The sequence below is a fragment of the Budorcas taxicolor genome, chromosome 10, assembly GCF_023091745.1.
Source record: "Budorcas taxicolor isolate Tak-1 chromosome 10, Takin1.1, whole genome shotgun sequence".
NCBI lineage: Eukaryota > Metazoa > Chordata > Mammalia > Artiodactyla > Bovidae > Budorcas > Budorcas taxicolor.
In genome coordinates, this window is record NC_068919.1 from 84193071 (window position 1) to 84308632 (window position 115562).

At 40.4% G+C, this 115562-nt stretch overlaps 2 protein-coding genes across 4 annotated transcripts; one reads left to right on the forward strand and one right to left on the reverse strand.

Annotated features, from left to right (window-relative positions):
- The first annotated feature begins 3106 nt into the window (after positions 1-3106).
- On the forward strand, positions 3107-65491 carry YLPM1 (YLP motif containing 1). 3 transcript variants are annotated; one of them, XM_052646685.1, is made up of 21 exons: positions 3107-4020; positions 13170-13406; positions 14701-14880; positions 16164-17155; positions 34357-36465; positions 39031-39151; positions 42590-43010; positions 43121-43213; positions 43438-43633; positions 44071-44189; positions 44844-44998; positions 48004-48066; positions 48346-48465; positions 48695-48871; positions 48958-49041; positions 49149-49232; positions 51415-51495; positions 54688-54739; positions 59928-60058; positions 64598-64780; positions 65107-65491. In XM_052646685.1, exons 1-20 carry the CDS (start codon positions 3145-3147, stop codon positions 64742-64744), a joined length of 6438 nt encoding a protein of 2145 aa, XP_052502645.1. In that variant the 5' UTR covers positions 3107-3144; the 3' UTR covers positions 64745-64780; positions 65107-65491. The 3 variants fall into 3 exon arrangements, 2 of the variants coding, with proteins under 2 accessions (XP_052502645.1, XP_052502646.1); XM_052646686.1 differs by lacking the exon at positions 34357-36465; XR_008199994.1 differs by lacking the exons at positions 54688-54739; positions 65107-65491 and having other exon boundaries at positions 3527-4020; positions 64598-64731.
- Positions 65492-91010: 25519 nt separating this feature from the next.
- PROX2 (prospero homeobox 2) lies at positions 91011-99455 on the reverse strand. The gene is given in 5 exon segments (XM_052647284.1): positions 91011-91196; positions 92717-92911; positions 93962-94069; positions 98165-99094; positions 99096-99455. Coding segments are annotated over 5 exon segments (1779 nt in total).
- Positions 99456-115562: the final 16107 nt, after the last annotated feature.

A 115562-nucleotide genomic window follows, 5' to 3' on the forward strand; every position in this document is an offset into this window, starting at 1 on the left:
TACACAAACAGTGAAGTGTTCAAATAAAAAATAGTATAGCTTGATGAATTGCTCATAAACCCAGCCTAGATATGCAACCAGCACCCAGATGAAGAATCAGCATCAGCAAGTCCCTTTCTGCCCCCTTCAGTCACTGTCCCTCCACTGTCCTAAATTCCAACACTATATATCAATTTTACCTATTTTTGAATGTATGTATGTGCAAACGTACAGTATATATTCTTTTCTGTCTAGCTTCTTTTGCTTAACATTGTGAGATTCATCTGCATTTGTTTCATGTAGTTTTGGATCATTCTTTCTCTTTGATGTTTTGTATTTCCTTGTAAAATATACAAACTTGATTATCTATTCTAGTGCAAGTGGACATTTGTGTTGCTCTCCAGTTTTTAGTCATTACAAGTAGTGTTTGCTATGAATATTCTTATACATGTCTTTTGGTGAACATATATATATATATATATGCATTTCTGTTGGTTATATGCTTTGTTGGAGTGGGATTCCCAGGTCATAGGCTCTGGGGCTGTTCAGCTTTACTAGATAGTGCCACAGTATTTCAGAGTGAAGTGAAGTGAAGTCGCTCAGTCGTATCCGACTCTTTGCGACCCCATGGACACCAGGCTCCTCCGTCCATGGGATTTTCTAGGCAAGAGTACTGGAGTGGGTTGCCATTTCCTTCTACCAGGGAACTTCCCAACCCAGGGATCGAACCCAGGTCTCCTACATTGTAGACAGACGCTCTACCATCTGAGCCACCAGAGTGGTCATCCCAAGTTACACTCCCACCGGCAGTGTTTGTTCCACCTGTTCCATCCCTTGGCTTGCAGCTGCGTGACTCCATTTCTGCCTTCAGCATCACATGGCATTCTCTCTGTGTGCTGTCTTCAAATGGTCATCTTACAAGGAGACTAGTCACATTGGATAGGGGCCCATCCTAGTCCTGTATGACCTCATCTTAATAAACGACATGCGGGACAACACTATTTCCAAATGAGGTCACATTCTGAGGTGCTGGGGGTGAGGACCTAAAAATCTTTTGGGGGTGGGGGAGGAGGAACAAAATTCAGCACATAACAGATGTGATAGTAGTGAACATCTGTTCTTGATCTCAGTGGGAAAACGTTCAACTTTTCAGCATTGTGATGTCTGCTGTAGTTTTCTTAGTAAGTACTCTGTGTATAAGATCAAGGAAGTTTCCTTTTATTTCTGACTTGCAAATCTTTTTAAAAATTATAAGTGGATGGGACTTCCCTGGTGGTTCAGTGGCTAAGATACCGTACTCCCCGCGCAGGGGGCCTGCGTTCCATCTCTGATCAAAGAATTAGATCCCACATGCCACAGCTAAAGATCCTGCATGCCACAACTATGACCTGATGCAGTCAAACTTATTAATTAAGAAAGTAAATAGTTTTTAAAAAAATCATAAATGGAGAACTTCCCTGGTGGTTCAGTGGTTAAGAATCTGCCTGCCAATACAGGGAACACTGATTTGGTCCCTGGTCAGGGAAGATCCCACAGGCAGTGCGGCAACTAAGGCCGTGTGACACAACTGTGCGTCTGCATGCCTAGAGTTCGGGCTCTGCAATGAGAAGACATCGCAAGGAGAATCCTGTGCACGGCAACTAGAGAGTAGCCCCTGCTTGCAACCAGAGAAAGCCTGCACACTGTGGGCCCAAGGCAGCCAAAAAAAAAAATGAACACTGAAATTTATCACATTCTTTTTCTGCATCTAATGAGATGATTTTCTCGTTAATCATAAAAATCTTTCTCCTTAAGCCTGTTCTATAGGAAATTACATGTATTTCTATAGTTTTAAAGGAGAATTTCAATTGTAAATATTAAAATTACAAGTAAGTGGGTTTCTGAGTTGGGTAATGTTCTGCCTCTTGATCTGAACACAAGAGTGACTGGTTTGTGAAAATTCACTTAGCTGTATGTATGATTTGTAATTTTAGGTATGCACTTTATATTTCAATAAAAATTAAAAGGCACACAACTAAATTTCTATTTGAGAATGAAAAGCTCTTCTGAAGGATACTTAGTTGCCCCACTTTCTACTCACATTCACCTCCTAAGAGAGGTGAAGATCTGGATTGTTAGGATAGAAGCAATGTCAAATCTTTAAGTGGTGCACAACTGACACATTGACACACTTAACTGTCTCATAGTTTTTTGTTTTGTTTTTCAGATTTCAGGGTGTATCAGTTTTGTTTTTCAGTGATTCATTCAAGCCAAAGGAATTCCTGTTTAGTCTTACATGAGACTGGATTATTTTTTAAATCCAATCTAGTCCTCTCTGGACAATCTTGTTATTTGGCATTTACTCTCTTCCCCTTGGCTGATATTCTCCAACGTAAATTTTTCTGCATTGAATTATTCTAAAGAATTCCCTTTCTCCGCTTTTACAATACCTGCAGGAATTGAAGATTTACATTCCGTCTTCCGAATACATCTTCACAGATTTGTTCCCATGTTAGAACTGACTGAAATCTATTCACTTAATTTGAGAACTGACATCTTAACACTTTTTCTTCTTTTCATTCAGAACCATGGTAAACATTTCCATTATTTCAAGTCTAATTTTATTCCACTCGGATATTATTCGCTACGGTTCTGTAGTTTCCTTCATATAGATTCTACGTATTTCTTTTTAGTGTTAGTCCTACCTGCTTCATAGGTTTTTTTTTTTTATTGTTGTTGCGATCGTTGCTATTGTGAATGGAACCTATTCTTTTTTTTTTTTTCCTCCATTCAAAAATGAACCCGCAGAGCGATAGGATCTCTACCACCGTTTTCAGCGATGAGACTCTATGGTTCTACGGCAACCTTCTACTCGCCCCGACATTATCCTAACCGGAAGAAAGATGGCAACCGAGAGTCGCTGAGGACGGGGCCGCTCTATCTCGCCTTTGTTCTCCGATCTGTGGCCACTGCGCAGGCGTAGACGCGCTCGTACGTTTCCCCAACCTTCCCGGTCGCGGGCCCAGCTCGGTAGCGCCGGCGCACTGGCGCGCTCCGTTTACACGCTCCGGGGCCTGTAGGCGCCGCGAGTTCCGGCTGTCGCCGCCGCCGCCGCCGCAGCTCCTGGAGGGTCGGTTGCGACGAGTAACGGCGCCGGGACGAGCGCCGCGCCCTTCTTCTCCCGATATGTACCCGAATTGGGGCCGCTATGGCGGGAGCAGCCACTACCCGCCGCCGCCGCCGGTTCCGCCGCCGCCTCCGGTGGCGCTTCCTGAGGCCTCGCCGGGGCCCGGGTACTCGAGCTCGACGACTCCCGCCGCCCCCTCCTCCTCCGGCTTCATGAGCTTCCGCGAGCAGCACTTGGCTCAGCTCCAGCAGTTGCAGCAGATGCACCAGAAGCAGATGCAGTGCGTGCTGCAGCCCCATCACCTCCCGCCGCCCCCGCTGCCGCCCCCGCCGGGGATGCCGGGGGGCGGCTACGGGGACTGGCAGCCGCCGCCGCCGCCGATGCCCCCGCCGCCCGGGCCGGCCCTCAGCTATCAGAAGCAGCAGCAGTACAAACATCAGATGCTCCACCACCAACGAGACGGGCCTCCTGGTTTGGTTCCCATGGAGCTGGATTCCCCCCCGGAGTCGCCCCCGGTGCCGCCGGGGTCCTACATGCCTCCGTCTCAGTCCTACCTGCCCCCGCCTCAGCCGCCGCCCTCGTACTACCCTCCGGCCTCATCTCAGCCCTACCTGCCCCCTGCCCAGCCGTCCCCTTCCCAGTCTCCACCGTCCCAGTCCTACCTGGCGCCCACCCCGTCCTACTCCTCCTCTTCGTCCTCCTCGCAGTCATATATGAGCCATTCGCAGTCCTATTTGCCCTCTTCTCAGGCATCTCCTTCCCGCCCTTCCCAAGGCCATTCTAAACCCCAGCTACTGGCTCCACCACCGCCGTCCGCCCCTCCTGGGAATAAGACAACTGTCCAGCAAGAACCTTTGGAGAGTGGGGCCAAGAACAAGAGCGCTGAACAGCAGCAAGCTGCCCCTGAGCCAGACCCCTCTACGATGACTCCACAGGTAAGAAAGCTCCTGCCCAGAGCTGAGTCTCTCACCTAGAGGGCCCTAAGTGAGCTGGCCCTGGAGGCTATACCTAGTTCCTGGCCTGATTCCCTCCTGCCTCCCCCAACAATAACGAGCAAATTTGCACTCCAAAGGATTTCACAAAAGTCAGGGATCTGACACCCCAGCTTTTTAACCGGCTAAACGTGGATTATTAGAAGAACAGTGTTTGAGGATGTTTCTAGACACCAGGGTAGTTGGGTGGATCAAGAGTTAGTTACCATACATTCTTTGATTTCCTTTAACCAGCCTTTTAGGTTTTGTTGCTGTTGCAAAGGGCCTTTCTCTCCCCGCCACAATTGTAACTTAAAATTGTATTTGAGAGGCAGTGTAAAAAAAAAAAAAAGCTTCTCAAAGCTTCTCAAAGGGCTGACACTTGAATATAGATCTTATGACCAGTTAGTTCCTTTAAAAGAAAGTTAAGGGCCACTAATAGCTGTCAATTTCCTGAGTTAATCTCAGCAAATGGAGGATGGAAATCTTGTTCTAATCAGGAACATCCTAATTGCGTTTATAGATATATATGCCATACCTAGGGAAGTCTACATATATGATCTTTTTGGGATTCTGTTGGTCATTTCAGGAATTGACCCCATACATCCCTTTTCTCACATCACTTAAAGGTAGTTTTAAGACATGACCAATTTGCTGCATTGCATTATTGTTACCATTTACTCCAGAGTAACAGCCTTGGAATTTGGCCAAGCTGTAAAAAAAAAAAAAATTTCATGACATCTCTCCATTCATGAGAGAGCCCTTCTCAACTTCTGTTTGAAGTGATGCTTCCATGTCAAAGATTGATAGAGTAGCAGTAATAAATGAATTCATTTCTTAGGAAAGAAGATGAAGTGGAAAAAAATCGTTTTGATTTCTTAAAATAGACACTTTTAGCAATTCCTAATCTACCTAGCTTCTCTAATGAAAAGAGTATCTTAATCTGCAAGCTCAGATGTGCATATAAAAGATTTCCAAAAGATGGGAATGCAGTATTCTAATTTTACAGTGGTTTGGCTTTAGAAATTAAGAAAAGAAATGAGTTGTTTTAAGTAAGTAATATGTTGTGCTTGGCTCATCATCAGGAGAAAACAGTTGAGAAGCTGGGGTAAAACAGTAGACTGAGAGATTCTGTTAGTTTACACCAAATTAGTACCATCCCATCATGTTATTTCCTCAGATTCCTCTATCATAGACAGAATTTCTCCCCCTTTACCACCTGTCTCTGAAATTTCCAAGCTTTTTTGTTGTTACTGTTGTTGCCAAACATTCTCAGAGTTAGTCCAAGCCAAAATAGGACAGTTATATTCCCATCTCTACTAGACTTTTTCTGGCCTTTTAGAGAGACAAATGAATTGGGGGTTTTTTGGTAGTGGTGGGGGCAGATCAAGCCAGTCCTTAAAATAAACATGAACACTGCTTTTCTGCTTTTGTACCCTTGTCTATGGTGAACATCTTTAGTGCTTTGACTGTTCAGTGCCTCAAATTCTTTGATGACAGCCAGAAAGAAAGTGGTGGAAGATGAGATTTGAGAGGTGTGAATGGGTCAGAACAAGAAGGCCTTTGCTAAAGCTCTTAAGGTGTTGTGTTTTTTTTTAGACCTCTGTCTAGAATTTGTCCCAACTTCCTCAACCCTCTGATATCAGGCTGTCTATGAAGCCATGCCTCAGGTTACCCATGTGGTTTGGTTCTGTTCTGTTCAGATTATGAGTCCCCTTGCAGAAAGAGACTGTCTCACCTTTTTAAAAAAAGTTTTTATTTTTGATTGAAGGATAATTGCTTTATAATGTTGTGTTGGTTTCTGCCATACAGTAATGTGAATCAGCCATAAGGATACATATGTCCCCTCCCTCTTGAAATTCCCTCCCACCCTCCCACCCCAGCCCACCCCTCTAGGTTGTTACAGAGCACTGGGTTGAGCTTCCTGTGTAATACAGTAACTTACCACTAGCTATCTGTTTTACGTATGATAATGTGTATATGATAAAGAGTGCTACTCTCTCAATTCGTCCCACCCTCTCCTTCCCCCTTTTGTGTCCAAAAGTCTCTTCTCTATGTTCACCTTTTTATCCCCTGTAGCACCTAGGACAGTGCCTTGCAAACTGTCGGCTTTCCACTAAGATGTGTTGAATAAGATACAAGAGTTGTCATGTTCTAGACTTAGGATACTTTGGTTTATTAGATAATAAACATTTTCTTCATGACAGTGCCAATCCCTGACAGTTAACCCTTCTTTGTTGATTCATATTTTGTTTTTGGAGTATGTCATTAAAATTTTTTTTGTGGTGAAAGATTTTACATATGCACAAAAGTAGAGAAAATAGTATGATTCCCCCCCATACCCATCACGCAGATTCAACAAGTATCAAGATTTTGTCATGTATGCTTTACCTGGCCTTTATTGTAGTTCTTGCTGAAATATTTTTACATGACTCTTAGATCTTACGTCATTTCATTCCTGCACTCTTAATTAATTGACGTCTTTTTTTTTAAAGGACTTTCTTCTAAGGTAAATATACATTATAACACCTGACAAAATTAACAGGTTTCTATGTATCATCTAATACTTGACCTATTTACATTTCCCCTATTGTCTCATTGTACTAATCAAAATAATTCCTTGATATTTTCCGTGTTACAATTCCCAACTGGACTCAGTAGTGTTTTGAGGGCTTGTTCAAATTGGGATTCAGTCGAGGCATTTTGGGGCAGGATAATTTTGTTGTAGCGCTGTATTGTGCATTGCAGGATGTTTAGCAGCCTCTCCCTGCTAGAGGCCAGTAACAGCACCTGGTTGTGAAAACCAAAAATATTTCTAGACGTTGCCAAATGTCCTGGGGGCAAAATCACTCTCCCTTAAGAACACCTGATTTCGGTCAGTCTCTCCTATTCTTTTTCTGCTCCTGTCATTGATCTTGATGAAATATCTATGTTGGTTGTCCTAGAGAATGTCCCACGTTATGAATTTGTCTGTTGTCTGATGGTGGTGTTTGGCTTGTTCCTCTCTCTCATGTGTTTTGTAAACTAGACATTAACCGTGAAACCCTCTTAGGTTTAAGTTCACCTTTTGGCAAGGGGCCTTTGTAACCTAGGGAGCGCCATGTACTTCTTTGGCATCCCATCAGGAGGCGCTCAGTACCCGATTATCCCATAGTGGTGCCAAGATTGCTCAGGAGGTGACAGTCTGGTTCCTCCACTGTAAAGCTTCCCATAAATATTGCATCTAATGTTTCATTTAGTGGTTCATCCATTGATGGTTTTTGAGTAAATCATTTCTTAGTTAGAGGTCACAATGTGGTGATTTTTTTCTGCCATTTCTTCTACATTTACCATCAGGCATGTCATAAAGAAAAACTTTATCACGCATAAACCAGGGCTGTTTGATTGGAAATGCAGTTAGCATATAAAGGATAAATGCTTGATAGTCTTCCATTTAATTTCTAGTTTTCATCGTAAAGTATTGATTTAATGGAATATGATTTTTGAAGAATTAACTTTTCTCTGAGTTTAAAGGACTGGCTAAGTAAAATGCATAGTGGTCTTTTATTTTTTCATGAATTGTAATTTATTTTTTTATTCTCAAAACTTAAGTAAAGTTGTTGACTTTGATTAGAGTTTTTAGTCATTATTTAATATTCAAATATTTGTTAACAACTCTGTGCCAGGAACTGCGCTTAGTACTGGAGATGAGATGGTGATCAAAATAGGCAAGGTACCTGCTCTCATTGGATTTGTTCCAATGGGAGGGAAAGACATTTAAAAAGTAATTAAGAGAAGCGTAAAGCGCTATTACAAAATAGAAAATATCACTAGACTGCCATAGGAATAGGAAAAGGTGAGCTTTTATAAGTTCACCATCATAGTCACAGTGCCTTGCTCAGGATCTAACACGTAGTAGGTGAATAATAAATATTTTTCAAATGATTGAATATAGCCTAGAGCGCTGACCTGATTGAAGAGGTCTCCCTTTGCAAGTAGTGTTTAAATGAAATCTGAAGAAGGGTAAGGAGTTCAGAGAATTAAGTTCAGTAAGGTTGACTGAAGGTCAAGGTGAGACTTTGTCTTAAGGGCAGTAGGAAGCCATTGAAGGGTTTTATGTAGGCCGTTGTGCCAGATTGGCCTGTTGAATGTTCGTTCTGCTTTGGGGAGAGTGGAGTCGAAAAGAGCAACAGTGATCTAGAGAGTGATCCAGGCAGGAGTTAACAGTGGCTTGGACTTGGATGGTGATGGAGAAGATGAAAAGAAGTGGAAAGACTGGAGAAATACTTAGGTGCTAGAATCCAATTGGAGATTAGTAGTGGAGAGGGTGGCATCAGGGATGCTTCCTGGGTTTCTGAGATAGGAAACTGGGTGGATGATGGTTCCATATACTAATAGCCTACAGGAGAGGGAACAGCAGGTCTGGGGATGAAAGGAAAACGATGAGTTTAAGTTTTAGATTTACTGAGTTTAAGATCCTTGAGATAAAAGATTCCAAATGGAGATGTCCAGTTTGAAGTAAGGTATGGGTTTGGATTCTAGAAGCCAGATCTGAGAGACATGATGGACTTGTGAGTCACCAGCATAAAAATGATATTTGAAGGCACAGAAATGGATGAGGTCTCCTGAGGAGTGTGTGTAGAGTAAGAATCAAGTTTAAAGGACATTGAGCCTAGCCCTGCAGAACCGCAGTATCTAAGGGAACCACTAGGAAGAGAGGCCAAATAAGTAGATGGAAAATCAGGACAGCGAAGTGCCACAGAAGTGTGAGGAAGACTGTTTCTAGGAGAGAGTGGTCAGCTGTGTCACTGCTGAGAGGTCAAGCAAGATGAAGACCGTGAGTTATCTTTTGCATTTACTGACATGTAGATTATTGTTAACCTTGGCAGGAGCAGTTTCATAGTGACTGAAGCCATATTGCATTGATTTGAGGAGTGATGGAAGGTGAGGAAATGGGGATGGTGAGTATAGACAACTCTTTCAAGAAGTTTGACTGAAGGAGAGAGAGAATGTGGGCAGGAGCTGGAGGAAGAGGAAAGTAAAGGAGTTTTTGGTTTTTTTTCCCTAAAATGGGATGAAGATTATCTGGTGACCTTAATTCCTGGAATAGACTGTGAACTTTAAAAATACTGAAAATAAATATATTTTAAGTAAATTTTAAAATGGAAATCCATTTCATCATTTTACCAAGTCTCCTCTCCCTAAACCACTTGCTTTAGGATAGGGCATTGAATATTTAGTGTTACAGGCATTTATCCTAGTCATCCTGGATAGGAAAGGCAGCCTTTCAGAATTAATCTTTAAAGCGTCACATACATATACACATATATTCGTTCATTCATTCTCTGTCTCTCTGTTCCTCCTCCTTTATAGTTCCCTACTTAGAGAATCACTCAGTACCTAGTTCCTTACTGTACTGGTAGCAAGTAGTCAGTAAGTACTTGCTGAATTAATTAGCATCTTTTTGGTAATGGTATTTGTGGTGAATACATCCTTACTTTTTAACTCCATTCAATCTCTTTTTGATTGTGATATGTACTATGTTTTTCCTCTACGAATGAACTAACATCCTATATGAAATGGAGTTGTCTGATACAATGAGATATTCAGAAGAACTGGCTACTATTTCAGCTTCATTATCAAGTCCAGGCACGTTTTTATTCGTTTCTAAAATAGAGATAAAGCAGCCTTCTCTGGGATCACTGAGGACATTTCTGAATGATTTCATCATCATTCATTTGTAGAGCTTTAAAGATGTGCCAGAACCTCGTCCTAGGATTGAATTAGAACTGGGTTCTGCTTATTGGGTTCATATTAAATGGAAATAGACCTGCAGTGCATGCTGTCCGTAAACCAACAAGTACTTGAGCTCCTAACAAGGTTCTTAACCTCAGACTAGGTCTAAGACAAAGATAGAAAGCATGAAAATAAGGTTGGTACAGGTTGATAAAGAATCTAGACCTGAAGAATCTTATCTATAGCCACTGGCTTCTAGTTTTATGAAAGATGGTTTGCAACTTTGTATCTTTTGGTAATGCTTTCAAAAGCAACTTTGAAAAGGGAAGCCTTTAACTTCTACTTGAAAGAGTTTATCAGTTTTTTTAAAGCTAAAAGATAAGTCTGCATTTCAGTATTTTCATAGAATAATGGAAGAGAGTTGAAAATGTTTTAATAGCACATTATTGTTGACTGTCATGGCAGTGGTTTTTTTTTTTTCCATGTTGGATAGTAAAAGTAATTACATTCCAGGAGCTGATGATTATGTGTATGATAATCAGAAAGAAAAAAATCTAGTTGTGTTGTGACCCAGACTTCAAGATGGAGTTAGTGAGATGGCGTTTATTCTTCCGAATGGACTGCAGCAAGTTTCAGGTCATAGAAATTAGTAGCCTAGAAGAGAAGTCTTTAACTGATCAGCAGTCACTGACATTCTCCTGGGTGCTCCAGCAGTGTGCTTAAGCACCAGGTAGGATATGAGAAAAGCATGAGACGTATCTCTCTGAAGAAAATTACATTCTGTGAATGAAAAAACAGATAACAAAACAATATGTTCAGTGAGAAAAGAATATAATGTATGTTTGCATGTGGAAAATTAGAGAGGATATACAATAAAATAGTAAAAATATAGGAAATTCTGGTTATCCAAAGATAATGAATCCCAGTGAATTCAAGTAAAATGAATCCGTTTAACACAGAACCAAAAGTTTATTGTAAGAAGTAAAAAAAAAAAAATACAAAACCCTTGATTTTGGACACAATCTTGAAAAATAAAGCTCAAAAATTGTAAAGAATAGCTGAGTCTTAGAGTTTATACAGAACAAAGTTTAGATCAGGTTTCTGTGCTGTAGTTTTTGTGACAGAATTGTATGATAGCACCACACTCGTCATTCATTTTGTCTTTGGCTATGTGGAAAAAATATTTTAGGGATTCATGCATTTTTCCAAGGACTGTTCTTCAGCCTTTGATATTCATGTTATTTCTTTTGCAGTTCCTGTTATATAAGATTTCTTTTTGGTTGTTAACTGGTAGTGCTTCTGCTCCATCCTCCCCTGTCGTTAATGAGTTCTGAAGTTCTCCAGTATCACTTTCATAAAATCCTGCATCTTTATAATTGTAATAGAAATATATGCTGTTGTTAATTATAGAGGTATATAGGGCAGTTCATTAGTGAATATTTTAGTGTTATGACAGCTTTTTTTTCCCCCTTATACAACCTTGTAACCATGGGGAATTTTATAACACTGGGAAAATGAAGATCCTATAGTTATTTCTGAGTGGTGGGTTTTTTAAGTTGATTTTCATTATTGTTTGTTTACTTATTTGTAGTTGAGTCTCTTTATTTGAGGTATTTTATGTTTTATTAAGTTTTCAAGAATACTGAATTAGTGAAATCTGAACCATTGCTCCTAGTTGGGAAATGTAGGGTTAGGTGTCTGTGAGCCTTTGGTCACATTGGTTGATTGCATCAACCAGTCAGTACATAACTTTGTTTCATTTGTGTTTCTGTTTAGACACCTTGTTTAATGTATACTGTTGATTCATGAACATTGAACTCAGCAGCCAACAGCACTATAATACATGCCTGAAGGAAGCTTATCCAATACAAATATATTTTCTCCATAAGGCACATCACAGTCTTTGTGCAGTTAGGACAGTAGATAACAGTTCAGCACTGTGCTTGCTGGGAGTGGGGGTGTGTGCGTTTTAAACAGAAAAATCCTCAACAAAAAGTACAGAAATATGAAAAATGTGGCTTTAAAGAGACCTTGAAAAGGACACTCATTTACAGTACAAGAGCTAAACAAAAAGGCCAAGCATGGCCATTTTCTGCCTCAGCTGGTGGGAACATGCAGTTCAGGTAACTCAAATTTTTTTGCCCATCTCTGTGTGTCCACAAGTGACTGTGAAAGTTCCCTGAGTGTTGATTTTGGAGTTAGAGATAAATTTTAGCAAATAGGCAAATTTACAAATACAGAATCCATGAATAATGAGGATAGACTGTATCTTCTGATTTTTTTCCACATTAAACTTATTATTGTTGTAGTTTTTAGAAAGTGGAAGCACAAAATAAGCATACAGAAAATAAAATTACAGTAATATTTGGAAGACGGAGTGAAACTTTTAAAATATATACGAAGCATTCTGAAACAGTGTATTTTCATTTATGCATATATCCCTTGGTATGACATGATTAATGATAACAGGGCTTCGGTGGTGGCTCAGTGGTAAAGAATCTGCCTGCCAGTGTAGGGGACACAACTTCAGTCCCTGGTCTAAGTAGACCCCATGTGTCACAGAAGAGCTAAGCCTGTGTGCCACAGCTGTTGAGGCTGTGCTCTAGAGCCTGGGAGCCACAAATACTGAGCCCAGGTGCTTCAACTACTAGAGCCTGTGCTCCACAACCAGAGAAGTCACCACAGTGAGAGGCCCATGCACTGCAACTGGAGAAAAGCCTGCTTAGCAACACAGACCCAGCATAGCCAACAATAAATAAATAAAATTAAAAGAAAAAGATTAATGGTACAGCAGGGGTTTAAAAGAGGGAAGGACAATGCAAAAGAGAAGACCAGGAAAGGAGGTAGGACTGTCTGGTTATATTCAGTAATCATGAGACCGCTATGGATAAAACTGAACAAACTAAAAGGCAAGTTAAAAACAAGTAGCTGTGAATATTAGAAGGATTTACTCTGGTCGTTTATGAGAAAGACTGCTTTCACCTTCAAAAGCATGTATTTTTTTTTTTATGACAGTAGAGAAGTGTATTGAATTAATATGTATAGTTTAACTTCAGTTCAGTCGCTCAATCGTGTCTGACTCTCTGTGACCCCCCTGAACTGCAGCATGCCAGGCCTCCCTGTCCATCACCAGCTCCTGGAGTTCACCCAAACTCACGTCCATTGAGTCCAACCATCTCATCCTCTGTCGTCGCCGTCTCCTGGTTTAACTTAATTGTATACATTTGGGGGGAAAAATGGAAAGATCTTGTTTGTTTGCTTTTTTTTAGTTCAGCTTTGCCTTTTATTATGTATAAGTGCGTGAACACAGACACAGATGTAGCTCTCTGTCAAAACCAAATTGCAGATATATAGGATTGTCAATTAAAATTCTTAAAAAAAAATGCTTTCTGTTGTAGGAACAGCAGCAGTATTGGTATCGACAACACCTGCTTAGTTTGCAGCAGAGGACAAAAGTGCATTTGCCGGGACACAAAAAGGGTCCTGTTGTAGCAAAGGATGCAGCTGAGCCAGTGAAAGAAGAAGTTACTGTACCTGCTACCAGCCAAGTACCAGAACCCTCTGCATCTGAGGAGCCCCCGTTACCACCCACTAATGAAGACGCAGCACCTCCTCTCCCACCTGAGGAGCCCCAGGTAACCATGAAATTAATTACTTGGTATTTTTAAATTGTTCAGCTTTTTTTCTGATTCATATATATACATATATACACACATGTATATATATGTATGTGTATATATATACCTTTGTTTTAAATGGATATATTTTTTTCATTTTTTTTTAAGTGCATGTAAAATTTCTTTTGTGGAATAATCAGATGTATGCCTCAAGGTATTTAGAAAAGAACATTTTTTTCATGGTTTAAGTGAAATTGAAGAATTAGACACTCTTCTGAATTGAGTATCTCTAAGCACTAAAGGGATGACAGGGTGGATGTTTTCATGTTGATGGCACAGGGCAATAATTCAAGAGATTCAGCTTTATTGTTAAACTGCCTGGGCTGTAGTCCAGGCACTGCTACTTACTGGTTGTGACTCTGAGCAAGTTAGTTCACCATTCTATGCTTCAATATCCTCACCTAAAAAATGGGCATATTTAAATTGTAGCTTTCTTATAGAGCCATTGAAGCATTAAATGTGATAATCCTTGAAGCTTAACCTACTGACTGGCACATGGAAAGTCCTCAGATTGGTCCAAAGGTCCTTGTTCTCCCAAGAGCCTTATGTGGAAACATTAATGAAACATAATGATTACACTGTAATCAGCTGGTGAAAAGTGACTAGCGGTAAAAAAGAGGTTTCTCATATAGTGGAAAGGACACTAACTGTGGATTACTTTCTGCTGTGGAAATGGTTATCCTAAATAGGAACAGTGAGGTGACTATTCTAGCAAAGACTGTGGGATTTGTACATTCCTTTGTGGTAGTATTCATGATCCCAGGATAAGACACTAAGACTTTAACAGAACTAAGTATTTTATCTAAAGATAGAATAGCTTTTCTCAGCCAGAGTTGCAAGGATTCTGGACTTTATGATACCATACTGCTGCTGTTGCTAATTTGCTTCAGTCATGTCCGACTCTGTGCGACCCCATAGACCGCAGCCCGCTAGGCTCCTCCGTCCCTGGGATTCTCCAGGCAAGAATACCAGAGTTGGTTGCCATTTCCTTCTCCAGTGCATGAAAGTGAAAAGTGAAAGTGAAGTCGCTCACTCATGTCTAACTCTTCAAGACCCCATGGACTGTAGCCTACCAGGCTCCTCCATCCATGGGATTTTCCAGGCAAGAGTACCTGACTGGGTTGCCATTGCCTTCTCCTGATACCATACTATTATAGCATAATACTCTATAACATATTCATGTTTCTTGTTTATGACTTAGAATAAAGCTGTTTATGGTTAGAATAAAGCATATCCCCTCTTTCACCTTCAGTCTGAGGACCCGGAAGAGGATGCCAGGTTAAAGCAGTTGCAGGCTGCAGCCGCACACTGGCAGCAGCACCAGCAGCATCGAGTTGGCTTCCAGTACCAGGGAATAATGCAGAAGCACACTCAGCTCCAGCAGATCCTGCAGCAGTACCAGCAGGTTATACAGCATCCGCCACACATCCAGGTGAGAGCTTCCCTCACGGACACGAGGGAAGTTGTCCCAGATGTTTAAGGGATTTGTTTCTCATGAAAGAGATTTAAGTGTGATGAAGGAAAAGTATCAGATGTTCCCCCTGGAGTGCCCAAGTAGTTATTTGTTACATTTGTCACCTGTGGATTTTAAAAGATAACACACTACTGTCTGTAAAATAGGTAAACACTAAGGACTTGGTGTAGAGCACAGGAAATTATATTCACTATCTTATAGTGGCCTATAAGGGAAAGATTTTGAAAAAGAGCGTGTGTGTCTATGTGTGTGTGTCTGTGTCTGTGTGTGTGTGTGTGTACAGCCGTGCACCTGATACACAGTATCGTTAATTAACTATACTTCAGTTTAAAAAAACAGAGAATTCCCTGGTGGTCCAGTGGTTAGGACTCTGAGCTTTCACTGCTGAGAGTGTAGATTCAATTCCTGGTCAGGTAACTAAGGTCTTGCAAGCTGTGCAGACTGCCTCCCCCACCCCACCCCCCCAAAAAAAAATTAAAGAGAAAAGAACCAGAACTTCCTATGTTGCTTCAAGTTAAAAGCAACCACCCTAGAAAGCCCATGAAAATACACCACAAAAGATGAAGTGACTTAGATCCTTGTATGTCTTGTATCTTTGAGGTATAAACTTATGTCTATAACAGATCATTTTCAGTAATAATATTAAAATGATCCACAGTAATATTAAAAACTTGAAAAATAGGTGAGATAGGTGTTTGCTTTAGTGTAGTTGATTTTTTTTAAGCATATCCTTTTATTTTTTTAAAACATTTATTTATTTTTGGCTATGCCTGGTCTTTGTTGCTGCGTAGGCTTTCTCTAGTTGCAGAGGACGGAGGCTGCTCTAGCTGCGATGCACGGGCTTCTCATTTCAGTGGCTTCTCTTATTGCAGAGCCCAGGCTCTAGGCGCATGGGTTTCAGTAGTTGTGGCACGTGGGCTTTGTTGTGGGCATGTGGGATCTTCCCCAACCAGGGATCAAGCTCGGGTCCCCTGCATTGGCAGGCAGATTTCTTACCCGCTGCGCCACCAAGGATGTCCAGTTGATTTTTTTTTTTTTCGATTCTGTGATAACTTACATAATTAAGTTAAAAAAAAGAAAGGCAAATGGTCATTATTGAAGGGATTTAACAAGCTTATCCTGAGCCTTCCTTAGTCTTGTGCTCCGAGTTCCTAAGGCTTCAAACACCCTTGACTCCTTGATATTTCAGCTTAAAGTTACTTCTTGAGTGTCTTAACAGTCACTTGCATCCCTGTTTGCAGACCATGTCCGCAGACGTGCAGCTGCGGCACTACGAGATGCAGCGGCAGCAGTTCCAACGCCTCTACCAAGAATGGGAGCGGGAGTTTCAGCTGTGGGAGGAGCAGCTCCACTCCTACCCTCACAAAGATCAGCTCCAGGAGTATGAGAAGCAGTGGAAGACGTGGCAGGGACACATGAAGGCCACTCAGACCTATCTCCAGGACAAAGTCAGCGCACTTCAGAATGTGAAGAACCAGTACATGGGGAACATGTCCATGCCACCCCCATTTGTCCCCTATTCTCAGATGCCGCCGCCCCCGCCAACAATGCCCCCACCGGTATTGCCGCCATCGCTGCCACCGCCGGTGATGCCCCCGGCCCTGCCGTCAGTCCCACCCCCTGGCATGCCCCCACCCGTGATGCCACCGTCTCTGCCGAGCTCTGTGCCCCCACCAGTGATGCCTCCGTCTCTCTCTTCTGCGGGGCCACCGCCCGTCCTCCCCCCGCCTTCCCTGTCTTCGGCAGGGCCGCCGCCCGTGCTTCCACCACCTTCTCTGGCTTCGACCGCACCTCCCCCTGTCATGCCCCTCGCCCCGCTCTCTTCAGCCACACCTCCTCCAGGCATCCCTCCCCCCGGAGTTCCCCAGGGGATGCCTCCTCCCTTGACAGCAGCCCCAGGTCCACCCGCCTCCAGCTCCCAGAACTCACAAGTCCCTGAGAAGCCTCGACCAGCGCTGCTGCCCACCCCTGTGTCTTTTGGTTCAGCCCCACCCTCGGTTTACCATCCTCCACTGCAGTCAGCCCTTGGCCCATCAGACCAAGTGAATTCCAAAGCTCCCCTGAGCAAGTCTACTTTGCCGTACAGTTCGTTCTCATCCGAGCAAGGACTTGGGGAGTCCTCAGCTGCTCCATCTCAGCCACTTGCCGCAGTCAAGGATATGCCAGGGAGGTCAGGTGGACTGCTTCCAGATCCTCCTAGAAGCAGTTACTTGGAAGGTCCAAGAGGCCCAAGGTAGGTCTGCCTTTTTATTTGGGGAGGGGGTGGGAAGGGGTGGCGGATGGATGGTGGCTGTTTTGCTGCTGTAGGTTGAGTAGGCTTTTACATTCTCTTTGTACTTTTATATATATTCGTGATTTACAATGCATAATGTTAGTATTATTCACTCATTAGACATGGCATAATGAAATCTAGAAATGGCAACATACCCCCTTTCCTTGATGTCTCTGGTTTTATCCTACATGTAGAGATTTTATTCCAGGATGAATGTAGTGGTTTTAAAGTAATGCTTACCAATTTCTTAGTGACTTTGACTTTCAGCTTCAAAATCATTGTTTAATTTATTGATCTTTTTTACTCCTTGTTGATTTGACAAATAACTGGATTGGTAACTTCTTTTTGTGAGATGATATGCTAGCTGTTAGAGATAAAAATGAGTAAGTATCTAGTGAAATAGGCAGTGAAATTTAAGGGTAAATAGGACTTTTATCCATTTGTTCAGTAAATATTTATTAAGTTTCTGCTCTGTGCTTCTGGCAGTGAATATAACATAACAGATAAAGTCTGTGCCCCATGGAACTTTTATCCTTTATGTTTTCCTCTATTTAGGAGATGTTTTTCTCTTGTCTGAACCACATTTTTATTTAGAAAAGCACAAAAAATATTTACCAGTAGTTTCTAAATTTTTTCTTTACCTTTTAAAAGGGCTCAAACTTATTTTTCCAAATTTGTAGAAACATTTTTCCCTAAAGTTGGCCTAAATGATAATTTTCTTATAGAAAAACATTTTCAATCAGAATTTTTTTCCAGTTGGAAATTGTACTGGAAATATATACTCCTTACACAAAATTTAGACAGAATTGGAAAGTATTGAAAAAAGTAAATGTCACCTAATTCTGCCATCTGGAGATAATTTTTAAAACATATGTTATAAAAAATTGAATCATACTAAGTAATATTATTTTGTAACTTGATTTTTCACTTATCAGTATTGATTAGTTTTCCCATCTCAGTGTCGATGGATCTACATTAGCTAAATTAAATATTTGAAAACAAAATATGTCTTTTATTTATTCCCCAAGTTTATATTCAGAAAACAAAACTCCATCCAAAAATGAAAGCTAATTAGAGGCAATTGACATGAATTCCTCTGAGTACCAGAAGTCTTCTCAGAAGCGTTACATATATTATCCCATGGAGTCTTCTTGATAGCCTGTGAACTTGACAGGTTTATGCCTGCATTTACCCTTCATAAACTAGGGCTGGAGAGGATTGGGTATCTTGCTCAGGATCATGAAGTGGGAGAGGTGAACCTGCATCCAACAGTGGGGGCTGAGATGAGAGGGTCCCAAGAACAAGAGCGCTAGTTGAGAACTGTGTTTAATGCTGTGATTCAGTGATGTTCATCCTGTCAGTGATGAGAAGTGCATTTGTAGTCTTGGTTTATTTGGCATGTGTTTCATCTTGATTTGAATTCCTGCTTAACTCCTGGATTGAGAGCATTACCTTTTAGATCTGGTAACTGACTTGCTGTATGACATTCTTGTAACCTATGTTGTTCCTATACAACATAGGTTTCCTGCTCCCTTTCTTTCTGGCATAATGTTTTCTCTCTTCTGCCTGCCAAAACCTTGATTTTGTAAATTTAGGACCTATTTTAAGTTTTTTCTTGCCTTAAGGTACAGTTAATAATTTCAGCGTTAGGAGGATCTTAGCAGTTATCCAGTGCAGTTTTTCCTCTTTACCAACTCACCTTGGTGTTGCGTTTTAGTTTGTCATCCTGGGTCTTGCACATGTTACCTAATTTGTTCTTCTCCGTCATCTTATGAAGTAAATGGGTAAAGGGCGCTGAGATTGGGAGAGGTTACAGATACACTGCCCTGGATGTCATAGCAAATGAATGGTCGAGGTGGGGTTTGAACCCAAGGCTTTCTGATCCACTCTTAGGTCCTTTGCTCTTCCTATGACAAGCAGTTGGTGGACTCTGCTTCAGCATTGCCACTGCAGCAAGCAGCACTGGCCTATAGTTTTATGGAAATTTTGTTTCTTACATCGAGCATCAATATGGTACCTTGACTTCTACACGTTGATTCTAGATCTGCCTGTGTGGCACAGTACATAATGAATTATCCTGTTCTTCTTCAGTGTGTACACACTACCATTGTTTAGAGACCATCTTCTTGTTTCCGTCTACTGGCCTTAACTATTCTGCTCTGCCATCACGTAAGCTGAAGTTATGTTCTTTTCACACTAACATTGTTCTAGCCTTCTCCTGCTATAATGCTCGTGGTGCCTAGCTTTCTCCTGCTTTATTGTTTATGGTCCTTTGAAGAGCTTTTGGCTTGTCAGTCTGCTTCAGAATGAACACTTAGATGGAGCAGACCATAGGCCTGTTATTAACTTTGGCATAAAGAATGTAACATATAGCTGGACATACTGCTTTTTATGTTGGGGGCAGGGCTTCAGTACTCTCATGGTGTTGACTTGTGTTGAGCATAACATCAGTTTGGCCTCCTAGGTCTTTTTCATCTTACTGTTATTAAACCCTTTCTCTTTCACCCTGAACTTGTACAGTTTTTTGTCTTTTTTTTTTTTTTTTTCTTTTTCTAAAACTTTACATTTTATCTAGTTAGATTTGGGCCTGCATTCCAATCTGCTGAAATCTTGGTGATTGGAGGTTACATTGCTTTTAGGTATGAGATACCCTTTCCCAGCTCTTTTCCACCTGCAGCTTTGATACGAATGGCATTTTTTTGTCCCTGAATTAGATGCTGCTCACATTTTTTACCTTAATCCTGCTCACAGTTTTCTGAAAAATCTGGATTTAGACTGCTTTCTAAAAACTGAAGGTTTACAAGAAGTCAAGTAACATAACTGCATTATATGTAAATCGCATACCACATTGTTGAGCATCTGAGGCAACGTTTTGAAACTGTATATATGTGTATGTATCATTGAATTCACCAAGTCTTGTAGAAGACTACCCCTGCTCCAGTAAACTGCCATGTTAGTGGATGTTGGTTTCCAAGAGTCTTTTAGTTTCAATAATAAAGCTTTTTTTATTGAAAAGTAACATACAATCATAAGTGTATACCTTCGTAAATTTTCATGAATAGCTAGGCCCATGTTATCACTACTCAAATCAAGAAATAGAAATTAGTAGTGTCTGATGTAGTCTCAAAAACGACAGAATGATCTCTTCATTTCCAAGGCAAATCATGCATCATCATGGTAATCCAAGTCTCTGCCCCAACTAGTAGTACTGAAGAAGCTGAAGTGGAACAGTTCTATGAAGACCTACAAGACCTTCTAGAACTAACACCCAAAAAAGACGTCCTTTTCATTATAGGGGACTGGAATGTGAAAGTAGGAAGTCAAGAAACACCTGGAGTAACAGGCAAATTTGGCCTTGGAGTACAGAATGAAGCAGGGCAAAGGCTAATAGAATTTTGCCAAGAGAATGCACTGGTCATAGAAAACACTTCTAACAACACAAGAGAAGACTCTACACCTGCACATTACCAGATGGTCAATACCGAAATCAGAAGAGAAGCAAAAAGCAAAGGAGAAAAGGAAAGCTATACCCCCTCTGAATGTAAGTTCTAAAGAATAGCAAGGAGAGATAAGAAAGCCTTCCTCAGTGATCAATGCAGAGAAATAGAGGAAAACAATAGAATGGGAAAGACTAGAGATCTCTTCAAGAAAATTAGGGGTACTAAGGGAACTTTTCATGCAAAGATGGGCTCAGTAGAAGACAGAAATGGTATGGACCTAACAAAAGCAGAAGATATTAAGAAGAGGTGGCAAGAATACACAGAACTATACAAAAATAGATCTTCACAACCCAGATAATCACAATGGTATGATCATTCACTTAGAGGCAGACATCCTGGAATGCAAAGTCAAGTGGGTCTTAGGAAGCATCACTACGAACAAAGCTAGTGGAGGTGATGGAATTCCAGTTGAGCTATTTCAAATCCTATAAGATGATGCTGTGGAAGTGCTGCACTCAATATGCCAGCAAATTTGGAAAACTCAGCGTTGGCCACAGGACTGGAAAAGGTCAGTTTTCATTCCAATCCCAAAGAAAGGCAATGCCAAAGAATGCTCAAACTACTGCATAATTGCAGTCATCTTACATGCTAATAAAGCTGAAAATTCTCCAAGCCAGGCTTCAACAGTATATGAACCGTGAACTTCCAGATGTTCAAGCTGGTTTTAGAAAAGGCAGAGGAAGAACCACAGATCAAATTGCCAACATTCGTTGGATTATTAAAAAAGCAAGAGAGTTCCAGAAAAACATCTATTTCTGCTTTATTGACTATGCCGAAGCCCTTGTCTGTGTGGATCACCACAAGCTGTGGAAAATTCTTCAAGAGATAGGAATACCAGGCCACCTGACCTGCCCCTTGAGAAGCCTATATGCAGGTCAGGAAGCAACAGTTAGAACTGGACATGGAACAACAGACTGATTCCAAATAGGAAAAGGAGTACATCAAGGCTGTATATTGTCACCCTGCTTATTTAGCTTATATGCAGAGTACATCTTGAGAAACGCTGGGCTGGATGAAGCGCAAGCTGGAATCAAGATTGCTGGGAGAAATATCAATAACCTCAGATATGCAGATGACACTACCCTTATGGCAGAAAGTGAAGAAGAACTAAAGAGCCTCTTGATGAAAATGAAAGAGGAGAGTGAAAAAGTTGGCTTAAAGCTCAACATTCAGAAAACTAAGATTATGGCATCCGGTCCCATCACTTCATGGCAAGTAGATGGGGAAACAGTGGAAACAGTGACAGACTTGATTTTTTGGAGCTCTGTGCAGATGGTGACTGCAGCCATGAAATTAAAAGACGCTTACTCCTTGGAAGAAAAGTTATGACCAATCTAGATAGCCTATTACAAAGCAGAGACACTACTTTGCCAACAAAGGTCCGTCTAGTCAAGGCTATGGTTTTTACAGTAGTCATGTATGGATGTTAGAGTTGGGCTGTAAAGAAAGCTGAGCACCGAAGAATTGATGCTTTTGAACTGTAGTGTTGGAGAAGACTCTTGAGAGTCCCTTGGGCTACAAGGAGGTCATACCAGTCCATCCTAAAGGAAATCAATCCTGAATATTCGTTGGAAGGACTGATGCTGAAGCTGAAACTCCAGTAGTTTGACCACCTGATGTGAAGTGACTCATTTGAAAAGACCCTGATGCAGGGAAAGATTGAGGGCAGGAGGAGAAGGGGACGACAGAGGATGAGATGGTTGGATGGCATCACTGACTCAGTGGACATGAGTTTGAGTAAACTCCCAGAAGTTGTTGAGGGACAGGGAAGCCTGGCATGCTGCGTCCATGGGATTGCAAAGAGTTGGACACGACTGAGCATCTGAGCTGAACTGAGAAGTCATGCTCGTGCCCCTTCCCATGTTTCCTTATCCCAAAGTAACCACAATACTAACTTTTACGTGATAGGTTATTTTTGCCTATTTCTGAACTTTGTATTTTGGTAAATGGACTCATGCTATATGTACTCTTTTAAGTCTGGCATCTTTTACTTGACATCATATTGTGAGATTCATTAGTGTCGTTCATTCTCATTCCTGTACAGTATTTTATTGTGTGAATATACCACAATCTGTTTATCCATTCTAATTTGATGGTCATTTAAGTTTTTTAGCATAACACTGCATTGTTTCTTTGGTGCTATATATGTCCCTTTAGATATGCACGTGTGTATGTGTGCATATGTGTTTGTACTTAATTTTGTTTAGATGTATACACCAAGGATTAGAATTGCTTTGTCATAGGAGTATGAATGATATTGTACTTTGATAAATATGGTCAGTTTTCAAAAGTGGTTGTGTCAATTTATACTCTCATCATCAGTGTTTCTGTACTGCAATTTTTTTATACCCTCATCAACACTGGGTATTATTGAACTTTAAAATTTTAGCAATCTTGGTGGGTGTCTAGTGATACTGTAAAATGGATTTAATTTATATTTCCCTGGCGTGCTGCAATTCATGGGGTCGCAAAGAGTCGGACACGACTGAGTGACTGAACTGAACTGAACTGATGATGAATGAAATTGACTTCTATTCTATTTGATTATCATTCAGTTGGATTTCCTCTTTTGTGAAATGCTGGTTCAAGTCTTTTCCCTGTTTTTCTGTTGGGTTATTTTTTTTTATACTGGTTTGTAGAAGTTCTTTATATAGACTAGATATCAGTTCTTTGTATATCCTATGTCTAAATTGTCTTGACTGTTCTCTCACTCAGCAGCACTTTTTGCATTCTTACCCTTCAGGATACTAGAAGAGTAGTAGCCTTCACTATTCCATCTAGATGGTCCAGTGGAACCTTTTTATTTTTTTTTAATTTAAAGGTAACTTTATAAATAACTTACAGAAGTACGAATAAAGGGATAAGGAAAACAACTTACTAGAAATTTTAATAAAACTTGAAAAGAATAAAAATCCTTGCATCAAGTAAATTTTGGCACAGACACATTATAGAAGATGAAATAATTCTGTCATGTATTCTTTGAGCAAAGCAAAATGGTCTAGGTTCTTGCCAAAGATACATGAGGAAGTCTTTTCTGTTTAATAGCTGGATGACAATGCCATATTTCCTTTCTGTCCTTAGAAATATATTGTTCACATCCTCTCTTGAGTTTGAGAATATTTATCTAGAATATTGACATCCAGGAGATTCGCTTGTATGATTAATTTCACACTTTTATTAGAACCTAGAGTATAGCTGTCTCTGCATTTATTGTTAATACCTCTAATAATTTTGACACAACTTTCTCTGACACTTTGTCAGGATATGAAAATTTCTCAATTTTCAATTGTGCTCAATGAAGCCTAAAAGCAAACTGCAATATTTTGGGCAATCCAGGAGGGGTGACAGCTTATTTCACAATTCGGTCATTCTTTTGTTGTCTTCATATTTTAACCTTTAGCATAGTTGGGGGTAATTGATAAGTCATGATGAATAATAATGAATTCTAGGATAAGAAAACCACAAAATATTTCATTATATAGAAAAAAAAGTCACTGAAGACCCCATAATATATCTTAGATTTATGAAAGAATTCAATGAACCTATATGGTAATTGCAAGATAATTCTGTTTTTCAAAAGGTGAATTTTCTGTTTGTTCTTAGGAAGGCCTGTAAGAGATAAAGTCATGAACTTTATCAATCCTTAAAAACAGAACTGTTTAAAAAAAGTTTAAAAACTAAAATTGGACCCAGTGAGCTGAAATGAACCCTAAGAGTTAATGATATCTTTTGATTAATAGATACTCTTGGTTTTTTAATTTAATAGTCTAATTTACTGATCTTTTCTTTATGATTTGTGCTTTTTCATGTCCTGTTTAAGAAATCTTTGCTTACTCCAAGGTCATAAATGTTATTGTATTTTGTCTTTTATTGTTTTACCTTTTATTTTAAAATCAACAATCCATATAGAATTGGTGGTTTTTTTTTTTTTTTTTTGGTTAACGTATGGTATGAGGCAGGATATAAAGTTCATTGTTTTCCATGTGGCTATCAAGTTGACCCCAGTACCATCTATTGAAAAAAAGCATCCTTTTCTTACTGCTTTACAGTGTCTCCTTCATCATAAGTGAATACATGTGTGGATTTGTCTGTGGACTCCCTTTCTTTGGTTTGTTTCTCCTTCCACCAGTGTCATATAGTTTTAATTTCTATAGCTTCATAATGAATCCTGACATCTCTCAGCGTAAGTCCTCCAATTTTGTGTTTCTAGATCAGGGGTGACCAAACTGTTTCTGTAAAGGGCCGGATGGTAAATGTTTTTAGGTTTTGTGGGCCATGTTTAGTCTCTTTCAAACATTTTTCTTTGTTCCTTTCTTTAGCCTATAAAAATATTTTTTAAATTACTGTTAACTGGGTTTGATCCATGGGCCATAGCTTGCTGACCTCTGACCTAGATTATCTTAACTATTCTTGGTCCTTTCTATTTCCCCTATAATATAAGCAGCTTGTTAGTAAAAAAAAAAAAAAAAACTGGTGGAATTTTGATGAACATTGTATAGATTCTATTGATGATATTGAGGAAGAACTGACATTTTTATAATATCAAGGTTTCTGATCAGTTCTAACCACTTTTGGTCAGTTTAGGATTGGAATTATGACCTCTTCCATTCTGTAGCTGTTAGCAAGGGGCTATTTATTAACACTGTACTTTTTCTTAATTCTTCCATTTGTCATGGCTGTTTCTGTTTACAATGATTACTTCTCTTTGGAATTTTGATTTTAAGATCTTAGTTATACATATTAGAAAATGGAATTTGACATGAAAATCGAAAGGGCAGGCATTCAATTCCAGAATTTAGCATCTTGTGATTACCGTGATCTGCTGATGTGAGTGTGTTTATATAAATATTGTGATAATCAGACATTATTATCTTGTTTAAGGGTATTTATATTTCTATATCCCTCTTAAGTTTACCCAATTTGGATTCTGTTTTTTGTATTGCATTTTGAAATTTTTGTTCCTAGTTCTAATGGTCTCATGCCTAGTTTCAGGATTTTCTTTAATGTTTACAGTAAATATTTAATGGCATAGAGAGATACTTACAAATGAAGCTAAGAGGGAAAAAAACAGGATTAAATTTATCTTCGAGAAGTTTCTGAAATACCTAAGTATACAAGCAAAAATTTTCAAAATATTTAAACACTAGATATTTGTCTGTTTTTCATTTCATCTAGCCAGTGTACATTGCATGTGTTTTGTGTGATTGTATTGAGCAAATGTATACTATGTTTGTACTTTATTTCCAGTATGTTTTTATGTTAAAAAGGTCATAGTATTTCATTGTGTTGATGTGAAGATGGCTTATTTTTGTACATATGTTTAATATGAGTAACTTTTAATATATTTTTTCCAAGGGCCGAAAAGTTCTTTACTTTTATAAATCAAAAGGGTTTTGATAGTTTGACGTTTTGTAACATCCTTGAACTTTGAAAAATTTCAAGTGCAGTATTGATAACTATTAGTGGTTGCCATTTGTATGTAGTGTTGAAAGTATATTTCAGTTGGTTTAACATATTTCTGACCACCAAAATAAAAATAAAGTGATGATGCTTGGCTGCTGGTCAGCAATTTCATGTGAAAGCAAAACACCCTCCCCTTTCATGGGCACTGTTATATATGCAGGCGTGAGGTTTACAGAAGTGCTTTCATTACCTTTGACAGCTTTTCTGCCTTGTTCATTTCTTTATTTTCACACCTTTTAGTGCTTCCTGCTTCCTTTACCCTTTCCTCTGGGCTTTGCACGTCCTCTGCTCTCTGTTCGTAATCCCTTTTCTGTTATCTTTTGCTTTATCGATTCATATTTTTCCTGCCCTGGGGATGGGACTTCTACAGTTAATGTGTTGAGAACCTTCAGTGAGTCAGACATTGGGAATACTTCAGTGAGCAAGACCAACATGCCCCACATGTATCAAATTCTGTTCTGATTGCTGATTTACTTGTCTCATTCTTCTTATGGACTCTGAACTCCTTGTGGTTAGGTATCACTTTATTTACAGCACTAACACAATACTTGACAATTAGTAGGTGTTCAATAAATGTTGCATATGCCAAATATCTTAGTTACGGGTAAAATTCTCAAGGCATTCACAGTTTAGTTAGAAAGTAGTTTATTCATTCTGAAGTTGAGTATAATACTACCTAACATATTAAAGAATGTTCCTATACTGATTTGTGTGTTGTGCACAGTCTTCTCTTACCACTGATAGGACCTAATAATTCCTGAATTGAATACAGAACAGATGATTTTACATATCTTTAATGGCCTAACGTGTTATTCTAGGCACTTTAATAAATTAATGAATGTAACTTCAAGAAAAGGAACCAAATCATCACAGAGCCTGAAATAGCATACTTTTTTTCCTTCATAAATATATGGTCTCTATCCTTAGCATTGAGACATACTGTTTTTTTGGCTGGGATATTAGTTGCCCAACCAGGGATCAAAGTGGAAGTGTGGCGTCCTAACCTCGACTTCCTGTGGTGTACCTTTGACAAGCAGTTGGTCAGCTCCTTTCCCCTTTGTCCAGCAATAGCTGTGTCAAGCCTTCATTATTTTCCATAGACATTCTGTGCTAATGCTGCCTTCTCTGTCTCAGCAAACATTATTTCTCTTTGTATCCTTAATTTTGCTCCCTGCCCCAGAGAATCAAGGCTTTCAGGCCCAATGAAACTTCTCTGCCTTACCACTAAAATTGCCATCCTCATAGTTCTTGTGGTCTCAGAAGAAGCCCTTTTCCTGGTTAAAGCTAACACTCTGTGTGTCTGTTAAATACATTGTTAATCAACATGATACATACATATGATCTTCTTTTAAATCAAGAGAAATAACTGCCTACTGCTCCAAACCACCCTCAATGTGTTTCCTAAGGACAGCTTCTAATTCTTCAGCTGTTTCTTTTGGTAATTACCTCATAGTACTAAAGAAGGTGCTGTTCCTTTTGTCATTTATACATTTGAGATACTACTTATTTACTTCCTGCTCTGATAGGTAAAATTTAGTTCTTTTACTGTTCTGTAACCCCATCTGCCCAATGATATTTATATCATTATTTTAAAATAAGTCAATAAGTAATATTGTTCATAGAGGTAAGCAGTATACTGTGATTACATTTTCTTTAGTGTAATAACCTTTTTTTTTAGAATTTCCAGTTGCTATTCTTCTTGCAACATCTTTAACGTAATCCTCTTAACTCCAGTCCCCAAAGCAACATCTTTTTCTCTTGAGATCTCTCTCCCAAATTCATGCATCCTCTTGCTTTTACCTGGGTTGGTTGGCTGCTCTGAAGATCTGTCATATGGGTATTATTCCGTCATTTCCTTTGACTATTATTCTAGATTGGATTCACGGTTTGTTGAGTCTCATGGCTTTCTGTTTGTGGTGTTGCTGCTGCTAAGTTGCTTCAGTCGTGTCTGACTTTGTGCGACCCCATAGACGGCAGCCGTCCAGGCTCCCCGTCCCTAGGATTCTCCAGGCAAGAATACTGGAGTGGGTTGTCATTTTTTCTCCAGTGCACGAAAATGAAAAGTCAAAGTGAAGTCGCTCAATTGTGTCCGACTCTTAGTGACTTCATGGACTGCAGCCTACCAGGCTCCACCATCCATGGGATTTTCCAGGCAAGAGTACTGGAGTGGGGTGCCATTGCCTTCTCCGTTAAAGGCTTATAATGACCCACCAATCAGCCTGGAACAGGAAAACTGATCTAAAGCCCAACATATGTAATGCCTCCTTTTCCTGGAGTGCTTGTTCAATTAACTAAAAAATTGTGGGTTGGAAGTAAGTTCTCTGAACTCTTGTATGCCTGAAAATGTTTTAATCTAACCTCACATTTGATTAATAATTTGAATATATAATTTGAGGTTGAATATATTTTATTATAATTTATTTAAACTAAAAAACAAAAGAAAATAAAAAGTTTACCCATTTCTCCCACCTCCCACACCCCACCTCTGGCAACTATCAGTGTGTTCTCTGTATCTAAGAGCTTGGTTTTTTAATTAATTAAATTTTTTTCTAAGATTCCACATCTAAGAGAGGTCATATGGTATGCCTTTCTCTGACTTATTTAACTTAGTTAGCATAATTCCCTGGTGGTCCATTTATATTGTCAGAAATGGCAAGATTTCATTCTTGTAACATTCCATCCAATGTGTATGCTACATCTTCTTTGTCCATTCATTCATCAGTGGACACATAAGTTGTTCCCATATCTCGGCTATTGTAAGTAATGCTGCAGTGAACATGGTGGGGGTCTGGGGGGCATGTATCTTTTTGAGTTAGTTTTTTCGTTTTCTTCTCCAGTGAATACCCAGAGATGGAATTGCTGGGTCATATGATAATTCTATTTTTAGTTTTTCGAAGAGCCTCCATACTGTTTTCCATAGTAGGTGCACCAATTTACATTCCCACCAACAGTGCACAAGGGTTCCCTTTTCTCTGTATCCTTACCAACACTTGTTACTTCTAGTCTTTTTGACAATAGCCTTTCTGACAAGTGTGAAGTAGCATCTCATTGTGGTTTTGATTTGCATTTCCATTATTGGTGTAGGGAATCTTTTCATGTACCTCTTGGCCATCTGTATGTCTTCTTTGGAAAAATGTCTGTTTAGATCTTCTGCTCATTTTAAAATCAGGTTGTTTCATATTTTGCTATTGACTTGTATGAGTTCTCTCTATATTTTGGAATTAGCGCCTTATCAGATACATGAGCTCGCTCAGTCGTGTCTGACTCTTCTTGATTCCATGAACTGTAGTCTGTCAGGCTCCTCCATCCATGGAATTTCCCAGGCAAGAATACTGGAGTGGGTTGCCATTTCCTTCTCTAGGGGATCTTCCTGACCAGGGGATCAAACCCAAATCTCCCACTTTGCAAGCAGACTCTTTACCAGCTGAGCCACCAGGGAAGCCCATCAGATATGTGATTTGCAAATATTTTTTACCATTCAGTAGGCTGCCTTTTCATTTTAGTGATAGCTTGCTTCACTGAGCAGAAGCTTTTTAGTTCAATGCAGTCCTACTTTTTGATGTAGGCCTTTCGTTTCTTTGCTTTTGATGTTTAGAATCGAAAAATCATCGCCAAGACCTATGTCAAGGAGCCTACTGCCTTTTGTTTCTCCTAGAAGTTTCATGATTTCAGGTCTTACACTTGTCTTTCATCCATTTTGAGTTAATTTTTTTGTGTGACATACAGTGGTAGTCCAGTTTCATTCTTCTGCATGTGGCTGTCTGTTCTCAGTAACGTTTATTTAAGAGACTATCCTATCTCCATTGTATGTTCTTGGCTCCTTTGTCGTGAATTAGGTGACTGCATGCGCCTGGGTTTGTTTTTGGGCGCTCTCTTCTGTTCCATTGATATGTATGTTTGTTTTTGTACCAGTGCCATACTATATAATAGTTTCCAGTTCACTTCAGTCACTCAGTCGTGTCCGACTCTTTGTGACCCCATGGACTGCAGCACGCCAGGCCACCCTGGCATCACCAACTCCTGGAGTTTACGTAAACTCATGTCCATTGAAGTTGAACATAATTTAGGATCAGTGTTTAGGGTCAGCAAGCATTCTCTTTTCTTCTGTTACCTAGTATAACTGTTGTGCTTTTCTGATTCATTTCCTTTTTAGATGGTTTCTCCCTACTACTAGAAAATTTTTATTTAGTCTTTATTATTTTAGTAATTTATAGTGGTTTGTATTTGTTCAGTATTAACTGTACTGGATACTTAGTGAACTGGGCCCTTTCCATCTGGAAATTAGAGTCTAACTCTGGGAAATTTCTTTGTCCTATTTCTTCATTTATTTCTTTTTCTCTTGTTTTCTGTTTTTCTTTTTCTGGAACCCCTGATTTGTAGGATTTTTAACCTGCTATATTTCTTTCTGTTCTCTCTCATTTTGTTAAACTTTCTGAGATACTTCTGGTCCTTTTATTGCCTTTTTTATTTGGAGAATTAAATAATTTCTATAGTTCTTCTGGTTCTGATCCTTTTTTATATATAGCAAATTGTTCTTGATTTACTGATACTATATCTTAAGAATTCTCTCTGAGAATACTAATTTGAGAGTTTTTTTTTTTAAGTTCTCTTCTGCTTTTTTGCATTATTGCTCTTTCTTCCAGATCCATATTCTCTTCCTTTCGTTTTGGAGGCATTCCTCAAATATATTGTGATCTTTAGTTGTCCATTTATACTTAAGAGAGGAAGACAGTGAAACTGATGGGGCGCTGTTTATGCATGTGGAGAGGGGCTCATCAATTGTCAGACTTTGCTGTAGCAGGCTAATGCTAATGCTAGGGGACCCTCAAATTCAGGCATTTAGAGACAGTTCAAGCCCAGGGAGTGGCTGATCGATGATTTAGAATATGGATTTTAATTTACATCATTTTAGCTCCAGGTCTTACCTAGTCTTTTCCCCAGCATCCCTGGCATCTGAGAATCCTGACCCTCCCTGGGTTTCTGTGGGCAAGCCAGACCCATTTTGATTGTATTCTCCTCTGCTCCCGGCAGTCTAAACTGCAGCTGCTTCTTGCTCCATGTGTTACCACTCATGTTTGTTCTTTGTCGTCCAGAGTTTAAAAACAATCCTCATCTGCGGGCGGCCCTTTCTCTCTGTTTATAGTGAGTTTATGCATTTTTCAATTCCTTGTGGTGATTCTGTGTCAGCTTGACTGGGCTGAAGTACGTTTCCCAGAGTTCTCTTGCTTTTGTGTTTCTGGTTAGGGTGGGTCACGGGGTTGGGGGGATTTTGTATCTAACATGAAATATTTATCCCTGGACAACCAAAAGCTTTCTAACCATTCTCTCAGAAAAGAAAGTCTCTGTTTTTTTTGTTTTGGGGGAAATCAACTTCATTCTCCCTAGCTGGCTCACATCTCCTCTTTGATAGTTTGTGACTGAAATTCTGAGATGTAAAGCTAGCTAGTACTAATACATCTTATGTTAGATGATAAGGAAAAAGAATCAGTCAGAAATATCTGGCTAATAAATATGTATATATTTAAACATTTCATAGCAAATGTTAAGGAAGAACTACTCTGTCACACCCATAATTTCTGCAACTGGTCATGTAATTTCAGTTGGTGTTGATAACTACCTTCTTTCTCTACTTAATCCATATTCTCTTTGCTCTCAGTGGGTACCTCAGCTTGTCCAGGTTCCTTGCCTGGTTCCTTGCCCAAACTTTCATTCTTGAAAGATCTAAGGTATTCTCAGCCCTGCCTGGATTGAGTAATTGTAGTTTTGTCTTGACTTTAGTCATAGGACATGGAAGGTAGTGAGGAGTGTCCTGGAGGATCTCTTCCATTCCAGACATACCCTCACCCTCATTGTATAAAAAGTACCCAATTTTCCCTTGAAAGACAGTGTTACTCACCCCAGCCAGTACAGTAATAACTCCCTTCTTTGCCTGTCAATTCAGAACCTGAAGTGGCCAGATGGCAGTCTGAACTGAAGTTTTAATAGAGTCCTTGTTGTGTCTCCCGATAGAAGCATTCCTTCATTCCTCCCTTTGAAACTGAGACTTCCAGATCAGCAAAGCCTAACGTCACAGGGATAGGAAGTAAATATTTTGCTGAAACTGAATTTATTACTCTCATTTATTTCCCTAACCAATGAAAGAAAAACCCTTCTATTTCTCTTTAGAGGCGTGAAAGGCATCAGTATCACCTCAGTCAGAAACCTTGGAACCATCCTAGTTCTTCCTTTTCCAGTATTTTAAATCGCACCTGTTAGAAAATTGATCAGCTTTACCTTCCTTCACATCTCTCACTTTTATCTCCTCCTTTTCATCCTCATATCAGTCACCGTCTTAGAACAGACTTCACCTTCACTTACTTAGACTGTAGAGACAGTGTACTGTCAACTTTTCCCACTTATCCCTCTGCTACTTTTCTGCTAGAGCAATCTTTTAAAAATAATCTTTCAAAAACTTAGTGTTTCTGAGTGCTTAAGGTAATTTCTGACTCTTTGTGCAAGCTCAGTCACTTCAATCATGTCTGACTCTGCGACCCCATGGACACTACAGTCCACAGGAATTCTCCCTTGGCAAGAATACTGGAGTGGATTGCCATGCCCTCCTCCAGGGGATCTTCCCATGCGGCTCTTGTGTCTCCTGCATTGGCAGGCAGGTTCGTTAGCACCCACGCCACCTGGGAAGCCCTCTAACTCCTTACCCAGCTGAATTGATTCATCTGTTATAACAGAGATCCAAAGTCACACGGCTTTAACAAGTTGGAGGTTTGTTCTCTTTTAGGACTTATGTGGTGACTCTGCAGTGTCAAGAATCCAGATTCCTTCTCATTTGTTACTTTACCATCTCTTGTTATGTGGTCCATATCTACATGGTTCAGGATGCCCCACCACCGTATCAGAGCCAGCACGAAAAAGAGAATATGAAGAGAAGAATGTGTTCTTCCCTTTAAGTTTACCACCCAGAAGGATGCATAAATCATTTTCACTCTCAGCTCATTGGCCAGACATGGCTGCAAGTTCTCTCTGCAAGAGAGTTTGGGAAAGAGAGTCTTTAGTCTGGCTATCCTTATGTCTTGCTGAAAATGGAGAGGTTCAGTTACAGTAGGAAAATGGAAATGCGTACTGGAGGAGTACCAGTAGTCCGTGGCGCCGAGGTATACAGAGTCTTCTGGGAGTCGGCCCTTGCCTGCCCCTTTACCTTACCTCTCATTGTGCTGCTATTCCACTCCTTTCCCGGCCGTCCTAGACTTTGTTTCCTCTTTGCTTCAGCCATGCCAAACTGCACTTCCAAACTGGTATGTGTTTCTCTCCTTTTCCTCATAACACTTCCTTAGCCTGAGATGTCCTTGCCACCCACTTGCATCATCTCCAGTATTCTCTGTTAACCTGGTCTCTGAGAATTTGTTTCTAAAGAGTTAACTAAAGCATCTTCTGTTACAGAAAGCCTTTATTGGACAGCACCACCTTCACTCTCATAGAATTGACCATTCTCTCCTCTGTTGTCCTTATTATATGCAGGTAGATGTTGGTCATTGCATCTTGTGGCAGTTATTTACACTTAGATTCTTTGTCTTCTGTTGTAAGCCCTTTGAGGGCAAAGAACACATTTTATTCTTGTATCTCTTGGATTTAGCATAGTACTTAACAGAGGATATATGCTAAATATTTATCCAATGTACAAGTGGGTCCATAGCAGAATATCTTGGTCCAGATTTTTAAATGTTGGGGCATGCTCTTAAGACACAGCTGGCTGCTGTTTTTTAAACTTTTGTCAGTTAGTCAAGATCATAATATTAGCTCCAACAATATTTATACTCATCCTATGTTAACATTGCTAATTGTTTCATTTTTAGTTTTTAGTTATAATTTAACTCTAAAAGTACTCTTAGAATTAGCTATGGGACTTTTTTCCCCCCTGTTTGAAATGAATGGACTTTTCTGTCTATTAAGGCACAATATTAATCATTGCTTTTTAACAATTCAGTATATCAGTGACTTGCTGCAGGAGATTTGTCCTAAGACCTTCTGAGCTCTGCCACCTAAACATAATGGTTCTAAGATATTGGTATCTCAGGATTTGTTTAATGACTAACAGTCATTTTTGTAAAAAAAATTCTAAGGCAAGATTGCCTTAAATATTTTTACATGGAAAAAATTTTTTTTCTGCTTTACTGTCTTGAGTAATATCTTTTGTTTTACTTGTAGATTTGATGGTCCTCGAAGATTTGAGGATTTAGGGTCAAGGTGTGAAGGACCGAGACCTAAAGGGCCTCGTTTTGAAGGAAATCGCCCCGATGGGCCAAGACCCAGATATGAAGGTCACCCAGCAGAGGGCACTAAAAGCAAATGGGGAATGATTCCCCGGGGGCCAGCATCTCAGTTCTATATTACCCCCAATACATCCCTCAGCCCTCGACAGAGTGGACCACAGTGGAAAGGCCCCAAACCAACTTTTGGACAGCAACATCAGCAGCAACCTAAGTCACAAGCAGAACCAGGAAACAAAGAACCATTAGCAGACACCAGTAGTAACCAGCAGAAGAATTTTAAAATGCAATCAGCTACATTTCCCATTGCTGCAGATGTAAAGGATGCCAAGGCGGCTCAGTCAAATGAGAATCTAAGCGACTCTCAGCAAGAGCCACCTAAAAGCGAAGTCTCGGAAGGGCCCATAGAGCCTTCTGATTGGGACCAGGATTCTCAAAGTATGGAGACTCAAATGGACAAAGCCCAAGCTGTTACTCAGCCTGTACCCCTTGCAAATAAAGCTATACCTTCTCAATCTACTTTTCCCTCAAAAACAGGGGGGATGGAGGGAGGAACAGCAGTAGCAACATCATCATCACTAACTGCAGATAATGATTTTAAACCTTTGGGTATTGGTCTGCCCCATTCAGAAAACAACCAAGATAAAGGGCTACCTCGGCCAGATAACAGAGACAGTAGGTTAGAAGGCAATCAAGGCAGCAGCTCATCTTACAGAGGTCCTGGGCAAAGCAGAATGGAAGACACACGGGATAAAGGACTAGTCAGTAGAGATCGAGGCCAGGCAATCAGCCACGGCCCAGGGTTGGTCAAGCAAGAAGATTTTCGTGATAAAATGATGGGTAGAAGAGAAGACAGTCGAGAGAAGATGAGCAGAGGAGAAGGCAGCCGGGACAGAGGGCTGGTGAGGCCAGGAAGCAGTCGGGAGAAAGTGCCAGGTGGTCTGCAAGGCAGCCAGGACAGAGGCAGAGCTGGCAGCCGAGAAAGGGGACCACCCCGGAGGGCTGGCAGTCAGGAGAGAGGACCCCCTCGAAGACCTGGGAGTAGAGAGAGAGTGCCACCCCGGAGAGCTGGGAGCAGGGAGAGGGGACTGCCTCGAGGGCCTGGTGGTCGGGAGAGGGGACTGGGAAGACCAGACTTTGGTCGTGACAGAGGTCCATTTAGACCAGAACCAGGAGACGGTGGGGAAAAAATGTATCCGTATCACCGAGATGAGCCTCCTAGGGCTCCTTGGAACCATGGAGAAGAGAGAGGGCACGAAGAGTTCCCATTAGATGGTAGAAGTGCTCCAATGGAACGAGAAAGACTTGATGATTGGGATAGAGAGAGATACTGGCGAGAATGTGAACATGACTATCAAGATGATACTCTAGATTCGTATAACAGAGAGGACAGGTTTTCAGCCCCAATTCGATCTCATGATGGAGATAGACGAGGCCCGTGGTGGGATGAGTGGGAGAGAGATCAGGATATGGACGAGGACTACAACAGGGAAATGGACAGGGACATGGACAGGGATGTGGACCGCATCGGAAGACCCATGGATATGTTTGATAGAAATTTGGATAATGAGTGGGACAGAGATTATGGGAGACCGCTGGATGAACAAGAGTCGCAGTTTCGTGAACGAGATATTCCGTCTCTTCCACCTTTACCACCCCTCCCGCCTCTCCCACCTATGGATAGATACCGGGATGATAGATGGAGAGAAGAAAGAAACCGAGACCATGGGTATGACCGAGATTTCCGTGATAGGGGTGAGTTGAGGATCCGAGAGTATCCAGAAAGAGGCGATACCTGGCGGGAAAAGCGAGATTATATTCCTGACAGAATGGACTGGGAAAGAGAACGATTGTCAGACAGATGGTACCCATCTGATGTGGATAGACATTCCCCCATGGCGGAACATATGCCCTCACATCATTCTTCTGAAATGATGGGGTCGGATGCAAACTTAGACTCTGACCAAGGCCTTGGAGGGGTAATGGTTCTCAGTCAGAGGCAGCATGAAATCATTCTGAAAGCTGCACAAGAGCTGAAAATGCTTCGGTAAGTTGACTACTTAAGATCATTTCTTCTAGAACAAGCCACATGCATACTTCTCTTTTTAAAACAATGATGTGATATATTTAAATGGAATCATTTTACTTGAAGTTCTTACCACATAATTTTAATTTCTAGTCATTGAGTGCTGTTTTAGGGTAGGATGGCTATTTAGGAACTGTGTTAATTATAAACTTATGTCCTGAAAAATGAAAATTTGATAGCCATTCTTGACTTTTATAGATATGTTGCTGACATGTCATACCTGTGATTATGTCAAGTTCAGACTTCAACTTTCTAGTACTCTGGGTTTCACAGAGCTCATATGTAAAATCCTTTATTCCCCCCTCTTTGTTACTAGATCTGATAGACTTCATATTCACTAATCTTTGGTATAACTTTGGAAAGTGGTGGAAGGATTTATATTTTTCTCTTTTGAAGCTAAGAATGGTTTACCTGGAAGCAGCCTCAGATTTGTCTAACCATTGATTCTTTCTTTTGGAAATGTTTTATCTTTCATTATAACCAGAAGCAGCTATCTCTGCTTGAGGTTGTTACTTGTTTCTGTATAATCAGATTTATTCTTTGTGAAATGGAGAATAGAATTTAGATTTCTTGATTTATAATCACCTATATATAGGTACCTACATAACACTTCCCATCAGTAGCAGTAATAATAAAGGTTAACATTTATTGCACATTTGCTATATACCAGGGACTGTACTAAGTGCTTTGTATGTATTGATTCATGTAATCCTTATACCAACTATATCTTGAGAGAAGAATTTAGGAGTCACAGATTACAATGAGAAATTACTTTTTGAATAATTTCTTAGGAATTAGCAAATTTTTGCAAAAATAAATTAATGGTTAGTTTTTTGTATATTCCAGTATATTGTTTCTTTCATTTTTCAATTCTGGTCTATATTTGTGGATTATGACAATTAAAATTATAGCTGAAGCTTTATAACTGGGAAAGTATGATGAGGAAAAATACATATAAAATGAAAGATCAGATGCCTCAGGCAACACAACAAATTTCTGTGTTTTCTGTGGTCTACAGAAGATGTGCTTTAAGGGATTTGACTTTTCCAGATTGCTCATGAAGATGTAGAAAGCATGTTATGGAACACTTAGCTACTACTATTTTCACTTTTAAATTATGGATACCTTTAACACCTACTGTGTGCTGGCACTGTGCTGATAATTTACTATGTTATCGTCTCAATCCTCCTATTTCAAATCCTTATCTCAAAGGACTGCAAAGATTAGTAGTATTCTCGCTTCACTAAGACTCAAGAGAGTACCACTTGGCTACTAGAATTGGTAAACCTAGAATTTGAAGTCTGTCCAACTCTAAAGTCTTTTTGTTTATGGAGAACACTAAGCAGATTGATGTTACTCAGCTATCAAGGTTTCTTTCCTTTTTGAAATTTCCGTTTCATCCATTATTGCTTTGTATAGAAATGCTGGATAAAAGTTACTTCATCATTCCTTTTAAAAAGCTCTTTCTAGGCCACATAATTAAACAAAATATCTGAAGTGATGGGTAATAATGGTCACAGTTGAATACAAGTCAGCCATATTGTGTCAGGAAAGTCATAATATGAGTTACATGAGGCAGAAAGTAATCTTTTTCTTACACTTGACCCTTTGTGTTCACTTGGGTCATTACACTTTGCAGAATGGTAGGAAGAAAATTGTAAAAGGTCTGAAGAGGTTGTGGTAGATGTTGTTATATGTTGATTGTGAATGTAAGACAAAGTGAAAGGAATTTGACCAGCCATTTAAAGAGAATCTTGAAGAGGTACATAATTACTCTTTAGGAACATGAAGTGGTGTTTTTAAAGGTATAGGCTAACCGTTGTTCTCACCGTATACAAGAGGGGCCTTCAACTAAAATGCCCACAAGAACCAGAAAGGTAACTAAAATGAGTGAAAGTGGGCCAGTATAACTTGAGTGTGAGGATTGTGGCAAAGCGCTTCATCTAAGTCTGGCAGCCACCACTCCCCTGAGCTGATTGCTGGCATGTGGGAGTGTAGGCCCAGTGTTTCCAAATTGCAAGTTTGAATTTTTATTGAAAAGTATGTATTTTTTTGCTTTGTAAATAGTGTCAACTAGCACAGATTTTTAAAAACTGTTAATGAAAGCCAAATTGTAAAAAGCCTTTTTGTGTGTTCATATATATCCAAATACATTTGGCCCATGTGCCACCATTTTTCAACCGCTTATCTAAAGACTATGGAACAAAAAAAAATCAGCAAGAGATTTTGGTTGGATGAATGAAAAACATGACAAGTAGGTGAGATACTAAAACAGACTAAAGAGGCAGGTTCTAGAATTGATCCCTTCTAGATCTTCAGTAACTTATAACTACAACTTAGGTTGTAGATGTCTGATAAATTAGCTCGTAAAGACAAAAAGGTATTACCCTGGAGATGTTTTATGAGTACTCTAGAGAGTTTAAACAAGGTTTTTAGTTTCCTTTTTTATTTTTCGATATTAATTATAGTTACTTAGGAACAGAGAACACATGCCTTAAATACAATGGCAATTTTATTTGTTTACAGAGAACAGAAAGAACAGCTTCAAAAGATGAAAGACTATGGGTCTGAGCCTCAAATGCCTGACCATCTGCCACCCCAGGATTCAAGATTACAGAATACACCTTCAAGACCTGGATTGTATCCGGTATGGGAAAATAATATACTCAGAAAAATGAAATGGTTCTTACTTTGTATGTTTGTATGTCGTTTGATTTGTTGTTGTTGTTGTTGTTTTATAATAAGTATAATTTTCCTGTGTAAAAAATGAAAATTTTGGAAAAGTGAAAAACACTAATGGTAATGGACCTTTGAGAATCTTAGGAGTATGGTCGGAAGCATGACAGAAACACTTTTCCCCTTACAGTTTAAGTACACCAAGCACATCAGAACTGTGTATATGGCTCTGTGTTCATAAAATTGTAAAATTTTCTTGGTAATCCTTTTTGTTCAGATAGTCCTGTTCTTCATCTGGACAATGCAAGGATTCCCTGCAAGCCCTGCTCATGTGAGCTTCCTAGTCTCCCTACCTGTTCAGACTCCTAGTCCTTAGCTAAGGAAAGGGATAGAACATCATGCCCCACTTCAGGCAGTGAAGTTATGCTAAAGAGTCACGTGATTAAGTTCTCTGCCAGAACCCTTGCTGCTGCTAAGTGGCTTCAGTCGTGTCCGACTGTGTGACCCCATAGATGGCAGCCCACCAGGCTCCCCTGTCCCTGGGATTCTCCAGGCAAGAACACTGGAGTGGGCTGCCACTTCCCCTTATCGTCCTGTATTTTGATTGTCTGTTTTCTTGTGTCTTGCCTTCTATCTTATTTTGCCTGTTCTTCATAAGGATAGGAACTATGTCTTTTATCTTTGTATTTCTTAGCAAACAGTAGAAGCTCTAGATTATAAATCCACATTTCTGCTTTATTTACTTGATAAATCATAAACATTTTAATGTTTTGCTACATGCTTTATATTTTTGATGCATAACAGTTTATTAAAACTATTCTGTTTCTGTTAGACCTTTGTTTCTAATCTTTTACTTTTATTAATGCAATGTTAATGAATGTGTTTGTATCAAATTCATAATAGTTTCAGTATTTTTTTATTGAAGTAGAGTTGGTTTACAATGTTGTGTTAATTTCTGCTGTATAGCAAAGTGATTCATATATATATGTATGTATGTATGTGTATATATATGTATACACATACATGCATGCATTTTAAAATGTGTTGCGGTTTGTCTCAGGATATTGACTGTGCTGTGCAGTAGTGCCTTGTTATTTGCCCATTCCATATATAAGCTCACATCTGCATTCTTTTTTTCTACAAACCACCATGCGTTATGCTTCAAATTCTTATTTTAGGTATCTTCTTAAAACTACTTTTAAATTCCTAAAGTGGATCCTTTTAATGACTAAAGAACAAGGACATTTTTAATGATTCCTGTAATGTAGCCAACAGCTCTCTAAAGCTATGTTGTAGCCTTGCAAACATCAGATACTTAATGTTTTTGGTAGATTGAATAGTTTAATAAAATGTTACAATATGTTTGGTAGTTTTGATAATTAGTGAACATGAATATTTTCCAGTATTTGTTAATTACATTTCTTGTAAAAAAAAATTCCTATTTTTTTAATCTATTTGACTCTTCAGGTTTTTCTTATGAATTTATGATATAGCTATTAATCCTTTCTAATGTAAATACTGTAGGGGTGTTTTGCTTTTCACAAATGTGTTGCTATCACCGGGTACTATAAAGAATACACTTTTTACTTATAGTCCAAAGAGTTCCTAAGATATGCACAACACATCTGGACGGCTGTGCTCCAGATACAGTAGCTTTGTCATACAAAGACATTTTCTAACACAGTTTAAAGTGCCATAATCTAAAATTTATCTTTAGGTAGTAGTCATTTGTTTTTAACTCTAGCCTGTATTGGCCTCTTGTTAAATAATATTCCTAACATATTAGCCAAAATGTAATTTTGCTACTCAGAAAGTTTGTTTTTAAAGCCCAGCCTGTGTATGAGTAAATATGTAAGTAATGTGCATTATTGACTCCCTGGTGGTGCAGAGGTTAAAGCGTCTGCCTGCAATATGAGATACTGGGTTTGATCCCTGGGTCGGGAAGATCCCCTGGAGAACGGAATGGCAACCCACTCCAGTATTCTTGCCTGGAGAATCCCATGGACGGAGGAGCTTGGTGGGCTACAGTCCACGGGTCGCAAAGAGTCGGACACGACTGAGTGACTTCACTTTCACTTTCACTTTCAAGGCCTGAAGTAACCATCAGTGTGTTTGTCAATAGAACAAACAAGGCAGAAACACAGAAATAAATGGATAAAGAGTATTCAAGTCAGAGATTACTTGCAAAGATTAAAATAAAATTTGACAGTTGGGTTTCAGTATTAAGTAGATAGGACCTATCTGCCCAGAGATTCTACTGGTTCCATAATACACATTTCAGTTGACATCCGGTGCTTGTCAGAGAGAATACTCAATGTCCATTTGGTTTCTTTGTTTTGTCGTCTCCCGTCACTGATGTCGTGTGTTGCTACAGACAGCTGTTGTCAACCAGATGAACTGGATAGAAGTGAGGGAGCCAGCTAGAATTTGTTTCTCTCACTGGAAGTTCACCATTTTTGTGGAGGAGATAGGTCACTAGAGTGGAGAGAGAGTTTATAGCAGAGATTCTTAAATGAAGTGGTGAACGTGAGAATTACACATGGAGGTTTTGTTTTGTTTGTTTTAAACCAATGCCAGAACCTCTCTCACAGAAATTTAGTAGGTTTGAGGTCAGCCAATTCAAACTGACTACCACCCTAAATTTTCTGGAAGAAAAAAAAGAGAGTGGTTCATTGCAGAGGGAGGGAGGAGGTAATAGTTTTGAGGACAGTTTTTTTTTTCTTCCCTTTTTTAAACCAACCTAATTGAGGTATAATTTACATACATCTAATTTGTCCATTTTTAAGTGTGTAATTCAGTGATATTTAGTAAGTTTACTAAGCTGTGCAGCCATCACCATAATCCAGTTGTATAACATTTTCATCACCCCAGTAAGATCCCTTGTGCTCGTCTGCAGTTAATCCTCGTTCCTACCCCAGGTCCCAGGCAACAGCTAATCTACATTTTCCAAAATGGCTGCACCATTTTACATTCTAACTGTAAGTCCTAAGAGTCTTTGTGTTTCTTTACATCCTCGCCATCATTTGTTATTGCCAGTTTTATCAATTATAGCCATTCTATTGGGTATGAAATCTTACTTTATTGTGGTTTTAATTTGCATTTCTCTAATGACTAATGATGTTAAGCATATTTTCATGGGTGTATTGGCCATTTATACATCTTCTTTGGAAAAATGTATGCAAATCTTATGGCCATATTTTTTGATTGTCTTTTAAAAGATTTTTATATTCTCAATACAAGTCCTTTATCAGATATGAGATTTGTATATATTGTCTCCGTGATGGTGTATTTTAAAGTACAGAAAGTTTTGAAGTTTGAATAACTTCAATGGAGTGAGAACCAGATTTCTACTGATATGTGAACATATGATGGTATGCTCACTCATTAAGCCATTTACCCTGTTCTCCAGCCTCCAGGGTCCTACAGACCACCACCTCCTATGGGTAAGCCACCAGGTTCAATTGTAAGACCTCCTGCTCCACCAGCAAGATCATCTGTTCCTGTGACCAGGCCACCTATCCCAATACCGCCACCACCACCCCCTCCTCCTCCGCCACCACCTCCTCCTCCAGTGATAAAGCCACAAACTTCAGCTGTGGAACAAGAACGCTGGGATGAGGATTCTTTCTATGGCCTCTGGGATACCAATGATGAGCAGGGACTGAATTCGGAATTTAAATCTGAACCTGCAGCAATTCCATCTGCTCCAGTGTTACCACCCCCACCTGTTCACCCTTCCATCCCTCCTCCTGGCCCAATGCCTATGGGTATGCCACCCATGTCCAAACCACCACCAGTGCAGCAGACTGTTGATTATGGCCATGGCCGAGGTAGGTAAAAATGGCAAACTTGTATTTAGGATTCTAGCGGAATTGTTCAATTCAACTTTGGCTTCCTTAAGCTTCACTCTTACAGTGTTTTTATCCTTTTTGTTTACCAGACATATCCACTAATAAAGTTGAACAGATACCCTATGGAGAAAGAATAACTCTGCGTCCAGATCCACTACCTGAAAGATCAACTTTTGAAACAGGTAGAGGTCCCAGGGAGATAAGTATTTTTAAACCTTTTCGGACCTATTTATCATATGATTTTCCTTTTGGTAAGATTATCTGGGCCTCCCTTTAATATAGCTAAAGGATTCATAAGTTGAATTTAGGGCAGCAATTTATACTAGTTCTAAATTTAGATTTGTATTTTTCTGCTTTTATTTCAGGAGAAAAGGGATGTAGTTCTTAACTTTAATTGTTTTTGCAGAGCATGCAGGCCAACGAGATCGTTATGATAGAGACAGAGATCGTGAGCCTTATTTTGATCGTCAAAGCAATGTCATGGCAGATCATCGAGATTTCAAAAGGGATCGGGAGACACACAGAGATCGAGACCGGGATCGTGGTGTTATTGACTATGACCGGGATCGATTTGACAGAGAACGCCGACCTAGAGATGATAGGTATGCCATGAAAACTGTCTTTGCTGCGTGTGCAAATTACCATACACTTAAGTTCAGCAGAAGTCAGTGTAGTTAAGGGAAATTTAGTAAATGATGTATTTTTCTCATGCATGTGTGTATATAATTTGGAGAAGGAAGAGTACCAATTTTTAGGAGACTCGATTCTTGAGTTTTCAAGCTTGAATTTCAGAGAGTTAAATGGGAGATGGAGAAAGGAAAGAGTATTGTCAACAGAGTTGTAATCATTGCTTAGTTAATAGGCAGACAATTAATTTTTGCTATTTGTGAGCTCTGTGGATGTGTGTATGCAAGGCAGATCTAAATGGAAAAGCAAAATAAAAATATAAATATTGATTATGAATGGTAACTACCCATAGAGAAAATTGGGGATATAATGGTTTTTTATTTACCAAAGCACTTCCTGTTAAACTTTCTAGGACTCAGTCATATCGAGACAAAAAAGACCATTCCTCATCCAGAAGAGGAGGGTTTGATAGGCCTTCCTATGATCGCAAGTCTGACCGACCAGCCTATGAAGGACCGTCCATGTTTGGAGGTAGATTAGTACCTTACTAACTATAAAGATGCTGAGAATTGAAAACTACAGGAGATGCTTTTGATTGTAGCTGTGGGTTCAAACTTTCAGAGTGAAATACACTCACAGATTTCTCAGAGATGGCAACATCATCACCAAAAAGAGTCATATGAAATAAAATGTAAATTGCCTTTTTTACATTATTAAAGAAATTTTGGAAGACAGAAATAAAATCATTTATAATCCCACCACCTACCTACCATACCACAGCCATTGCAATTTTATATATTTCCTCGCATTCTCTCTTCACATACATATTAATGAAGTTGTAAACAAAGTCTGCATACAGTTTCTTTATTGTGCTTGTTCTCACTGATACTATACCGTATACACTTTTCTATATGTAAATCTATTATATTAATGGCTCAATGATAGTTCATCAGTGAATAAGATATAAGACTCATTTTTGAACACTTAGATTGCTTTTAGTTTTTCAGTGTTATAAATTAGACTTAAATAAACTAGAAATTCATACCTGTTTATGTGAATAAGTTTTCCTAAGCTGGACTCGTCCTCATATATGTTAACATATATATATTAGGAGGAGTGGAGAGCATTAAAATGTTAAATAATTACTATATAAATAGTAATCTTGTTCATCCGCTGGCATTCTAGGAGAACGAAGAAGTTACCCAGAGGAGCGAATGCCCCTGCCAGCTCCTTCAATAAGCCACCAGCCACCTCCAGCTCCACGGGTTGAGAAGAAACCTGAATCTAAGAATGTGGATGATATTTTGAAACCACCTGGCCGAGAGAGCAGACCTGAGAGGGTGAGTCCTGTGTGGTTGACTTGTTTTATTGCAAATCAGAAGCTGATAAGAGATCTTTTTAGTATCCTGAACAGAATTTCTGTACTTTTCCATGACATGGTAGTTTTTTTTTTTTTTTTAAACTTATTTTATTGGAGTATAGTTGATATGCAAGGTTGTGTTAATTTCTTCTGTATAGCAAAGTGATTCAGTTACATGTATAGATATATATTTTCATATGCTTTTCCACTATGGTTTAATCACAGGATATTGAACATAGTCCTCTGTGCTATACAGTAGGTAGGACCTTAGTGTTATCTAGTCTATATATAATAGTTTGCATCTGCTAATCCCAAACTTCAGTCTGTCCTCCCCCATTCCCCACCTTGGCAACCACAGTTCTTTTCTCTATGTATGTGTGTCTGTTTCTGTGCTGTAGATAAATTCATTTGTGTCATATTTTCGATTCCACACATAAGTCATATAATAATGGTATTTGTCTTTCTATTTCTGACTTACTTCACTTAGTAATAATCTCTAGCTCCATCCTAGAGATGGTCCATCTCTAGGTCCATCTAGGCATTATTTCATTCTTTTTTTATAGCTGAGTAGTGTTGTGTTGTATGTGTGTATCTTTTTTATCCATTCATTCATCAGTGAACATTTAGGTTGTCTCCATGTGTGACATAGTATTAATATCAGATTCAGGGCATCTTGCCATCTCCAAATCATCATTTCTCATAAACTGCCTATCCTTTAGAATCTAAGAAATTAGAGCTTAATTGCTTGGCAAAAAGAAAGTGTTGACTATTCCCTAATTAAACATTTTTTTTAAGTGTTAATTTATAGAAAATAAGAGGAACTCAATTAATTGCACTTTGAAGAAGGGGAAAGAGGATTTGGTCTCATGGCATGTGGAATTTAAAAGGAAGAATTAGGAGAATTTGATTAGTTTAGACTTACTTTCCTGGTGACCTCCATGTATATATACACATTCTTACATTTTCCCTGTATTGCAAAATAATTAGATTCCATTTAAATAAACTGATACTGGGATTTCTATCAGAGGTTTGACCCCATGTATGTATGTATGTCACTATTTTAAAGTCTGTTTCATCTGTTGTTGGTATAGTTGCTGCAGCTTTCCTGTGGTTGCTGATACCTTTTTCCATCCTTTTAATTTCAATCTATTTGTGTCTTTCAGTCTGAGACATGTTCCTTCTAGACAGCATATAGTTTAGATCATGTTTTTTAGCAGTCTGATAATTTTTGCTTCTTAATTGGATTGCTTAAATCCATTCATGTGTAATGTTGTTATTGATGTAGATGGCTCAAGTGCCCCGTGGTTAGGATTCAGTGCTTTTGACTGCTGTGGCCCAGGTTCAGTCCCTGGTTGGGGAAATGAGGTCCTGTAAGCCACACAGCAGGGCCATCAAGAAAAAAGAGATATGGATGGCTTAATTCCATTCCTGGCTTGCTCAGCTGTAGTGAAATACAGTTGGTTTTTGTATATTGATTGTATATTGCTCCACATTGCTGAACTCATTTATTGGTTCTAATAGACTTTTAGTGGATTCCTTGGAAGTTTTCCTGTATGTGAGATGATACCATCTTGCAGATGGAGATAGTTTTACTTCTTACTTTTCAGTCTGGATGCCTCTCTTCTTTTCTTGCCTAGTTGTTCAGTGTTGAATTGATGTGGTGAGAGCGGGCATCCTTGTTTTATTCCTGAACTTAGAAAGAAAACTTTCAGTCTTTCACCATTAAGTACTGTGCTAGCTGTGCATTTTCGTTTGATGTCCTTTATCAAGTTAAGGAGGTTCCCTTTCATTTCTAATTTGGTAAATGTTCTTATCATGAAAGGATGTTGGATTTTGTTAAACGCTTTCTCTGCATTGAGATTTTTTTGTTTTTTATTGTATTGATATAATGTATTATTACATTAACAGATTTTAGATATTAATGGTATCTCTGGGATAAATCCTACTTGGTCATGTTGTTTAATTCTTTTTATATGTAGCTGGATTCAATTTGGTAATACTTTGTTGTGAAGTTTTATATCCATATTCATAAGAGATACCAAATTTTCTTGTGATGTCTTCGTCTGGTTTTGGTATCAGATTATATGCTGGTTTGAAATACTGGCCTCATAAAATAAATTGGGAATTGTTCTTTCTTATTCTTTTTTTTTTCTGAAAGTGTTTTTGAAGAGTTGGTGTTTTTCTTTAAATGTTTGTTGTAATTCAGTGAGGAACCTGGGTGTTTCTTGTTGGCAGTTTTTTGACTACTAATTATGTCTCTTCACTTGTCATAAGTTTGTTCAGGTTATCCATTCTTCTTGAGACCATTTCAGTAGCTTGTGTCTCTCTAAAGAATTTGTCCATTTTTTCTGAGTTATCTAGTTTGTTGGTATGCAGTTTCATAGTAGTCCTTTATAACCCTTTTAAAATTTGTGTAAGGTTGGCACTCATGTCCTCTCTTTTTTTCTGATTCTAGTAATTGGAATCCTATCTCTTTTTTCTTAGTTTAGCTAAAAGTTTGTCAGTTCTGTTGCTCTTTTCAGAGAACCACCTTTTGGTTCCATTGATTTTTCTTTAATTTTCTGTTCTCTATTTTAATAGCCTCTGCTCTAATGTTATTTCCTTCCTTCTTGCTTTACGTTTAGTTTGTTAGTACTAAACGTTTGTTAGTACATTTAGTTTGTTCTTCCATTTTCTTATGTTGTGTCTTCATTTTTATTAATCTCAAAGTATTTGCTGATTTTTGTTTTTATTTCTTCTTTGATCTATTGGTTATTTAAGAGTATGGTGTTTCATTTTTACATTTTCCCAAACTTTTAAATTTCTTTCCATTGTGGCCAGGGATATGCTTTGTATAATTCCTGTCCTCTCAAATGTGTTAAGGTTTATTTCATGGCCTATGGTATGGTCTCTCCTGGAGAATATTAGGTCATTGTTAACTCTAAGATCAATTCATTGTGGAAAAAAAAAAAACTAAGTGATTTTTTTTCTTTAATTGTGTTTCAGATTGTTGTTATAATGAGAGGATTGCCAGGCAGTGGAAAGACACATGTTGCAAAACTTATTCGAGTGAGTATGGAAAAGTGAAAGCATCACTTGCTTTTGTTAGCCTTTTGCCTTCTTAACAAGCAACGTGATGTTGATACAGGTATTTCCTGTTTGATCCACTCTAGTTGGCCCAGGTGGGTGCTGTCTCATTTTGATCTGCTTAGGCAGATACTTTTGCCCCAGCTTGATTTGAAACCACGAGAAGATTGTGTGGTATTTAGCCATAAGAAAAAACTTTGTGCACATTTATTAATTTATTCCATAAATTCTCTTTAACTTTCTTGAATATCTGATACTTAGGATAAGGAGGTAGAATTCGGAGGACCTGCACCCAGAGTTCTAAGCCTGGATGACTACTTTATCACTGAAGTAGAAAAAGAAGAAAAAGATCCAGATTCTGGAAAGAAAGTGAAAAAGAAGGTATGCTATATTCCTCTCAGATTACATCCTAATTCATAAATAGTATTGAAAGCATGTTCAGAGAGAAATTATTGACTTTTTTAAACACAAACTTCAGTGCTCAGGTGTGAAGGAAAAGACTACACCTGAGAAAGAAGGAAAGTTATCTTTATCCAAATGCTAACTAGGGAAGAGATGTAAGGTGATTCCTGCTTTTGCTAACTCTGTATCTCTTTTGTGGGGATCTTAGGTAATGGAATATGAATATGAAGCTGAGATGGAGGAAACCTACCGTACCAGCATGTTCAAAACTTTCAAAAAGACTCTGGATGATGGCTTTTTCCCTTTCATCATCCTGGATGCCATCAATGACAGAGTTAGACATTTCGACCAGTTTTGGAGTGCAGCAAAAACCAAGGGATTTGAGGTATAGATTTAAAGAACTTTAGAGTATTTTGTGTTATCATGTAAGTCTTGCATTTGTTTGCTTAATCAATATTCGTTTCTTCTTAGGTGTATTTGGCTGAAATGAGTGCAGATAACCAGACTTGTGGCAAGAGGAATATTCATGGACGAAAGCTTAAAGAAATAAATAAGGTGATTATTATTATTTTTTAAGAAAACATAGAGGGCATAGCATGGTCTCCTGGTCTTTCCTTGAGTAGCTTCCAGAGATAACTTGAGCTCCTGAATCTCTCAATTAGATGGCTGATCACTGGGAAGCTGCACCTCGTCATATGATGCGTCTGGACATTCGTTCTTTGTTGCAAGATGCCGCTATTGAAGAGGTGAGTGTCCTTTGGCTTGAAAGCAGTGCAGAAGCCACCTTTTTCTCCACCATTTTTACTTTGAAAAAATTTTAAATTACAGAAAAGCTGCATGATTAGTATAAGAACACCTGCATGACTTTCATTGAGATTCACTGATTGTTAATATTTTGTCACATTTTTCTCTATTAGATTTCTTGTTTCTTCTTCTTGTTACTGTTAGTACTACTCCTATTACTATGAAACCATTTGAGAATAAAAATGCAGACCTCATAAACCCTTTATCCCCTAAGTATTTCAGAAGATACCTCCCAAGAGCAAGGGCATTCTCTTACAGAAGTAGAAATCTCAGTTACCAAATTCAAGAAATTTAACATTTGATAAAATCCCATATTAGGTAATATAAATTTCCTAAATTCTTTCATGTACAGTCCATATTCATATTTCACCAGTTGTTTCTGTAATGTGCTTTATAGCAGTTTCTTAAAATCCAGGATCCAGTCCTTTAATAGAAAAAATGGTTTCTCAGCTATGTCACTGTCATGAAAGACAAAGAAATCTTGAAGCATATTGGTCAGTTAACTGTTTTGTTAGCTCCCATCATTGTGGGTTGTCATGATTAGCTTTAGGTTAAATGTTAGCAGGAATGCTGCATAAGTGACGTGTTCTTAGTGCATCATATCAGGAGTCATATGATGTCAACTTATTTTATTATTATTGATTAAAATGTTGATCATTTGGTTTTGGTGATATCCTCAAAGTTTTCTACATTTTTCTCTTTGTAATAAGTGATCTGTAGGGAGATACTTTGAAACTGTTAATATCCTGTTCCCTGACAGATTCTCATAGATTGGTAATTCTTATCTAAATCAATTATTTGTTTGGGAGAAATAAATCTTTGTCATGGAAAAGGCGCGATCTTTCTCTTTTAATCAATTATATACCTCTGCTTTATTTGACTTCTTCCTGTGATTGAGAGTTATTGATACTCAGTGTTTCCACTGTATTTTTATGTGTTTTTGCCTCCTTTGCCACTCGTCAACCCATTTCCTTCTGGCTTCTGTCCCAGCCATTGTCTAGAGACTCTCACCAGAGAGTTCCATGACAAGGAACAATTCTCACTTCTCCTGTTGCATAATTTGCAGCCACACGTGACTGTGTCCACCTTCTTGAAGACGTTTTTTCTCAGCTTCTGTGAGTCTGTCCTCTCCTGATTCTCTTCTTGCATCTCAGGTCATGATGCAGGTCTCCTTTCCTGGCTTCTCTTGCTACCCAGTCTTTAAATGTTGGAATTCTTAAGGGCTGTATCCCAGGCTCTGCTTTCAGTCTGCACATTCTGTGTAGAGAGTCTTTCTGGTACCTTGAATTGCCTCTTATATGCCCTTAATATTAAATTGTAAAGCTTGGAATAAATTTTATCAATATGTTAACAGTAATTATATCTGAGTGGAGAGGTTGTGGGTGAGTTTTACAATTCTGCTATTATTTTCCAATTTTGTACCAAAAGATATGTATTACTATTAACCTTAAAATACCTCAAACTCAACCTGTTCAATGTGTAATTCATCCAAACCTGTTCCTCTTCTAATAATCTCTTATTTAGTAACAAGACCCATCAATCACTTAGTTGCTGAAACCCGGACTCTTTTACTCTCCATTATTTTTGACTCCCTTTATACCGCTGTTTGACTCTATCCCTTCACCATGTAGTCAGTCTATACAGTCTATAAATTTTGTCAGTTTCATCTTATAAATACTTCTGTAGTCTGTCTACTCTCTATTTGCATTGCTGCTATTCTGGGCCAAGCTCTCATCCTGACTTCTTACTATACCCTTTCTTACATTTTGAGATTTGAATTATACATGTTTTATGTGATTTAAAAAATACTTGCTAAAAGTTTTCAAAAGAAATCCTAGTAATCTATAGCCATTCAAAACAGATAACCATCAACTTAGATCATTATATTCAACTTCACAAGGAATTATACAGATAGATACCCCAGGAAAATGAAAGGCAGGAATATCATCTTGTCTGTCAGTTCTGTTTCAAAGTTTAGGGTATTAGAAATTTCTTAGTATGTAACAGCGAGTCTGTGCATCTTGCTCTGGGCAACTGTGCTGATTTCAGATCTCAGTGAGGGACTCAACATTTTCCTGAATGTTAACTCAGCCTATTTTATGTGTGATTATTGTGGTGGTGTAGGTGGAGATGGAAGATTTTGATGCAAATATTGAAGAACAGAAGGATGAAAAGAAAGATGCAGAGGAAGAGGAAAGCGAACTGGTAGGAGACAGAACAACCACTTTGAACAAAGTGTCTCTTTATTAAAATTCTTAAGGGTTTAAATTCATCTCTGTGGTCAGATTACTATTGTTGGTATACACGTTAATGGTAAAAGTTTCCAGAATCATCTTCACGGAGACTTTTGGATACTTTTTATTTTTACCCCAACCAAAGGAAGAGAACCCTCTACTGTGTTAACAAGAAAATTTTAAGAATGCTAAGAAACGTACCCTTGTATTCACTCAACTATTTGTGGGTGGCTCTAGGGGAATATACTTTTTAAGAAAATCAGTTACATATGAAAGAGCATTTTTACATTCCAGCAAATACATGGTACAACCTATCTAACTTATGCATAATTGTCTCTTCTTTGCTATAAGAGCTCATAACTGAGTTTCTATAAACTGAGGCAGAAGAACTTATTGAATGAGGAGGCAGAGGGTTGCCACTGACTCCCGGATTTGTTCTTCTGCATTTTATCCTATTAAGTGATGGTGAAAATGATTTGACTGTGTAGGCAATGCATTTCGCTTAGGCTAATTAAAGGCTTACGTAAGTGTGAATTCAGAGTTCCCGTGTACCTACTGTAAATGCTTTTGATCACACCTCTGTTGTGATGTCTGCCTTACCCTGTCATTCAAGAGTATGTGACTTCCAGACTTATGTTATTTTCAGTGTTTGCTAATGCGGTACAGAGATTAGCAATGCCTTGAAATAGTGTTGCTTTTTTAATTCGAAATATTATTTGTTTTATTTAATACTTCAGCCCTTGCTAAAGTTGCTTTTCATATTCTTCTGAAAATGTACAAAGTGAGAACCCTGATTCCTCCCCCTAGAGAATACATGCTAAGAAGTGGTTTCATCGCCCCATGTGTGTTATAGAGGACTCTGGATAGAAACTGTGTGTTTGCATAGAGATGGTGTCAACCTCTACATTCCTAGATTTCGTATGTGGATTAAAAAATAAGCTTTAAAGTTAATGGCATTTGAGTCTCAGTATGTTTTTTTTTTCCTTTAAACAAAGTCTTTTTATTTAATTAGATTGTATTTTAACATACATGATCTAAGGTGTAGGTAGGAAATTCACTTAAAGGTCCACGCTGTCCTGGAATATGGCTAATGACAAGTTTAGTTACTTGCAGCATGCATACTAGAAAACCATCATATGAGAAACCTATAATGTCAGCTCTCTGAAACTCTGTCTTCCTTTGTAGAGATTTCAGTTCAGGATATGGTTCATAACATCTGACTTACTTAGGTGTAGGTCAAAACTTGGAACTTTTAATTGAATGTACTATTATTTTTTAAAGTGAAACACACTGTAATACAATATTTTTTCACCAGAAACATGGCATTGAAACTTTAGAACTCTACCCTGCTGAACTATCTCTTTTATTTCCAAGTAACCTAATGTTCCATAGAGTGAGAAGATGATTTTAAGTTTTAAGGAAGAAAAGGGTAGTTCCAGCAGGGAGAGCTTAACATACTCATTTTACTTAACCTTTATGTAATAAAACTTCTCTTAACCTTTTTTCAAAATGCAGAATCCAGATCTCCTATTGTTGGGTTCTATTCCAGGAGTAAAAGATTCTTGGGAAATTTTAATAAAAGGGTTAAGAGCAAGTCTCCTGTCATTCAGACCATTTTAATGGAATCTTCACTCAACTTTATGTTTTCTGCTCTGTACTGATTACTATAGCTGTGTGAAATCCATACTTTTCTTGGTCAAGAGACTCCTTTGGGGGGATCATTGGTATGATATTTTGTCTTCTTTAATGCCTCAGTGGACCTTGTAGATATGACTCAGAATTTTAAAATATATTATTCTAGTGACACTTAAGGTTTTTAGATGATTTTTGAGATATAACAGTACAGATTCCATCAGTACCAAACTTTTAGCACCATCACTTCAACCTTTGTCTTCATTTGTTATTGAAAATGTATTTGGAAAAGATAATATAATTTATAATCTGAACTACTAGCTAATTAGTTGAAGTTGAATTATTAGTTTGGCTTAAAGACTACGAATGTATGAAACCTGTTGGATTTCCTGGAAGATTGATGATGCTCTAGGAAACTCTTACACAGAAGCTGTTGTCATGAACTGTTCAACATACTTTCCAACTTTACCTGTGTGTCAGTCTATTCTGTGAACTTCAGCATTCCCAACAGTAGAAAGATACATTAATTCTTACAAGAGGATGCTGACACCTTTGATGAATCTGTCCTATATAATAAGTCCTAATATTAAAGTTCTGTATGTAAAGATCTAATAGAGAAGAACACAGTCCAAATGAAGTGAAACCTATTTTACTTCAGTGAATTATATGGAAATTAATTATAAATCAGTGAATTATATGGAAAAGGCATACATTTGCTAGGCAAATAAACGGAAAGGTTTTACTGCATAGTTAAATAGGTACATTGGGAAATTTGCAAATCTTTATAGGACTTAGAAATAAACCACTCAGTTATTTTACTAAATAAGACATAAATTGCCTGTGGAGATTTCTGGTTTTTTATATAATAGAAAACGTGTAATTTTAAAAAAAAAATCAGAAATAATAATCTAGCTTCCAGTTGATGAAAAAGTAATACTCTGAAATAGATTCAGTAAAATTAGTCTTTGTAAGATCTAACTGGTAAATGGATTGAATCATTTTAAAATGAGATTGAACTTAATAATTGTGTTCAGTGATACCCAGTTTCCTCCTTTCTTCTGAGTATCTAAAATTACACTGGAATACAAAGTAACTGTCTTGAAGAATACTCCTTGGACCTCATGGCTACTATCACTTGATAATAGCAATTGTATTTAGAAATAACTTGGCTAGTATGATAAGTTCTCTGCTACTCTGAATGATATTATTTAGCATAGTAACTACCATACATTCTTACTGTATTTGCTATCAGCTGTTTTTCAGACTACTGTTGTGTGTCCTGAACTGTAGTTGCCTCAGAGCGCCTCCATGATACTATTCTAAAGTGCCTGTCCTAAAATCTGGGTAGTGAAGTTCGTGAATTTGGTAATTCAGTTTCTTCAGAGATAATGAGACTGTTTTTCCTAAGGATATATTTATAAATAGTGGAAAGTGAATCCATTCCCAGTTGTAATGCTTTTCCAATTCAAAAGTGATATGCATGTATGTGTCTCTTTCTAACCCTTCGAGCTTCTCTCTGTGTACGATTTAGGGTTACATTCCGAAAAGCAAATGGGAGATGGACACATCTGAGGCAAAGCTAGGTGGGTATTTCCTTTTTCCTGTTTTTATATGTGATACCTGATGGTAATGGTCATAGATCTTTCTGCTGTAAGAAGAACAAATTCCCCCAAATCTCTGCTTAAACAAAGATTTTAGGCCTACCTTACTACATCCTCAGTCTGTTTTGCTGACTTTCATTTTATATATTGTGACAGTAAATGCAAATATGTGATAAATTTAGTAATAAAATATTGTCACTTCTAAAATCCATTTATTTATATTAATCAGAAATGTCACTTCTAAAATCGATTCATTTATATTAATCAGAAATGTTGGTGTAGATGAGATTTCTACCTTTATGAAAGAATATTTAACTGCAGTTCAAAATTGAAGTTGATTATGAATATTTTGGATAATAGTGATAGTAAAAATAATGAACATTGAAGTTTAAAAATTAATTAAAAAGCAGTTATTTTCTTTGTATAATAAAAATTTGTAAGTGGGGGAGGTAGATACATAATTTAGGTTTTTGAGGAGCCTGGCTTGTAAGTTTCTATTTAAATTTTCCTCCAGCTGGTCTTTAGTGCAGGTTACAAGGTAAATTGGTGAAAATTATTGTCTAAATAAAATATTCGAGTTGCTTAACGTGGGGTTCTTTGTGAAGTAGAAAATCACATATATCCAATGGATTTTCCACCAGTATTTCATGGTAATATTACAGAATTTTTTTTTAATCTCACCTAAAGAGAACCATTTAATATGTTGATTAAGATGTATTAGTAAATAATTTAAGCTGGTGATATAAGATTTTTTTAAAAGATGGACCATGCTACTGTATGAAGTATGACTGTTGGTCTCTGCATTTCTCTTCTGTAATTATGCTGTAACCCCCAGAGCTGAAGTAACCATAGAAACATACCTTAAATTTATAGAACAAATTTGAATAATTTAGCTGCTTCACTGTTTGGTATATACTATCTGTGATTCTGACGTCAGAGGGGTGCACTTTACACACAGTTGCATAGACTGTGCCTTTTATTGTGCCCAGTTGATCATGTGAGCCATTGATGTTGACCAGATCTAATGTTAAAAGATAATTCTGTAAACAGTAGTATTACCATACTGTTGGGATAGATGCTTTGTTGCAGTCTAGAATTTTTTTCTAGTGTACGGCATGTGAAAAATTTATGTGGTTATTGACATATTCTTCCATTCGTCCTTCCTCTGTGGGAAATCCATTTTAATAATAACCAACTATCTCCTTCCCTGAACTTTTAAAGCATTCAAAAGTGCCTAAATGCAATTAAGTATGTAGGAAAATGATAACAACAAATTAGTTTTAAATAATAATGCTGTAAATATGTTTATTTAACATTAGTTTAAATCTGAAGTTCTATACTTATAGAATAACCTATAAGACTGTAAAACCGTTTTCCTCTTTCTTGCTTTTCTAAGTAGTGATTATCTTTTGGGGCAAAGAGAAATGGTAATTAAAGAGATATGGGAATTATACAATATTTTAGCTAAGCGTATAATCTTTAAGAGGCCTTTGTAATATATTATCTAGGATAATGCTTTTTTTAACTTCAACTTCTTACTTTGCTTTCTAATACCTAAAGAGAAAGGAAAATGTAATTTAGTTACGATGATTATCCAAGATAATATGACATTAATCTTGATATCACTTTCCAGAAAAAATTCTGGCCTGTCTGCTATTTGCTTCTCAGAAAATACATTTAATACAAATTCAGTCCGTTTTAGGCTTTTCTTTTTTTTTTTTTTGGCTGTGAGGCGTGTGAGATCTTAGCCTCCTGACTAGGGATCAAATCTGCACTGCCTGTATTGGGAGGCCCAATCCCAACCACTGGACTGCCAGAGAAGTCCCACAGATGCAGTCCATTTTAAAGGCAATGCCAGAAATGGAGCTGTTAAATAAACCATTTCAGTTAAAGGCACTGAAGATCGAGTAATGAATCTAGGAAGTAAGTTCTTAAATGGTTGCAGCTGGGTTTGTTTTTGTGACAGTGATGTTCCATATAATGACTCGCCTCTTGCACCACCTTGTTATCTTGAGAGCTAAATCATCTGTCGAGGAAGGAGTATGAGCCTTCCTGAAAGTATTTCTTTGATATTGGTCCACGGAGCCAATTGAGAAGAAGAGCCTAAAGCACGGGCCTCTGTTCTTTTATGTCACCTTCCTTATCGTAACAAATTCAATAGATTTGACTACCAGGTACAACTTTATTTTACCAACATTTCTTAAATATCTCTTGGTAACATGATTATGCTGGGTGGACACATATTGAGCTTTAGTGGTGGCATGTATTGAGCTAGACAAGCTGAATCTGTAACTGAGAAATTTTGACTTACAGATGAATTGGCCAATGAGAAAATATTCACTTGTAATCTTTCAAGCAACTGTTAAATCTTAATGTTGAGTCTTGATCTGTGTTCATTAAGTATAGTATTCAGTTCAGCCTGTGTGTGTGTGTGTTAAAGTAGAAGCAGTGTAATTTTAGGAAAATTCACAACTAGCCTGAGTTGCATCGGGCTTGGCTGTCATGGAGTTGTTGAGGACTGTCTGTGACCCACTCTCAGTAGCACTTTGCTTCTTTTCCAGCTGGGACACGAGCACCCTAAGGCAAGGGTGGGTGTTAGATGCCACATCAAATGCTAGGATTCAGCATTCAAGCTGCTTAAATTCCACTGACATGATTTTGGTTTCTCAAACAGTGAAAAACCAAAAGTATACTTGAGACTGCTGTCATCCTAATTTAGGTTTCTTCATATAGCTTACTTTTGCTTTTCTCATCTCAGTGTCATTTGTCTCTGTTTATGAGTTACTGTGTACTGGCCTTCTACATGTCAGGCAGTTACTGTGTAGTGGCCTTCTACATGTCAGGCAGTTACTGTATACTGGCCTTCTATATGTCAGGCAGTTTCATCTCTTCCCAGTTGGAATGTAATTATTATTTTGTATAGACATGTAACCCTTGTGTGTTCATCATGAGCAAATTTTCAGAAATATCATTTATGTTTAGAAAACATAGATGTATCTAAAAAATTTTTTCTGTTGTGCTATATATAATATACTGTTTTGAAGATATGGTAAAATTCTGTGACCTGCAGAGTTGGATATTTAAACTTTCATCTTCATCTTCAAACTTCATCTTTTGAAATTCAAACCTCTGAAAATCATTAGTATGAGTGTATTGGATACCAGTCGTCTTCTGTAACTAACAAATACCCCCAGATTCCTCTTCCTTCATCTTATGCCATACATCTGTGTGTTTGAGTTTCCAGGATGCCATGTGGAGGAGGTATGAACCTTTCTTCAGCTCCAAGAAGGAAACTTTAAACTTGTGCACAATAAAATTTCAAATTAAACATTACAAACAAGGGTGTTCAGACTAGAAATACATATGCTTCTGAACTTCCATGTTGCAAATGTGAAACTCCTGGTGTGTAACTCCTGTCATACACCCAGTGTATGAGGAAGAGTTCTTGTAGTTTTCACACTGTCCTTCTGTAATTGCTGCCTGACCATGTTCTATTCTTGGAATTGAAATATGAAATTTTCCTTTGAAGTATGTTAATGTCGAAGTTGATCTTACTAAGTTTGGAAATCCTTTGACGTTTATTCAATAAGTGTGTTGGAGCGGCTGATACTTTACACTATTCAACTGAGAACAGTTTTACTATTTGTGGGGCTTCGTTGGTTTTTCTAATACCATATTCTATGTCCCTGTGCAATCAAGGTGTCACCTGTAAGATCTTGTGTAATATGGCCTGTCCTGCACATATAGGTTAGAGCCCCTTGGTACGGCATGTGATTTACAGAGGAGGTTAGAAGACTGTTTCTGTTGCACTCATCCATGTTAAAAATTTGCCAAAGTGATATGATAAAAATTTCTTGAGTTTTGTAAAGTGTTGTAGTTTGCCTTGCTGATTTTTCAATAATATTGCTTTTATGGGGGTGGGGCTTAGGAAATAAAAGCTTTGACAAGTATGCAAAATCTAACTGGTTTTTGAGATCTGTATGGTATGCACAATTAGTTGTGTGTGTAACTTTTACATTTGAAGCATAAACTCACCTTGCCTCCTGCTTGCATTGTACTTTTCTTTCACGTTCTGTCTGCCTTGATGCCTAAAAGGTTTCTATTATATATACTTTTCACCATTTATGGAGTTAAATGGAGTGTGGTTATTGTATGTTTCTGAAGTGTGTAGGTTTTCCTTTATTGAGCTACTTAATAATAGTGTGGTTTTATAACTGTAGATGATCCAAAAGTTTAGTGCTTCAGTGTAGCTTTTATAAATATATATATGTACATATATGTGTGTGTGTGTATATATATATATAACTCATAATATTTCACATGTAGAATTCAAGATCACAACTAACAACCAATAAAAAAAGACTATACACATTTCCATCGTGTGTTCTTGAAGACACCTAAACTCATATCTCATAATTTCTGAATCAGCACTCCCTGTTAATTTAATTGATTAACGTTTGGGACCTTTGGAAAGCCTCTCAGATTGAGGATTCAGAAAAAAATTCAGATCCAGCCACTTTGGCTGACTAGCCCTCAGCTTCAGAATAGTCAGCAGCACTTTAAAGTATAACCGAAGAAAGTGGTGATTTGTATGATCGACTTATCTGTAAACATTAACTTACGGCAAATCCTGTCACAGTGGTCAAAATCCCAAGAAACTGTTCATCTAAAACTTTCCCAAACATTAGCTTGGCTCATTAAGTTCTTGTACACCTGTTTTTCATATAACACGATATCACACATGATTGCAGATCGAATGGGTGGTGTTAATGTTGTGTTAAACAAAAACAAAAAAGAATGGAAGAAATTGCTTTTGGAAGAACTCACCATTGCTTTTCATCAGAACATAAGAGCTGAAGTGTGATTTTAGGTGGATGGGGAGGATAAGGAGGCCAGTAAACAAGTGTCTTCTCTTGCTCTGCCCGTATTTGTTACTTAAACCAGCATAGTAATGTAAAGGCTGCCGGTATGAACACCAGATAAAGAGTGGAAATTGCACAGAACTTGATACTATCTCAGCCAAGAAGAGAGTTTGGATCTGCAAATGGTGCTGCCCTCAGAAAGGCGGATGCGCCCTCCGGCGGTGTTGCAGCCTTCTTTGCCCTTGTGTGTGTGTCGTGTGCAAACCCACACTCCTCCTTAATGCTGCGGCTCTGTGTTTGTCCCTCAGACAAGCTGGATGGCTTGAGAACTGGCACAAAAAGGAAGCGTGACTGGGAGGCTATTGCCAGCAGAATGGAGGACTATCTTCAGCTCCCTGATGATTATGACACTCGTGCTTCTGAGCCTGGGAAGAAGAGGGTAAGAGACCGTGAGTGATCACCAACAGTTAAAGGCCCGGGTAGACATCTGGTTTTAGAAAGTTAAAGTCAGATAAATATGAATGCTATTTTTTAAAGTGGTTTGGTTTATACTGCACCAGAGTCGGACATGACTTAAGTGACTTAGCAGCAGCAGCAGCAGCAGCATCATATTACACATTTGCAAAAGAGACCTTACAAATTATCCAATCAAAATGTACAAATAACTTAAATAATGGAGAACAGAGCCTCACGTGGTTAGCACGCTATCAACCTTAAAGGAGTTTGGAATGGCTGCTTGTGCCATTTTGTCATGGAGCAAGAGAGTCAGGTGTGAAGTAGAGTATTGAAGAGAATCTGTGGGACTTCTTAATGGATCAGATGTAGAGGGTCCGGATGGATGGGATCAATGGTGGCTTTTCAGGATTCTGGCTATAAGCATTCCATGTATGTGGTGCCATTTACTGACTTAGTGTAAAGTGGGGGAGACATATAAGTTTGAGAGTGAAAACTCAGAAGTTCAGTGAGGTGCCAGTGAAGTTAGAAGTGGTAACAGGACTCGGGACTCCAAAATTTAGAAGTTCAGACAGAGGTAACTGTTTTAAGAAGGAAAGAATAGTCCATTGTTAAATGATGCAGAGAAGACAGGTAAACTGAGAAAAGAGAACTCAACCATTGAATTTGGCAACATGGTGATTGTTGATGTTTGGTCAAAAAAAAAAGTCAAGCTTTCTTAGAGAGTTGAGGGGAGAAGCCAATTTCGAGCAGATTTGAAGAATAGGAAATGAGGAAGTGCAGAACAGCAAATGTAGATAAGTTTCTGAAGAAGCTTAGCTACGATAGAGAGCAAAATAATGAAGCCAAGATGTTGAATAGGTCTTCCACACAGATGGCAAATTCAATAAAAGTGATATTTGTATGTATCCTTTAAAACACAATAAAGTAAGAGGTGTAATATTGTACATGAGCCACATAAAGCTTTTCCAGCTAATCTGTCTTGATCTTTCTTTCTTTTAAGTATATACCGACCTCCCATTCTTTTTAATTTATTTTATTTTTGGCTGTACCGCACAGCAGTTTCCTGACCAGGGATTGAAACCTGGGCCCTTGGCAGTGAAAGTGCTGAGTCCTAACTGCTGGACTGCCAGGGAATTCCTTACCCTTCTTTTTAAATGGCTGCCTAGTGTACCATCATTTGGTTGAATAATCAGTTATTTATCCATTTCCTTATCAGTGGATGCTTATGCTGTTTTCGTTTTATTGCTAATGTAATACTGTAGTGTAAGTTGCATACGTTTGTCTTGGCAGCCTTTTGACAGTGTATCTCTAGGGTGTATTTTTAGCCTTAAAGCTGCAAACCCATAGAATATGATGTATCATTCTGAAAGCTATTATGAGATTGTTTTCCAAAAAGGTTGCACCTATTTATACACCCGCATGGAAATAAATGCCTGTTTTTTTCACACTTGCACCAGCAGTGCTGTTACTGAACTTTTTAACTTGACAATCTGATAGGTGAAAAATGGTATCTTGTTTTGCATTTCGCCAAGTAAGAATGAAGTTATCATTTCTTTATCTTTACATATCATTTCTTTTTTTATGAATTCCCTCAGTACTTGAATAGTAAAAGGATGTTTATTGTAAGAGGATGAAAAATGCATTTCATTACAGTGAATACCATTACAGGGGACTCCAGGTTTCAAATAGTGCAGACAGTCCCTGGGCCTGCCCTTGTTTGTGTGTCTTGAGACCTAATTAGTGGCCTTCTGTGTCTGGGTGGCCCAGCTCTACCCAGGGACTACGTGTCTTAATACCTCTTATTGCAGTTTTAAGGTTGGGGCAACAGAAGCAGAAATAGCTCTTTCTTGGGAATAATAATTTGGTGTAACAGTGAATAATCTCAAGTGAGAAATATTTTTCTCTAGTGTATTTTTAGTTAGGTAACTATTACTCTCTTCAGTAGGGAGTGTGTAATCTCATATAATTTACTCTGTAAGCTGAGTGGACAGAAGCGTGAGCTGTACACATCCTAGTTCATTAAGTGGCTCCTCTTTTCACTCCTCTCCCTGCCTTCCTTCTTCATTTCAAATTGTTTTTAACATTCAAGCCATTTTCCAAAATCAACTTCTGAGCACAAGGAAATCCTGCAGGTAGCATGGAATGCAGGACTCATTACTCATTCCTTTCCTGGCATTGTTTAATTTCTATAATCCAGCTTTTTATAAATATTGGGTAGATTCCTGGGATTAATTTACACCGAAACACAAAGGTAGTTCTGTAGAATTGATCATACTAGAGTTTTAACAACATGGCTAGGATTTAAAATATAATTAAAAAAATTTCTTTTCCACTTGCTTAGTTTTGTATAAAATAACTTTAATTTGTGTTTCTTTGATAACTGTAGAAAAGTGAATATTTCCCTAGTTTTGTTTGAGCACTCAAACGTTTTAGAGAGATTTTTTGTGACAGTGGCTAAAATGTACACACATAAACTTCTGAGTATTGGTCAAGAGTTTTCTTTATTATACCTTTTTTTTCCCCCCCTTAACAGCTAAGGTAAATGGCAGAAAATTGAGATTATAAATGTCAATAAAAGTACCTCTCTAGGAAGGTTAGGAGGCACACTTGACATTTCCAAAGCCATTTCTAGTTGCAAGTCATTATTCTGCTCCTTACATTTTTTTGTAATCATTTCATTCCTTTCACAGAATTGTATGTCTGTATGGCAGGTCTGTGCAACTGCGGCCTCTTATATTTTCATTTCAGCTTTAAAATTTGGGGCATTTGTGCTGAAACATATTGCTTTTTAAAAAAATAGCTACTTTTCTTCCTAATTCCATATTCTTTATTTTATCTGAGTTTTAAAGACTTAGAGTTTAAACTTCAGATGTAAAGCACTGATTGGTGTGTTTTCCTCTGTGCTAAGGATGTGGGCTGTCTTCAGTCTGTCTCTTTGTTCGATGGCCACAGTTCATCTGTCTGTCCATCCCTCCATTCTTCATCCCCCTTAACCATAGTCATCTTTTGCTAAAATGTGTACCCTTGATCCCAAGGAGAACTGAAGAGAGGGTGCATAAATTTATCAGAATAAATACATCAGCATTAATGGGCAGAAAGCCCAAAGATCTTGGTATTCAGATAGCCACATTATAAGAATCAGGTGTTATCAGATTTCCCCCATAGCTGTTAACTGTGTGTATTATCTTTAGCCAAGTGGTTGATAAAAGCAGTTATCAGGGGAAGAAATGAAAAAGAAGCCAGTCCTTTGATTACCATTCCTATAGACAATAATAGGGAAGGTCATTTTATTTCTCAGAGCAGTTACACATTTCGAGGTACAGCGTGGATGAACGTGCTCTGGTTCCCTCTCTTTGTTATAGATCACAATCACAACAGATCATAAGCCATATTTAAAATACAGTCTCTGCAGACTTTGGTTCTCGGCAACTGCAAAGCACAGTTATAAGTATTTTATCTTTTACAGGTTAAATCTGCTTATATTTTTAAAATTATTACTGTAATACATACAAATCCATATTTTAAAAATATCAGAATACCAATAGAAAATGTCCCCGATTCATATATTTGTAGGGATAATCTTGCCATTAATGATATCAACTGAGTCTGTCTCTTGGTCTCTTGATCTCATCAGTAAAAGTAATGATACCAGCTCCCTGTTTTCTAAGAATAAATTTCAAAAACTTTCATTATGTGGAGATGAGACTCAGTCTTTGATCTAGGATGTTTATGGTCTGTTAGGGAAGGGAGATCTGTCAGCAGATAATTGCAATATAATGTGAAAGTTCAAAACTAGACATGTCAAATCTGGAAGTAACTCCAGGGAATCAATGATTATTTGATTGGCAAAGGACAAGAGGGATAAAGCAGGGTTAATGCTAGGCGGATCAGGTTAGAGCAAAGACGTTTTCAGGAAGAGAGTCTAGTTTATGTAGGGTTACAGAGGTGGGAATGACCCAGTGTGCTCTGAGAGCTGAAAGTACTTTTGTAACTGGTGGGCTACAGTCCATAGGGTTGCAAAGAGTCAGACACAGATAGCGACTGAACACACATCTGTAAAGTGTCATAGGTACTGCCCAGAGATGCTGCAGGAGGACAGGGCCAGATCCAGAGGGACCTGTGCGCTTGGATTTTATTCTGTAGGTTGGGCAAGGATTTAAAGTTGTGGCAGAGTGGACCAGAGGAAGTGAGAATGAAAGTAGGAAGACTAGGCAGAAGTTAGTGCTTTATTCTTTACTTCAGGTAAAAAATGAGGCTGGTGAGCAGAAAAGGGGTGATAGGAGGTGGAGGGGACAGGGCTGAACTGTTCAGGAGCTGGTGTGGCTAGGACTTATGATTGACTAAAGTTTTCTTTCTGTAACTTAAGATGTATGACTGTCTTCAGTTCTCCAGTTAACTTCTAATTTTTTAAACCCCTGGCCTCAAATTAGTTATCCTGCCCGTTAAACTATTCAGAAAGCTAAGAGACTCTTTGCATATTTATTTTCTTCTAAAGCCCAGCCTAACACTGTGTTCTTTTTAGGTGAGATGGGCAGACCTGGAAGAAAAGAAGGATGCAGATAGGAAAAGGGCCATAGGTTTTGTGGTCGGACAGACTGATTGGGAGAAGATCACAGATGAAAGTGGTCACCTGGCTGAAAAAGCCCTCAATCGAACCAAATATATATGAAACTTAGTTTTTGAATGGAGTCATTACTCCCCTAAGGTAAGGGTACACGGTCATATAAATAGCCTACTGTGTGTTGTTTTGAAGAGTTTGAGATAAAGAAGACAGCATGCTTTGCTAAAAATGCTTCTCTTCCTATATTATTTTCTGGTTCTAAGAGTAAGTATGTGCCAGTTGCCAGCATTTATAGTACAGGGTATGAGAAAAGGAAGCAATTTTCTGCAACCTGGCTTACTTATAAAAATTTAAGACTTAGGATAAGCTTGAATTCTGTAGATTCGGGAAGGAGTGGCATGAGAGGCTGAGGGCTGCTGAATTTTCTGTCTGCTCCTTCCTGCCGTGACGGCCTTTTCTTTTCTTTGCAGGTGGTTCGCTTTGAGGTGATCTGAAGCCACGGCCTTGTGGAGCTTCGTTGTGTGTCCCCTTGCTTCCACGTTTCAGTTTTTGTTTTGTTTCTACTGCTTTAGTTTTTTAAAGTTCTCCAGTGCCCCCAAGAGGTATTAGAGTCTTGCTCTACTTGAACAAGACATTAATTTTTCTTTTTAACTGCTTTGGGGAGGGAGGGAGTGATAGCGTAACTGCTGAAGCCAGGTGGAGATGTGCTGGAGGACTCCAACAGACAATGTTTCCTCCTCTGTACAGTTGTCACAGACTATCTCTATCATCATTGCTTTGTGGCTGTTTCTGTTTTTTACTGTATGTAACTGGTAGCTGATTGTACTAGGATTAAAAAAAAATAAACTTTCATGATAAAGCCATGAGATTCATGGGCTATACAGCATGAGCCCCTTTCTCTTGTTTTCTTAATTTTATTTTTATTGCTTTTTTAATACGGTGTGTTCTGATTACATGCTAGTTGAACATCTTTAAAACCTCGTTCGCATCTATGATTCCATAACGCATGTTGTAAACACAAGGCTCAGCAATGTTCACAACACTTATCTTTGTTTTATAGCTGATTTCTTTTCCTGTCTTTGTGTCTTGAAGACTAATAGAGACAATTTCAAATATTTAGCTGTTCCCTGGAGCACATCTGTTCTGTATCATGATGTTTTATTGTTGTGTTGGGTTTTTTTTTTGATCCTTTCTTTGCTCTTCCCTATTTTCTTTTCCTTCCTCTTCTTTCTTTCTCCCTTCATGTTCTCTAATGTTTTGATTTTTCTCTAATCTGACTTTGACTCCTGAGTGGACAAAACTGATGTACTCTATGAAGCTTTGGAGCTTGTTGCCTGACTGCTGAACTTGAATTGTTGGGTTTTTTAAGTCAAGATTGCAGGGCAGGAATATAGCAATGTAGAGCGCTCTGGCAGGCAGCCTTTAAGTCTGTCAAGTTTTCAGGTTCTTGCCAGATAGCTCATTATTGGAAAGCATGGCCTTCTGCTTAAAATTTTATCTCTTGTGAATGGTACCAGGTGGAGCTTAGAAATTACATAGAGCTAAAACCCAAGTATCGTTCCTGTTTAAAAACGGAAAAGGAGCTCCTTTCCCTTTTTCATTCTGCAAAGGAAAAAAAAATTCGTTTCCAGCATGAGAGAAGACTAAGAAGAGACTTCTTTCTCAAGCATCATTTCCACTATGTAATCTAACTCAGTAAGCTGCAAGTTTGTTTACAGAAGGCTTGAATATTTTGAAATGTTTACCTTTGTCTAAAAAACCAAAAAACCTTTTAGTTTTATTACCTACATTAAATGTTGTGTGAATAGAGATAATATTGCCATTCAAATATTAATAGTATTATTTTGGGTTCAAGAACTTCAAAGCACTGAAGACTAGTGGGAAATTCTGATGAATCTCTATACATTTTAATCTTTCCTACAATTTTGAATGTTTAACGTAAGAGGCTTTATGTTATTAACAAGTCAATATTGAATGTATAATTTGCTACATTAAGTAACTTCTGGTGTTTGTAGTATTTGAGTAACTACTTTGGTTGCTTAGTGGCCGACGGAACATTTCTATGTAGTGATCTTTCTCAGCCACCTTTATTATGTTGAGTGAAGGTACGTCACAAGATGGTCAACAGAACTATTGTTTATACAAAGACCAACTTACTAATTATTGAATCTACCAAATGTCTGTTTTCAGCAAAAACAAAATTTCTAGAATGTGCTCTTTAGGTCAGGAGGTAGGTATATATATATTCTTATAGAAGATGCTTTCCTTCAATTTCTTAACCTTTTTATGTTCTAACAGCATTCAGAATGCCAGTGAAATGAGAAGTGGTAATCACTCACGAATCACTTTAAATCTGTCATGTTTTTGCCTTGCAGCCATGGCTTTGTGTCTGCGATCTTACTCCAAGGGGTGGTAGGGAAAAGTAAACAGGGTCAGAAATAGCCTCTGCTGATTTTCAAAAGATACTGATTAATATTACTGTTAGGTGTTTAACATAGAATGTTTCCTGCTTTAGGAAATTGGTATAATATAACCCAGTGAATGGGATTAATAAGAGAAAGATCAGGCACCAAAAAGCAAGTATTAGTCTGTTGACGTTTGAGGAACGTCTAGTCTGATACAGAACTGGTAAGAAATTCTTAAATTTACTTTATCACTTGAAGCAGAATAGAAGAGAAAGATCAGGACTATGTTGGAGAAATTTGGGTGTGAGCACAAGTTACCTTAGAACACAAATATTCTAAGTTTATTAAAAGATGCCCTTGGAATACAAAGGACTGAACTTTGGTTGCATTTATTTGCTAGCATTTTACGAACATGCTTAGAAAGCTGCTTGGTATGTTTTTTTTATTTTTTATTTTAAGCATATTAAGTTTATTTAAAATTGGTGCTTGCCTTAATACAAAATAGTCTGATGTTGGAAAAGTTCCAGTTATCTTTTAATGTTTCAGATCTTTTAAACTAAATGTAAAACCTCTTTCTGCAGCAGTTGAATTCTACCTGTAAACTCCCTGTGCAAGTAACATGGATAAGATGCAGAAATCTTTCTATTGGGGAATTGTTTATTTAGGGTTAAGCTGGCATGTTCAAAATATGTTGTGACTGATTACAGAAACTGAAAGCTGTTGGGTAGTCTGCTTGTTGACACTTATTGGATTCACATAATTTTCTAGAAGTTTGTATTTGGTTAAGATGTCAATGGTTAATTCAGAAGGTTTTTTCTTTTGGATAAAGATAAAATCTTAAATTTGCTGGCTGGATCTTAAATTTACTGACTGGGTTCATGTCCCTTGTGAAAATCCTGATTGTTGATTGACCAGATCAAAGTAAGCTCCCTTTCATTTGGAGACTAAGTATTACATTCTGAATTGGAGTGACTAAAAATTTATTTCTTTGAAGGCACCTCCACTTCTTTTGTAAAGTACTTTATTTGCTAGCTACGCAAGGTGCAGATATTTTGGTACTAATAGTCATCTGGAGTCAGCTTACTACTAGGACTGTAAAAGCAGCAGGTTGTCAGGTGTAAAGAGACCATTCAGATGTTTCAGACTGGATTTTAGAATTCAAAGTTACCAAAACTGAGATGAATTTTCCTAGGCTAGAGAAAAATGATTCCTCATTTCTAGCCTTGACTGGTCCTAATACACATTCAGGTTCCTTTCTTGAAAGCTGTATGATCTTAAGTTATTTACTTAATCAAGTTAGAAAGTAAAAATCAACGAAACTCACTTATCAAAGGTTTCTGTGAGGAGCAAACTAGATAACACTTATAAAACTGTTTGGCACAGCACCAAGCTCAAAAATTGGTAACTGGCCACCATCATTATTTTTTTGACTTGTTCTTTCATATGTGCTTTTAAAATTAAAACTTTTCACTTGGCTTGAAGATAATTGTCACCTTTTATAGTTAGCTACCATAACTGAGCTAGGCCATATGAAATAGTGCAGTGAGTGTAGGTTAGAAGAGTAATAATTTAGAAGCATTTTCAGGTAACCACTGAAACTGATCTTCAAAACCAGTATGGAGGTTTGCTTAAAGGAATCACTGAGGTGCAAAGGCTAATTAATTAGTAAGTACCCAGGAGGAAAGTGAAAGTGTAAGTCCATCAGTTGTGACCGACTTTCCGCGACCCCATGGAATTCTCCAGGCCAGAGTACTGGAGTGGGTAGCCTTTTCCTTCTCCAGGGGATCTTTCCAACCCAAGAAGGGATGAGTACTAATGGAAAGCTGTTGCCAGACCACACGTGTGAACAAAGGTGAAGGCGCTAAAGCATTGATTTTCCTTGTCACATATTCAAAAAGAAAATAGTAATTTTTATGAATAAGTAATACAGTCATGGTATAAAATTCGGACGGTTTAATATCATCTTTCCATCCCCGTCCTCAGCCTCCCACTATCCTGTCGACAGAGACAACCGATGTTGACTTTCTTTTGTGTCCTTTCAGAAAAGTTCTGTGGATAAGCAGTTAATTTTGCTTTACCCAAGTGGTGGGGTGCTGCCCATGCTGCCGCGCTGTGTCTGTTACAGTGTCCAGGAGGGCTTCTGGTCACATGGGACAGTCCCATCCTCATCCGGCTCCTGCTCTCCCCTCCCCCTTCTCCCTCTCTTCTCTTCCCTCCTCCTCAATCTTCCAAAGGTACCTTCTAATTATAAGGAGCTTCACTGACAGTTTTTAGAAATTTACCTGTATTTCTGTTCTTTACAGGTAAATGGCACAGAATATGTATGTATTGTATGGATCTGTCTCTATACAGTTTTATCACATGTGTAGGTTTGTGTATCGACCCCCGTCTTTCTCCGACTCCTGCCGCCGCCTCTGACCCTAGGCAACCACTAATCTGTTCTCCATTTCTATAATTTTATCATTTAAAGAATGTTCTATAAATGAAATCATATAGTAGGTAACCTTTGGGGATTGTTTTTTTTGGCCTTTTTCACTTCCTGTAATTCCCTTGATGTTTATCCAGGTTGTTATATGTGTTATCAGTAGTTTGTTCTGTTTATTGCTAGCATTCATAAATGCTATTAATGGGTGGAATTGATAGCATTCCATCCCATTCTCTTTTATAGCCATAGAATGTTTTATGTCTTTATCATAATGTAGCTCACCAGGTCTCTGTTGATGGATATTTAAGCTGTCTTTTGCTGTTATAAATTGTGACTTGTATACACTGTTACCATTACACCACTCCTGTACTTGCCTGACTTCTAGCAATGAAAGAGCACTAGTTACGGCATCAGTTACATAGGCATCCTTGAGGGTGACAGGCGCTTAAGAGCCAGCACAGCACATCACAGTGATGAACTGTCAAGGGAAGTGACAGTAACGAAATGAAAAAGGCAAATCCTGTTTCCTGGAAAATCCTGCAGTATAGAATTCTGACAGAGTAAAGAACCCCAGTGGGTCTTTGAGGGCTTAGAGTGGCCAGAGTCAGATGGGTTCCTGGTCCACACATAACAGAGTTTAGACCTTAGTTCACTCTTTTCTCACCTAGGTATTTATTCTTCTGCATCTCCATGGCTGATCTGAACTCAGTTCTCAGGCTCTATTGCCTTCACATCAGACTGCAGTCAGGGAGCATCCTCAGGACTGAGTTATGGACAGCCCTCGGCCTGCCAGCAGGAAGTTGCACTTGTGATACTAAGAAGATCCATAGACTTAATGGTTTACTTTGTAGTTGATGAGACTTGACTTTGACTCCTATAACCAAGTTTGAATTTTCTGCCAGATATTCACATTCTTAGGTTTGACAGTACTGATGTAGATTATAGCTCCCTTTCCTATGATATTTAAAGAATGAAAATAATTTCTTCCACTATGACTTGAAATCCCACTCTCAGATCTATTGTTTCTGACAGTGAGTTCCTACTTCTTGGCATGTCTAATTTTTTTTTTTTTCTTTTACAGCATCTAGCTCAATACATGGCTCATTTATCTGTAGAGTGAATAAATAGAGGGGATGTCTCCTATCTATGGCAGTGGTCACTCATTCAGAGTCGGACAGGTAACAGATGTGTGAGGCAGAGGGTGGAGATTGTGGCAAACTGGAGAACAAGGTAGGTCCTGTTGGAGGATACACAACACCTGCTCGGCCACAGCAGACTGTGGCCATCTGGGGACTTGGGTCTTGTGTTGCCAGATTTTCCTAGGATTTCCAGAGAAGTGAGAAAACTGGATTTTTATGTGAGATCTTCAATATATTAGCACCAGGAAAATTTTGTTTCTTGTTTGGTTTTTTGGTAAGCACTTCAGCCCACACCACCTACCTTGTCATTTCATACTTGAAGGCTGCCAAGTTGAAATTGTTGATATTTAGATAAGAGGTTGAAGAGGCCTTAAAAGTTCATTCCTGTCGAGTTCCTTCATTTTACAGATGAGGTTTCTGAGGCTGAAAGAAGAGAAGTGACTTGCTCAGTTACTGATGGCAAGAGAAGGCTAAATCTTAGTTTTCCTGGTCTGTTTCTTATAGGAGTAAGTATGTTTCTGTGCTTTATAATTGCTTACATAAGGCAACTAGCCTGTTTGCTTTGGCTCCAATGACAAGTATTATTCCTTCACTGAGAAGTTCCCTATTACCTGCCTTGTTAAGGACAGATGCATTCAGCTTGGCAATGAAGTCTGTCAACAACGTCGTCCAAACTACCTCTTGGGCTTCCTTTTCCACTTCTCTTGCCACATGCGCACTACACGGCGGGTGCGTTATGTGGCTTACCCTCAAAACTCCGTAAAATTTCTTGGTTTACTGCCTCCTTTTATCTTATCTTTTAGAAATTGTAACTGTCTTAAGGCCCAGCACACATGCCGCCTTCTTCCTGAAGCTTTCCTGTCTTGCTCCCTCCAGCTCTCTTAGGGCTTTGCTTCTGTTGATATTTGTTCCGTGATCTTCTCTTACTTTGCCTTTCTAGGAGAGTAACTCATATACCTCTCTATTCCATTTCCCCCATCCGTTCCCACTCGCAGATGCAAGCTCCTTGAGGGTAAGAACTGTTTTGTTCATCTTCATCCTTATAACACTGAATATGCAGTACTTGTTAGGTATAGTTGGTGCTCAGCAAGCATATTTATTTATTTTTATTTTTTGTTTTTTTTCAGTTAGCATATTTAGAATTGATAGCATGGTTTATTTTAAATATGAAGTTAATTCATATCAGTAAAAATATATGTAATTCACAAAACTCCAATTTTTGTTTGCTTCTTCACTGCCTCTGTATCTTGGTTGGTGACATATGCATAAGTATTGTATAAATCAGACATCAGATATGCAAATGCCTACTATGGACAGGAAGATACCATAAGTGAGAGAATTGGCCAATAGTTTTATAATGGCATGCTAAGTTCTATTCTTTCATCAGAAACACACTGTTTTGTTATTGGACCTGTCAAAATATTAGAAAAATATCCTCTTTCCCATTTTTCTTGAAGCATCTGACATTCTGTATCATTAGCTTTCCCACATTTGGTAGGAATGTAAGTACAAGTATTTTCTTCTAACCCTACTAGGACAAAACCAGCAATGGAAGCAGAGTGATATGGGCAGCTGACTCTCAGCCTTAGTATTGAAGAGGCAGTAAGGCATGTGGGGCCCAGGATGTTGCGGAGTGCTTGCCCTGTCTCGCTGTGATAGTTCTTCCCCAGCCATGGTTGCCGTGAAGTAAGGTAGACCCAGTGTTGCCAGGTGAAGGTGAGGTGGAAATCTGGATCTTTGTGTGAAGGAGTCTTTTCAGAGTACCATGGGGACGATACAGTAGATGCGAAATGCATCACTTCTGGAAGTCTCATCCTTCAGCCATCATTTTGGGACATGCACCATAAGGGGTGGTGAATCCTGACACTAAAGGAGATATCTATAGGAAAGGAAACATGAAGTTATATCACATAGATGGCATAAAAATATTTTTGACAAACACCTTTTGATGGATATTTTGGAGTGAGCAGTTCTGTTTTCCTTGAGCCAGATGGTAACACATACATAATGTACTGATGCTGAATTTGCAGTGGGTTGCTTTTTATCCATTTCTTGCTTTGACGTGGAAGCATGTGAATTGCCCCTTTCCTTGGCTAACATCCTTCCAATGACTCCATTTATCAAGATGCAGGTAAGCACCTTATGTGTGCACAGTTAAATAGTGGGCACACACTCCTGTCCCAGAGAAAGAAGACAGCAAGAATTCCCTTTGGTTAAGTGAAACAGCTAAGCAGCCATACTTGGATGCAAATTTGAACCAGAATGTTTTCTTAATTCTCCATTGCGTTCTACTATTTTCACTGAGGAAAGAGGATGCGTGTCATTACAGCTTCTTTGGCACCTATCCGTGTCAAGGTGGGTATACTTTTGATATATTTGATTTCTTAAGTATGTTTTGGGGCATTATCTTTTCGAAATTCTCTTCAGCCATAAAATATAAGCTCATTATTTTTAAAAGTGTATCAGAGATAATACTAAAACCCTCCATTGAGCAACAAACACCTTAAAGTCTTAGAAGTAGTTACTGTTATCATTTTGGAATGTGGCTTTCCAAACCATTTTCTGTGCATCTTAATGACCCAGATAACCATGATGGTGTGGTCACTCACCTAGAGCCAGACACCCTGGAATGTGGAGTCAAGTGGGCCTTAGAAAGCAATACTGTGAGCAAAAAACTAGTGGAGGTGATGGAATTCTAGCTGAGCTATTTCAGGTCCTAAAGATGATGGTGTTAAAGTGCTGCTCTCAATTTGTCAACAAATTTGGAAAACAGCAGTGGCCACAGGACTGGAAAAGGTCAGTTTTCATTCCAGTCCCAAAGAAGAACAGTTCCAAAGAATGTTCAAACCACTGGACAATTGCGCTCATTTCACATGCTAGCAAGGTAATGCTCAAAATCCTTCAAACTATGCTTCAACAGTATGTGAACTGAGAATTTCCAGATGTACAAGCTGGATTTAGAAAAGGCAGAGGAACCACAGATCAAATTGCCAACACCTGTTGAATCATAGAAAAAGCAAGATAATTCCAAAAAAAGTCTACTTCTGCATCATTGACTATCCTAGTATTTGACAGTGTGGGTCACAACAAACGGGAAAATTCTTAAAAGATGTGAATACCAGATCCTTACTTGTCTCCTGAAGAACCTGTATGTGGGTCAAGAAGCAAGAGTAAGAACCAGACATGGAACAACAGATTGGTTCCAAATTGGGAAAGGAGTACAACAAGGCTATATATGGTCACCCTGCTTATTTAAATTACATGCACAGTACATGGTGAAATGCTGGGCTAGATGAATCACAAGCTGAAATCAAGACTGCTGGAAGAAATAACAACCTCAGATACGCAGATGATTCCACTCTAATGACAGAAAGTGAAGAGGAACTGAAGAGCTTCTTGATGAAGGTGAAAGAGGAGAGTGAAAAGGCTGGCTTGAAATTCAACATTCAAAAAACTAAGATCATGGCATCCAGCCCCATCACTTCATGGCAGATAAAAGGGGCAAAAGTAGAAGCAGTGACAGATTTTATTTTCTTGGGTTCCAAAATCACTGTGGACAGTGATTGCAGCCATGAAGTTAAAAGACTCCCGCTTCTTGGAAGGAAAGCTATGACAAATCTAGACAGCGTATTAAAAGGCAAAGACATCACTTTACTGACAAAGGTCCATATCATCAAAGCTACAGTTTTTCCAGTAGTCCTGTACAGATGTGAGAGTTGGACCATAAAGAAGGCTGAGCACCAAAGAATTGATGCTTTCAAACTGTGGTGCTGGAGAAGACTCTTAAGAGTCCCTTGACATGCAAGGAAATCAAACCAGTCAATCCTAAATGAAATCAAACCCTGAATATTTATCAGGACTGATAGCTGAAGCTGAAACTCCAATATTTGGCCACCTGGTGTGAAGAGCCAACTCATTGCAAAAGACCCTGATGCTGGGAAAGATGGAAGACAAAAGGAGAAGAGGCGGCAGACCCTGAACATTCATCGGAAGGACTGATGCTGAAGCTGAAATTCCAGTATTTGGCCACCTGATATGAAGAGCCAACCTACTGGTAAAGACCCTGATGCTGGGAAAGATTGAAGGCAAAAGGAGAAGAGGCAGCAGAGGATGAGATGGTTAGATAGCATCACCAACTCAATGGACATGAATCTGAGCGAACTCCAGGAGATAGTGGAGGACAGAGGAGCCTGGCTGGCTGCAGTCCATGGGGTTGCAAACAACTGGACATGAATTATTGACTGAACAACAACAAATATACGTGTATCTATAAGGATATATTTTTATTTTTTCAATGAGTGATATTCTTTACACATTGTTTTGTAGACCCACTATGTCATATACACATACACACTTTATGTATGTGTATATCCTATTATATGTGTATAACAGATTATTGTATTTTCCCTTATTTGTGACAGTTTTTACCTGTCATAACAATGTTGCATTGAACATCCTTGTAAATGTCCATTTTGGGGGTATAATTTCCTATTTTCCAGATAAAAAAGTAATTGAATTACTGGGCTATAAGGAAACAATCTCTTTTTTTATGTCCTCCTAATAATTATATATATGTGTGTGTTTTAGAGAAAGTCCTAACATAATGTCCAGGGTTTCAAAAGAAATGCTTTTGGGGAGTATTTTAGAATTCTAGTTTTAATATTACTACTCTCATTTAACGTCTGCCTTTTGAATCAATTTGAAATTGATACAGATAAGCAAAATAGGGTCTAGGAAGTAGCCATGTTCAAAATTAGTAAGCTTTTGAGTGATGTGTTTCAATGGTGGGGAAATGAAATTTTCAATTGAGAAAATAATCTCCCTTAATCATGAAGTTCTTTTTTCCAAATCTTTTTCTGCTCTCTTGGGAATTACAACTGGATCCATGGGAGCTGTTAAAATATTTTTTCACATCACACATTTTAAAAAATACTAGTTTGAATAATCCTGGAAAGTGTAGGTTTTTATACTGTGCCCTTACAAATCTTTTTAAAAGAGTGTTCCTTAATACAAATTACTAATACCAGAAATGAAAGAGCGTGTCACTACAGATTCAGTGGACATTAAAAGGGTAACAAAGGAATACTATGAACAACCCTTTCCCACAGTTTTGACATATAGATGAAACAGATCAATCACTTGAAAGGCACAATCAGCTAAAACTCACACAAGAAGGTATAAATTTGAATAGACCTGTATAGTATCTATTGGTTTGTCCAAAAAGTTTGTTTGGGTTTTTCCACATAAGTGTGCAGAAAAACCCAAAGGAACTTTTTGGCCAACCAGTATTTTAAAAACCAATAAATATTAGCCTTCCAAACCAGAAAGCACCAGGTTCAGATGAATTCACTGGGAATTTTGTCAAACACTTAAGAAAGATATTACATCAATTCCTTATTATCTCTTCCAGATGATAGAAACAGAGGGAATGCTTCTTAACATTATGAGGCCAGTTACTGTCCTAATATCAAAACCAAAAACATTACAAGAAAACTGCAGACTATAGCCCTCTCACATGAAATACAGAAATCCTCAACAAAAGACTAGCAAATCCAACAATGTAGGAAAAGAATTATATACTATGACCAAGTGGGAAATATACCAGCTATGCAAGGCTGGTTCAACACATATGAATAGATGTGGTAGAAGCATCTAACAGAATCCAACACCCATTTAAGATAAAACCCTCAGTTAACAAGGGATAGAGGGGAACTTCCTTATATAAAGAATGTGAAAACCCTACAAACTAACATGTTTCATCACACTTAATGATGAGAGACTTGAAGCTTTCCCACTAATATCATGAGCAAGACAAGGATGTCCCCTTATACCAGCACTTTTCAACATTGTATCTGATGTCCTAGTTAATGCAGTAAGGCAAGGAAACAAAATGTATATACATTGGGAAGAAAGAAAGAAAACTTTGTGTACAGAAGATGTGGTTATTTCTGTAGAAAATCTGAATCAACAAACTCCTGGAACTAAGAAGCAATTATAGCAAGATTGCAGGGTACACAAGATGGATACATAAAAGTCAGTTGCTTTCCTGTGTACCAGCAATAAACAAGTAGAATTTGAAATTTAAAACAAAACCATTTACGTTCGCCCCCCCCCCCCAAAATGAAGTATGTGGTATAAATCTGACATGACATGTACAAGATCTATATGAAGAAACTGAACTCTGATAAATAAATGCTGATATTCCATGTTCATGGATAGAAAGACTCAGTATTGTCAAGATGTCAATTCTTGGGTTTCCCTGTTGTCCAGCGGTTAAAAATCTGCCTGTCAATCCTGGGGACACAGATTCAATCCCTGATCTAGGAAGATTCCACATGTTGTGGGGCAACTAAGCATGTGTGTCTCAAATACTGAGCTAGTGCTCTGGAGGCCGTGAGCCACAACTGCTGAGCCTGTGTACCGTAGAGCCAGTGCTCCCCAAGGAGAGAAGCCTCTGCAGTGAGAAGCCTGTGTACCACAACTCAAGAGTAGCCCCTGCTGCCTGCAACTAGAGAAAAAAGCCTGCTCACAGCAAGGAAGACCTAGTGTGGCCAAAAATAAAGGAGGAAAAAAATTTTTAACGGATGTCCATTCTTTCCAAATTGATCTATAAATTCAATGCAATCCCAGTCACAATTCAGCAGAATTTTTTGTGGATGTCAACAAACTGATTCTAAAGTTCATATGGAGGGGCAGAAGATCCAGAATAGCCAACAGTATTGAACAGAACTCAAGGCCTAGTCCTACTTACTTGAAGCTGGACTTCAAGACAGTGTGGTATTTATGAAGGAACAGACAAAATAAGTAGATGGAACAGAATTGAGAGCCCTAAGTAGACCCACATGAATATATAATCAGCTGATCTTTGGCAAAGGAGCAAAGGCAATGTAATGGAGCGAAGATGGTATTTTCAGCAGACAGTGCTGAAACAGCATTGACATGCAAATAAGTAAACAAAAATTAACTCCAAGTGGATCACAGACCTAATTGTAAAACACAAAACTATACTTCTAGAAGCGAACATAGAAAAGGTAGATGGTCTTGGTTTTGGTGATGACTTTTTAGAACAAGGGCATAACCCACAAAAGAAAGAATCGATGAATTAGACTTCATTCAAATTAAAATTTCTGCAAAAGATGTGGTCAAGGGAATTAAAAGGCCACAGACTGGGAGAAAATACTTGCAAACTGCATATATCTGATAAAGAACTATTATCCAAAATCAGAAAGAACTTAAAACTCAACAATAAGAAAAAGTCCCAATTTTAAAATGGGCCAAAAACCTTGTCACCTCACCAGAGAAGATAAACAGATGATTGATAAGCATATGAAAAGATGTTTTACATCTTGTGTCTAGGGAATGCAGGTTAAACAATGAGGTATATGGGTCAAGAAACAACAATCAGAACCAAACATGGGACAACTCACTGGTTCCAAATTGGGAAAGGAGTACAAGGCTGTATATTGTCACCCTGCTTATTTAACTTACATGCAGAATACATCATAGGAAGAGCCAGAATGAATGAATCACAAGCTGAAATCAGGATTGCCAGGAGAAATAACAATCTCAGATACACAGATAATACCACTCTAATGACAGAAAGTGAAGAACTAAAGAGCCTCTTGATGAGGGTGAAAGAGATGAAAAAACTGGCTTGAAGATCATAGTATCTGGTTCCATTGCTTCCTGGCAAATAGGAGGGGAAAAAGTGGAGCAGTGACAGATTTTATTTTCTTGGGCTCCGGAATCACTGCAGACAGTGACTACAGCCATGAAATTAAAAGGTGCCTTCTCCTTGGAAGGAAAGCTATGACAAACCTAGAAAGAGTATTATTAATAAAAAGCAGAGACTTTGCTTTGCCAACATAGGTCCATATAATTAGAGCTCTGGTTTTCCCATAGTCCTATTCAGATGTGAGAGTTGAACCATAAAGAAGGGTGAGCACCAAAGAACTGATGCTTTCAAGTCGTGGTGCTGGAGAGTCCCTTGACTGCAAGGAGATCAAACCAGTCAATTCTAAAGAAATCAAACCCTGAATATTCATTTGAAGGACCCTTGCTGAAGCTGAAGCTCCAATACTTTGGCCACCTGATGCTAAGAGCCGACTTACTGGGACAGACCCTAGGAAAGATTGAAGGCAAAAAGAGACTGGGTGGCAGAGGATGAGATGATTAGAAAGCATCGCTGATGCAATGGACATGAATTTGAGCAAGCTCCAGGAGATAGTGGGGGACAGAGGAACCTGGTGTGCTATAGTCCCTGGGGTCGCAAACAAACAGGCACGTCTTAGTGACTGAAGAACAACAGAACAACTACACATCTAGACAGCACAACATCTGTTAGAATGGCCAAAATCGAGAGCAGTTGAGAACATGCCAGTATCGAGTGCTCGCAAAGACGGGAAGCAACAGGAACTCTCATTCATTGCTGGTAGCAATGCAAAGTGGTATAGCCACTTAGGAGGACTGGCAGTTTCTTACAAAAGTCAGCGTGTTCTTAACCATACCGTCTAGCAATCACACTCCTTGGTATTTACCCAAAGGAGTTGAAAACTGCGACCACACAATAATCTTCACATGGTGGTTTATAGCAGCTCTGTTCTATAATTGTCAAAATTTGGAAGCAACCAGATAACTTTCTGTAGGTGAAGGGATAAATAAACTGTGGTACATCCAGACAATGGAACGTTGTTTAGCAGTAAAGTCAACCCATCAAAAGACATGGAGGAAACTTAAATGCATATTGCTAATTGAAACAAGCCAGTCTAAAATGCCACAGACTGTATTAGTCCAACTATATGACATTCTCAAAAAGGTAAAATTATGGAGATACTAAAAATTAATGTGATTGCTAGGGGTTAATGGGAAGGGAGGGATTTTTAGGGCAGCAAGACTATTTTGTATGATACAGTAATGGTGGATACATGTAATTATATGCTTGTCCAAACCCATGAGATGTACAATACCAAGAGAATGCTTATTAGACTGTGATGCAGATACATCAGCGTAGATTCATCATTTGTAACAAATGCACCACTCTGGTGGGAATGTTAATGGATATTGAAGCCTGTACTTCCATGGAGGTAGGGAGTATATATGGGAAATCTCTACCTTCTGCTTTATTTTTCTGTGAGCTCAAAATGGCTTGAAAAAATAAAGTATGTACATATATATAGAATGAGGGATTTCCTAATTTTCGTATGAGCCTTCTGCTCTCATTAGATGTGGATCTGAGTGTGGTCAGTAGGGCCTCTAACAAGATCCAAAAGGCAGTCCCAGAGTTTATTGTCAAGGAAGGGTATTGACAGTGGAGGCCCGAACCCAGGAATTGGTACGGTTCCAGTTGAATAATTGATAATTGCTTATATTCCATGACCACTGAAGCATATGATTACTCTTTTCTTTATGCATGTTTGGAAGAATGATGAAATATGAGAAGTGTTCTGTGTGAAGAGTTACGTGCTAAAGGCAGTAGTTATCAAACTGCATGTAAGAATTACCCTAGGGATCTTTTAAAACTCTCAAAGTTCAGGCTAAAGTTCACCAGGTAGTTCCAGTGGGTAGTCAAGTTTGAGAACTGGTAGGCCAAAGGAGATTTTAGACTTTAATTTATCTCTGTCTGAAGATAGTTTTATTACTTACAATTCCAAAAGGCCTTTGTCCATAACTTTGCAAGTGTGGAAGAATTTGGAGGTGTAGGAATGCTATTTGTTAATAACAAATTCCTAAAGTGAAAAATAAAATCCACCTAAGCTGGAATCAAGATTGCTGGGAGAAATATCCAATAAACTCAGATATGCAGATGAGACCACCCTTAGGGCAGAAAGTGAAGAGGAACTAAAAAACTTGATGAAAGTGAAAGTGGAGAGTGAAAAATTTGGCTTAAAGCTCAACATTCAGAAAATGAAGATCATGGCATCTGGTCCCATCACTTCATGGGAAATAGATGGGGAAACAGTGGAAACAGTGTCAGACTTTATTTTGGGGGGCTCCAAAGTCACTGCAGATGGTGACTGCAGCCATGAAGTTAAAAGACACTCCTTGGAAGAAAAGTTATGACCAACCTAGCATATTGAAAAGCAGAGACATTACTTTGCTGACAAAGGTCCGTCTAGTCAAGGCCATGGTTTTTCCAGTGGTCATGTATGGATGTGAGAATTGGACTGTGAAGAAAGCTGAGCACTGAAGAATTGATGCTGTTGAACTGTGGTGTTGGAGAAGACTCTTCAGAGTCCCTTGGACTGCAAGGAGATCCAACTAGTCCATTCTGAAGGAGATCAGCCCTGGAATTTCTTTGGAAGGAATGATGCTAAAGCTGAAACTCCAGTACTTTGGCCACCTCATGCGAAGAGTTGACTCATTGGAAAAGACTGATGCTGGGAGGGATTGGGGGCAGGAGAAGAAGGGGATGACAGAGGATGAGATGGCTGGGTGGCATCACTGACTCGATGGACATGAGTCTTGAGTGAACTCCGGGAGTTGGTGATGGACAGGGAGGCCTGGCTTGCTGCAAATTCGTGGGGTCGCAAGGAGTCGGACACGACTGAGAGCAACTGAACTGAACTGAGCCTGAAAGAGTTTCTAAAAGTGCTTGATATAGCCAAGGAACAGCTTAGGCACAGGAAGAATCTGGCTTATACTGGGAGCAAATAAAGCCAGTGTTTAAAATGTGTTTTAATCTAAAACACATATGTGCCCCTGGGCCTGAAAACAAGCCAAGACTTTCACAGTTGTGGTGAAGGTTCCTAACAACAGATAGAAATGAGTTGCCGTACAACGTTACTTCAGCTTTAAAGTTTAGAGGGGAAATATGATTTGTGAAGGGGGTGTTGTAGACAGGGGCTTCCCAGGTGGCTCAGATGGTAAAGAATCTGCCTACAATTCAGGAGACCTGAGTAGAGGAGTGAGGTGGGCATGCAGGACAGGTTATTTTGTGACTTCTCTCTGATCCCAAAGAGAACAGATCTAGCTGATAGTTCTAATTCTCTGTGTACTCAGAACAAAACCAAATAAACCCTAACAAAATGAAAATTGTGTCCTTTTAGAAGCACTCCAATCTGTGCTGGGTATGAACTTTTATATGTGTCTTCCTTAGAGTATATTACTTCTTCAATAGAACCCTTTCTTAAAGATTCTGATCTCTGTAGGTTTTTTTTTTTTTTTTAAGAATTATATAGATTCATAGGAAGTTAAAAAAAAGGCACAGCGAAGCCCTCACGCATCCGTGGCCCAGTCTCCACCATGACAACATCTTACATAAGCAGAGTTTATGTCTCAGAACCAAGAAATCAACATTGATTACTCCATGGAGGTTGTTCAGACTTCACCAGTTTTGTAAGCACTCAAGTGTGTAGTGTCTGTAATTCTATGCAGCTTTTCATGTGTAGCTTTGTGTAACCACTACCATTCTCGTGATATAATGCTTCACAAGGGATTCTGAAGAACTGCTAAGGGCTATGGAATGAGTCACTTTGTTTGTAGTCCCATCCCCGACTTGAGTTTGTAACTTTGTATTGCTGGGGACTGCCACATAGCTTTTGAAACCTAAAATGCTTTTGGTCTCCCCCCCCCCCCCCCCACCATGGGATCATCAGTACAGATGTGTGTCTCAGTTACTATGCTTCGAGGAGGTAAATTGTGATCACTTTTATTTAAAGAGAGTGAACTGATAAGTATGCCCCAAAGCATAAAAATCTGCTATTGATCTTCATTTTGGGGGCAAATTCAACAATTCTGTCACAACAAACGGACTGAATATTTGGAAGTTCTTTTCCTGCCAATTTTTAGAACATGTGAGATTTGCTCAATAAATAGTGTCTTTCTAATTCCTAAAACAGAAGACTGTCCACCTCCCAGAGAAATGCCCTGATAGATTTGAAGTGAATAGGCATGATTCTATAACACGTGAAAACTGTCACTTAACAGCATGTTCTGAGCGTTGTCAACGTATTAAACTCTGCCTCTCATTGTTTAGGTAATTAGTGTCTCCAGAGCTGAATGATACATAATCATATTTACCATTTACATGGTATGGGAATTTTAATTATCTTTGCATCCACTATGGCAAAACTAAGGTGTTTAGGAGTGTAAGTCCAGTGTTAAGCTTTCTGTTCCCAGGATTTGCAGATAAATCTACAATCTAGCAAAAACTGTTTACATGTGTGCTCTGCACCCCATTCTCTTCCATAGAAACTCTTATTTCTGACACTCTTTTTGGCAAGAGTTCCGTAGGAGAGAATAATTCTGGAGTTTGTTCTGGTTGGTTCAGTCAGTGAGCTCAGCCCTGATGAAGTAATGGGATGTATGATAAGGGATGAAATTTCTAAATACCAAGATATTCATCTTGAATAAAAGCAGCTTTGGGGTATTTATAAAGAATGTATTCTGCCCTATAAAGTTGTAGGATATTTGTTAGGGATTTGGTAGACCGTGAGTTCAGCAAAGCATCCAGTTGATAATCCTGTTGTCATAGAGAAAGCAAGAGAATTCCAAAAAAATACCTACTTTTGCTTCATTGACTACGCTAAAGCCTTTGATTGTGTGGATCACAATAAACTGGAAAATTCTTAAAAGAGATGGGAATATGAGACCACCTTACCTGTCTCCTGAGAAACCTGTATGTAGGTCAAGAAGCAACAGTTAGAACCTTACATAGAATAACTGGTTCAAAATTGGGAAAGGAGTGCAACAAGGCTGTATATTGTCACCCTGCTTATTTAACTTAAATGCAGAGCACATCATGTGAAATGCTGGGCTGGATGAATCCAAAGCTGGAATCGATTGCTAGGAGAAATATCAACAAACTCAGATATGCAGGTCTGATGGCAGAAAGTGAAGAGGAAGTAAGGAACCTCTTGAGGACGGTGAAAGAGGAGAGTGAAAAAGCTGGCTTGAAACTCACCATTCAAGAAACTAAGATCGTGGCATCCAGTCCCAGCACTTCATGGCAAGCAGATAGGGAGAGGGGGAAGCAATGGCAGATCTTTTGGGGGAAAAAGAGGGCTCCAAAATCACTGTGGACAGTGACATGAAATTAAAAGACACCTGCTTCTTGAAGGAAAACTATGACAAACCTAGACAGTGTGTTAGAAAGCAGAGACATCACTTGGCAGACAAGGTCCGTATAGTCAAAGGTGTGGTTCGTCCAGTGGTCCCAGATGTGCGAGTTGGACCATAAAAATGGCTGAGCACTGAAGAATTGATGCTTTTGAATCCTGGTGCTGGAGAGGACTCGAGAGTCTCTTGGACTGTAAGGAGATCAAAGCAGTCCATCCTAAAGGAAATGAGCCCTGAATAATCATTGGAAGGACTGATGCTGAAGCTGAAGTTCCAATACTTTGGCCACCTGATGCGAAAGTCTAACTCTGGAAAAGACCCTGATTTGGGGAAAGATTGACAGCAAAAGGAGGAGAGGGCAACAGAGGATGAGATGGTTAGATAGCATCACCGACTCAATGGACATGAACTTGAGCGACTCCAAGAGATAGTGAAGGACAGAGAAGCCTGGTGTGCTACAGTCCATGGGGTCGCAAAGAGTTGGACATGACTTAGCAACTGAACGACAACAAATTGTCTCATAAAGCTTGATTTGAAAAAGTCAGCTTATTTAGAACCAGTAGGCAAAAAACATCTAGAGTCTTAAATATTCTGAAAAAAGTAAGCACCAACCCACATTCATAAAAGAGCAGAGAAAGAAAATAATCAAATTTAATGACTCTAAAATGAACCAGAAGAGACTTCAGGTTATTTTCAATAAGAAAGCAAGCTTATCTTTGTGTAAATGTAGATTTTAAATATTGAGAGGAAATATTAAGAAATACTAATTTCCTCTCAAATATTAAGAAAGGAAAGCTAGGGTTATGTCATTAAATGCTCCCTGAACCCACCCACCCAATCAAGAAAGCAGTGAGACAGCCTCTTTAACAAGTGGAACAATTCAAAGATGTTTTGAATAACTGTACAGAAGTTAATTCATAAAATACTCAAGCCAAGAACTGTCCAGTGGACAATGATACAGCTTTAAAAAGCAGTTGCTAAAGACAGCAAGTAGGATAATTTTAGAAACGCTGTCAGTACATCAGTCACAAAGTTTATGGTTAAAAGGATGTCAAAAAAGCAATGTATCGGCCTATAAAAAAGAAAAGCTGGTTGATGTATTAGCAACCAACTAGACAACCCACTCCAGTGTTCTTGCCTGGAGAATCCCAGGGACGGGGGAGCCTGGCGGGCTGCCATCTATGGGGTCGCACAGAGTCGGACACGACTGAAGCGACGCAGCAGCAGCAGCAGCGGATAGCAGTGATCATGTCGTATGTCTAGTAAGCAGCACGTCAACATGCAGTTTTTACAAAAAGTAAACGAGGATGCATATGAAGTTCACAGTACAAGGCTGTTTTTAAAGCTGGGTTTTGTTTACCTCTCAGGAGATAGCACTTTAAAGCTGCTTTATGCTGTCGTCCCCTAAATCAGTGCACGTTACTGCATGGTTGTAGTGAAAAGAAAATTTAGAATATGTTTTGTATCAGTAATGTCACACATCAGTGCCATTCTTAAGAAATAATTATTTTTCACTGGTAGGAGTACAAATTCATGATTTTGCCAACCGTTTATGACTGCTGAGTAAGAACGTAGCTACTGAGCACCTACTGAACACTCGGAGTGTGCCAAGAATTTCATGTGTATGACTTTACCTAAAACTTAGAACAGTTTTATTGAGGTAGTTACTGTTTTATTATCTCTGTTCTACAAATGGGAAAGCTGAAGCCAAGGGAATAAACAGTTTGCAGAGATCATAGCTGGAAGGTGCATGAGCCAGAAAGAAAAGACGCTCTAGAACTCATGCCCCTAACCACAGTACTCTTCTTCGGAAAGGTGTTGGTTGAGGGGGACAGTGAATGTAGAGAGACTGCAGATCAGATCACTGAGAATAAAGTGGAGGAAAATGAGACATTCTGGCCTTAGACTGCTTTTCTAGCCTAAGGTACCCAGTGCTTGTTTACTTTTCAACCTTAGTTAAGGAGAAGCAGTGATCAAGGAGATAGGAGTCTGGGTGGAAGAAATATGAGGAGAACAATATGAGGGCACAGTAAAGGACACAGAAATGGTAGGGACCCAACAGAACCAGAAGATACTGAGAAAAGGTGGCAGGAACACACAGAAGAGCTGCACAAAAAAGCTTCACGACCCAGAGAACCAAGATGGTGTGATCACCCCCTAGAGCCAGACATCCTGGAATGCAAAGTCAAGTGGGCCTTAGGAAGCATCACTACAAACAAAGCTGGTGGAGGTGATGGAATTCCATTTGAGCTATTTCAAATCCTGAAAGATGATGCTGCACTCAATAGGCCAGCAAACTTGGAAAACTCAGCAGTGGCCACGGGACTGGAAAAGGTCAGTCCAATCCCAAAGAAAGGCAACGCCAAAAAATGCCCAAACTGCCCCACAGTTGCACTCATCTCACATAATAGCAAAGTAAAGCTCAAAGTTCTCCAAGCCAGGTTTCAACAATACATAAACTGTGAACTTCCAGATGTTCAAGCTGGTTTTAGAAAAGCAAGGAACCAGAGATCAAATTGCCAACATTGATTGGATCATCAAAAAAGCAAGAGAGTTCCAGAAAAACATCTGCTACTGCTTTATTGACTATGCCAAAGCCTTTGACTGTGTGGATCACAACAAACTGTGGAGAATTCTTAGAGAGATGGGAATACCAGACCACTTGACCTGCCACCTGAGAAATCTGTATGCAGGTCAAGAAGCAACAGTTAGAACTGAACATGGAACAACAAACTGGTTCCAAATCAGTCAAGGCTGTATATTGTCACCCTGCTTATTTAACTTATATGCAAAGTACATCATGAGAAATGGCCGGGCTGGATGAAGCACAAGCTGGAATCAAAATTACCAGGAGAAATATCAGTAACCTCAGATATGCAGATGACATCACCCTTATGACAGAAAGCAAAGAAGAACTAGAGTCTCTTAATGAAAGTGAAAGAGGAGAGTAAAAATGTTGACTTAAAGCACAACATTCAGAAAACTAAGATCGTGGCATCTGGTCCCATCACTTTATGGCAAATAGATGGGAAACAGTGTCAGATTTTATTTTGGGGGGGCTCCAAAATCACTGCAGATCGTGACTGCAGCCATGAAATTAAAAGACACTTGTTGCTTGAAAGAAAAACTATGACCAACCTAGACAGCATATTAAAAAGCAGAGACACTACTTTGCCAACAAAGATTCATCTAGTCAAAGCTATTGTTTTTCCAGTTGTCATGTATGACTGTGAGAATTGGACTATAAAGAAAGCTGAGTGCTGAAGAAAACTGTGGTGTTGGAGAAGACTCTTGAGAGTCCCTTGGACTGCAAGGAGATCCAACCAGTCCATCCTAAAGGAAATCAACCCTGAATAGTCATTGGAAGGACTGATGTTGAAGCTGAAACTCCAATTGTTTGGCCACCTGCTGCAAAGAAGTGACTCCTTTGAAAAGACCCTGATGCTGGGAAAGATTGAAGGCAGGAGGAGAAGGGGACGACAGAGGATGAGATGGCTGGATGGCATCATCGACTTGATGGACATGAGTTTGAGTAAGCTTCAGGAGTTGGTGATAGGTAGGCCTGGCGTGCTGTAGTTCATGGGGTCACAAAGAGTTGGACATGACTGAGCGACTGAACTGAACTGAAGGGAAAACTCGGATCTGACATTTAAGGGGTGACTCTGAAGAGTTCCAGAGTGGCAAAGCAAGAGTTTATGAGTATGAAGGATAAGATTGTGAGAAACAACCCCAGGGGACTTGGTGAAAGTGAAGGCAGATTCCTCAGGGAATGTATGAACATGTGAAATTGGTGGAGTTTGGAGGTGGGTGGGTGGGTGTTCCTGTATTGTTTTCATTATCTGTACCTGTCCTCAACGTTTCATCAGACATTCCCTTCCTTCTCTGGGGCCTCACATCTGATTTTCTAAAGCAACATGATTGAGCATCAACTCCTGGGTACTTGGTTGTACTATCTAAGTTTATATAATCTGAAAGCGCTCCTTCTGGTCTGTAGGAATTGTCTACCCTTTAAAAATGCCCTTTTCATGAATTATCTTATTCTACAACTGAGCACTTAGTACATCTTTTTAAGTATAAGTACCATGATCGACCTCAGAGATACGGCACACATTAACAGTAATCTCAAATAGGTAACCAGAGCTCATTCCTTACAGTGTGCGTTGTATATACTTAATTCTGACCAGGAGTAATTTTATACTTTCATGAGCATTTACACTTTGCTGTACACCAGAAACTAACAAACATCAACTATACTTCACTTTTAAAAAGAGATGATGAACAATTTAGGATGACACTTCATCCGGGAAACTGGTCACCAAAATTTCAGCAAATTTTTTAAGGATTTGACTTTAAAAGATGTGTTTTCTTAAAGGCACATGTAAAATTATGGAAGCCTTATTTTAAATTATTAATTTCTCTTAAGATTCTACATCATTGAAAACAAAGACACGTTTTAAAAAGTAGACCCATGTGCCTCCATGGGTCTGGGGGGTGCAGCTTTATTAAAGAGTGGTGTGCTGTCTCTGCCACTGTGCACTTTCTCTGATGGAAAGAAAATGGTTCAGGTGCCCCTTATGTACCTAGGAGATGCCTTTGGCCTTTTACTGTATGAATCTGGTCTGGAGCTGTGTATACTAAATGCAACCATGTTTGAAATAAAGGGTCCTAATGAACTCTTTCTGCATGGAATGCCAATTAACTGCCTGCTTTTCATTGATAATTGGACATTAACCCCTCAGTAGTACCATCATCTTAAACCACAGTCCAGCCCCTACTGTCCATCAACAAAGCATTATGCAGTATTTGACTAGACACTGGGCATGTTTAATTTGGGAGAGAATAGTACCCATATGCACCTTAATGGGAAGAAAAAGGTGAATAAACAATTGACCTTTGGCAATATTATGACTGCTAAAAGAACACAATAACCAGCTCAGCTTACACTCCGAATGTGTTCCCTCCATTCTTGGTAGAAACAAAAATAAAATAGAAAATTCTTCTGTTGGCAGAGAACATGTATTTATACATTCTTGTGTGTTTAGCTCAGTGGTTAGAGAACACTTCCTGGAAAGATTGCGGTTCACAAGTGTTTTCAATTTGAACTTGTGCGTTTCAAGGTTCACTGCCCTGGAGGTGGCTTGGCTCAGTGTTTAAAACACACACTAATGAATTTCAGGTTTGGGGCAGAAAGTGGCTGTTCCACATTGGACAATCATGTGAACTTGGAATTGCTTCCCCTAAATGTCTTAAATAACTATGTAATGTCACTCTGGATAGCAGGTTCTCCTGTCTCCAAACACAGATAACTGATTGCCTTTGCTCAGGATACTCAGTGCTTGCTTACTTTTAAAACTTAGATTTGGCAGAGTCTTTCATTTTTGTAAAGGGAACATTGTGGGAGAAAGTAGGGCAAAGATCATCTGAGTGCAGTTGGATGTACTGAGGGACACTTACAAATAACCTTGAAACAACCCCAAAAGACTGGTTCGGGCTGAATATTTGTCTTTTTCTTTCTTTCTTTCTTTCTTTTTTTTTTATTTTGCTTTTCCTCTTGGCTGTTTGGAATAAGAGAAAATTAAAAAGAAAGTCACCTTTCCTACCTTTCTGTGTTGATACATCTAGCAATAATTTAGGAACTTCATCCTATCTGATCCAGCTGACCTCAAAAGGAAGCAGGGTAGTTGGTATAGTAATTTCTGTAGAGGAGAAAGCAGTAAGCTAATGAAATCACAGACACTCCTTAGTCAGAACGAGCTCTGAGTGATGCCCTCCCTGGCCTGTGCACTTTTGGCATGCTTTCAAAGACTTGATTTTCTGACTAGCTGGGATGCTGCAATTACCCAGCATTCCAGAGGTCTTGCTTATATGCTCAGAGCAAGTCACCATTTGTGTTGGACCAGCAGGGGGGAAAGAAAAAAAGTTGATTTCCTGAATTCCTTTATCTGTGAAAGACTGACCACGGGCTGTAAGGTCCTTATGGAGCAGGGGAGTTTCCATTTCTGTGTGATGCTGTATTTGTCTCAGTTACACCACTCATCATCTGTGAGGCTGTGCACAAACCTCCCGTCTGAGTTGCAGTTTCCTCCTTCCTCATTTAAGCAAGCTGGGCCAGATGAGCCCCTCAGGCCCTTTCTAGCTTTCATGGCCTGAAGTTCAGTTTCTTCAGCACATAGGAGCTTGGGTCATTCATTACATTGGTCAACTAGAGACAGTTTGGGTTATTTAAGTGCTGATGAACTTCCACCAGATGACTGTGAATGTATAACAACACTCAAATCCTGCAGAAAGTTTGTGTTGGCTTTGCTGAAAGGATCGGCGGACATCCGGGTGACAAAGCACTCCTAAGTGTCAGGCAGGGGTTGTCAGAAGACCGTGGCGCATCCGTGCTGGATGCTCACCGGGGACAGTGGCCTGTTTGAGAGCATGGGCGGCAGCATGAGGTGGTCCCCGTGCAGCCTGGCATCAGAAGGTCGTGGGTGCCTCCATGCTCCTGACCACCCCCCCAACCCAAATGCCCCGGCCTCGTAGCCTTTGGCGACTTACCTCACAGTTCTAAGATTCTATTTGGCTATTTTTTTAATGAAGATAATATCTACTTTTCAGGATAAATAGCTTAAAGGTAATGTACTTTGGCCACCTCATGGGAAGAGTTGACTCATTGGAAAAGACTCTGATGCTGGGAGGGATTGGGGGCAGGAGGAGAAGGGGATGACAGAGGATGAGATGGCTGGATGGCATCACTGACTCGATGGACGTGAGTCTGAGTGAACTCTGGGAGTTGGTGATGGACAGGGAGGCCTGGCGTTCTGCAATTCATGGGGTCGCAAAGAGTTGGACACGACTGAGCGACTGAACTGAACTGAACTGAATGTATTTTAAAGTGTCTTGCAAATCAGTGAAACTTGATAAATAGATCACTAAAAACAGCAGTTTGTAAAAAAGACTCCAAAGAAGATAACTTTATCTGAAAACTGAAGGGGGGAAAAAAAGAACATTTGTGTAGTGAGTAATAAACATTTCACAGAGTACTCTCAGACATATCTCTTTATCCTTACCACCTCGTTTTACAGATGCAGAGATAACTGCAGGTTTCCAGGGTCATGATACCTGGAAACAGTGGAGTGGAGAGTCTTCTGGTTCCAAACCGTTGTGTTCCTTTTACAGTATTTTATAGTTAATGTTAAACCTCTGGTTATTCTGGAAGAGGAAATAAATGATCAAAAATGGTCGTAGTACCTATTTGAGGGATTTCTCCTTATGCCCTCTTTATATGACTACAGCTGTACAGACTGCCATTTGAGAAGCAAACCCAGGAAAGCCAGACAAGTCACTCCTCATTTTGTGGGATCTTAATTCTGAAACAGTTCCTGGGGATAGCTGGAAGATTTGAATATCTCTGGGATGTCACTGTCCAGTTTCGAAATAATTTTATAAATGGGTTTCTTCCAGGAAGGATCTGCGTCTTTGCCTGCGGAGACAGCCCTGAAGAACTCCTGTAAAGTCAAGCTGGCGATTTCCAAGAAGCAGTCTGGGACCTGCATTCCCAAAGAGACCCACGAGAAAGAAAAAACGTGAGGCTGTGAAGCCTGGCGCCATCCAGACCTCACTGCCTGATGCTGCCGTTTCCTTGGGTTGCAGGCTGATCGGAGCACCCCCACTCTACTGGCCCCTGGCTTTTGCAGCCCCAGGAATCCCTTGCTCCCTCATCAAATATAGACCTAAAAATGATGATCCTGATGAGACAGCCCTGGGGAAAAAACGGATTAGGGACACTCCTTCTGTAGGCGTAGCTGATTCCGTTAATGGGTGACATTTTTAGCAAGTGGGAAATGCTGACTCTGGTTGAAATGAAATCTGTGGTTCAAAAGAGGTTTTTAGTATTCTTTTCCTTAGTGCCTCACGTGGAAAGAACCACCCCCAAGCTTATGACTGTCGTACCTCATTCCTCCTTTTTTGGGGATTGGATTCAAAGGACTTGGAATCATTCCTGCTTCCAAAGCCAACCTTTGGCTTGGGGGTGGAGAGGGCTCAAGACTATGTTCCAGGACCTCACCCAAACTGGCAACATTAATGATGGGACATCCCACAGGGCCTCCAGATCCAGCCTGGCTGGGGGCTTGCCCCCACTGCCTGCCAGACGACCACCCCCACATAGAAAGACGCAGTACTGCCCCCAACCCACATGCCTGGACCCCCACGAGCCTCTCAAAGGAGGCATGGTCCACTTTCCCCACAGGTAGGCTTAAGTTTCTAAACATATTTCGATGGGGCATCTGAACAGCGGATGCCAGCAGTTCTCTGCTTTCTTGGAGGTGTCCATACACTGCTCTTTGTGACCACACAGTCAAGTGAGAAATGCGAGAAGAGGACAGTGTGCTCAGTGACCAGACACACCGGGCACCTGCAGAACAAGATGCCAGCTGAACAGAGCTGTTGGCCACACACAAGGAAGATTGCAAGCTCTCACTGATGACACTTGGGCCACTTGCTCACCCTTCACTGATGCTTTACCTCTAAGGTGCCACCAGTGTGCCTTCACAGGGATCCCCAAAGGACTGAGCAGCTTAAGTATTGTGTATTACTTCCAGAAAGGATTTGAGATGATTTGCCATGGAAGGCCCACAGATAAAACTGTTCAAGGGAGAATAAAGAAAAGAACCAAATGATGAACAGAAACTGGCGTAAAGAAAACCTTGGCCAAGAACTAGTGCTGCAGCCAGAGCCCGGCATTTACCCTGGGCCTCCTGGTGCAAAGGCAAGAAGGCTTTCAGGGTATAAAACCCAGTCATTACAGAGTATTGTCTAAAATGGCATAACACCTGACCTCTGCCCATGTTTCTGAATAAAGACTGGCTGGAGATTCAGTTTGGCATCTACCTGTTGCCTACGAGAAGATGCGGAGGCTGTCACCTTTGTGGATGGTACAGAGATGGGTCCCAGGCTGCCCTGCTCTCAGTGACATAAGGACAGACATGGAAGGGGATCTTTTCTAAAACTCCAGTCACAAAGGGAAGGCACTCATCAGACCTCCTGGGACCCGAGTGCATGGTCTTACCTCAAAGTCGCTTCCCTTGTTATAGTGCATATTGAGAGCTCGAAAAAGTTCTGAGTCACGGAGAACCACCAGCATTTTGGGATTTGTGACACCATCTGAAATCGCTTGCCGGGCAAATTTCTCCATCTGTATGTAATAAAACTCACGGAAGTTGCTGAACCACTTGATCATCTGGGAGGTGATGCAGCGGTTGAACTGTGCAAACAACAGGATCCATGAAGTCAAACGTTTACCACGAGGTGCTCAGAGTCAGAACTGTCAGCTTCCAATTCAGCACGGGGGTTAGCAAGAGTGGCTTCAATTCACACTAAACAGGGCTTTCTTTAAAAAAGAAGGCACGGCTATTTTCTAAGCCTATACAGTTATACATGGAAAAATCTGAATTAGCTGTAATGCCCAGTAGAAAACGAATGTATTTTATAGCCTAGACTTATAAAGGTTTTTCACTCCTTAAGTGTGACTTTGGGAGGGCTCAAGGTCAAGATCAGTGTGGTCCCAGTGTCTGCAGCACCCAGGTAGATTACATCATAGCCCCAGTGCCCTCTGCCAGGTAAAGAGCCAAGGGAAGGGATAATGGTATAGATTGGAGGACTGTGTATTGGCAACTCAGAGTTGCAGAATGAATCACAAATGAGAACTTGATTCAGGAATGAAGCAAGCGATTGGGTATGAGGGAAATAGCTCAAAAAAAAAAAAAAAAAAAAAAGATGTTGAGATACAAAGGATACAAAGTATTAACAGCCCCTCACCCAACACCCAGGGTAAAGGTGGCCCTCTGAAACTATGGAAACACACAAGGCCTGGTTCCAACCATCAGAGCTTGATTTGTCTCATTGTCACATTGATTTGCATGCTCCTTCACTCAGTTTTGAAACACCAAAGTTCAAAGGTCAATTTAACAGCCGCAGTGTCCAACTCTTGATATATTCTTTCTTTTTTATAGTGGCCCCAGCAAAGAGAGCACACTGGGCTAAAGATGCTGTTTACTCTTGGTTCTGTAACCCCCCCCCCCCCCCCCAAGTGTTTCTGGGTCTTAACTATAGCTCAGAAGCTTAAATCCAGAGACCCAACCTTCCTATCCCCAAAGTTACCCCTGTTTATTCAGTTTCTCAGCCCAGGACAAAAATGCCACAACAAGAAGAGCTAAAGTGCACAGATGTTGACCTAGGATTTGACTCAACGTGGGAAACACCTGCGGCCACTTGGCAGTTTTGCAGAGACTGAAACTCAGTTGAAGGACTTTACCTGAACGTCAGGGAAGTAAGCCTTCAGGAGGTTGGAGCTGGGGTAGCGTGTGAAGAAAAACATTAGTTTGGCCTTCTTCAAGTGACCAGGATTGAGGCCTTCCTGGATTTAGCCCAGGGTCAAGGAAAACTAAGACTAGTTTATCAGATGATTCTGTCAAATTATCCAAATGGTAAATTGCCCTGTTCCTTATGGTTTCTATTTAATTTTTTTCTGGTTGAATGATGTATTTGCTTCATTTTTCTGTCTCTAGCAAGTATGATCAGATAAACTTCTTTCTTTCCAGATGCTGAATACCATCTATGTACAGTAAAGTTGCAGAGTTTAAAAAACATTTTGATGTGTTAAAGATCTGTTGCATATGTGATAGCAAATACAATTTGTTGTACTCAGTGAGTGTGTGCGCGCTTTCACAATAGGGTGGGAAGAGATGGCAGCTGTCCCCCAGATAAACTATTTCAAAACCCCGAGTAGAGACTGACTTCTCCTCTCTGTCTCAGTTTCCTCGTCCGTAAAATGAGAGGAGTCAGCTTTCTGGCCCTCATCATTGCGTTTGTGGTGGTGATGCCAACGAGCACCTAACCGGACTGAGTACCAGATCATGGTTTGCTTTGGCTCAAGAAGCTCGAATTGCTGGGCTGCACTTCTCTCCGTTTGCCTGGCAGAAGTTCCCCCTCACCCTCCCGACCTCAACTCAGATGCCCCCTCTGCTGTGAAACCCTTCCTTGCCGAATTAGGCCTTCCTTACCCTGGGCTACCAACGTTCTTTGTATAAGCTGTTTTTTGTAAGAATGATGTGATTGGGATTTTTATTGCATGTTTGTCTCCCCATTTAGACTGTGAGCTCCTTGAGAGCAAGGGCCCTTACCCTTTCATCTTTTTATTCCACGTGCCTAGCCCGGTGCTAGGAGCAGAGTAGGTGCTCAATAAATGTTTGGTGAATGAAGGAATAAGTGAGTGAATTGTCAACTTTAACCCACGATTAACTATGGCAGTTCTATTCCAACCCATGCCTCTCACTCTGGGAACAGATCCCTTCCCCTTTAATGAGAGCAGGGGGTTGTGGCCTGAAAACCTAGCACCAGGGTGGTAGGGAAATAAAGATTCTTATGCTAGAACACTTAGCATTCCCAGGAACAATCCTAGGGCTGTGTGGGAAACACACAGGGTAACCTTGGAGCTGAGGCTGAGAGCTGTAGCTTTAGAACAATGAAGGCTTCTCAGTAGGACAGGTCAGTTTACCCGAAGGAAACCAGACAACTGATCACAACTGTAGCTGGCCCAGGCACCCAGGCCGCTGTCCAGGAGGCCCCTGCCCCCTGCCTCATTAGCCCTACTGCTTATCCTTTCTAAGTGCTGTGGAAAGAATCCTGGATTGGGAGTTCAAACACCGAGCTTCAGATAATAGATTTTGCCACCTAGTCCCTGTGTGACCCTGGGCAAGCCGCTTACCTTCTCTGGGCCCCATTTCTAAACTGCGGAGTGTAGTGGTTGAAACTTGTGCTGGGCAGTCAGATGCTGGCTTTGAACCCTGGCTCTGCGTGTGTCTGTCTTTGACTCTGAGCAAGTTAGTCCGCTTCTCTGTCCCTCTCAGATACTGATCTAGAGTGGATATTGGAGGATGGTAAGGTAACTCGGGCTCACAACCCCTTATCTGGAACAGTGGGCCGAATGGATGCCAGGTTTCAGAGTTTATCGTATCAAGGCAATATGGTGCGTGTACGATGTGTTAGTTACTGCCCACAGCAGGGTCTGTGGCAGCTGTCTAATCAGATAGTTTACAAAGTTCCCACAACAAAATCAATGACTAATTGTGCTAACTGAGATAGTCTATAAGAGGCCTCCTATCAGCGCAGGTAGGGCTTCCCAGGTGCCGCTGGTGGTAGAGAGCCTGCCTGCCAATGCAGGAGACACAGGAGATGTGGGTTCCATCCCTGGGTCAGGAAGATCCCCTGGAGGAGGGCATGGCAACTCACTCCAGTATTCTTGCCTGGAGAGTCCCCATGGACAGAGGAGCCTGGCGGGCTACAGTCCATGGGGTTGCAAGGAGTCGGACACGACTGAAGCGACTTAGCCCACAGCACAGGTCAGGTTTTGCAACCAAGAGAATCTCCCATCAACCTTAGGAGAAAGAAATTATAGAGGTTTTCAGAGCGTTCTGAGTTCCAGAACTGTGTCTAGGTGGCAGTGCAGAGGGGCACTGTCAGTCCCAATGCCTGCTGCACAGGAGGCGTGCAGTCACTCCTCATTGTCTCGTCATCATACCTGCTCCACCTGTTCACAGGGGTGTCATGTGAGGGGAAAGTTCATTTATACTTAAGCATCTTGCTCTTCCGGGTTTTCAAGGCCCAGAAGAACAAATTGATAATTCTAGAATGAGGGAATAATTGGGGCCAGGATGCTGCCTGGGGGCCCCAAATCGTTCCAAAGGTAGTCAACTACATGACTGGGGCAGCCAGGCCCTGTGAGTGGCGCCTGAAAACCTCCTGAAGTTCTCAGAGCCCAAGCCTCATTTCACGAGGCAGGGCCAGGCATACAGGAGGTGCTTTTCTGAAACAGCAGAATACCCTTCCCAGGGGAAGGTCAGCGGAGAATCTGTGGGAACTGAGTTCCTGAGGTTCTTCCACAACCTGACTCTGACAGGGAGACTTAACCAGTGGCCTCTTATCAAAGACCCGGACAGATAGCTTCTCTTACAGAGGGCTTTCATCTGACAAGAAAATCTGTCTATGGTGATATCTCCGTGTCTACTGCCGGAAAGGTGTGCTGGTGGCTGTCGAGATGCTCTCAGCTCTGGGTTTGTTTGTGGCTGTTGCTCTCTGCCTGCCAGGAAAAGAACCCAGGGGTGTCCAAGCTTGGGCAGTGTTGCCAACACTTGTGACCAGCAGGTGGCGCTCATAGCACTTAGGACACAAGAGCCAGCCTGGTGTGGCCCTGAGCTGGTTCCACCCCATTCCCGCCGCCTTTGCCACAGCTTGCCAGGTAGAAGAGGCAGGACTATTCACCCTGCTTGTGTGACTCCACAGAACCCAGGAGATGCAATTTAAGGCTGTCCCTGGGAAGCAGCAGCGTGAGCTTGGCTCACTAAAAAAGCCACATCCAAAATATGTTCTCAGGAGCTTTAATCTCACAAGATGCTGGTTGAAAGAGGGTTCTTTGGTTTTACGCACGTGGGACTGTATACATTCTCCTCTTAGCGTTTTTCATCGGACTTCATGTTAAAAAGGCTCTGAGCAGTCCCACAGAAATAGAATTAACACAGTGTTTACCCAAGCAACTACTTCTCTTGCTTCAAAAACTTTTACATTCCTGAGGGAGTGTTACTCTGGAGAAATGCCTGTTTCTGAGTGGGATCTCTCTACGGCTTGCAAAGGTGATGCAGTAAGATTCAGACCCCCTGCAGACCAGCCTGGGCCCCACAGCTTGCCCGGTGGGGGCCCCCCACCCTGCTCCACACACACACAGCGCCCAGCTCTCTCCTCAGCTGCAGCTTAGAAGCTAGTCCTTAAACTGAAGTCTTCTTACCCCTTTCACCTGGCCTCAGGTCTCTTTCCTGAAGAAAATCTCCCCTTTCCCATCAGCCCCGCAAGTTTCTGGCCCCTCGTGTATTGCCCATGAGTTATCTAGTTGGTGCAGGTAGAAGGGGCAGGACTATTCACCTGCTTGTGTGACTCCACAGACACAAGGAGGTGCAATTTAATGAGATGTCTCAATTAAGCAGATGTCTCTTTTTGCCTGAAGAGACAAGAGGTTCCGGGAGCCACGCCTCAGTTAAGGCCATTCCTTTGGCCTGTTCGGCCGAGGGGTATGAGCAGCTGACGTCTCAGTGATGGGGTTCCTCCTTCCACAGCGTGTTTTTGTCATATTTGGGGAGCCCATTTGGGTTTAAAAATAAACAAACCCCTTCCAGACCCAAAGGACTAAGTCAGTAGTGATAGAATCTATGTTACAGAAGAAGGTAAAGGAGCTCTCCCAGACCCTTAGATCTCAGAACTGGTCACCACTTTCTCAGGAACCTACTAGCTATGAGCCACAGGGGAAGGAAGCCCCAGAATGAACATTGAGAAGACCCCCTCTCCTCTGGAAGAGCAGAGCAGTTCCCTGTGCCAAGCAGTTATTTGTCCCTAACCTCCCCTCAGCGTCCAGAGTTCCTGTCTCCCTGGGCTGGGACAAACGAGAACCCCGATTGCCCAAAAAGGATATGTGGGCTGCAGAGAAAGGAAGCGTGTCCATGACGGCCTGCCGGCCACCCGGCTCCATTTTCATCGGGGGAACGAGGGGCAGTCTTTCCAAACAGGTGGACGTGAAGGGCCAGGGGCACTGCTGCTGGCTCAAGGCCAGAGGTCGCAGTTTGGCAGCTCCCCAAGGTCGCAGGGCCACCTCGGAGGAGGGCTGGCTCGGGGCAGACGGGTCCTGAGGAAGACCACCCCTCCAGCAGCCACCAGGCCCATGGCCCAGTAGCTGGCCGAGAATCTGCTCCTCCTGGATGTGGGCAGGTGCAACCACCAAGGGACAGTCTGCTGGGGAAGCCTGATAGGGTTTGGGGATCATTCTCAGAGAGACGGGGTACCTGGGAGAATCTAGAGGTTTGGCCAGCGATAAGCTTCCCAGCGGAGCCCCCGCTGGTGGCTGGGCCCGCCTGGGCAAGGCCGCCAGAGGAAGCGGATCTTTACGGGCACTGCCCTCGGGAGGCAAGGGCTCGCTTCTCCCATCTGGCACCGGCTCCTGGAATCTCCCGCCCAGCTGAGTCAGGTGCCCCGATGGATCCACCAGTACCTTTTGTAACACCGAGTCCACAGCCTGGGATATGGCCCCCGTCAGTTCTTTCTTCAGACTCTCCAGCAAGGCCCGTGCCTCAGAGGGAAGAAACCTGGGCCCCTCAGACAGGTACTGGACCTCAGACGCTCGGTGTTTCTCCACCCTGGAGAGGTCCCCGATGGACCCCTGGCAGTGGTCGCTGTCCACCCCCCAGGGCCCAGACCCAGAGCCATTCCTCTGGCCTGCTGTTGGAGGGCCCTGAGCTGCGGCCCTGGGCTCCACGGCCTGCAGGATACGCTCCTGCAGGTGTCTCATCTGCTGCCTCAGCAGGTGGAGCTGTCCTCTCACCCGAGGGCCCCCCTTCCTGCCGCCACCCCCGGTTCCCTGCGGGGCCTGCCTCCAGGGGGTCTTGCTGCATGGGAAGGCTCTGCTTTCTCTTCCGCCCCCGGGCCTTCTCTGGGCGGCTTGGGCTGTCCCCAGCGGGGGCCCTGCCTGGCCCCAGAGAGGTTGGGGAGAGGAACATGCCTCGGACGATGGTCTCTACTCTGGCCCTCTTTGCCTGGATGTGTTCATCCCCAAAGCAGTCAGGGTCAGAGAGGCTGGAGCTGGGGACCTGACTCCAGGCAAAGGGGGAGCATCTGCTCTGCTCTCTGGGGGACAGGCTTCTTCCACCTTCCATACAAGGTTCTGTCAGATACTGGGCTGGACCCAAAAGCAAGCTGGAGTTTGGATCCATCTCTTGGCTCCACAGATGCCGTAGTCAGGGTTCCGCCAGAGAGTTCCTCCTCCGGAGGCTCTCAGCTGGAGGTGCACCTCCAGGGAGCTGGGGATCTCTCCTCTCCACTTAGAGGAAGGATTCAGACTCTGGGATTCCAGGCGCTCACCCACCTCCTGTGCACTCTGAAAACAGAGATGGGAGAAAACAGGACCTGTGACTTTGAGCGGTTCCTCTCAAACTTGACCATGCAGATGAATCAGCTTGAATCCTGTTAAAATGTAGATTCTAAGTCAGCAGGTCTGGCGTGGGGCAGCGATTGATTCTATATCCCCAGCCAGCTCCCAGGTGATGCCGCTGGTCCCAACCACAGTTTGAAGACATTCCCAAGAGCAGGCCTCCCAATAGAAAGTTCTTGTCCTGCCAGGACATAAAAATAAAATAATCCATAATAATGATTGTGGCAGCCAGTTGCATAACTAGCATTGTGCCAATAACTTTACACCCATTATCAGATTTAATTCTCCTAACAGCTCCGTGGGAATGCTGGCAGTCCTATTTTACAGATAAAGGAAACAGGCTCAGAGGAATTAAGAAGTTACCTCCCTGAGGTCATATAGTTAGTGTCAGGCTGGAGTCAGAATAAGATTTATCTTGATTTAGAATGACTTTCTGCAATAGAATCACCCTGGGGACTTGTTAAAAATAGCAGATCCAGTAGGCCCACCAGTCCTGCTTAATCAGAAGTCCTTGGTACTGTGTTAGGGCACCTGCCTTCGAAACAAGCAAAATGAAGTTTGAGAATGTGCTGTTTGACCACTATGCAGTCCTGCTCCAGGAAGAGTTGGATCATGCATTTATCTTTCAACATTCTCACCACAGCTTTTTAAGCATCTACTGTACATCAAGACTTCTTCTGGATGCTTGGAGAGTCTGTGGTGAATAAAACAGCATAGTCTTACTTTCATAGAGGAGGATGTATAGCAGGGGAAGAGAGAATAAATAAGTACATTTTCAGGTCATGATAACTTATATGAAGAAAAAAGACGATAAGGGACTGGGATGAAGGTATGGGAGAATGAGGGAGCAATGTTAGAAAAGGCTGCATAGAGCTGTTTTATTCCCATGAATATCAAAGTGCACTGCATTTGAGCCAGGAGGTAATTCAGGTAGCAGGTATAAGGCACTTCGAGTTTATGAAACATTCATATGTGTAGTCATTACATCGCACACCAATCTTGACAGTTGGTGTAATTCTCCCATTTTGTAGGTGAGGAAACTGAGGCTCATCAAGGTTAAGAATGGCTCACAGTTACTAAGATTCCAAGTCTTCTAATGCAAACACACTTCAGGTCCTTCCTCAAAGATAAGAAGACCTGCACAAGAGACTGACTTCTCTGCCTGTTAAGCAGATTCATCCTTTCCTAGAAATTTTAAATGAATTTCTTTTTTCTCTACAGATTTCCACTCTTGATTGCTTCTCTAGTACAAATGCTGGTGAGAGAGACTTTGCTTTCTTCCCATTTTCATCTTGAAGCTTGCTTGGAATTCTCTGCTTCAGGAAATCCCAGCTCTTCTGCAGCCAATGGATTCTAGTTGGTAGACTTGACCACAGCCTCCACTTGGAGCTGGCTGGCAGCCGGCAGACACACAACACAAGCTCTCTGAGGGCAACTTCATGCCAGCACTAGAGTGAAAGGTAGGAGGAAATGGCAACTCCATGCCATTTTGAGGGAAATGCCACTGAAAGAAGGCTAGGTTCTCAGGTCAATTAGAAGATTCTGGCTTTGAATAAGTAAGACATTTGTAAATTACTAAAAATAAAAATCAGTGATTTGCCAAATTAATATAAATGAAAGAATTTGCTATTGCCAAGTTTTACCAGTAGTTTGGATAGTTTACCGCCTCTTGGAAAGAGAAGCATTTAACTTCCTGCAATCATTTGGCAATGAATATACACTGTTTGTATAACATGAAAAAAATATTTAAAAATCATATAATCTAATAAGCACAACCTGATCATTGCATATACATTAGCTGCTTCCTAACCAATAATGATCACTACTGCTGCTGCTGCTGCTGCTAAGTCACTTCAGTCGTGTCCGACTCTGTGCGACCCCATAGATGGCAGCCCACCAGGCTCCACCGCCCCTGGGATTCTCCAGGCAAGAACACTGGAGTGGGTTGCCATTTCCTTCTCCAATGCATGAAAGTAAAAAGTGAAAGTGAAGTTGCTCAGTCGTGTCCGACTCTTAGCAACCCCATGGACTGCAGCCTACCAGGCTCCTCCGTCCATGGGATTTTCCAGGCAAGAACACTGGAGTGGGTTGCCATTGCCTTCTCCAATGCATGAAAGTGAAAAGTGAAAGCGATGTTGCTCAGTCGTGTCCAACTCTTCACGACCCCATGGACTGCAGCCTACAAGGCTCCTCCATCCATGGGATTTTCCAGGCAAGAGTACTGGAATGGGGTGTCATTGCCTTCTCCGAATAATGATCACTACACTGGCACAATTGATATTTTAACTTAGAGGGACTAAATAACAATAGTACAAACCATGTATATTTTCAGTTAAAATATACATGGTATATTTCCTGGTAGCTCAGCTGGTAAAGAATCTGCCTGCAATGCAGGAGAACCTGGTTTGATTCCTGGGTTGGTAAGATCCCCTGGAGAAGGGATGGGCTACCTACTCCAGTATTCTTGGGCTTCCCTGGTGGCTCAGACAGTAAAGAATCTGCATGCATTGCAAGAGACCTGGCTTCAATCCCTGGGTTGGGAAGATCCCCTGGAGGAGGGCATGGCAACCCACTCCAGTATTCTTGCCTGGAGAATCCCCATGGACAGAGGAGCCTGGTGGGCTACAGTCCATGTGGTCACAGAGAGTTGGACATGACTGAGCAACTAAGCACAGCACAGTTTCCAAAAAGAAGGACTTGGTTATAGTTATTCTTAGTGACCATTTCCTAAACTCAACATTTTCAAACCCAGAGTCTATGGCTGCCCTCTGCCTTACCTCTCTGCCACCTATCTTCTTGTTCAGTCCAGAAGCTGGAGAGCTTCTTTGACCCCTGCCCATCTTCTTATCCTCGACATGTGGTCCCTATGGCTGGTAAATTTTGGGAAAAAATGACTCTAAACCGCATTCTGCCATATTGTTCCCATTATGTTTTCCTGACTCTGCATCTCATAATTTTTCACCTGGGCAATTCCAATACCTCATGCCTGGTCCCCATCCTCTAGCCTCTTCTCACTCTAGTCCTTTTTCTACATTCATTCATTTATTCATTCAACAAATATGGGCTGAGTGGTGACAACCAACAAAATCCTCTGCCCAAGTGGAGCTAACAATCATGCAACGGGAGACAGATGTAATAACTTAGGAAGGAATGGAAGGCCAATATACTGTGATAACTGTGAAAATATTGGCCTTCACTCTGAGATAAACGAGGACCCATTGGAAGGCTATGTGCAAATGTGACCTGACTTAGTTTTAAAAGGCTCGTTCTTTACTGGGTGGGGAATAAACTAGGGGTGGCGAGCAAGGGTTGAAACAGAGAGATGGCTTAGGAGGCTCTGAGGATCAACTAGATGATAATAATTCAGATGAGATGGCTTGGACCAGGCTGACAGCAACAGAAGTGGAAAGTGGTGTCGGATCCTGGATATATGTCAAAGTTGAAACCAGTGGGGTTTACTGTTAATAACAGACTGGATGTGAGGCCCAAGAGAAAAAGAAGCATCGCCGATGATGGCTCCAAAGTGTTCGGCCTGGAAGGATGGAGTTGCATGAACTGAGATGGGGAGGGCTACAGAAGAAGCAGACTTGGGGGGAAATATCAGGAGCCCAGTTTTGGAAGTGATAAATGTGAAATAATGATCAGACATCTCAATCAGGATGCTGAGAAAGAAATTGGATAACTAGGCCTTGGGCTCAATGGGGAGATCTGGGCTAGAAATATACAACTGAGAGTTGCTGGTAAATAGATGGATGGACTCATCAAGGAGCAGGGGGCTGAAGTCTGAGTCCTGGGACTTAATAGCATGAAGAGGCTGGGCAAGAGGGGACCTAAACAGGAAACACAAAGAGCAATCAGTGAAGTAGGAAGAAGTCTAGTCTAGTCTGGTCCAGGGGTGTGTGAGGTCCTGGGAGCCCAGTGAAGGAAGTGTTTCTAGGAGACGGGAGAGGTCAAGTCATATAAGGATTGTGAATTGACCGTTCAAGTTAGTAATTCCATATGTTACTCAGAGTCATTTGGGGTGTTTATCAGAGCAGTTTTGGTGGAGTGGAGGGCAGGGGAAGCCTGGTTGGACTGAATTTTAAGGATAGGACAAGAAGAGGAATTGGTGACATTGACTGTGACAACTTTTTCAAGGTGTTTTGTAAGGAAGAGATAAACGGGAAAGTAGCTGGAAAGAGAAGTGGGGTCAGAGAGGGTTTCTCAAAGGAACCCTCCCACGCCATTGGTGGGAATGGAAATTGGTGAAGCCACTGTGGAAAACAGCATGGAGGTTCCTAAAATGATCCAGCAATCCCACTCCTGGGCATATATCAGCAGAAAACTCTAACTCAAAAAGATACATGCAGGGAATTGTTGGTTAGGGCTCCAAGCTTCCACTGCAGGGGGCACAGATTCCATCCTTGAATAGGGAACTAAGATCCTGCTTGCTGTGTGGAAAAAAAGATACATGCAGCCCCCCCACCCCCGCCATGTCTGTAGTACTTATAGTAGCCAAGATATAGAAGCAACCTAAATGTCTATCAACAGATGAATGAATAAAGAATAAGTGGTACATACATACAATGGAATACTACTCAGCCATACAAAAGAATGAAATAATGCCATTTTCAGCAGCATGGATGGGCCTGGAGATGATCATACTGAGTGAAGTAAGTCAGAGAAAGACAAATATATGGTATCACTTATAATTGAAATCTAAAAAAATGATACAAATGAACTTTTTTATGAAACAGAGTCACAGACATAGAGAACAAATTTATGATTACCAAAGGGGAGATGGAGGGAGGGATAAATTCGGAATTTGGGAGTAACATATACACACTACTACATACAAAGCAAATGAGAAACAACAAGGACTTACTACATAGCATAGGGAACTGTATTCAATATCTTGTAATAACCTATAATCCAAAAGAAGCTGAAAAGGAATAATAGATATGTATAACTGTACATGAGAAACTAAGACCACATTGTAAATCAATTACATTCCAATAAAAATTAAATTAAAAAAAAGATAACGTCTCAGGATAGGAAGCATCACAGGATGTTTGTAGGCTAATAGCAATGATGTTGTAGAAAGATTATGTTTGTTAATAAAGGCAAGAGGGGGAGAATTTCTGGAGGTTTGTCTTTGGGTAGGAAGGAGGGGGCGTGATGTGGCACAGACGATGAGGGCTGACTTTAGAGAGGAGAACCCTCAGTTCATTGGTGGTGGCATGAGAAAGGCAGGTACGTGGGCAGGAGATGGCAGGTGGGTAGATGTGGTGATGGGAGCTCGGTGGGGGAAGTCCCTTTTGATGATTTGTTTTCTCAGCAACATTGTCATTGACATTAATTTTCTAAAATGTAGGTCTGCTTATGCCCCTCCGTGGAATCAAAGCCTTTGCTAGCTTCCTATTTACGGTAAGGTGCAGATGTCTTGGCTCCTGGTCTTACTCTAACCCCGGTCTTACTCTAACTCCTCTGGAGCCCCTACCTTCAACCCTTACCTGGGCTGTGCTCTCCTGGGCTGTGTTTCCTGAGCTCACCAAACTGCTTCATGCCTCCAGATCTTCGCACCTGCTGCTCCCTCCACCTGGGGGACCCTTCTGCTTTTTCACCCGATGAGCCTCTACTCCTTTTAAAATCGAACTGAAATGCCCTCTCCTTTCTGAAGCAGTCAGTGTGTCCCCCACCCCACTTCACACTCTAAGTTCTCCAAGTAGTGCCTGATCACCAATTGTCACCACACAGGTTTGTGCTCAGTTACATATTCTCTCAGCACTTTATTTGGACTGACTTTTGTCTCCTCATTAGAGGGGCGGTATTTCAGATCCCTCCAACACCAAGCGCAGAGCCTTGTGCATGAAACAAAACCAACACAGCCAGACTGAGAGACAGAAACAGACAGACAGAAGGGCATAGAACCACCAGCTGCCAAATCTCCCTGGGTTGTTGACGGTATCGTTTCTGGTGCTCGGTGTAGTCCATGTGCCCTGCACGGCACAACCACTAAAGTAAAGGACAGGACTCGGTATATTTGATGAAGCAACAATCAGCAAGAATGTTTTGATGTCAGAAACTGGAAGTCTAGCCAGACACTACCGTGGCCGGTTGCCCAGAGACGGTCACGCCCATCTCTGTAGGACAGTCATGGAAACTCTGCATCCAGGCAGCCAAGAAACAGGAAACCTCTAATGCTGGGCCAGCCTGCGGCCCCAGCCCTGGGTCTGGGTGTGGCTTGAAGCAGCGATGCTGTCTGTTTGAAAATTAACTAGCAGCACTCTCACACACACCAATAGAAGTGACCATTGTCACAACCTTTTAAAAACAGGTTTACTGCTTTTCTTGAAAAGTGAAAGTCATGAAAGTAATACAGGATCATTTTACTTCCCAAATACAGAAATGTGTAAATAGAAGAGAGACACTTATAATGCTGCCTCCCAGAAAAAAAAAAATCACAGCCGTTCATCATTTTTTCTGAAATTTTTCTCTGTGTATAAAGCTCCATAATTTTCATAATTCTATTTATTTAAAAATAAAATGGAATCATAAATACCTAATTCTGTAGCTTTCCATTGTTCCCTTTTTTTTGTGTCAAAGAATATTAATCTACAGCAACATTGTAAAAGCTGATAGTAGTCCATTGTATGGATGGACCATAACTTATTTGGTAAATTCTCTTTCTGTGTGTGTGTACTTAGTTGCTCAGTCCTGTCCAACTCTTTGCAATCCCATGGACAGTAGCCCACCAGGCTTCTCTGCTCCTTTCTAGGGACAGTTAGATTCATTCCTCTGTTTTCATTGTTATAGCCGTAGAGAGGCGTTGAGAGCATGGACCCTGGAGTCTGCTTGGATTTTTTTTTTTTTTAATTTTTTGCTGGTTGACTTTCCACTTGGTGCCAGGCACAGAGTTATGGGGTGTCAGGAAGGTTCTCGTGTGGCTTGAATAGTAAAGGAGATCCTCTTAACTTCCTTTTTGGCGTTCTGCTGTTTTGATATTAAAGAATGGAGCTGCTTCTGCTGGCTACTGCCCATGAAGCCTTGAGGTCGGGGGCTGGGGGAAGGGGAGGGGTGGGGCAGGGCTGTTAGTGCCTAGAGCCTTGGAAGGAAGCCTGGTGGCTGGCGGTGACCACTCTGGATGGGGGGCTGGTGTTGGTTTTGTTGGGCTGGCCACCAGGCTGCTGCTTTCTCATGGTTTTCCAAGCCAGGTCACAGGTGACCATGCCTCTGGATGCTGGGGGACTGAGGACTTCAACACCATGGCCATGAATAGGGGTGTGGACTTCTTGAAAAAGAAGGTGGCCCATCAGTGCCCGAGTCGACCTTGAGGGGCCTGAGGTGGTAGGGGCTGGCGTCCCCAGGGTACTGGGCACCTCTGCAAAAGTTGTTACTGAAAGTGAAACCCAGGGAACCCTGGTGGTCATGGGTGGCCACTGGCTGAGCCGCTGGAGGGGCTGGTGGGAACCTCGACAGAAACCCACGGCTGGCAGGGATGAGGGCTCTTGATGATGGAGCTCGTTTGCAGAGGAGACCAAGAGTGGCCACTCCATGACCCAGCCATGGGGCTGCCTGCCCAGATTGAATCCCTAGAGCCACTTACTAGCTTTGGGACCTCTTGGTACTCAGCCTTCCTCTCGCTAAAACAGGAATAACCATAATATGCACTGTTATCACAGGGCTGTTGTAAGGATCCAATGAGTTAACGTATGTCATGGATTTAGAACAGTTCCTGGCATATAGTCAATTGCTGATGTGTTAGCTATTTTTATTACTGAGATGGTATTGAGATGAACATTCCTATCTATATCCTTGGGAACATATTATTTTCTTATGTTACATTTCTGGAAGTGGAAATTCTGGGAAACTAGGTATATGTTGAACTTATGTTCAACATATACTTTCATACTTGTCACCCACCTGCCCTCCAGAAATGTATCAACTGATTGGGAGTAAAGATGAGGGTCTGAAGGAGAATTTTTAATTGCAACTGTGTATTTCTGTATTAATTGAAGTTTCATCAGAAGGTACTCATGCATTACTTGTACATATACTTTTAAATAGTTTGCTCTCTTACCAACATATCTTTAAAAGAACACATATGATCTCATCCTCACCAACACTGAGCATGTCAGTTCTTTATCAGTGTCAGTCTTTTAAATCTTCGCCAACATGACAGGTGAAAATGTTATCTCATAATTTGTATCTCTTGCTCATTTTTCATGTAGTTTGGGAGAAATAGTTATGTTGCATATATTATGAAACTTAAACATGTTTATGTCATTTGAGTCAATGACTCTACATCTAAGAAGTAAAATCAAGACATTATTAAAAAATAAAATACATTTTTAAAAATTAAAAAAAGAAAATTGATGTGATACCCACAGATTTATGTAACAATGATTACCTTATTATTATTTATAAGAGTAGAGAATGGTTAAATAAATTATAAAGTATGGTATCATCTATGTGATGCTATGTCATACAGTCATTTAAAAAATCATGTTTGAGAAGAGTTTGTAGGATATTATTTTATAATAAATAGGGGGAGAGAAAAATCACATTAAAAATACAAAGGAAAAAAGCATGAGAAGGAAATATATTAAATTGTTAGCAATAGTTCTTTGGGGGTGATGGAACCTTAGGTAATTTTTTGCTCTATTTCTTTTTTTTTTAACTTTTCTATATTTTCCATATTTTTAATGGGTATGTTCTCACTCTTGTAATTTTAAAAAGGGATCCCTTGCCTTGAATAATTAAAAACTTGCATTTATAGGGGACGCTGTGAATATTTAGGGCAGAGAATATATAGGAAATCTGCGTACTTTCTGGTTAATTTGCCAGGAACCTAAAACTGCTCTAAAAAATGGGATCTATTAAAACAAACAAACAAAACAGGCATTTTTCTTTCCCAGACATACATTTCTGGGCACCAGACAGGAGAAGCAAATTCAGCTACAAACACAAGCATAGAACTCAGGCCTCATAAGATCACTCCAAAGTTATAGAGGATTTTATAACTAGAAAGGGTGAAATGCGGGCGAGGTTGAATTTCAAGTAAATAACAGACATAGGCAAGAAGCTCTGTGTCATTTCTTTTCAGTTGAAGTGTTTGAAGTCATGGGCACCAGCTTAAAAGTCAGTGTCCGGGGTATTCTCAACAACACAGATCACTTCTTAACCTGAGAACCTTTCTCTCTGTGAGTTTGTGCCCTTCCACAGAACCGCTCTTGAGTTCTCCCAAAAGCTCTTCCCCAAGAGGACAAAGGGGAAGAGCTGCCCACAGGGTAGGCTGGGGTGAGACCAGCAGCTCACAGGTTATGTCTCTCCTTCTGTGATGTGTCCACGCTTGTGGAACAGCAAACACTTCTGACAGACTCCAGCAGGGCCACTGAGAACCAGTCAATAAAACAAGGTTGGCCGTAGGGAGTCCTTAGATGAGAGGCACCATGTGAAGCCCAAGAGATACTGACTCATTCTCATCCCTGTGACTGATGCTCAGCCCAAGGTTTATACGAGGTTTATTGTTATTTCCTTGATAATGTTCCTGCCAAGTTTGGGTTGGGAAAATTTAATGTTTGTCTTTGCAGGATTTTGTTCATTCACTTCCTAGACTCAGTTGGATTTTGACTGGACCAGCCTAGTAGATCACTGCCCCAAGATGGTTGGAGAAATATGGAAGGAAGTGGAGAAGGCAATGGCACCCCACTCCAGTACTCTTGCCTGGAAAATCCCGTGGATGGAGGAGCCTGGTGGGCTGCAGTCCATGGGGTCGCTGAGAGTTGGACATGACTCAATGACTTCACTTTCACTTTTCACTTTCATGCATTGGGGAAGGAAATGACAACCCACTCCAATGTTCTTGCCTGGAGAATCCCAGGGACGGGGGAGCCTGGTGGGCTGCCATCTATGGGGTCACACAGAGACGGACACGACTGAAGTGACTTAGCAGCAGCAGCCTTATCCTGAAACAGCCTCTCCTGAGCAGATTATCATGGGATCTAAGGGCCCACCACCAGTGATTCATAATAATGATCTCTTAATCACACACTTATATACAAATGCATTTTTGCCTGACCCATAGTATTTCTGAACAGCTTTCCATCCAAGTCCTTAGCAGGCTCAGCAAACTTTAGCTGCCACCTAAGACCTGTGCTAGGTGGTATATCTCAAGGACATACAGCATTTTTATGTTCTACTAATGTTTTCACATATGACCTCACCTCTGCTTCATCTTCTTGTGGCCCCCTGCATTAGTTTCATGTGGCTGTAGGCAGGAGCGGAGGCGCCAATTCATCTCCGGTCCAGCCCTGAGTAGCTCTGCCTGTTGCACTGGCCAATAGTGGAAATGGTGAGAGGAGGTCAGACTGATGGCCCAGTAGGCACAGCCCTGACCACTGACAGACTGAGATATAATCCCTTCAGAAGCCCTGGTGGTCCGTGTGACCAGTGCTCGTGAATTATGGAATCATCTACTGTGCTGGATTCACCAGCTCTCATGCAAGTTAACTTTGCCTCTTTCCTTAGTTTCTTTGTCTGTGAAATGGTGTATTGATAATGCCATTTCCTAGGGATTTGGTGAGGATTGCAGATGTTAATACATGCCCAGTACCTGAACTTGCACTCTCCAGCACTGATAATAGGTGTTTCTTAAATTGAAGCTTCCTTTCCCCCTAGGGCAGGTCTGGGAGGCCCCATAGTCTTGGCACTTTAGCACTGGAATGGGCTTAGGGAATGCCCTGGTACAGTAAGTGTTTCCAGACTTCTAGATTTCAATCATTAATAAAATAATAATTTTAAAAGGGATTCATGTTGATGTATGGCAAAACCAATACAGTATTGTAAAGTAAAATAAAAAAATAAAAATAAAATAAATTTATATTAAAAAAAAAAAGGATCAGCCTGAGAGTTGCTGACACTTTATTTGCAGGTAAGGGCACAAAAAAGAAGTGTACAAAGACTGAAATCTACTCTCATTTTATTTCATAAAAAAAGAATCTTAACCACCCTGTTTTTAAAAAAGAGGACTGGCATAATATCCAGCTTCATTAAAAAAAAAACAACTCTTTACATTGTCTTTTCTGAAAATCAGTGAAAACATCACTGACGATCCATGATCGTCAAGCCAGGCCTTTGCTTTATGGATGAAGCCACTGAAGCCCAGAGAGGTGGCATGACATGCCCAAGGTTAGCCAGTGGCTGCCATGTGTCAGTGCTGTCTAGAACAACACAGCTCAGCGCGAGAGTCCGTTTCTTGTGGCTGAGATGGGTGCTCTGAGCTGACGGTAGGTCTGGGCTCCACTCCCAGCCATTTGCCCTCAAGGCACATTTTCTGCCTTGTCTGCTTCTCTAAAACAGGGATGATTATCACCCCCTCACTCAAGACTGTCTGAGAATCTAATGAAAAAAGAGCTTCAGAACTGCTTGGAGGGACTTTCCTAGTGGTCCAGGGGTTAAGACTTCACTTTCTAGTGCAGGGTGTGTGGGTTCCATCCCTGGTTGGGAAGCTGAGATCCCACATGCCTTGGGGCCAAAAAACCAAACCATAAAGCAGAAGAAATGTTTTAACAAACTCTAAACTTCCACATCAACAAATCTTAAAAAAAAAAACACCAAACAAACAAACCTGCTTGGAGATGTATTCCAGGGTATTAGAGAATGAGGTATTAGGAGTGAAAAGTTTCACGGTCTGCGATTTGCTTTAACGTATTTCAGCCAACAAAAGGCGATGAAGCAAATACGGCAACATATGAACAATGATTAATCTAGGTGAAGGGTCTATAGATGGGTATAGTTACCCTTATCTCTACAGTTTTCTGAATACTTGAAATTTTTCATAGCAAGCATTCCATCGTCATCCAAAAAAGTACTCGAGCAAGGTAAACGGAAGAGATGGTGTTACTTACGGAGAAGATGCCCTCGGGGAGGTCCAGTCCTAGGGTCTTCAGCCAGGTGGGGTTCACCACCCCAGGAGCTGCAGCAGCCCACCCTTTACCAGCCTTGGGCACAGAGCCATGGTCAGGAAGTGATTTTGGTTTCCCTGCTTCCTCCCCAGGCAGGCCTGGTGCCTGTGGCTGGGTGAGGGAAGCCTCCCACCTCTTCTCAGTGCAAGGCACTATCTGACAGACCCAGCTCTGAAGCAGCCGCAGGCACTGGGGACAGTGGGGGCTGCCTAGCACAGCCAACCAGTATGGGGGTGGTGGCGGGAGGGGCTGATGAATATGCAGATAGAGGCCGGAGCTGGTTGGCTGCCCCCTGCCATCTCCCATTCCCACCCCAACTCAGATGCACAGAAGAGCCAGCTCAGAGAGGACCTTCTTGAAATACCATCTCTTCTGCTGTTGCCTAAGGATCCACAGAGCCTCTTGAAATTTTGAGACTGAATTATCCAGCTTCTCCCATTACATAGCGCTCTCGACCTCTGCTTCCAGATTCTCCAGGGAGTCAGCACCAAAGGGATCATTTTTCTCCCTGTCCCTTAAGGTTCTTGAGGAAACCAGCTCAGCACCAAAAACATGGCATCTCAGCTCTGCAGGAAAGCTATGTGACTTCTCCCTCCAGCAGAGGTCTGGGGAGGTCATTTGCTGGGCCCAAAGCCCCCTTCTCTGGCAGAGCTGGGGAGAACTCACTGGCCAAATCACTTCCCCCAAACATCACTTGAATTTTAGCAACTCCTTCATTTTGGGAAGTAAAGTGAATGTTGTGAAACACAGCAATGAAAGTTGATGAGCTTAAAGCTCAATTCACCATGGATAAGTCCTCAAAGCATAATGTTGAGTGAAAGACTTAAGTCACAGAATGATACAGGTACTGTGATTCCATTTATATTGCATTTAAAAATAGGCCCAAATGTGTAGATTATTGCTGAGTACTTATCCATTCATTATTTTTAATTACAAATGAATGAAGAGATAGATGGATGAAATCTGGGTATCATGAGAATAGAAAGAGAATATAGGATATAGTCTCTATGGACCCCAGGCTCTAGCCCCATCTACCATCTGGTAAATATTAGGAAAAATGTAAGAAAGGATTGAGTGTGAAGTTCAGGCCACACTTATGAATACTGGAGGATTTCAGCTAGAGAAAAATTAGACTGTGTGTATTATTTAGGCTGAGCTGCCCTCTTTGGGGCTTCCCAAGTGGCGCAGTGGTAAAGAATCCGCCTGTTGATGCAGCAGATGCAAGAGACACAGGTTCGATTGCAAAGACCCAACGCAACTGAGCACGCACGCACATGTCCTCTCTGCGGTGTTTTTCTTAATTAACTGAGCCATTTATTCTTCTTAGAAATACACATTTTTTCCTTGTACAATTTGAAAGGAAATACATATTTTCCTCAGTTTAAAGAGCCAAAAACATGTGTACAGTTTAGGACACATGCAGACTGAAACTGCGATGAAAACAAGGAGATGGTTAATATACAGTCCAGTATAGCAGGGGTTAACTCTGGGATGACCAGCAAAGGAGGGTCACACAGGGCTTTGTCATTTCTTAAGTTGCATGGTGAGCATGGGTATTCTTTTTTATTCCTTTCCTTTAAATCTCACACATGTATTTTATATGCCATATTGAATATATATTTTACCATAAAAATTTAAAAATTTTCTTAGGACTCCTGCCATAAACACAAGTTTATGAACTTGTAGTCATCAACTCCTGTCCCAGTAGATGATGCTGTGTTCTGGGAGGCTTTAAATACAGAAGATATAAGCTGATTGGGGTGGACCTTGGGCTCCATGGAAGCTTATATGAGAATTTCAAGAAAATTAGTTTCTACCTTTATCCTGTGAGATAAATTTTGCATGTTACCAGATACGTGTGTACACACACATGTACACTCCTACATGTGTGCAGTAACTGATACTGTAACATCTAATTAACTTGGGTGATGACTGAAACTCCAGGAGAAATGCTTTGCCACATTTCCAGGCTTGAGCTTCTAAACTGTCAATGAGAATCTCAAAAACTAATTATTGAAAACTGCAAAAATTAAGTAGCTATTAAGGAATATTAACAGCTACCCCTGCAAGAGATTGCCACGACTTCTGATCACTGTTTTCGGACTCTTCAGCTGCATCCGTCAGTGTTGTCAGCATGGCAGTTGTGTTCATTCCACTTGTATTTATTGAGTACCTACGGAATACCAGAGACTGCATCCTGTGCCGAGCATTCAGGAAAACAAAGTCTACTTTTCCTCCTGCTACTCTGCCCAGTAGAGAAGACAAACAGGTAAAAATGACATTACAACGCAATGTAGAGATACAGGCACATGCTTTGGAAAAACGGAAAAGATATGTTAATTCTGCTACATGGGATTTGGAAGGGATTCACAAGGTATGTAGAGGATGATTAAGAGTGCCTAAGAGAAGGCAATGGCAACCCACTCCATTACTCTTGCCTGGAAAATCCCATGGATGGAGGAGCCTGGTAGGCTGCAGTCCATGGGGTCGCTAAGAGTGGGCCACGACTAAGTGACTTAACTTTCCCTTTTCACTTTCATGCATTGGAGAAGGAAATGGCAACCCACTCCAGTGTTCTTGCCTGGAGAGTTCCAGGGACGGGGGAGCCTGGTGGGCTGCCGTCTATGGGGTCGCACAGAGTCGCACACGACTGAAGCGACTTAGCAGCAGCAGCAGCAGGCAAACGGGAGCTGGGAACAGCCCAGGCAAAGATGTGAAGGAGTGAAAGAAAGCTACTGAAGCTCAGAACCTGTGCAAATGAGGGTGGGCAAGTAGAGAGAGGATTACAGCATAGCCAGAGGCCAGGTTATCTGGTCACACTGAAGAGTTTGGACTTTATCCCACTGATAGGGAGAAGCAATCTAAGGACTTTAAGCAGGGGAGTGACAGGATTAGATTTGCATTTCAAAGACATCTTTGACACAGGTGTGGGGAATGAGTTAAGAGAATTTGGGAATGGCCCCCTGGGTCCTTTCGGGAAGCTTTTTAAAATAATCTAGGTGAAGGATGTTGAGGACTTGATCAGGGGCAGCGGCAGGGCAAGGATGTTTTCTCTATTTCAAGTTACAGCTTCTGCTCACCCCTCCAGAATTCCAGGGGAAGTGCTTTCAGGGTTTGCATCACTGAAGACACCAGAAAGTTCCTAAAGACCAGGCAAGAGGACTCAACTAAAGAAACCAACATGAGTAGGCACCAAGTGGCTCATTCATTCATTCTGAATTCAACGAGAAGCGTATAGAACACCTTTTCTATTAGGAGAGTGAACTATGAAAGTGAATACTCAGGAGCCTGGGACTTTAAGGGGAGGGAAAGCTAAAGAATAGAGGGAGTGCCATGTGCTTTCAGTTTGAAGCAGGGCAGTACAATTCAGCCCAGAAATTTTTACTGCACATCTAAACTTTTGCAATCTCTGTTTTAAGTGCTGGGGATACATTATATTTCAAAAACAAACAAACATATAGAGAGATCTGACTTGTGGTTACCAGAGGAAGGGGGATTGGACTTCCAGTTATAAATAAGTACTAGGGATGCAACATACAATATGATAAATTATTTTGTATGTTATTAATATATAAATGTTTTAAAGAGCGTAACTGCTAAGAGTTCTCATCACAAGAAAAACATTTTTTTAAAAATTTCTTTAATTTTGTATCTATATGAGATGATTTGTTGTTCAGTTGCTAAGTCATGTCCAACTCCTTGAGACACCACGGACTGCAGCACACCAGACTTCCCTGTCCTTAACTATCTCCCAGAGTTTGCTCAAACTCATGTCCATTGAGTCAGTGACACCATCCAACCATCTCATCCTCTGCTGCCCTCTTCTCCTCCTGTCCTCAATCTGTCCAGCATGAGGGTCTTTCCCAATGAGTTGGTTCTTGCACCAGGTGTCCAAAGTATTGGAGCTTCAGTATCAGTCATCCCGATGAATATTTGGGGTTGAT

Coding starts and splice junctions, on each gene's coding strand:
- YLPM1 (XM_052646685.1), top strand. CDS start 3,145: ATGTACCCGAATTGGGGCCGCTATGGCGGGAGCAGCCACTACCCGCCG. Junction 49,042..49,148: donor AGCTTAAAGAAATAAATAAG/GTGATTATTATT, acceptor TCTCTCAATTAG/ATGGCTGATCACTGGGAAGC. Junction 51,496..54,687: donor AGGAAGAGGAAAGCGAACTG/GTAGGAGACAGA, acceptor TGTACGATTTAG/GGTTACATTCCGAAAAGCAA.